Here is a 115,243-nt window from a genome sequence, read left to right on the forward strand (position 1 = left end):
CCAATCCTTTTGTGACAAGCATCAGGAGCTGTGATTTGATGTTACGTCGCCTTAAGTTTTGATGACGTATTATTGTTTAAAACTGTGTGTGTTTCAGGCAGTCTCCACGACCTGACCGGAAGTTACGTGACGTCATGCCATCTACAGGGGGCTGGGCTGTACATCGCTGCCATCTTGTTGCTGATAAAGCCACTCACAAGGAATACACAGTCGTCAAAATAGCGAGAATCATCCTCGATCATCTAGTGTGTTATTTCTCCATTCTATGATAATATTCCCCTGAAACGAATGATGGTTTCCTGTTGATGTAATATTATCTGATTCATATGTCCATCATTCAGTTGTGTAAAACGAATGTGAGTGTCTGCACCAATGTGAGGCACCAAAGTTAAAATTGACTTTTCACTGCGTGTGAATGTTTTCCATGGTAATATGTTATGTGAGAGAGCACGAGAAGGAGAGAGAGAGAGAGAGACACGTGTTTTCAAGTACCGGAAGTATTAATATTTTGAAACTCCGACTGAAGCTGATGAATTTCCAAATGATATTTCTTGACATCGTATATTGAATAAAACACGCAAATCGGAACACAAGCTGCAATTACTGCAAATGCATAACATACACCCCCTTGCTACAGAGATGGCAATATTCAGCTTACTGCAATATTCAGCTTACTGCAATATTCACCTTGCTCCAATATTCACCTTGCTGCAATATTCACCTTACTCCAATATTCACCTTACTCCAATATTCACCTTACTGCAATATTCACCCTACTGCAATATTCACCTTACTGCAATATTCACCCTACTGCAATATTCACCTTACTGCAATATTCCCCTTACTGCAATATTCGACCTACTGCAATATTCACCTTACTGCAATATTCACCCTACTGCAATATTCACCTTACTGCAATATTCACCTTACTGCAATATTCACCCTACTGCAATATTCACCTTACTGCAATATTCAACCCACTGCAATATTCACCCTACTGCAATATTCACCTTACTGCAACAGTGGTCAAGTATCCATAATTGGGCCTCGGCTGAGTATCCAGGGTAAGACTGATGTCAAGAATGTGACACGGGAATCAAACGCGTTGCACACCCGTGTGACACGGGAATCAAACGCGTTGCACACCCGTGTGACACGGGAATCAAATGCGTTGCACACCCGTGTCACATGCGTGTTACATGCGTTCTCAACGCGTTAAAGGGGAATTAACGTTTAGGCAGTAGTGTAGAGGCAAGGTATCATTTCAGTCGGACACGTGGCACCTTTGTATAACATAGAGGCAAGGTATCATTTCAGTCGGAGACGTGGCACACTGTATATAATATAGAGGCAAGGTATCATTTCAGCCCATACGTCACACCCATGTACGTGACCTACAAATATAAAGAAACCTGAGTGGAATAGTTGGGTTTAATGTACATATCACATAAATCCTTTTTGTAATTACTTGACGTTTTGTTGACACTTGACAAAGCATTATGTTGTTGTGGTAACGTATCCCTGATTTAATGTATCCATGTGAAAAGATACTGTGTGCTAAAAAATTTCTTATCGATAGTTATTGCTTCGTGCAGATATGCGTTTGTCATACTAGAGAGTTGCCGTAAAAAGTGTGTAGTTGTTCCCACTGAAAAGGCATAAAAAAACATTACCATTATATAGAAGCATCGCCAAATTAACCATATATCCAAGAACGTGGTATACATGACATGTTAAATGAGATCCCACTGGTATGATACTATGTTACCTCAGAATGAAATCAACCAATACCACACAGCAGTATTGTCAAAGTACATTTCCCATTGTACTGGATCCCAAGGCTCCACAGAAATCTACAAAAGGATATAGGGTCGGGTAAATGTGTCACCAAAGCTTTGATTTGACTTTCCATGGGCATTTGTTACTAAACGTAGGGAAATACACATGAATGTGGTAAAAACTGAATGCGAAATTTATTAGAAGCTATCTGGGAAAACCGTGAGGTGATTGGCTTTTTCCTTGATAATATCAATTCGAAGTTTGGTCATACAACATGCAAGCAAGAAGTAGATGTTCCCACGGGAACTAGTTGTGTTCCCTGCCTCGAGGATCGGGGTCCTTATGCATATGAATCGGAATTCCTTCCCGGACACTGGCGTTTGGCCACGAAGACTCACTCTAGGTATATTGTTGATCCGATAACGGTCGCTTCCACTGATGTACCTAACTTAACCAGAAACCATTTAAAGTAAATCCACCTCATCTGGTTCATATTTTGAAGAACCCGGGTCTGAGTTGGTCTTCAGCAAACTGTCGTAAATATAAAATGCCAGTGCAAGCGAATATTCTTCTTGATTACTCGCCGAAACTGAGTTATATCGGGCAAATTTGCTGGAAAATGGTATGAGAAGGCAACTGGACATCACGGAACACACCAGCTGTTGGCAACGGGGGTAAGCATGTGCTGGTCTACTGGTAGTACCCATCACGCACATATTGCATAAAAAGGTACAGCGAACTACGGTTGTTAACGAACTCAAGGTCACCACTACTTTCATTTCGGCATAACTGTATTTCGTAATACTCAGTTTGACTGAAATACAACACGTGTCCTTGACCCCAAAGTTTGTTATATTAGTAGTCTATTGTATTCATTGCCTTGTGCTGGTAAACAAACCAGACAATCAAGTGATCGGTGAACCAGAAGTCCTGTAACACGACGGTGCATAAATTGCTTTTGTGGAAAAAAATATATATAACGTTTAAGAAATATATAAAATAGAGTCAAAGTATCATTTCAGGTGGAAGATCCTGTTTGTAAGTAAAGGTAAACGTTTAAGAAATATATGTAATAGAGGCAAATTATCATTTCAGTAGGAAGATCCTGTTTATAAGTAAAGGTAAACGTTTAAGAAATGTATAAAATAAAGGCAAATTATCATTTCAGTAGGAAGATCCTGTTTATAAGTAAAGGTAAACGTTCCAGAGATGTATTAAATAGAGGCAAATTATCATTTCAGTAGGAAGATCGTGTTTGTAAGTGAGGTGAGGTGAAATTGGGTTTAACGTCGTTTGTAAGTAAGGGTAACCGTTTAATAAATATATTCCTTTTGCATCAAATTAACGGGAGGTTTAAAGGTTCTGCCCAAACATATCCTGTGTAGGTGGCTCAGGTAATGTTACTGGGCTACGAGGAACCTTCAGTCAACCAGCAGAAACTTGTACCCGTTTCGAGTAAATATGATAAGTCATTGCAAGAGAATAGCAAATCGGAATTGTCCGCCGAAACAAATTCCTCATGCATGAAGGGCTAAGTATCTGTGGAGAGTATATGCATGGAAGAAGCCAGTCAGCCTGACCAGTACAGTGGCTTAGGGTGAAAATAGACAAAAGCACGAAACTTTGCCAAGTGCTGGGGTAGATCATAAAAAAACATATTATGGGGGGTGCCCGATTTGTGGGGCCCACTTTCCGAAAATCCCAAGATGTCGTCCAGGATCGCCACCAAAATCAAGGATTTCCAAGTTTAACACTACATGAATTTCCCCGCTGGATTATAGCAGAAACCATTGCACAGTGCTGGGGAACATCAAGATAAAACATGCTTTTAGTGTGTTTTGGGCCTATTTTCCCCAAAATCCAGTACGGCCGCCAAAAATCAAAATCCACCCAGAATGGTCGCCGACTATAAGAGTTCTTCATTTGTTGCAATATGTGAGATATATTCGCCGTTCAAAGGTCTGTTTCTAATACTTTCAAGAAACATAACAAACAAGATTTATGTTTAGTAGTAAAAAATATGATTCATAATCCAATAAATGAAAAAGTTACTGTTTGATCAGTCATGTGACATCATTTTGTCAAATATCGATCTCTGTGATTCTGCATGTGTCATCGGGAGGATAAGTGGCAATCGGTGAAAATGAGGAGTGTTCTGAAGGACCAGGGGGTGGGGATTGCTAACGACCTCACAACTTACCAACGCAAGGAACTTCAACGACGACGCAGTGAAAACCCTACTATTTCAAGGGTAACAAACTGATGGAAGCACCCTGGGACGACCCGGATAGGACGACAGACACACCTGCACCCACCCAGTCTCCCTCACACCATGCTGGGAACACCTCGCGAGAGCGTAGCAACAGCCAAGGTCGTCCCCGTCGTGGTCTCAGGTCGGATTCGCGTCGCCTTCCAAGGGAACACTCCCACTAGGGGTGGGGCCAAGGCCACGATTATCGTAAACATTTTACGGTGCATCGGAAACGACCGGAGCAAAAAGATGTGACCTCTGCAACTGTTAACAATACATCGGACTTTGTGAACTTTGTGTTTTGGAATATTGGAGGGATAACACACAAATTATATGATAATGATTTTAATGATTATATCAAATCATTTGATGTCATTGGAATTAGTGAAACTTGGAGTGAGAATATAGATATCCATAATATTTTCCTTGATTTTGAGGTGATTGTAAAAGCAGCAGATAAAATATCTACCTGTGGAAGACATTCCGGTGGGATATTAGTCTTGATACGTGACCAGTTTTGTAAATATCTGAAATGGACTAAAACAACAGAAAACGCTGTTTTTATACTATTTGATCGTGCATTATTTGGTCTGGACAGAGATATCATCTACGCATGTGTATACATTCAACCAGAAGGCTCATCATGGTACGATAAACTATATCCACATTGTAAATATGGAATAATTTTATTTCAAGATTCATTATTAGATGTTGTATCTCATCTACCAGATGTTTATATTCTCTGTGGTGGTGATTTTAATGCTCGAACTGGCACAAACCTGGACTTTGTAGAGGATGATTTATTAGAATACACAGAAAATCAAAAAGAATCCTATTGGGACTTTTTAATTGATTTTTTTAATCTAAAACGTTTTTCCGCCGACAGAACTCTAAACAATTTTGGTAAAACCTTACTAGATCTATGTTCTACCATGAATATCCATATTATGAACGGGCGATGTGGCAGCGACCTAGAAACTGGGGATTTTACGTATATAGGCAATAATGGTACAAGCCTAATAGATTACATTATCTCATCATCGATATTATTTGACTTTGTTGGTGCTTTTAGCATACAATCTCGTATCGAGTCAGATCATTTACCAATAACACTATCAGTAAAGACAGATCATGTTAGATATTCTGACGGGTGTGACACACATCCAAATAATGCTTATAAGTTCTTCTGGGAAAACGATAAAGCTGAACAATTTAGAGAGAATCTGTTTTCGGATCATGTTCAATCATTACTTGATAAATCAGTTGATAATGCATTCACAAATATTGATGACAGCATTAAATATGTCACTAATGCTCTCTGTTTAGCTGCGGAAAATATGAAAAGAAAAATTGGTACATCAAAGAAAATATCAAACAAATGGTATGATAGTGCATGTGAGAAACTAAACGTTGTAAGCTATTAAATAAGTTTAGAAAATCGAAAGATAAGAGGTCATTTGAAGAATATTGTCAGATAAGAAATGAATATAATGTAGTATGTAAACAAAAGCGACTTGATTACTTTAAAGAAAAGCGGTTAGACATAGAAAATAGCATATGGGACTCAAAAATGTTTTGGCTTAAACTGAAAACTTTGAACACTTCTATCGTAGCAAAAAACAATACTAGTATGAATGAGTGGCATCAACATTTTAGAAATCTTCTCAACTTAGAAACGGATAATAATACTGATAACTTTGTTGACGACGCAAATCCATCAACGTCTCCTGACCCTAATTTTGCGCTAACAGAGGATATGCTGGACTCTCCTATTAGTAGGGACGAGATTCTGGACAGCATTAAATGCTTAAAACCCAATAAATCACCGGGTATTGATGACGTAATACCCGAGTTAATTAAGAATTCGGCAGATATTTTAGCACCATATTTAGAATTATTATTCAATATAATATTAGAAAATGTTAGTTTTCCAACTTGTTGGACAATCGGCATTATTGTCCCGCTCCATAAACAAGGAAGTATCGATAATCAAAATAACTATAGAGGCATTACTCTTTTGAGTATTTTTAGTAAGGTTTTCACTTCTATCATTAACAAAAGATTAGTAACTTGGGGAGAGACATTGAATAAAATAAATGAATCTCAGGCAGGTTTTAGACATGGATATACGACTACTGACAATACGTTCATATTACAAAGTATTATACAGAGATACCTCAACATCAAAGGTGGTAAACTCTATACACTTTTCGTTGATTTCGAAAAAAGCATTTGATTCAGTTGATAGACAAAAGCTATGGTCTATTTTTAATACCCATGGTCTAAGTCCTAAAATGAAAAAAATGATTCATAATATGTATGAAAATGTTAAAGCTTGTGTTAAGAATAACAATGAATTCTCAGATTCGTTTGAACTACAAATCGGGGTAAGACAAGGCTGTATACTTAGCCCATTTTTATTCTCATTTTTCATAAATGAATTAGCAACCCAAATTGAAAACAATTGTGAGTATGGAATACAGTTACACCCTGACCTAGTACATATTTTTCTTCTGCTTTTTGCAGATATCGTGCTATTCTCAAGCACTGTTGCAGGTTTACAAAGACTTATACAAGAACTTGAGAATTATTGTGACCAGTACAACTTAGCTGTAAATAGAAATAAAACTAAAGTAGTAGTTTTTAAAAAAGGGGGACGTTTATCAAAAAACGAGAAATGGTTGTATAAAGGTGAAGAATTAGAATGCACCAGTTCGTACAAATATTTGGGAATGTTCTTTAGTAATTGTTTATCTTGGACAACACATGTTAATTACGCTTGTGTGCAAGCACAAAAGGTCATGATAGGTATCTTTAAACAATTAAATGTACTTGGTGACATAAATATAAGTTCATACTTTAAAATATTTGGTGCCAAAATTAAGCCAATTGTATTGTATGGAGCCGAAGTATGGGGTTTGAATTATTACAGTGATATTGAAAGAGTTCAATTGAAAGCATGTAAAAGATTTCTTGGTGTTTAATCCAATACGATGAATACAATGGTGTATGGAGAATGTGGTAAATACCCGATGCACTTATTTACAAATATCAGAGTTATAAAATACTGGTTAAAATTACTGAAGATGCCTTCTTATAGGCTACCAAAGAAATGTTACAATATGATGATGCTATTCGATAAAAATGGACACACAAATTGGGTTTCTGCTGTTAGACATTTTCTATTCTCGAAAGGGTTTGGTTTTGTATGGAACGATCAGTATGTTGATTCTGAGGGTAAGTTTATTTTAGAACTAACACAAAGATTAAAAGATATCTATTTGCAAGAATGGTTTGAAAAGATATCACTTTCCAGTAAATGTGTGTATTATAAGATGTTTAAATGTACTTTTGACTCCGAATCTTTCATGTCTAAAGGTAAAAAAAATATAGGATAGCGTTAAGCAGATTGAGATGTTCTTCACATGATTTATCTATCGAAAGTGGAAGATTTAAAAATGTCAAAAAAGAAAATAGAACTTGCAAACTATGTGATCTTAACCAAATAGAAGATGAATATCATTTTCTTTTAATTTGCCCTGCTTATAATTCCATCAGAAAGTTGTATATTAAGAAATATTATTGTGCCCATCCAAACCTTTATAAATTCTCAGCATTGTTGAATAACAAAACCCATACTATACTTCAAAACTTGTCCATGTTTGTTTACTATGGCATGTTGTTTAGGACAGAATATATCTCAGAACACAATGTAACCTAAAGTTGATTATTTTCCCTTCTTCATGTATATTATCCGTGCGTGTAAATATTTATAAATTTATAAATGCATTGTACTACAGGCCTGTGGCCTTTCAGTACCGGAAATATATATATATAACAGAGATTCTGAAGTCTCCTTTAACAGTTCCCATTGCAGTTAGTTAAGTTTAGTTTTTAGTTTAAATATATTATATTCACAATGTGAAAAAGATCGGGGACACGTTCTTTCAACTTATCAAACCCCTCTCCAAAGATTTTTACAATAACTAATTACATCACAAGCAATTACTAGAAACAGAGACAGAGAAAGATTGACAGTTCAGGGGAAATGTTATAATTCAAAAGGTGTTTAGAGAGAAGACTACTGGAATAGTTTAGATTCGCATATATATTGATGTACATTTTTTAATATAATTTCAGATCTGACAGATAATGTAATCAGGGAATAACTACCACATACATCTTGAATAGCTTTAAGCATGATCTTTCTATGTTGATTGTATAAAGAACATTAAGAAATAGTGATGAGCATTTTCGCACGGGTTTCCACATGCGCAGGATGGATCCGATTGCAGTTACAGAGCGATGTGCATAGAAGTTGAGAAGATTTACAAATGCACTGTCTTGGATTTTTGGGGAAATAGGCGATGTTCCCTAGCACTGTGCAAGGTTTTCTACTTTAATCCAGCGGGGAAAAGTCACGTAGTGTTAGAATTGGAAATCCTTCAATTTTAGGTTGCCATCTTGGATGCCATCTTTGAATTTTCGGGAAAAGGGTCAAAAAGATCGGGCACACCCAAAAACTATTTTTTATCATGATGTTCCCTGGGACGGTGCAAGGTTTTCTGCTTTAATCCAGCAGGGAAACGTCACGTAGTGTTCAAATTGGAAATCCTTGATTTAAGGCAGCGATCTTGGATGCCATCTTGGAATTTTCGGAAAAAGGGCCCAAAAACTGGGGCACATCCAAAAAATATGTTGTATCATGATGTTCCCTAGCAGAGTGCAAGGTTTTCTGCTTTAATCCAGCGAGGGAAAACCATATATTGTTAAAATTGGAAATCCTTGATAATTTTTGGTGGCCATCTTGGACGCCATCATGGATTTTTCGGAAAGTGGGACCCAAAAATCGGGCACCCCCCAAAATATGTTTTATCATGATATTCCCCAGCACTATGCAAAGTGTCATGCTTTAGTCCGGTATGTAACGATCAACCTCAAAATCGGACTTAAGCCACTGCACTAGACTGACATGGATGATGCATGTCATCGTAGTTGCACAGATGCTCATGATGTTGGTCACTGGAATTGTTGGTCAGGATCAAAGCATTTACACTCCGACGTCTTAAAGTTGGAATATTCGTGCGTGCGGCAATAGTCAGCAAAAACGTAAAACAAAATATTTGTTATGGTTATGAAAAGGGCAGGTCGCTTTTATTTACTTACAGAACGCTTTCGTATAGCTGGAATATTGCTGAGTTGATTTGTGGTTGACTTGCTACAAACTGTGTTGTGTTTCTACAGGTGTGTGGTTAGTGCCACGTAGTGTTATGGTCAGGCTTATTGTAACTGTGTCACACGTCCAAATTATGTACCTGAAAGGCGCGTGGGACTACCTGAGCATACACGCATGGATCATTGTTGACAATATACAGCCATACCGCGTCCTCGAGCTGGGAGATAGTATACAGGCGGACAAGTGTTGACACTGCACAGCTGTATCTTGCAGGGACGGGACGGGTGCCTCTGAAACTCCGTTGATCTGTCACATCCATCCCGGTGCCAACATGATTGGGATACTGTTTGTGGTACTTGCTAGTATTTCTGTCACTGTTGGAGATCACGACCTATTCGGTGAGTGTTTCACAACGTATTTTCTAGAATGCTGACATCTGTCTTGCTTCAAAACACGAACTATTGGGTGATTATTTACCAATTTATTTTCTGGAATGGTGGCATTTGTCATGCTCTAGAACACGAACTGATGGGTGGGTGTTTAGCAACAGCTTTTCTGGAATGGTGGCATTTGTCATGCTTCACAACACGATCTATTGGGTGAGTGTTTAGCAACAGCTTTTCTGGAATGGTGGCATTTGATGCAATTACAGAAACATAGGTACTATTCGGCGAGTTTTTAACAGCACGTTTGTTTTACCTGGGATGCTGGCATTTGTCACGTTATATACTATGATGTACTCGTGAAAGCATTTCCCGTATTTCAGCAATACCATTGCTGATTACTTTAACATAATTATGTTCTCGTCAATGCCCTGTTACAAGTTCGTCGAACAATATATCGGAAAATCGTGTGTGGTGTGTTACTAAATAGCTTCGTAATTTGAAAACGAAATGTGTTTTGTTCAGTTTGGTAAACATGGCATTGTGTACAACATTCTTACTCGAGAGGCTCAACCGATGTCCTTAATGAATACACACGCGTTGTGTAATACAGAACTCGACATGTATCTAGCGCCCTAGCTGCTGCATATGTCAATAAAGACTTAGAAATATGCCGTTCATGAATATATGCATTCCTTCAGATACCCCTTTTTTAACATTCTGCACTGGGCTGAGTTGCTGTTGACGATCGACACCATCCAAGGTGCCCGAGGTCAACAATACAGATCAACTGATCTGAAACTGGGCTCTTATTCTCGAAACGTTCGTAGCCCTAAGAATTCTTAACTGTGATCGTAGCCAATGTGCTAAGAATGGACATCAGGAGTTCGTAGGGCGACGAACGTTTCGAGAATTGCTAGCCAGGTCTCTATAGAATCCAGCTCAAACGGTTCAAACTGGTGCAAACTTTCATCAGACTAGTGTCATTCAGTTGCAGCTAGGAAGATTACAAATATTTTTCACGTAGTACATCTCCATCCTCGGCGGCGCTCCTAACAAATCGCCATATTGCCTGCTAGCGTCAATGGTGTAGAGAACGTCGAAACTTGTTTATTCGTCCCTTGTCTCGTGTCATGTTTTCAGATGAGTACCGATTCCTTTTTTTTTTGATAGTCGTGAGCGTGTCTGGCGACATCGGAATCAACGAACGATTAGCCCTCATGGCGAATTTGGCGATGGGAATGCTTTAGTGAAGGATGGTACGAAACTTACCTCCAATAGCACCACACGATTAATAGAATGTCACGGCCTGCTAAACGTCTTGTCCTTTCCCACATCGATCACGTCTGGGACACGATAGGGAGACTTGTGCGTCAACCTCATATGCCAAGTGCACTTGCCTGAACTTGGTCAGGTGCTGCAGGAGGAGTGGCACAGGCTCCATCAAATCGCCATTGTGAGACTCATACACAGTATGCCGCGTCGAATTAATGATTATGTGAAGAAACACGGACGTATTAAGTCCTATTCATCCCAAAACGTCATCTTTCCCCGCAGTATTTTCCCATTTTAGCCCTTGAATCCTTGCAGATCGTTGGCGGTCTCACTTTACTGCCGGTTGTGGTGTGTACTCTATTCATTACATCCTACAACCGCTACTGGAAACACATTTCTGTTAACCCGTGAAGATCCGGGTTAGAATTGATCTTCGGTAACCCATGCTGGTAGTAAGAGACGACTAACGGGATCGTGTGGCCACGCTCGCTGACTTGATTGACATATGTCATCGTATCCTAATTGCGTAGATCGATGCTCATGCTGCTGATCACTGGATTGCCTGGTCCAGACTCAATTATTTACAAACCGTGACCATATAGCTGGAATATTGCTGAGTGCGGCGTAAAATTAATCTCGCTCACCCACTCAAACTGCTCCTGCCCCCCACCCCCACCCCACCCTTAACAGTTATCATTGTCAATTAATTTCCGTCATCAAACTGTCAGATATCATAACACAAACAAAACCATATATCTTACAAGGTTGGAAAAGTTAAGATATTTCCGAGTATCCCCTACTTTTGAAGAAGAGCATGTTTACCCTGGACTCGGTGAGGTATCGTGATATTCAGACAACATTTAGAAACATGCCTTAAGCAATGACATACACTAAACACCAAAAGAAACGTTACCCTTCTACCTTTATGAATTACTGAAAAACTATCAAAGACAGGTTAGAAGGTATTAGTTTACAAGAAAGCTTAACAACACAGTCTTATGCAAATCACGAAACAAAATTCTCAAATGCATTCATATTTAGGTTAAATGCATATTTTTCAGAAGAGTTAAATTGTCCTATTTTCGTAAATATCGAAATAAACCAATAACAGTGATTTAGATGTCCAAAGGAAAGGTTGAAATAAAGTTCTCCTTTGAGACAAAGATAAACCATTTAAAGTCACCATTTCTCAACTATTAAAACAAGAAACAACTGTTGTAGAGTGTGTAAAATTGTAAAATAATCATTCCTATGATTTTAGTCCTTTAAAACATTTTTTGCTGATTTGCATTAGTGAAAACAAGTAAAACTTGTCTTTGATATTGTGAAAAAATGTTTACGAACATGTACAAATTATCTTTGTTTACATGTTTGCATGCAAACTAACATTTTTCCATTTTCTGTCACAAGGGATATCTATTTCAAATCACGAACTATGAAGGATCTTTTTAATAATATAAGTTCTCATTTAATTATTGCATTTTTAAAAGAATTAGATTTGTTAACTGATTTGTAAATAGATAAATATTTTATGATTGGAAGTTTAAATTAATAACTCAGAGTGTTAGTGCTGTACCCTCAAGGGGGGGTTGAAGTATTGTAAAATCATTGTCCTCCTGAGAGGGTACGTAAGTCTCTAAATTTTCAAAGTCAATTTATACTTACCAGGACTTTTAAACATAGTATTCTTGTTATTTTAATTTTGGCTAACATTTCTTACAATCGCCAGCAGCTGAAGGGATGATGTAAATCCAACTAGGGTCCATGCAGGTAGCAAAGGTACTGTAAGTCCCCATGGTCCCTAGTATGGTGATCTACCTTCAGTTGTTGGCAATCTATAGCCGGTTTTTATATTGTATTGTCCAAATAGTGCTATTAGTTTTAACTTACCACGCTAGTTTTAATTCTAATTGTGATATTTTAGTTGTTTTACTGTCCTTTGATGACAGGTTTATATGCACATGTTCCATTTCAATGTCAAATATGTTCTCGTCACTATATATGGCTGAAATACTGCCGATTTGACGTTACTTCTTAACTCACTCACTCACCCATTTCCTGTTTACACATAGCAATATCAATCGCCAAAACCCAGCAATATTCAAGCAGTATTTGCATCCATTTCACATGTAGAATGATTCTATAGGGTATGAAGAGATCCTAGAATACATTATATGATAAACAAATAGTACGAGAAATATGCCACGATTAACAGCTGAAGAGAGAGAAAAAGCCATTGGGTGGTGCAGATGGGGTCGGCATACAATGCTGTTGCCAACGCCCTCGGAAGCCACAGTAACACGGTTATAAGATTTATTCAGGGCTTCAGACAGACTGGGATCACCGTAGACAGACCAAGAAGCGGACGTCCACGCATCACAACGTCAGCTGAAGATAGGTACATCCGTCATAAAGAAAGGAGGGTAACGTTTCTTTGGGCGTTTAGTGTACATATGTATCCTACATTATGTGTGTATGTGTCGAGTTGTATGAATGGAGAAGATCAGTTGCATGACGTGTTGTCGTGAGTCGTGGGAGCGATGTTTCAGGAGAGTCACATTGCTGGTGTCAGTTATAGCCATAAGGTACGAAAAAGATCAGTTGGGTTGACCTCGAACCTTTAGCCAAAGAAAACATTCTAACAGACCACCACTCTCCTACCCAGAGTTCCATGCGGCAAGCCAGCATAGTATCTCTGCCACAGACCAGAAAAATGTTACGATTCGTCACATCTTGCACCGTCCATTCAATATAATTTACATATTTCCCAACTCTTTTAATTTTGACGAGTCTACACAACTAATTAAAAAATTTTGATAGAATGGTTTAGTTTCATTGAGAAAATATCCTAAAACATGTAACACTATTTCGATTTGCGTAGCGATCCTTTGTTTACATGGGTTGTACGGCTCCACGTGCTGTCATCGAAGCCGACGGAGAGCAAACGATGCAGCCAGTTTGATATCTATATATGTACTGTCATAAACGTTACTGTCGCAGTTGTGGAAGAATATATATGTAACAATGTAAAACATTATGAAGAGAGCGCCGAAAAGCTTTCGTGAGTCCAGTCTCTTCTTATTATGAATATGCGCGTGTGATTACAAACAAGAGAAAAGTCCGGTCACGTGATATGCAAATTAGCCTGTGGCAGTGATGTTATGTTAAGTCATCGCTGTGCCGGAGTGTGACAGACCACGTGTTGCAAACTAACGTCTAATGAATATTCAATCAACAGTCGTGGTCTTACTCGTCAAAGGTACCGTATATTTTAAACGCATTTCAGGCCTCGTTTTTATTCAGTATATGGCTTGAATGTAGGTCAGTGGGGAACGTTGTATTGTCAGAGCATTTATTGGTCGCGCCAAAGATCAAGGTTCGATTCCAATACACTCGTTAAAGCTCGTTTCTCGTCCCCCTCTCTCAATAACATGGCTGGACTATTGCACATATGCTCACAAACCCAAATAGAACGTATGTGATATATGAAATAGAATTATAGCAATGCAACTTAAATACTTTGTGTACCATTGTGTAAACTGACAAGAGACCATTTTTTTATTTGGAGCGTTGGGATAGCCTGGTGGTTAAAGAATGCTCTCGTCACGCCGAAGGTCCCGGTTCGATTCCCCACATGGGTACAATGTGTGAAGCCCATTTCTGGTGTCAACCGCCGTGATATTGCTGGAATAAGGCTGAAAAACTAAACGGTGAGGATGGTGTTTCAATCCCATAAGAGGGATGTATTCCCCTTTTGATTTATTGTGAGGTATGGATTTTAATATGAATTCAGAACGAGGATAAGCGCCATTGACAAGATATGGCATGATGCTCTGAGAGTTTGTTTGTTGGCGGTTTACCGCTGCTCGCTGCAACATGCAATATGACGACGGTCGATTCTGGACAAGACAATCTAGTGATCTGAATCAGCGATCCTACCGACGCGACTGAACCAGCCATCATGTTAGTCGACAAGCATGGGTTGCTGAAGGACAGTTGTAACTCGGATCATAACGAGTCTCTGCCACTGTCGTCATGTTAACAAAGCTACTTCGTTAACTACCGTGTTCTGTCTTGTAAACCGGTAGTAAATCGTTACCTTTCCTTTCTTGACTATGTGAATGTGTCACAGTGCAACAACCCATTATATAAACATACCAACATTGTGTGATGTTCGTCACAAACACATGCTAAGGCAGGGCAAGCTCTCACAAAGCATCAAATTCATTATGTCGCTTCAAAATTACTAGGATAATTGGCGCGGTAGCATGCCCCACTGAAAGGAATTCCCTAAGTGAGCACAGTATTTTATTTGTGTCATTTTTAAAAAGAATTGTGTTGTGTCCGTTTCATTTAAAAATGTTTAAAGTAATTTTGACATCAGCTCGCTTTCAAACACTGTTTGGAAATGAAGTGCATCTTCTTCACATTAAACCTATTAACAGAAGGGGCCTGATGGTTTACACTCTTCTTAATGCGAAACTGAATAAAATTATATTATAAAATATCAAGTTGTTGGCCACCACAAAAGAAAACTAATTAACTGGTTTGCCCAGGTGACTTTATACGTTTATCTAAGGACGCTACAAAGGTAGAGTGTGGGGAGTTATCACACTCTCACCTGCTGTAAACCGTTCTTTATTAAAACTGGCATTTCTGGGTCACGTTTTGACCCTTGGCTAAAATGTACGTCTGTCATGGGAAGGGTTCTATTGAACACTTGCTATATTTCATGTGAAAGTGTGGCTCCTCATTGAAGCATCACTTAAGAAGCTGGAAGAGGGATTGGGTATTTTGCTTCAAGGAGGTTTAAACAGTAGGATGTCCGCTCAGTGTGACAGGAAAGCCTGCTGCAATGTCCGTCTTCAGTATGTACCACTGACGTTAAACTGGCAATAAGGTGTATTGTGTGGAAAGTTTATAATCATTTCTGTAAGGTCACATGCAACCAAAAAATCAAACATAATTAAAACACAATTATCACTTATTCATGACATATAATATACATTGCTGGTTATGAAAAAACATATAAACAAAATTATAAGCGTACAATCGCAAATCAAAAGTGCAATATTGTGTACTTGGGTTTACTTCCCAAGAAACGAAGCAGCCGGGATACCGAACCCAGTCAGAGCGGGTGGGTGTGCACTCAAGTGTAACGGCTGTAACCCGCTTTCAAGCTGCGCGAACCTATTTCACTGCGCACGTGCTATGAGCGCAGCCCAGCTGTTGAAACCAGTTTTCCCCCGAAAAGTCGGGGGAAAATTAGTGAAACGTTTGAACTCCGATTTCGCGCGGTTTTTTTCATCGCGTTATTTTTCAACTTTATAAGTTGAATTTGCATTTTTGACGCTTTGTTTCGGTAAGTCCATACCGAAAGGTATCAGAATCTGCAAAGTTGTGTTTTACGTTGCATGTGATCTTTAAGTAATTCTGGTCCTGTTTGAAGACACAACTAACGCAATCCTCGATTGTGTTAGACAATACAGCTCCGTTCTGTTATAAATAGCCCACGTCAAGTTTATAACTATACATTCAATCTCGTAATCTCCCCTGATTTCTGACATGTCCTACTTGGGTTAGGAGGCTGATATCGCAACGCAGTTTTGTCGCAAGTTGGAAGGGATCGGGGAACCAGCTTTGCTGATTTGAAGAACCAGTTGCACCCACAGTTACTTCCCTCCTAACGACCAGCCGCCAGCGTCCCCGTGCCACCTACAGTCCCTGCAAGGATGGATCCAGAGAGGGGGTGCAGGGGTGAATGTTGATAACATGCGAGCGTTATGTCTGACACAGTTCTTGAATTTCCGAGAAAATGTTTCCTTATGAAGAAAAAATAAGTAAGCATATATTTTAATCATCAAACAAAAGTAAGTCTTCTTTTTTACAGATATCGCGATTTGGCAATATTAAAAGTTACACATCGATGTATCGTGGTCCATTTGAAGTATCGTATCGGGATATACGACAAAGGAAAACTCTGTATTGATTCACTATATCGGCGGCCCATGGATCGATGCATTGATGTGTATCGATGAATCGTCACACCACTATGATTTATAGGATGACTATGATGATTAAAATGCTGGACTTGACGGAAACATTAGAAAACAGCTCTATCCATCTAAGGAACAATTGGGTAGCCTAGTGGTTGAAGCGTTCGCTAGACATACTCACGACCCGGGTTCGATACTCCACATACAATGTGAGAAACCCATTACTGGTGTCCCCCGCCATGATACTACTGGTATATTGCTAAACCGGAATCAAACCATACTCACTCACTCACTCACTTACTCAAAATATTTGATAATTTCCAAACAGTTGCAAAAACATTGGTAAAACGTAAGAGTATGCACGCATTTGCAGAAAATATATCGAGAAACACGTTAACACAATTTTTTACGGTAATTTGTCTTTGCTTACCGCTTTTCCAATAATGCTGTTACAACAAAACATTATATCTAAGTGTCTTGAATACTATGGGCGGTGGGGTAGCCTAGTGGTTAAAGCGTCCGCTCGTCACGCTGAAGGCCCGGGTTCGATTCCCCACATGGGTACAATGTGTGAAGCCCATTTCTGATGTCCCTGCCGTGATATTGCTGGAATATTGCTAAGAGCGGCGTAAAACCATACTCACTCACTCTTGAATACTATCTCCATAGCACTTTTGTAATAACCATAGATTGTACTATATGACTGCACACATATCATGTGGTGACGGCGACAAGGCTGTACCTTCCTAGCACGTTTGTTGACCCTTCATATTAGGACCGGGTTATGTTGTATGTGTAACATACCCTTGTTGTCTTTGTAATATAAACTCAAGGACATCTCGATTTGACTCACGTTTGCTGAATAATAATGGACCAGTGTTTATATACGTGTCCCGTTCCCACGTATACCCATGACCTCACACTGGATACCAATACTCAGCAACCCAAATAACGCAACACTTCATAGTATACCTAAAGTCTACCTCATTTTTAAGTAGGAATAAATTATTATAACCGTTTCGTAGGGTGGTATAGATTTGACGAGGCAACATAGATATCAATTGTCAATACGATTTGGGGCAAATAAGAATATATAGCAGACAAACATGATTAAGTCGACAGCATTCTTTTGCAGATGAATTTTATTCAGACAGTTTGTAGTTGGACCGTGCTGAGGGTTGGTATTCTGGCTGGAAGGCATTGGATTGAATGAATGAATGATAACTGATTTGTATAGCGCATGGTTTCCAGATTAAATATGATTCCTCAACGGCGCTTGTTGAAGTGAGCGGACAGATCTCCAGATGGGTCACGAAAGAGTCTTTTGATGGACAATTTCTGATTTCCAGTGGTAGAGCTTTTCAAAGGTTTTGGAGCTGCAAATCATACAGCCCCTTGACCCATCTTGGTTTTAGTTTAAGTTTATCATCGGCTGATCTTAAATCTCTTGTTGGTTTGTAGCGATGTCACATGTCCCTAATATAAACTGGGCAGTTTTCATCATTTAGTGCTGAATACGTGATAGAAAGAGTCTTGAAAGTGATGCGGTGCTCTACGGGTCACCAGTGGAGAGATTTCAGGACAGGGTTATATGGTCAGTTCTCTTGGTACAGTACTCTTCAAAAAAAGAAACTTGACATAGAAAAAATTGAATTTTAGGAAAATATTTGACACAAATCAATCCATGCTAAATCCCAACATGTGGGGGAATGGTTGCCGACGACAAAACGTTTGTAATAAGAAACGTTGAACAAAAACGTGACCTTACACTCCCGTCTATAGTTTATCGCTGAAACGCACCCTACATGAAATGCACGTGCATCATGAAGTTGTGTATCACCCTGAGCTGAAGCCTATGACTGTAGGCTTTAAAAAGCCACAATGGTACTCCACATGCATTGTTTTAAGCCACTATAGACGACAAGAGTATGAAAAGACTGACAGAAGGTCAACGACACAACGACAGACCATCTCAAACCTATGGACAGACCCAGGTCAGGTCGACCTAGAGCTACCACCGCCACCCTGGATCGCTATATCCGACCAGACAGTGCGCAATTGGCTATGGGAAGCAAGACTTTTTGTCAGAAGACCAGTTCAACGTCACGTCGTTCCCTTCATCAACGTCAACGGTTGATCTTTGGAGCATGACAATGTTCGACCTCACGTTGCACGTGTTTGACAGGACCAGCAAAACAATGTTCAGGTGTTACCTTGGCCTTCTCGATCACCGGATTTGTCCACCATTGAACATCTATTAGCCCAGCGGATAAGTGATCAAATTGTGCACTTTGTGTTACAAGCATGAAACTTGGCATGATTGTAGCTTATACTATTCTAACTGAATAAAGATCGAGAGGCCTCGCAGATTTTTTATATTTTCCATAATTTGGGGGGAAAAAGTGAAAAAATATAATTTTTTATACTATTTTCGTCATAACCTTTTACAAAATTCTCCAATTCTCATAAGTCATATATCAAATTGTAGGAAATCCATAGCTGGTCATTTTCCATCTATACATGTCTTTTTATCTTTAACGGTTAGGTCTACGGAAGTCAATTTATATCATGACTACCCGAAAATGCAAAATGGTGTGCGAAAATTGGCGGCCATTTTTCAAAATGGCCGCCAATTTTCGCACACCATTTTGCAAAATGGCCGCCATATAGAGTACATCAGTAAAATAAGTATGACATCATCCCATGATCTAAAATATTTTTATCATTTCTTTGCAAATTCAATACGAGAAGCCTCATAGATTGTTGTAATTTTTTATATTTGGGGGGAAAAGTGGGGAAAAAATTGAATTTTCCAAAAAATGTTCCTTTAACTCAATTTTAAATCCTCATAAATTATCTATCTAGAATATTGTGAGAACAGACGAAAGTTTATTTTAAGGAATATATCATTAGATTTACTTACATGTATAATGTATGAGCTTGGTTGGCTATAGAACACCTATAAAAACATATCAAAATCAACACAACATCAATGTCAAAGTAGCTATCTCATCACTCTATGGAATGTTACTCAATCATGTGTAATTGTATCTAGCTTGACTGAATGAGAAAAGTGCATAGCACTTGAGAGATGCTTTAACGCACTTGGACCGGTTTGAACATTTTATACACATGCATTTCAGCAATTCCCGGCAGCTCTTTCATGCCTTCGTGAGAGTTGTCCATAGTTACTAGTATGTTGGATCAAAGTTGATTCTGTTGGGGGAATGACTCTGTTGGGGAATGATTCTGTTGGGGGAATATTGTCCAGTGTTCTCCCCTATGTGGCAAACAAATGTTTTCTTGCTCATTCACTTTCATGAGGTTGCTTGCACTGTCATACAGCAGTACAACAACTCTCTCATGCTGATTAATTTTGTGCATTAGGATTTCAAGTGGTGGACAAGCGAGGGAAATAAAGGTGCCTGTAAGTTCAGGAAAAGTATTCCATGTATTCCGCGAGGCCTTCTTTTCAATTCCACCAAAGGATGACATACTGTCATGGCCTGTGAAGCTGTGAAACACTGAGAACGCTTGATGCAGCAATGGCCAACACAACCACATCTGTGTCAACAATACGGATGTAGAACTTCTTCCATGAAGACAAGATACACACAGACGAGTCAAGGGATGGAAACCTGGATGAGTTTGTCAGACACGAAAATCAGTCTTGCTATCCAACTATATCTCATCAAGGTTCTCTACGTCCATGCGCAAAATCAGTTCTTCACAATTGCTTTGAAGAAAATTTCACCACCAACTGACTCAACACCAAATGTTGACGTATCAATCCTTGATGGATCTGCAGTAATAAACATGCTAAAACCAGCAGCTCCAATAGCATTTGATGAATATGCTGATAATGTGTTCTTGAAGTACTTGCAGTCTCTTCTGGACACTAATCAGAGAGTGGATATTGTCTGGGACGAATACAAAACGGACAGCGTAAAAATCCAGTGTAAGAACAAAAAGAGGAAGTGGAAAAAGGCGACGAGTGGAAGCCAGTTCTGAGGAACTGGCAAGAATTCCCGAGGTGTGATACCAGCAAGAAATATCTTTTTGCTTTCCTTGTACAGAAAATAGCCTTGATAGAATCAAGCAAGTCATCAGCCCTATTGGCGAATATGTGGTGTCCAATCAACCAAAAGACCTTTTGGAATTGGCACCCTGTAACTATGAAGAGATAAAAAGATAAAAGAAAGTTGCTTCACTGATGCTTCACATAAAGGATGGAAGAAATTTTACAGCCGTACTGTTGACACTGATGCGATTGTGTTGGCCATAGCTGCAACAGGCATTCTCGATCTTGGAGAAGTATGGGTGGGGTTTGGTACCGGAAAACTCTTCCGCTATATTGTAATTCATGAACTTGCATCAGGTCTGGGTCCTGAGAAAAGTAGATCCCTTCCAATGTTTCACAGCTTCACATTCTGTGACATTGTGTTATCCTTTGATATGAAAAGACCTCGTGGAATGCATGGATTGCTTTTCCTGAACTTACAGGCACCTCTATTTCCCTCACCTGTCCACCACTTGAAATCACTAATCACTAATGCTGATTCATCAGCTTGAGAGATTTGTTGTACTTCTGTATGACAGAGCAAGCAACCTCATGAAAGTGAATGAAGCAAGAAAGCATTTGTTCACCACGATGGGGAGAACTTTGGAAAATATTCCCCCCCAACAGAATCAGCTTTGATCCAACATATAAAGAGAGCTGTGAATCAGGGGAGTTATGTTTCAGAGCAATCCCTGATGAAATCACAGGAGTTACCAAGCCCTCTGTATAGGGTTGGCAATAACTCTAGGGGAGAGCTTTGACCTGTATGGACAACTCTTCTGTTGGCATGAAAGGGCTGCCAGGAATTGCTGAAATTCATGTGTATAAAATGTTCAAACTGGTCCAAGTGTTTAAAAGCAGCTCTTAAGTGCACTGCACTTTTCTGATCCAGTCAAGCTAGATACAATTACACATGATTGAGTAACCTTCCATAGATTAATGAGATAGCTACTTTGACATTGATGTTGAAATGAAATATGTTTGCGTTGATTTTGATAAGTTTTCATAGGTGATCTATAGCCAATCAAGCTCATACATTATAAATGTAAGTAAATCTAATGATATATTCCTTAAAATAAACTTTCGTCTGTTCTCACAATATTCTAGTTAGATAATTTATGAGGATTTAAAATTGAGTTGAGTGGAATTGATAGGAACATTTTTTGGAAAATTCAATTTTTTCCCCACTTTTTCCCCCCAAATATAAAAAATTACAACAATCTGTGAGGCTTCTCGTATTGAATTTGCAAAGAAATGATAAAAATATTTTAGATCATGGGATGATCTCATACTTATTTTACTGATGTACTCTATATGGCGGCCATTTTGCAAAATGGTGTGCGAAAATTGGCGGCCATTTTGAAAAAAATGGCCGCCAATTTTCGCATTTTCGGGTAGTCATGATATAAATTGACTTCCGTAGACCTAACCGTTAAAGATAAAAAGACATGTATAGATGGAAAATGACCAGCTATGGATTTCCTACAATTTGATATATGACTTATGAGAATTGGAGAATTTTGTAAAAAGTTATGACGAAAATAGTATAAAAAATTATATTTTTTCACTTTTTTCCCCCAAATTATGGAAAATATAAAAAATCTGCGAGGCCTCTCGATCTTTATTCAGTTAGAATGGTATAAGCTACAATCATACCAAGTTTCATGCTTGTAACACAAAGTGCACAATTCAGTGAAAAAAGTGCACTTATCCGCTGGGCTATATGGGGTACTCTTGATCAACGCTTGCGCTAGTGTAATCCGCAACCTGAGACACTTCAAGAACTGCACACAGCACTTCAGCAAAAGTATCAAAACATTCCTCAGGACAGCATTCGCATCTTTCTTTGTTCACCGCTGCCAAACTGGTGGTCACACCAGATACTGACATTTTACTCTGACCAAGTGGCTTTAATAGCCCTCTGTGGTTTTACCAAACACTCTCTGGATAATCGTGTTTTGGAAATTTGTAAAGTGATGATTTTACTGTAACTGAGCAATGATGTCATGTTTGAATCAGTTATATCCACTCAGTAAGTAAACTCCAAAACAGCATGTCAAGTTTCTTTTTTTCAGGAGTATATAAATATACGGTGTTTTGACTGTTTGTCCGTTGATAGTAAACGGATAGTATTCAGACAGTGTGTCGGTGGACTGGGCCTACGGATGGTGTTCAGACGAAATGTCTCTGAGTTGTGTAAATGGATGGTGTTAGGAGAGTTTGTAAACAGATTGCATAAATGGGATGTATTTAAGTCGGACTGTTAATTGATAGCAGTCGTTCTGATTATAAATAGATTATATTTAGACAGTGTAAATATGAAGTGAATATTTGGATAATATGTAAACAGGGTATGTATGGGGTGCTTACTTGGATAATATTTAGACAGAGTAAATATGGGGTGTTTATTTGGACAATTTATAGACAGGGTAGATATGGTTGGTTGGTTTGTTGTTTAACGCCGCACTCAGCAATATTCCAGCTTTATGGCAGCGATCTGTAAATAATCGAGTCTGGACCAGAGAATCCAGCATCGATCTACACAGTTTGTATACGATGACATGTGTCAACCAAGTCAGCGAGCCTAACCACCCGATCCCGTTAGTCACCTCTTACGACAAGCATGGGTTGTTGAAGACCAATTTTAACCGCGGTCTTCACGAATTTGTATTCAAGGACAATGTCGGTTAGCTTGTAGATGTGTTGTGCACACGGATAGTGTGTTCACAGTACGTAGAGGGAGCATATTAAGCCTCATGTCGCAATGGTCGAACGCCAAGGGAATGTTGTGCTGTCTAAATAGTTGAAGATTGATGAACTGGTGACCCAGTCATGGGCATCATATACTATCCCAAAAAAGAATTTGTATCTTTAAAAATTTATTAATTACCAACTGTGTTCAAACACTCGTCAAAATATGTAACAAAAGTGTTGATAACATGATTTTACACTATTGCACAAGTGAAAAATCGACTTTACCTGAAAATAATGATCTTGATGATATTTCCTTAAAATTAAAAAAGCATCGCAACAACAGAAATCACCTTCCGGTTCAAATTGTGCAGTAAAGAGCACGCACTGTCTGGCTATAAAAATCCAGATTACTTTCGGAAATCGACATTGGTTTTGAAGGAGTTTCAAGGTCAAATCACTACGCCACGTCTTGACGCTGCGACACGGAACATCGCCATTGAAAGAATGCACGCTGGAGATTACCAATTTTCTGTTGCCAGGCGTCTGAATGTTATTCTGAGCACGATAACAAAGTTTGTAGCTCGCTACAACCAAACAGGTATAACAAATGACCATCCCCGTACAGGCAGACCTCGAGTCACCACTGCATCCCAAGATCGGTACATCCGGGCACTACATTTGCGTGATCGTACTGCCACGGGTGAGAGCACAGCAGCCAGGGTGCCTGGACTTCGGAGGATACCTGCTCAATCTGTACGGAACAGGTTGAGAGAGATTGGACTGAGAGCCAGGAGACCCGACGTCGGACCATGCTACGTGGTCACCATTGTGCTCAACGTCTCCGTTGTCAAAAATTATCCACTTGGTTGTATAGACGTTACCTTCTTCTAAACTGATGTAAAAATTCATGTACTAAAGTTTATTTGTGGACGAGTTATACGTGTTTGAAACAGATTTCTGGGTTATGCGTTTCTTTTTTTGAATAGTATAGTTTCGAGATCCACCATTAAAGTAATTAATGACGTAAATACAACCTAGTAAACATTTTCCGTCACCTTTCCTATATATAGTGATGATACAAGATTTTCCAGTAGGTGTGACCTCATCATACCATATCGATGACACAAACGGAAGCAAAGACATGTCAAGTGTTCGCCTAAACAAAACACATATGGTAAAATTAAAAATAGAGTATTGCAAAGAACATAATTTTGGTGACCGATCCGACAAACTTAAAAATATCATTCGCTTTGAATTTGTCATTCGGAGCAGAAACAGCTCAGCAAGAAGACAAAGCACAATTCGTGTCCATATGGATGCCTCCTTCTTGCCTCAAACATGCACACACTTAATAATAATAATTGTGTATATTTCAGATTATGCCAACCACCCTTGTATACGTGAGTGTGAGGAGGGAGCGGCCCCGATGACCTGTGTCTATAACTTCACAGTGGAATACTACTTCGTCTTGACCAAAGCCTGCTATGATTGCCCGTACAACGTCACTGACTGCTACCGGCCGCACTGTGTTGCTGCTGACGGCGTCGGTAGGGCGATCATCACCACAAACAGGATGCTACCAGGACCTGCCGTACAGGTAAGGGATGAGGATCTGGCAACTAAATCATATTTTGTTTTGTTTGTTGTTATAACGACGCATTCAGCAATATTCCACCTATATGGCGGCGGTCTCTAAATAAATCAAGTCTGGATCAGTGATCAACAGCAAGAGCATCGATCAGCGCTATTGGGTTACGATGACTTGATCTCGTTGGTCGCCTTTTACGACATACATGGGTTGATGAAGACCAATTACCTCCGTTGACACATGTCATCGTATCCTACCTGTGTAGATCGATGCTCATACTGTTGACCACTGGATTGTCTGGTCCAGACTCGATTATTTACAGACCGCCGTCATAAAGCTGGAATATTGCTGAGTGCGGCACAAAGCAACAAACCAGTCAAACAGACAAATGAGCACCTCTCCACAATCTATCACTGTTGCATGCTCATGGGATATTGTGGATATTGTGTAAATAGTTTGGACAGAAATATAGTTTTAATCCTTGACTCTATGAATATCAAATGAAGTATAATGCTTATTTTTTCAAGGTGAATATGTTTCGTTTAAAAGACAGAATCAAAAACATGCTTTGTGGTTCAAACATGTAGGACAATATGTTTATACAATGAAATGCCTGGTTATGTCGAAGTAAAAGCTGGGTTCCTGCGAATTCGGATAACTCGGATAACTCAAAGTGGTTACGTAGGTCCCTCCAAACTTCGACACTCTCCAAAACCACGACGGCATGGTCCGACGACGCGAAAAAGTCCGCAAATCTGACGATATAGGCCGTGGGCCAAACCCCAACATTGTGTCAAAGTGCTTCAACATATCTGGTGAATACAAAGTTAGGGTTTTATAATTAAGTTTCTTATTTATAAAGCCTACTATTTCTTGTTAAATCACTTGCATATTAAGTATTTAGAAGCCTTAGATTGGAAAAGTCTAAAGCAGTGAATCACCATGGATGCAAGGTAATTTTGACCAATCAGAATACAGGAAGCAGATGGTTGTGCGGTACTTCAACATGGCCGCGGCCATGGCTGTGGAATGTTTATGTCACATAACTGACAATAAATCTGTGATTTACGTCCATTTGCGGATATAACATGGGCACATGTGAGTGTTTCATGTATAGTGAAAAATATGATAAATATGAAATTTATTTGTGTCATTCATATCAATTATATTGAAGTAATCAATTAAATCAGTTGCATAGTTGAATGTAATGTATGATATTGTTTGTGTCAGAGATATATATGACATTTGTTATGTTTGTGATTGCACTTTCTTGGTAAAGTACAGATTCCAGTATTTTTCCTCAGACTCTGAGGGTGTAGGTTCGAATCCCGAATGGGACTCAACCCAAGGGACCACGTTCTAAATGGCAGTGTGTAATCGCAGAGATTTAATTTGTTTCTTGGACAGTACTCTTTTTGAATTTTTCATTTTCATGACCGGTCGTGTAATGATCAACACCCTGAAAAAAAAGTTTAATTGGTGAAATTTTTAATTCAAGAAATTGGAATTTTAACAAATATTGTCTAGTTATGAAATTATGAAAATATTTCTGATGTTTCTACAACATTACTATTGCACAAGTACCATAAAAAGATGTTACGAACATGCCAAGGTCAAGGACGTATAATCAGAATCCTGTCAGGAGGTAGGCGACCCTTCTTTCAAGAGCTGTGAAACATTAATGTGCTACTATTTTTGCAAGAAAAGCTTTGATTCATCTTAACAAGCACATCCTGGGGGTCACTTTGATATAAAGTTCTTGTATTCACCAAGTATTTTGAAGCACTCTCCTATTTCTGGAGGCCCTACAGATTTCGGTCCACGGCCTAATGCATGTTGCTTCCGCTGCCATCGATCTTGAAGTCGCCATGGACTTGGCGTAGATCGAGGCTAATGATCGATCTTCTTTATCTACTGGGCTGTGAGGTAGCCCTGTGGTTAATGTGTTCTCTGTTCACACTGAAAGCACGAGCTCGTCAAACTTCTATAATATCTATAATCGTTGTCAAATGCTGCACTCAGCAATATTCCAGCTATTTGATGGCGGTCTGTAATCAATCGAGTCTGGACCAGACAATCCATTGATCAACAGCACGAGCGTCGATCTACACAGTTGGGATACGATGACGTGTGTCAACCAAGCCAGCGAGCCTGACCACCCGATACTGTTAGTCGCCCCTTAAGACAAGCATGGGTTACTGAAGGCCAATTCTGAAACGGATCTTCACGGGTACTTGTCAAACTACTCCACATGGATTATATGACTGACAGGTACATTAAGTTGGTGTTGTCTATGTCACGCACAAGACATTCTATATTCACTTATTTCAGTTTTTAGTGATTCAACATGTAAAGTCTACATTAGCTCGTGTTGAGAATAGCATTAAACCTGAGAAAACACAAATGCGATCCTTTCAATGGTTACAAAGAGCCGACAGACCTCCGATATGAATATTGCAACAGCTGCTGCGGTTTCGAGAGACACGCGTTCGTTGCACCGGTTGATAACGGACCATAAACCCTTCACGGGCGGTCTGTGGCGCAGTGCAGAACGTGTTCCCGCATCACGCTGCAGTCCCGGGTTGAATCCCCGCTATGTGTGAAGTCGATTTTTGGTGCCCTGAGAGATGTTACTAGATTATTGCTCAAGTTGTCTAAAACCTGAGTCATTCATTGAACACACTCACAGATATATGCACGCACACACTCACGCACGCACGCACACTCCCTCCCTCACTCACTCACAAATACATACATACATACATACATACATACATACATACATACATACATACATACATACATACACACAGGGGCTTGTAACGCTAAAAACTGCCATCAAGGTATATACTGTCACTGACGGGGTCTTGGTACTATATAAAAGGATCCTTGTCTTGTGTCCCCCGCCTTATTGTTGTTAGAATATTGCTAAAAGCGGCGTAAAATTATCTCACTCACTAATTCAGTGCAGAATGAATCTCCCACACGCCACAATCCGATCACCAAATACAGCTAAAAGCGGGGTCAAATATAACCAGCTCAGGTCCCATGTCTCTCTCCATGAGGTTGAATTTCCTTCTCCAGGTCTCCATCATTAGAGGTGATCATTTAGTGATGGACTTATCATTCATCTATGTATTAGACGCATCCATATGCAACACCTTTACCTGCAAACTAATTGGCGCTTTCTGATTCACACAAATATTACATTCCTGCACATTGTCTAAAGTTACTGCATTGACCTATATCATGTCATGAACATCTGTTATTTACAGCATACCATAGAAGAAAAGAGGATTCCATACATAATATATAAAATAATGGAGACATAAAATATTTATAGCAAAATATCATATGAAATATGATAACAGACCTCACACAGACAATGACATCGAGTTCTATATTCAAATATGTAGCGCACACTCTGTTGGCTGTGTTCACGTCAACCATTTCTCTTTCCTCAAGGTTTGTCAGGACGACATGATCGTTGTCAACGTGCACAACAAGATGGAGGGTGCCGAGGGGGTGACCATCCACTGGCATGGCGTCTTCCAGAAGGGTTATCAACATCATGACGGAGTCAGCATGGTCACCCAGTGTCCGATAACAGCCCACTCCACGTTCCAGTACAGGTGCGTGGTATTGTACACAAGATGAGTATTCGTCAAGTTCCCTTTGGATTGACCCCTGTCTTATTGTACAGTGAGAACTGGCTACGAGCTCCGTAGCCGATTCGTTGTTACGTAGTGTAATATACATGGTGTAGCTTTTGTTTCATTGTTGTTAATTACCCAGCAATATTCAAATAATATGCAGGTGGTCTGTGAATAATGGAGTCTGGGCTAGACAATCCAGTGATTGACATCATGAACATCAAGCTTAGTAACTGGTGTAAGGCATGCATGAACTGAGTCAACGACCCCAACCAACCGACCGTTAGTCGCCTCTTACGATAAGAATGTGTTACTGAAGGATCTTCACGGGTCAGATTCTGCAGTCACGTGCAACCTTCAGCTATGTGTCAGTGTATAGTGTTACCTCACTCCAAGTTCAAGTATAGGTCTGTTGTAGCGTTGTAGATAATATATAGAGAACACTTCACGTTAGATACCACAGGAGGTTTTCTCGTTTGCGTAAAATTGTTAATTAAAATGATCTTTTCAATAAAATATCATCGAACTTAATAACAGCTAAAACGTTATTTGATCAAATCAGTGCGCCGGAACATCGTTCATTCACGACGGACGTGTGTGTAGTGACGGGTGACGATGTAGTGCTGACAAACTTTGGCCAAAACCTGTCAATCTTTGGGAAAGTCAACGGTTAAAAGTTGGGAAATCTAGAAGACAACCATCCCACGAATACATCTAGAAAAAGTTTTCTGTCTAGAAACTCAAGAAGTTTGAAGATTAAACAATATTTGTTCTGTGGAAGGCGTGTTACACACAGGCGCGTCATTGGTCGCAGTAAGGTACAGCAGTTCCAAGAAGGATAACTCTAGTCGGAATCCGAGTCAATATGACAAGAATACGTTTCTTTGGAGCAGATGGTCGACTGACAAAGGAGTCATTCGAGATGTTGAAGTGGAATACACCACCATAAAATGGACCTGAGAATAGTGTATGTACAGAATGAAGATTTACTGCATGCGACAAGACTGTGACGTCATGGTGGCCGTCTGAGGCTGAGGATGAGTGGGCAGAGTGGTGGAGTTACAAGGGTTTGACAACAATTTATTGATGGACTGATGTTGTTTCTCCTAAAATTGAAGAGTAACTGTTTATTGATTGAACATTTTGTGCCCGGAATATTGTGCCTGGTTCTATGGCTTGGACGCCGTGGCAGACTCACTTGTCACACTTTCAGGTAACACCTTTAGTCGGTATCTTGCTGCTTCTGTTTCCCCGAATTCAGTTTTAACAGCAAACAGGTTGTAGGAATTCAAGGGCTGTAAAATTCTTATCACTCTTCCTATTAGGTCACCGTCAACTTTAACTATATTGACCTCGATCGGGGTTAGCCTAATGGCGGCCATGTTTGTTTAGAAATGCAAACGATTGTTTTGGGTTGTTTTAATGGTTATTTATTTTAAAAAGACTACTATTTATAGCGCGATTGTATTGCAAAATATTAATGTCTAATAAAAAGACTATTCATATTCTTTCACCTTTATGTTTTCTTTTTTAAATCTCGGAATGTGTGAGTACAGAACGTTCTAATTATCAATGAAACGGTAAAAGTTATCAATGACCTTGGATCATGAAAAGTAGTTCCATCAACCAATCATATTTCTTCTCTGCTTAGCTGACAAATCAACGTTGAGAATCACTTAAAAGCACATGAGCGATTATCACAAAAATAGCCACCTGTGTATCCTAGCCCGTATGGATAATAATAAATTATTGCCAGCGTTTTAAATAAATTACAGCTGTTATTTCTAAATAAATTTTGACATTTTGCATTGACGAAACGAAACCGGTTTAAGAAAGAGGTACAATGTGTGCAGACCATTTGTGGTGTCCCCTGCCGTGATATTGCTTGAATAGTGCTAAAAGCGTCGTAAAACGGTATTTACCCAATCTCCCTCTTAAGAAAAAGGATGCAGAGTAATTGACTTAACAGTTCTTCGTTTGCTTAGAAAAATGATAGGTGAGATACATACAGACTGGGGAATCAGCGAGGAAATGTTTATGACAGTGTAAATACTGTTAGATTTGACCGAAGCTTTCAAGGAGAGCCTGGAATTTAAACCAGATATGATTATCCAATGGAAGCACTTAGTCCGTGGTCAAGCCCGACAGACATTAACCTTGAACGTCACACCTTTTTAGTACAAGTCTATTTTCTGACTAGATCTTCGTTCACCACGTGAGTCAGAACGGTTCATACGTATCATACCATAATATGTATAAATGAACAATAATTCTGAACTACTAATTGTTATTGTTGAATGCATAGTGGCTGACAGAAATTTAAACAAGGGAAACGTATTTGAACAAACTTATTGCTTTTTGTTGCTGTTGTCTTAGCTACTTGAATGTCATCAAGAGATTACAACAGTTAAAACTATGCCAACTGCAACCATTCATCTTTTTGCTGCTAAAGGTTCAAGGCAGGTAACCGTGGAACTCATTTCTGGCACGGTCATGCCGGCGTTCACCGATCAGACGGTCTGTTCGGGGCGCTGATCATCCGGGAACCTCCGTCACGTGACCCGTCCTCCCACCTGTACGACCATGACCTTCCTGAGCACTCCATGATTGTACACGACTGGCTTGTGGAACTGACCATCAACAGGTTCGCCGGCCACCACCACGCCGGTTACGACAACCTACCAGCGTCTATGCTCATCAACGGTGACGTCTTATCTTTGATTAGTCATTACTCTTTAAGCCTGAATCATAGACTGGTGTTTTACGATTTGTGCCACAATCAACATTATTATTATACGCCAGCTTGTTTTGTTTGTTTGGTGTATAACGCCGCATTTAGCAATATTCCAGCTATATGAAGCGGTCTGTAAAACATTGAAACTGGATCTGAAAATCCAGTGATTGACATCATGAACATGAATCTACCCAATTGGAATACGATGACACGTCAACCAAGGCAGCAAATCTGGGTGAGTGAGTGACGTTTTACGCCGCTTTTGCAGTCTAAGTAAACTTAGGCTTTATACTGAGTCTAACAAAAGCTAGTAGAAGGTCGTGTCAGCTAACCTTTGAGCGACCTATGACCGCCCAATCAAACGCGAGACGGCCGAACGGATTTAACCAATCAGACAACGACTACTTGTTAGGGTTCGGCGGGACACACAAAACGGTTTTTGAATTTTCTCTTCCCTGGTCGTTGACACTGACCTATCAACAAACGAAAATCCGCATAAAACACAGATATTTGACCTGCAGTATATACGCTTATGGGTTTCTAATGACATGGTTATATTTTCTCAAGATGACATCCTTGAATATTGACAAAAACATTATTTTCAGCGACTGTTTACTCATTGCGTGTTTCACTCGGCAGCGATCGTGTGGAAAAAAGCATTCGGAATCGTTCGTTTTTTTAGGTAAAGGTTCAAACGGTATGTGCGAATGTTAACTTTCGCGATTTGGTAAGCTGTGTTCTGACTGGTCTGTCCAAAAGGTTATCTGACGCGACCTTCTACAAGGTTTTGTTAGACTCAGTATAGCAGTGTAACGAACAATACTGAGACTATGTTTACTTAGACTGGCCACTTTTGGCAATACTCAGTAATTTCACGGTAGGGTCACCAGAAATGGGATTCACGTATCGTACCCATTAGGGGAATCGAGCCCTAGTTTTCGGCGTGACGAGCGAATGCTTTAACTACCCAACTGCCCCAAGCAAGTCTGACAACAAGATCCCGTTAGTTTGTCTCTTACGACACGTCAGCTTGGTGTGGGAAGAAGATGATGCAGATTGTTGACGCCTTCCACTGCTGAAACACGCCATCATGATGCTGAAAGTCTTCTAATGGCCTGTCTCACACACCTTGAACCACAATGTTGTCCCTTCTGCGCAACACTTTCTGACACGCAAACTTCCCCTAAAACGCAAATTTAGATTCCCATCTCCGAGCTCACTGTGCCTCCTTTCAAATACATGTAGAATTATGTATATATTTCTATCATAGAATGAGTGTGTTTAGTTTTACGCCGCACTCAGCAATATTCCAGCTATATAGCGGCGGTCTGTAAATAATCGAGCCTGGACCAGACAATCCAATGATCAACAACATGAGCATCGATCTGCGCAATTGGGAACCGATGGCATGTGTCAACCAAGTCAGCGAGCCTGACCACCCGATCCCGTTAGTCGCCTCTTACGACACTATCATCTGTTACTGAAGGCCAATAATCTAACCCGGACGTTCACGGGTATATGTTTCTATCAAAGCAACATATTATCAGTAGTAGTAGTAGTAGAGACCACTGACCAAACCCTTCATAAACGGATCGTGGTACTAAATAGGGAAGAATCCCTTAATGATTGCTGTGGGTGGATCCACCTGTGTTTTAATGGATGGGAAAAGGGTGTTGTCAGTTAAAAAAAAAAGCACATGCCTTGTAAAAATCCGGGTTAGAATTGGTCTTCAGCAACCCACGATTTGTTGTAAGAGGCGGCCATTGGGATCGGATGGCCAGGCTCACTGACTTGGTTGACACGTGTCATCGTATCCCGATTTCGTGGATTGATGTTCATGATATAGATCACTGGTTGAGACTCGATTATATACAGACCGCCGCCATATAGCTGAAATGTCGCTGAGTGCGGCGTTAAACAACAAACCAACCATAAATAAGACCAAATCTTGCGGGAATTCCCGATTACACATTGCTCCGAATCAGAATGTATTTGGTGCGAACATGGTGAACTGTGGTTCCTGAGACGATTACGCCACCCGTGTCCTCCAAGGCCATACTGTGTACATCTAACAATTTATGGAGCATAGTATAAACGCACATTAATTCAAGTTATTTGTCATTTGTGTTTTTTATCATATTTTGTCCGTTTTGAAAACTTATTTTGTTTCTTTTTACGACACATTGCTGTAAAATAAGAAAAGGTGAATGGTGAAGGAGCAAGCATACACTCCGAAACGTCGTGTAATTCACAATAAAGAAGTTGACATCCATTAATCTTGCTTTTCTTATGCATTCCATTTCTAAATGCCCTTCAAAGATTTGTTGTAAAGTGTTTATAGATTTAACTTGTTTCACACTTACAAGGATACGTCTTGCCCCATTTACACATTTGTTGAGGCAAAACCCACAAAATGTTCCAGAAGAATTGTCATTTGATCCACGTGTATATGCTTGTTTCCAGGTCGGGGAGCGTTCCGTGAGTTCCAGAGCTCGGACACCAACGAGACCATCTACACCCCATATTCTGTGTTCCATGTCAAGAAGGACCAGAAGTACCGCTTCCGGGTCATCAGTAACGGCATCATGAACTGCCCCATCCAGGTCTCCGTGGACAACCACGACATCATCATGATCGCCACCGATGGTGTGCCACACGAACCTGTCGTTGTCAGCTCCTTCAACATCTTCGCTGGAGAGAGGTACCAAGTTGTGTTATTGAAAGCAGAAGTGTCAAGTGTCGCATAAATAATCACTGACAGTGTGAGTTTGCTTTTACGCCGCTTTTAGCAATATTCCAGCAATATCACGGCGGGTGACATCAGAAATGATCTTCATACATTGTACCCATGTGGGGAATCGAACTCGGGTCTTCGGCATGACGAGCGAACGCTATATAAACAAGGCTACCCCACGCCCCCAATAAATAATTATAACAAACAACAACAACAATAATATTTATAAGGGCAAGAAAATATAACAACAACATATTTATAAGTCCCTGTGGTGGGAATTGATAGGGAATATTCTTTCCTTGCCTGTGTTACCCATGAATGAAGAGCAGAATATTCGCGAATAGCTCCAGCGACTAAGCTGTAAATGCGGCATGAGGCAGGTGAGCTAACTATTAACTATCCTCATTCACCCCCAGTTCCTACAGCAGCAAACCCGAAGTTGCAAATGAACGTTCGCATTGTTCTTCTGAAATAACCCTGATGCACTTGTCGTTAACAACTTCGGTAAAACATTTCTTGATATGTGCTCTGTTTTTAACATTCATATACTTAATGGTCGATGTGGAAGTGACAGAGAAGTTGGAGACTTTACTTGTTTAGGTTCAACTGGCACCAGTGTTATTGACTACATAATTCCTTCATCAACAATATTCGGCTATATTCTAGATTTTAGCACACAAACGAGAATTGAATCTGATCATCTTCCCATTACATTAAAACTAAAAACAGTACAACTTGGGCAATCCAACACTTCTACCAAATGTAGGAATAAGTCGTTTAAGTTGATTTGGGATAACGATAAATTAGAACAGTTTAGAGAAAATATTTTGTCAGATAACGTACAAGAATTATTAGATAAATCGATTGATTGTGCTTTCGTTAATATTGATGATAGTATGAGCTATATGACCGAGGCACTTTGTTTGGTCGCCTCTTGCATGAAGAAAACAGTTAGCCCTCCCACAACGACTAATAAATGGTTTGACTCTGAATGTGAAAGATTAAAATCAGACCGATGTAGATAGAGCTCTGAATAAGTTAAGGAAATCGAAAGATAAAGAATCATACGATCAAAATTGCACTAAAAGAAATAAATATAACTCAATTTGTAAGAAAAAACGCCTTAATTATTATAAAGAGAAGCAGAGAAAACCGTATATATATCTAGAAGACCGTATATCTGATTCAAACAAATTTGGTATGAACTCAAACACCTGAATACTAGACATGAAGCTCAAAACAACATCGAAATGAACGACTGGCTAGAACACTTTTACACAATGAAAATGACGATGTAACATGTGATAATTTCGAGATTGAAAACCCATTAGATCCGAATTCAGAGCTTACCGAGGTAATACTTGATTCCCCAATTACTAGAGGTGAAATCTTAGATAGCATTAACCAATTGAAATGTAATAAATCACCAGGAATTGATAAAACAATATATGCATTTTTTAAATACTCAGCAGATCTTATCGTCCCATACTTAGAATTGCTCTTTAATTTGATATTAGAAAATTGTACGTTTCCCAAATGTTAGGCAATTGGCATAATAGTTCCTATCCATAAACAAGATAATATAATAATTCAAATAATTACAGAGGCATAACATGTACACTACTGAGCATATTTAGTAAAACTTTCACTTCTATAATAAATGAAAGACTTGTAAACTGGGGAGACTCAATGGATAAGATCAGCAAAGCGCAAGCTGGCTTCAGACAGGGATATACGACAGTAGATAATATGTTTATACTACAAAGTATTATTCAAAGGTATTTAAACTCTAAAGGGGGGAAATTCTATGCATTATTCAAAAGTACAACGAAAACAACTTTAGCTTCTATTTAATGCCCACGGTCTCAGTGGTAAAATGAGTAAACTTTTATGCAATATGTATGAAAATGTTAAGGCCTGTATTAAAAGTAATCATACGTTTTCAGAAACATTTGACTTGCAACTTGGTGTAAGACAAGGCTGTATACTAAGCCCATTTCTATTTTCCTTTTTCATAAATGAGTTAACACGACAATTCGAAACTAATTGTGTACACGGGATTCAACTCCACCCTGATATGGTTCATATTTTCCTGTTGCTATTTGCAGATGACATTGTTTTGTTCTCAAGCACGAATAATGGCTTACAGAATCAAATTAATGAACTTGAAAGTTACTGCGATAAATGGAAATTAACTGTAAATAGAGAAAAAACGAAAAATGTTCTATTAAAAAATGGCGGCATATTGTCTAAAAAGGAAAACTGGTTAAATAAAGGTATGAAGCTGGAGTGTATTGGCTTTTATAAATATTTGGGACTATATTTCACCAGTGGCCTGTCATGGACGATGCATGTAAAATATGCAGCGTTACAGGGACAAAAAGCATTAATCGGAATTATTAAACAGTTGAGTGTACTTGGTAATATTAACTACTCTTCATTCTTTAAAAACATTTCATGCCAAAGTCAGTCCAATTTTATCATATGGGGCCGAAATTTGGGGAATAACAAAATTTGACGAAATTGAAAAAATCCATTTATGCAAAATATTCCTCGGAGTTAAAATTAACACTATCAACGCAGTGATGTATGGTGAATGCGGTAGGTATCCAATGCACATTCTTATAAGCATTAAAGTTATTAAGTACTGGCTAAAGTTGTTGATTATGCCTTCACATCGCTTACCCAAGACGTGTTATAATATGATGTTGTTATATAATAAAAGTGGACAAAAAACTGGGCAACTAATGTAAAACATTTTTGTCTATATTCTATTGGTTTTGGAATTACATGGAATACACAATATGTCGAATCACCTACATTTTTCATACAATCCTTAACGACAAGACTAAAATATATGTATATTCAAACATGGTGTGAAAGGATATCCTTATCAAATAAATGCATGTATTATTCACTGTTTAAAAATGCCATAGTCCTTGAGTCATATCTATCCTGTGTTAATGTTAAATTTTTTAGAATAGCACTGGCACGATTCAGATGTTCTTCTAATGATTGATATATGAATGTAACAAGAGAAAATAGATTATGTACACTTTGTAATTTAAACGAAACATTTGTACACGGCACATGCAACATTCTTCATCTTGAACGTGGCGTGAAAAGGGAGCATTGGACATTGGGGAGAAGTTATTGACCATCTCGTGTGTTTGTGGTTTTGACTCAGAGGTCCATCCACCGTACAACCCAGAAATATGTTGAGGGTGTCATGAAAACTGACAATCATATGATTCCTTGTAATAGGCCCATGTACAATCTCAGACGTATCCAAGCCAACAAACCTGACCTTGTGATTAAGTTTTCTGTATCCTGGCGAATACACAGTACCATTTAGAAAGTGGTCGAATGTAACATAAATGATAATTTGGAGTAAAGTACAGGTTCTAGTACTCTTTGGGTTTGAGTTCCATCCGGGAAAAGATGGAGCTCTGTTCTGAGAGTGAGACATCTAATCGCTAGCACCCAGTTATCCGCCTAACCCCTCATCCACATGGTTTCTATAAGAAACTGTAAGTCTGGTTACTTGTAGTCTAGATCGCATCCTTTGTATACCCCCTTGTCAAGTGTAGATTGGCATGGCTCCCCGAGAAAGCTTATGTCCATATTATCTGCCGACCAAAAGGACGTTTAATATGTGTTTCACCAAATTAAAATCAACCACCGTCTTCAAAACGTCTGGGGCGGTTGGGTGGCCTAGTGGTTGAAGCGTTCGTTCGTCACGCCTAAGACCCAGGGTCGACTCCCCACATGGGTACAATGTGTGAAGCCCATTTCTGGTGTCCCCCGCCGTGATATTGCTGGAATATTGCTAAAAGCGGTGTAAAACTCACTCACTCACTCAAAACGTCCAATGCTGAAACCAGTCGCAGAAACAGTCCCAGCTTGAGGTCAAAAACAAAATCATGATACAATATGACAAACTCTATGGGTAACAAGTTCTTATATTTCGTGAGTCCAACATTTTGACAAATTCTTGTAGCATTCTCTCGAAACGTCGCATTCACGAAATACAAGAAGTTGTCCATAAGGTTTGTCAGTATTGTAACCCCACTCACTCACTCAGTATTGTACTATATTGCTAAAAGCGGCGTAAAACCCCACTCACTCACTCACTTAGTAGTGTACTATATTGCTAAAAGCGGCGTAAAACCCCACTCACTCACTCAGTATTGTACTATATTGCTAAAAGCGGCGTAAAACCCCACTCACTCACTCACTGAGTATTGTACTTCCCAACTCAAAGAGTTAAATCATGATACCGTGTCAAATACATCACCATTGAATACCTTTCTCTTGTCTGTTTAATTTCTGCCACCATCAAACGTGTGTAAATGTGTTTTGCCCCTGAGTAAAGGTTCGCTATATCCAAACCTTGTGGGTGCTTGCATGTCATTCAGTGATGTGACCGGACATGTTTTCTAAGTGACACTAAAAGAAAACCCAGAATACTACAGCTATTTGCTAGAAACACTGATCTTCCATCCAGTATATTGTCTGTGTTGCTAGGTTCGACTTCATACTGGACGCTGACAAGGATGTTGCCAACTACTGGATTCGAACTCGAGGTTTGGCAGGCTGCAATAATAAGTTTGCAAAACAGGTCGCCATCTTGCGGTATGAGAACGCCACGGAGACGGAGCCAAGTGAACCTACAGACTACGAAAGTGGGCGGAGGAAAGGCAAGGTAAGAATTGAGGTGATATGCTTGATAGGAGTGGTCGGAGAGGAGGCGATGTAAGCATTAAGGTGAAATGCTTGATAGGAGTGGGCGGAGAGGAGGCGAGTTAAGCACTAAAGTGATATGCTTGATAGGAGTGGGCGGAGAGAAGGCGAGGTAAGCATTAAGGTGAAATGCTTGATAGGAGCGGGCGGAGAGAAGGCGAGGTAAGCATTAAAGTAATATGGTTGATAGGGACGGGCGGAGAGAAGGCGAGGTAAGCATTAAGGTGATATGCTTGATAGGAGCGGGCGGAGAGAAGGCGAGGTAAGCACTAAAGTGATATGCTTGATAGGGGCGGGCGGAGAGAAGGGAGGTAAGCATTAAGGTGATATGCTTGATAGGAGTAGGCGGAGAGAAGGGGAGGTAAGCATTAAGGTGATATGCTTGATAGGAGCGGACGAAGAGAAGGCGAGGAAAGCACTAAAGTGATATGCTTGATAGGGGCGGTCGGAGAGAAGGGAGGTAAGCATTAAGGTGATATGCTTGATAGGGGCGGGCGGAGAGAAGGGAGGTAAGCATTAAGGTGATATGCTTGATAGGAGTGGGCGGAGAGAAGGGAAAGTAAGCATTAAGGTGATATGCTTGATAGGGGCGGGCGGAGAGAAGGGAGGTAAGCATTAAGGTGATATGCTTGATAGGAGTGGGCGGAGAGAAGGAAAGTAAGCATTAAGGTGATATGCTTGATAGGGGCGGGCGGGCGGAGAAGGGAGGTAAGCATTAAAGTGATATGCTTGATAGGAGTGGGCGGAGAGAAGGGAAAGTAAGCATTAAGGTGATATGCTTGATAGGAGTGGGCGGAGAGAAGGGAGGTAAGCACTAAAGTGATTACTTGATAGGGGCGGGCGGAGAGAAGGGAGGTAAGCATTAAGGTGATATGCTTGATAGGGGCGGGCGCAGAGAAGGGAGGTAAGCATTAAGGTGATATGCTTGATTGGAGCGGGCAGAGAGAAGGGAGGTAAGCACTAAAGTGGCATGCATCACAGGAAACAAAATGGTAAAAAGAGTGAGTGAGTGAGTTTGGTTTTACGCCGCACTCAGCAATATCACAGCTATATGGCGGCGGTCTGTAAATAATCGAGTCAGGACCTGACAGTCCAATAATCAACAGCATGAGCATCGATATGCGCAATTGGGAACCGATGACGTGTGTCAACCAAGCCAGCGAGCCTGACCATCCGGTCCCGTTAGTCTCCTCTTACGACAAGCATGGGTTACTGAAGATCAATTCTAACCCGAATCCTCACGGGTAAATTGTAAGAAGAGATTTAATGGATTTGGTGGTCAGATTTTGTGATTTGTTTTGTCGTAGTCGATGACGTTCATAATATCAATCTCTGACTACGGTGCAGAAACGTATCCGACTTTACTGAAAAGCTTCTACAGCAATGACATCCAGAGATATCGACATATTCTCTGATGACTTGTATGACTCAAGTGTATCTCTTCCAATGTTTTTACACGCCCGGAATGTTTTCTTATGTCTGTGAACAAAGAGGCACATTCTTCTACCCGACATGAAGGGAATGTGGTAGGGTGCCCAGCACATCAACATTTGTCAGCTGAAGAGGCGACAAAATTAGATCGGTAGGTCTGTTATGGGGCTATCAGGTGCCCTGCTGGTCAAAGGGTTTGCTTGTCCCGCCTAAGGCCCGGATTGTAATTCCCACATGAGTACAACTTCCCCCGCCATGCTGGCATATTGCTGGCATATTGCTGGCATATTGCTGAATGTGATGTAAAAACATATTCACTCCTTGCCCGATGTAAAAGCCTTATTTACGTATATTGTTCAGTTCTACTTATACGTATACGTTTTCAAGCTGTAATTTTATTGACTACTAAATGCTTCAGCTGTTGAACCCCTGGAACAAGAACGGCACCCCTGACCTGACCCCCGTGACCTGGTTGAACACCACCCTGGCAGATCCGCCGCACTTCAAGCTGGTGCCCGATAAGAAGTTTTACATTGCCATGGACTTCTACAAGATCGACAACTATGTTTTCCACCACGAAGAGTTCTATCCCTTGGCTGCCGTTGACCTGGATAAAAGACTGTATTTACCACAGCTGAATCATATCAGTAATGTTCAACCTCCGTCACCACTCCTGTCTCAGTTTGCTGACATACCCAAGGTGAGTAAAAACTCCTGAAGAAAAACCCGTGAAGGTCCGGGTTAGAATTGATCTTCAGTAACCCATGCTTGTCGTAAGAGGCGACTAACGGGATCAGGTGGTCAGGCTCGCTGACTTGGTTGACACATACCATCGGTTCCCAATTGCGCAGATCGATGCTCATGCTGTTGATCACTGGATTGTCTGATCCGGACTCGATTATTTACAGACCGCCGCCATATAGCTGGAATATTGCTGAGTACGGCGTAAACCTAAACTCACTCACTCACTCCTGAAGTAAACTGACGGGCACAAGAAAATATACACTTGAAAATTGATCTTGGCCAACATTTACATACGTTACAGGGCTCAAACAATCGCCGAAACACGCCCCAAAAGCTCAGAACATCACTACGATGCCCGTATCAAATATATCACCATCAAATATGCATTTCTCATTTCAGTCTTTTTTGTCACTATCAAAACTTGGTGAATATTTAGTGTTTTTTCCGGCAGTTATATTCCTGTCCTGTTTGATAAAGCAGGATGGCAGGATTTCATCTGGCTTTAAAAAAACAACCATTTTAATGGATCATGTGAATTTTTAAGACAAAATGCTCTATAAGACGTCTTTCTCCTCACGTCTTTTTTTCAGAAAAACCAGCATATGTCATAAACGTATTATTTTATTCTTGGACCCCCAGCATGTATTTCTACCATTAGGAACAGACTTTTGTATCTGACAGACGTTTTTTGCTTGAACAAAGAACAAAGTCTGCATTTGACTACTTCCAACAATAAATCCCATTAGGCTGGCCAAATGAATTAATGTTTTCTTCTTGGAAAAGGTTTATTCGACTTTTGGTTGAAATTGATAAGTTGTCTCTTTAATCAAGTATTCTTCATGAATGGGGGATGTAAAATAGTACATCATCGACATCATCTTCAAGGTGCATTGCATCTGTTCAAATTCCGAAACAATAAACAGCGTAAAAAGCTTATATCCCTGAAGAAAACAAACATCTTACTGTCTCTATACCACAAATATACAAGATTATGATGCATACAGAAGGTCTTTAACATGTTCTGCTCTTAATACCATCCTACAGACTCCATGCTGCAAATAAACAAGATTATTATCAATACACAAGGTCCTAGCCCAGATTCTTCCTCTCCGTAGGACATGTTCTGCGGCCCACACAACTCCAGGAACTGCAGCCATGACTACTGTGAGTGCATCCACCTCATCAAGGTGGACCTGGACGACACGGTGGAAATGGTGCTCATTGATGAGGGCGTCACCTACGACGCCAACCATCCAATACATCTACACGGACACCACTTCCGGGTTGTGGCCATGGACAGGGTGAGTCATAATTCTAAATCGATACTGACTATAGTCATTAGATTGACGTTTCTTACGTATATTTGGACACTGGATTGTAGTCTGTTATACAGACACTGAAACAGATTGATCCAAGAAAGCCCATGGAAGTCTAGAATATGTGGCAAGTATAGATCCCCAGCTCATCAACTCACTAGCATAGCATAAAGGTAAACGAAAGTCGAGGCATCAAGTATTGGTCATGCAGACTAATGGTTGATAGCACGAGCAAAGTTCAATGAAGATGACAAAATCATCCTAGTCACACATCGTTTCTACTTTATGACACCTTTGTAAATGGACTGGGTTCCTTTTCACTATATTTTATGATTTAGGAACCGTTTTTTTGTGAAATATGTTCATTTCAGAGAGACTAGATGTTAATCTAACTGGATTGCAATAGATAAAATATTACGAACAGTTCGCCGTTTTCCCACTGTCGTGCATAAACGCTTCCTCACACTTTACGCATCTCAATGTTTATTCTGTTCATCATTTGTTTGATAACGGTGTTAGCACCAACACGTCTCTCTCACTATCATGAAGACGATGCTCATCCATCCTTACGGCTCCAACTTCTAAATGCCTCTCGGATACGTTGACTGCAACGACATCATCCTCACCCCTTGGGGGACGTTGTTGTGGAATGGTGTTGCTTAGTTTAAGAATGAAATTTCTTATACACCCGTTTGAGAGAAATAGGTAACATTTGGAGATCGAATTTTAGGTTTGATTGGCTACTCCATGGTGAAGACCCATTGTCAGAGTATGGAGGACAACATTCAACATTGTATTATTCATTGATTCAGTGGAATGGCCTACGTAAGAGTAGAAACGTTATAGTTTAAAGTGTATATGTATATTTCTTTAAAATGTATCTAGTTTGCATCATCGTCATGCTTTGATAATCCAAGGATGTAATTGTAGGTTAATTTGTGGAGGAGCGCATTTTACATGATTGTACGTAGTTAGCAGGCAGTCACTCATGATGGTATTGTTAAGCCTTCACTCGGTAGATATGTATTGAAGCAACTGATTGTAAGATAAATGGTACTTAACAGATATCGCATATTAATCTCTAGAAATATACTACACGCTTATTTAGAGCTAATCACATTTTCAGGGGTGGTGGGGTAGCCTAGTGATTAATGCGTCCGTTCGTCACGCCGAAGACCCAGGTTCGATTCCCCACATGGGTACAACGTGTGAAGTCCATTTCTGGTGTCCCCCCGCCAGGGTTTTGCTGGAATATTGCTAAACTCAATCATCCACTAATGACACTTTCAAAATACCTATTGGGATTCAAGGATTTGGATGTGTCCCTAGCAACCTCTGGAGGACGTTAAGTGACATGTTGGAAAGAGTCGTGTGGCACGGTGACTTGAAGCTGTTGGCTGACTGCATTCCATATCTCTGATGCTGTGTGTCGTTGCTCGTTGTATCGATCAGTTGATTGTCTGGTCCAGAAATAATCTGTACAGACATCCGTCATATAGCTCGACGATTGCTAAGGGTGGCGAGCATCAAGCAAACATCCCAAATGTATAAATTGTGTTTTCGCACGGGAAAGGGTGAAATTCGAACTTCAGGCAGCTGGCTAAGATTGTCCTGTTTTCAGTAAAGATTAACCTGGATTGTAAACTAAAAGTCAGTGTGCTCTTTAATCTGATTGGTTGAAAAACATGATCAAATGGTATTCCATTCCCGGAAATTCGCTGCGTATTAATACATACAAACATCGCTCCCACCATTGTACTGTTACGTCGTCAGCTGTGATGACGTCATTAAAATCATATTGTGACATAAAGTCCGAATGACGTCACAAATGAGCAGTTCCAGATGCTACCATGGGAGACAGCCGAAACGGCCGGCTGATGACATTTCGCTGCCGTACCCGTACTCGATGTCAATGAGTGCAGACACAAAAACGTGTGTGGACCTTTTTGGTTTACTTTTGTGTTTACAATGTCGATAAACATTATGTGTTGGCCAATTTCCGGGTGTTATTGAGTATTTGAAGCACGGGAATATTTCTTTTGAAACCTCCGACTGACGCCGTCAGTTCCAAATGAATTCCCATGCTTCAAATACTCAATTACACCCAGAAATTGGCCAACACATGATGTTTATCTCCTAATTGTAAACCAAAAGTCACTGTGTTCTTTAACCTGATTGGTTGAAAAATATGATCGAATGGTATTCGATTCCCGGAAATTCGCTGCGTATTAATACGTACAAACATTGCTAATGATGTCAATCAAATCATATTTTGACGTAAAGTCGGAATGACGTCACAAATGAGCAGTTCCAGATGCTACCATGGGAGACAGCCGAAACGGCCGGCTGATGACATTTCACTGCTGTAACCGTACTCAATGTCAATGAGTGCTGACACAAAAACGTGTGTGGACCTTTTGGTTTACTTTTGTGTTTACAATGTCGATAAACAATATGTGTTTGCCAGTTTCCGGGTGTTATTGAGTATTTGAAGCACGGGAATTCCCGTGCTTCAAATACTCAATAACACCCGGAAACTGGCCAACACATGATGTTTACCTCCTAATTGACAAAATGGGTAGATTTACAGGTCCCATACTATTATTCTACACGATGTCATTTTGGTGTTTATTCTAAACAGGTCAACGAATCTACCTCTCTAGAGGAGATCAAACAGATGGATGATGATGGTCTGATTGAAAGGAATCTAGACACACCTATAGCTAAAGACACCGTCACGGTTCCTGATGGAGGCTACACTGTCATCAGGTTTCATGCAGATAATCCAGGTAGGTGCTTCAGGAATATCAACATATTTACAGATAATCCGAGTAGGTGGTCCACGATCATATGAATGAAAGAATGATTGGCGATAATCCAGGTAGGTGATCCACGGTCATAAGAACGATTGGAGATAATCCGAGTAGCTGGTCCTTGAGCATAGAACGATTGCAGATAATCCTGGTAGGTGGTAGCATTATTGGAGATAATACGGACAGATTATCCATGATCATAAGAACTATTGGAGATAATACGGAGATATTATCCATGATCATAAGAACGATTGGAGATAACGCGGATAGATTATCCATGATCAAAAGAACTATTGGAGATAACCCGGGTTGGTGATCCACGATCATAAGAACCTTTTTGGATAATCAGGGTAGCTAGTACTTGAGCAAAGAATGATTGGAGATCATCCGGGTAGGTGGTAGACTGATTGGAGATAATCCGGGTACATTATCCACGATCATAAGAATGATTGGAAATAACCATAGCTGGTGGTCCATGACCATATGAATGGTTGGAGATATTCGAGGTAGGTGGTGCACTTGCAAAACAATAACAGGTGATAAATACATTTTTTTCTGCAAAATCAATGTTTATCGTCAAGTTCTCGGGTACATACTCAATATTTTACAAGTAACCTGGAGGCACCATGGGTCAGTGATTATGACCATGCAATGCATGAGAAAGTAAATAGGTCGTTTGTCTGTTACATCTCACCAGATTGCCTGAAAAGTGTCATCAAAAAGTCCAAGTCTAATACAGCTCCAGGGCCTGATGGCATTCGAAACCGGTATTGGAAACTGTTCCCCTGTGTCCAAACACCATTACTTCACTGTTTCAATTCTCTTGTGGACACAGGTGATGTTCCTCCATGGTTCTGCAAAGGTCGCACAATACTTCTCCCCAAGAAAGGAGACTTGACTGATCCCAAAAACTTCCGCCCTATCACATGTTTGAATACATAATACAAAATATTCACAGGGTGTTTGACAAACCTCGTGTCATCTTACTGCTCTTCCAATGATATAATTTACAGAGAGCAGAAGGGGGCAAGAAAGGGATGTTGGGGGTGCAAGGATCAACTTCTTGTACAGAAAATGATTTTGGAAGAGGCTAAAACATATCACCGCAACCTCTCCATGTGCTGGATTGACTACAAAAAAGCATACGACTCTGTCCCTCACGAATGGATTCTGAAGTCTCTTCATTGTATTGACCTCCCTGAGCGACTACTTGATTTACTCAAGTCTTTAATGAGTTGCTGGTCGACTCAACTTGAGATGTACTCGCAAGGGCAGGTGCAGACTTCGGAATCTATTCCAATGAGAAGGGGAATATTTCAGGGGGATTCCTTTAGTCCTTTGCTTTTTTGTTTGTCTTTAAATCCTTTGAGCTTTCTGCTCAATAAAGAGGAGGGTTACCATCCCGGACCTCCTCAGCACAGATCCCCAACACCGCTCACACATCTCCTTTACATGGATGACATCGAGCTCCTTGCCAAAGGAGATTCCAATTTGAAAGAACAGGTTCTCCTTATCGAGTCCTTTTCTAATGATATTGGCATGACATTTGGACTCGACAAATGTAATACTCTTCATTTGAAACGTGGCAAGGTAGTTAATGATGGATCGGTCAAGTTACAAGGGGGGAGGAGTTATTGAGCATCTTGTGGAAGATCAGGCCTACACCTATCTTGGAATGCAAGTTCGTGACAAGCTCCAGAATACCCAAATTCAAGAAAAACTTCGGGCCGAGTACAAATCTCGTTTAAAGAAAATCTGGAGCTCAGAGCTAAATGCTCGAAACAAAGTCAAAGCCACCAATACTTTTGCTGTCCCAGTCCTCTCCTATTCCTTTGGAGTAGTTGATTGGGAGTAGTCTTGACCGTCTGACCAGAAGGATCATGTCTGATAACAGAGCCCACCACCCTAGTTCCTCTCTTAACCGTTTATATATGCCAATCAATTCTGGTGGTCGGGGTTTGATTAATGTGGAGGGTCTTCATGATCGAATTTTATTGTGTACTTTTGCACATATTTATTTATCGGATGATCCTTTAGTGATGCATGTGAAGACTCATGATGAAAGCAAGGAATTCCACAGCTATTTTAAGCGTGCCAAGGTTGTTGGACAGAATCTGAAATTTGAGGTTGACTTTGCTGATGGCGATGTACTGCTGGACGGTACAGCGATGGGAGTAAACCAGGTGAAGTCCTTCACCAAGTCTGCCCAGAGTCGGTCTTTTGTGGAGAAGCTCTCTGAGAAGCCAATGCATCGTGTGTACATGCAGTGTGTGGAACAGAATAGCAATCCCACCGACTCCTTCGCCTAGATGAAGTCGGCTGGTCATAAATGTGAAACTGAGGGCTTCCTTTTTGCTGCTCAGGACCAGTCACTTCCCACTCGTAATCGCCTAAATGTGATTCTTAAAGAGAATATTAACATGAAATGTCGACTTTGCAATGAATTCACAGAGACTGTCCAACACCTTGTCAGTGGATGCCCTTCCTTGGCACAAACAGCATATCTTAAACGACATGATGGCATGGCTTGTTGCTTTTACTACCGTCTTCGCCATGCCTGTGGCTTTGACTCCGAGGTCCATCCATGGTACGACCCTGAACATGTCCAGGGCATCATGGAAAATGATGCTTTCAAACTTCTCTGGAATAGGCCCATATACAGCCTCAGAAGAATTCCTGCCAACAAACCTGATCTTGTGCTTTTTGATAAAGCCAATGAATTTATTTATATCATTGAATTTTCTGTCCCTTTTGACACCAATGTGATTGGCAAGATTAAGGAAAAGCATGATAAATATGCGAACCTCGCCTTTGAAATGTCTCGCTTGCATCCCAAGTACACTGTCGCCAGGCTCCCCATTGTTCTCGGTGCCATTTGGTTTGGTACCTCCTGATCTCTTGGCGCAGATCAGGAGAGTGCCCGGGTTCTCCACCGGGAGTACAGCCCTTCTGACACTCTGGGTAATGCAGAAGGCTGCAGTGTTGGGGAGCCTTCATATTCTCCGGAAAGTTCTTGGTGGGTTCGACTAGGCAGCGTTTCCTGGGAGAAGTCCCATTCGCTGTCTGGGCTGCGTGTAGAGGGGGCAAAGCCCTGAGCTGATGATGAGCCTTACCAGCCTGACTGTGCCAGGATCACCCGAACCCTCTCTGCTGCATACTATCTTTAATCTGTAAAACATAATAATAATAATGTAACCATTTATTTAGCGCCAAACTCCACACACTAGGTCTGCTCATAGCGCTAACAATCAAGGCACAGCACACATTATTACCCCGGATAACGCAAGCATGACCCATCGTGCTGATGCCGAGGCATGGTTATGTCTGGGCATGTGTCATTCTCTATTTCTGTTATTCAGGTTTCTGGCTGCTGCACAGTCACATCGACTTCCACGTGTCATTCTCTATTTCTGTTATTCAGGTTTCTGGCTGATGCACAGTCACATCGACTTCCACGTGTCATTCTCTATTTCTGTTATTCAGGTTTCTGGCTGCTGCGCTGCCACACCGACTTTCACGTGTCAATCTCTATTTCTGTTATTCAGGTTTCTGGCTGCTGCACTGCCACTTCGACTTTCACGTGTCATTCTCTATTTCTGTTATTCAGGTTTTTGGTTGCTGCACTGCCACACCGACTTCCACGTGTCAATCTCTATTTCTGTTATTCAGGTTTCTGGCTGTTGCACTGCCACTTCGACTTTCACGTGTCAATCGCTACTCCTGTTATTCAGGTTTCTGGCTGCTGCACAGTCACATCGACTTCCACGTGTCAATCTCTATTTCTCTTATTCAGGTTTCTGGCTGCTGCACAGTCACATCGACTTCCACGTGTCAATCTCCATTTCTGTTATTCAGGTTTCTGGCTGCTGCACAGTCACATCGACTTCCACGTGTCATTCTCTATTTCTGTTATTCAGGTTTCTGGCTGCTGCACTGTCATATCGACTTCCACGTGTCATTCTCTATTTCTCTTATTCAGGTTTCTGGCTGCTGCGCTGTCACATCGACTTCCACGTGTCATTCTCTATTTCTGTTATTCAGATTTCTGGCTGCTGCACAGTCACATCGACTTCCACGTGTCATTCTCTATTTCTGTTATTCAGGTTTCTGGCTGATGCACTGCCACATCGACTTTCACGTGTCATTCTCTATTTCTGTTATTCAGGTTTCTGGCTGCTGCACTGCCACACCGACTTTCACGTGTCAATCTCTATTCCTGTTATTCAGGTTTCTGGCTGTTGCACTGCCACTTCGACTTTCACGTGTCATTCTCTATTTCTGTTATTCAGGTTTTGGTTGCTGCACTGCCACACCGACATCCACGTGTCAATCTCTATTTCTGTTATTCAGGTTTCTGGCTGTTGCACTGCCACTTCGACTTTCACGTGTCAATCTCTACTCCTCTTATTCAGGTTTCTGGCTGCTGCACAGTCACATCGACTTCCACGTGTCAATCTCTATTTCTGTTATTCAGGTTTCTGGCTGCTGCACAGTCACACCGACTTCCACGTGTCAATCTCTATTTCTGTTATTCAGGTTTCTGGCTGCTGCACTATCACATCGACTTCCACGTGTCATTCTCAATTTCTGTTATTCAGGTTTCTTGCTGCTGCGCTGTCACATCGACTTCCACGTGTCAATCTCTATTTCTGTTATTCGGGTTTCTGGCTGATGCACTGCCACACCGACTTCCACGTGTCATTCTCTATTTCTGTTATTCAGGTTTCTGGCTGCTGCACTATCACATCGACTTCCACGTGTCATTCTCTATTTCTGTTATTCAGGTTTCTGGCTGCTGTGACTGCCACGTCGAATTCCACGTGTCATTCTCTATTTCTGTTATTCAGGTTTCTGACTGCTGCACTATCACACCGACTTCCACGTGTCATTCTCTATTTCTGTTATTCAGGTTTCTGGCTGCTGCACTGCCGCATCGACTTCCACGTGTCATTCTCTATTTCTGTTATTCGGGTTTCTGGCTGCTGCACGGTCACATCGACTTCCACGTGTCATTCTCTATTTCTGTTATTCAGGTTTCTGGCTGTTGCACTGCCACTTCGACTTTCACGTGTCAATCTCTACTCCTCTTATTCAGGTTTCTGGCTGCTGCACAGTCACATCGACTTCAACGTGTCAATCTCTATTTCTGTTATTCAGGTTTCTGGCTGCTGCACAGTCACACCGACTTCCACGTGTCATTCTCTATTTCTGTTATTCAGGTTTCTGGCTGCTGCACTATCACATCGACTTCCACGTGTCATTCTCAATTTCTGTTATTCAGGTTTCTTGCTGCTGCGCTGTCACATCGACTTCCACGTGTCAATCTCTATTTCTGTTATTCGGGTTTCTGGCTGATGCACTGCCACATCGACTTCCACGTGTCATTCTCTATTTCTGTTATTCAGGTTTCTGGCTGCTGCACTATCACATCGACTTCCACGTGTCATTCTCTATTTCTGTTATTCAGGTTTCTGGCTGCTGCACTGCCACGTCGAATTCCACGTGTCATTCTCTATTTCTGTTATTCAGGTTTCTGACTGCTGCACTATCACACCGACTTCCACGTGTCATTCTCTATTTCTGTTATTCAGGTTTCTGGCTGCTGCACTGCCGCATCGACTTCCACGTGTCATTCTCTATTTCTGTTATTCGGGTTTCTGGCTGCTGCACAGTCACATCGACTTCCACGTGTCATTCTCTATTTCTGTTATTCAGGTTTCTGGCTGCTGCGCTGTCACATCGACTTCCACGTGTCATTCTCTATTTCTGTTATTCAGATTTCTGGCTGCTGCACAGTCACATCGACTTCCACGTGTCATTCTCTATTTCTGTTATTCAGGTTTCTGGCTGATGCACTGCCACACCGACTTTCACGTGTCATTCTCTATTTCTGTTATTCAGGTTTCTTGTCGCTGCGCTGCCACACCGACTTTCACGTGTCAATCTCTATTCCTGTTATTCAGGTTTCTGGCTGTTGCACTGCCACTTCGACTTTCACGTGTCATTCTCTATTTCTGTTATTCAGGTTTTTGGTTCCTGCAATGCCACACCGACATCCACGTGTCAATCTCTATTTCTGTTATTCAGGTTTCTGGCTGTTGCACTGCCACTTCGACTTTCACGTGTCAATCTCTACTCCTGTTATTCAGGTTTCTGGCTGCTGCACAGTCACATCGACTTCCACGTGTCAATCTCTATTTCTGTTATTCAGGTTTCTGGCTGATGCACAGTCACACCGACTTCCACGTGTCAATCTCTATTTCTGTTATTCAGGTTTCTGGCTGCTGCACAGTCACACCGACTTCCACGTGTCATTCTCTATTTCTGTTATTCAGGTTTCTTGCTGCTGCACTATCACATCGACTTCCACGTGTCATTCTCTATTTCTGTTATTCAGGTTTCTGGCTGCTGCGCTGTCACATCGACTTCCACGTGTCAATCTCTATTTCTGTTATTCGGGTTTCTGGCTGCTGCACTGCCACATCGACTTCCACGTGTCATTCTCTATTTCTGTTATTCAGGTTTCTGGCTGCTGCACTATCACATCGACTTCCACGTGTCATTCTCTATTTCTGTTATTCAGGTTTCTGGCTGCTGCACTGCCACGTCGAATTCCACGTGTCATTCTCTATTTCTGTTATTCAGGTTTCTGACTGCTGCACTATCACACCGACTTCCACGTGTCATTCTCTATTTCTGTTATTCAGGTTTCTGGCTGCTGCACTGCCACATCGACTTCCACGTGTCATTCTCTATTTCTGTTATTCGGGTTTCTGGCAGCTGCACAGTCACATCGACTTCCACGTGTCATTCTCTATTTCTGTTATTCAGGTTTCTGGCTGCTGCGCTGCCACATCGACTTCCACGTGTCATTCTCTATTTCTGTTATTCAGGTTTCTGGCTGCTGCACAGTCACATCGACTTCCACGTGTCATTCTCTATTTCTGTCAGTCAGGTTTCTGGCTGATGCACTGCCACATCGACTTTCACGTGTCATTCTCTATTTCTGTTATTCAGGTTTCTGGCTGCTGCGCTGCCACACCGACTTTCACGTGTCAATCTCTATTCCTGTTATTCAGGTTTCTGGCTGTTGCACTGCCACTTCGACTTTCACGTGTCAATCTCTATTTCTGTTATTCAGGTTTCTGGCTGTTGCACTGCCACTTCGACTTTCACGTGTCAATCTCTACTCCTGTTATTCAGGTTTCTGGCTGCTGCACAGTCACATCGACTTCCACGTGTCAATCTCTATTTCTGTTATTCAGGTTTCTGGCTGCTGCACAGTCACACCGACTTCCACGTGTCAATCTCTATTTCTGTTATTCAGGTTTCTGGCTGCTGCACAGTCACACCGACTTCCACGTGTCATTCTCTATTTCTGTTATTCAGGTTTCTGGCTGCTGCACTATCACATCGACTTCCACGTGTCATTCTCTATTTCTGTTATTCAGGTTTCTGGCTGCTGCACTGCCACGTCGAATTCCACGTGTCATTCTCTATTTCTGTTATTCAGGTTTCTGACTGCTGCACTATCACACCGACTTCCACGTGTCATTCTCTATTTCTGTTATTCAGGTTTCTGGCTGCTGCACTGCCGCATCGACTTCCACGTGTCATTCTCTATTTCTGTTATTCGGGTTTCTGGCTGCTGCACAGTCACATCGACTTCCACGTGTCATTCTCTATTTCTGTTATTCAGGTTTCTGGCTGTTGCACTGCCACTTCGACTTTCACGTGTCAATCTCTACTCCTCTTATTCAGGTTTCTGGCTGCTGCACAGTCACATCGACTTCAACGTGTCAATCTCTATTTCTGTTATTCAGGTTTCTGGCTGCTGCACAGTCACACCGACTTCCACGTGTCATTCTCTATTTCTGTTATTCAGGTTTCTGGCTGCTGCACTATCACATCGACTTCCACGTGTCATTCTCAATTTCTGTTATTCAGGTTTCTTGCTGCTGCGCTGTCACATCGACTTCCACGTGTCAATCTCTATTTCTGTTATTCGGGTTTCTGGCTGATGCACTGCCCATCGACTTCCACGTGTCATTCCTCTATTTCTGTTATTCAGGTTTCTGGCTGCTGCACTATCACATCGACTTCCACGTGTCATTCTCTATTTCTGTTATTCAGGTTTCTGGCTGCTGCACTGCCACGTCGAATTCCACGTGTCATTCTCTATTTCTGTTATTCAGGTTTCTGACTGCTGCACTATCACACCGACTTCCACGTGTCATTCTCTATTTCTGTTATTCAGGTTTCTGGCTGCTGCACTGCCGCGATCGACTTCCACGTGTCATTCTCTATTTCTGTTATTCGGTTTCTGGCTGCTGCACAGTCACATCGACTTCCACGTGTCATTCTCTATTTCTGTTATTCAGGTTTCTGGTTAAGCGCTTGTCACATCGACTTCCACGCGGTCATTCTCTATTTCTGTTATTCAGATTTCTGGCTGCTGCACAGTCACATCGACTTCCACGTGTCATTCTCTATTTCTGTTATTCAGGTTTCTGGCTGATGCACTGCCACACCGACTTTCACGTGTCATTCTCTATTTCTGTTATTCAGGTTTCTTGCTGCTGCGCTGCCACACCGACTTTCACGTGTCAATCTCTATTCCTGTTATTCAGGTTTCTGGCTGTTGCACTGCCACTTCGACTTTCACGTGTCATTCTCTATTTCTGTTATTCAGGTTTTTGGTTCCTGCAATGCCACACCGACATCCACGTGTCAATCTCTATTTCTGTTATTCAGGTTTCTGGCTGTTGCACTGCCACTTCGACTTTCACGTGTCAATCTCTACTCCTGTTATTCAGGTTTCTGGCTGCTGCACAGTCACATCGACTTCCACGTGTCAATCTCTATTTCTGTTATTCAGGTTTCTGGCTGATGCACAGTCACACCGACTTCCACGTGTCAATCTCTATTTCTGTTATTCAGGTTTCTGGCTGCTGCACAGTCACACCGACTTCCACGTGTCATTCTCTATTTCTGTTATTCAGGTTTCTGGCTGCTGCACTATCACATCGACTTCCACGTGTCATTCTCTATTTCTGTTATTCAGGTTTCTTTTGTTGCTGCGCTGTCACATCGACTTCCACGTGTCAATCTCTATTTCTGTTATTCGGGTTTCTGGCTGCTGCACTGCCACATCGACTTCCACGGTCATTCTCTATTTCTGTTATTCAGGTTTCTGGCTGCTGCACTATCACATCGACTTCCACGTGTCATTCTCTATTTCTGTTATTCAGGTTTCTGGCTGCCTGTGACTGCCACGTCGAATTCCACGTGTCATTCTCTATTTCTGTTATTCAGGTTTCTGACTGCTGCACTATCACACCGACTTCCATCGTCATTCTCTATTTCTGTTATTCCAGGTTTCTGGCTGCTGCACCGCCACATCGACTCCACGTGTCATTTCTCTATTTCTGTTATTCGGGTTTCTGGCAGCCGTACAGTCACATCGACTTCCACGTGTCATTCTCTATTTCTGTTATTCAGGTTTCTGGTCGCTGCGCGCCACATCGACTTCCACGTGTCATTCTCTATTTCTGTTATTCAGGTTTCTGGCTGCTGCACAGTCACATCGACTTCCACGTGTCATTCTCTATTTCTGTCAGTCAGGTTTCTGGCTGATGCACCGCCACATCGACTTCACGTGTCATTCTCTATTTCTGTTATTCAGGTTTCTGGTCGCTGCGCTGCCACACCGACTTTCACGTGTCAATCTCTATTCCTGTTATTCAGGTTTCTGGCTGTTGCACTGCCACTTCGACTTTCACGTGTCAATCTCTATTTCTGTTATTCAGGTTTCTGGCTGTTGTAACTCGCCACTTCGACTTTCACGTGTCAATCTCTACCCTGTTATTCAGGTTTCTGGCTGCTGCACAGTCACATCGACTTCCACGTGTCAATCTCTATTTCTGTTATTCAGGTTTCTGGCTGCTGCACAGTCACACCGACTTCCACGTGTCAATCTCTATTTCTGTTATTCAGGTTTCTGGCTGCTGCACAGTCACACCGACTTCCACGTGTCATTCTCTATTTCTGTTATTCAGGTTTCTGGCTGCTGCACTATCACATCGACTTCCACGTCATTCTATTTCTGTTATTCAGGTTTTCTTGCTGCTGCGCTGTCACATCGACTTCCACGTGTCAATCTCTATTTCTGTTATTCGGGTTTCTGGCTGATGCACTGCCACATCGACTTCCACGTGTCATTCTCTATTTCTGTTATTCAGGTTTCTGGCTGCTGCACTATCACATCGACTTCCACGTGTCATTCTCTATTTCTGTTATTCAGGTTTCTGGCTGCTGCACTGCCACGTCGAATTCCACGTGTCATTCTCTATTTCTGTTATTCGGGTTTCTGGCTGCTGCACAGTCACATCGACTTCCACGTGTCATTCTCTATTTCTGTTATTCAGGTTTCTGGCTGCTGCGCTGTCACATCGACTTCCACGTGTCATTCTCTATTTCTGTTATTCAGGTTTCTGACTGCTGCACTATCACACCGACTTCCACGTGTCATTCTCTATTTCTGTTATTCAGGTTTCTGGCTGCTGCACTGCCACATCGACTTCCACGTGTCATTCTCTATTTCTGTTATTCGGGTTTCTGGCTGCTGCACAGTCACATCGACTTCCACGTGTCATTCTCTATTTCTGTTATTCAGGGTTCTGGCTGCTGCGCTGTCACATCGACTTCCACGTGTCATTCTCTATTTCTGTTATTCAGGTTTCTGGCTGCTGCGCTGTCACATCGACTTCCACGTGTCATTCTCTATTTCTGTTATTCAGGTTTCTGGCTGATGTACTGCCACACCGACTTTCACGTGTCATTCTCTATTTCTGTTATTCAGGTTTCTGGCTGCTGCGCTGCCACACCGACTTTCACGTGTCAATCTCTATTCCTGTTATTCAGGTTTCTGGCTGATGCACTGCCACACCGACTTTCACGTGTCATTCTCTATTTCTGTTATTCAGGTTTCTGGCTGCTGCGCTGCCACACCGACTTTCACGTGTCAATCTCTATTCCTGTTATTCAGGTTTCTGGCTGTTGCACTGCCACTTCGACTTTCACGTGTCATTCTCTATTTCTGTTATTCAGCTTTTTGGTTGCTGCACTGCCACACCGACATCCACGTGTCAATCTCTATTTCTGTTATTCAGGTTTCTGGCTGTTGCACCGCCAGTTCGACTTTCACGTGTCAATCTCTACTACCCTGTTATTCAGGTTTCTGGCTGCTGCACAGTCACATCGACTTCCACGTGTCAATCTCTATTTCTGTTATTCAGGGTTTCTGGCTGCTGCACAGTCACACCGACTTCCACGTGTCAATCTCTTATTTCTGTTATTCAGGTTTCTGGCTGCTGCACAGTCACACCGACTTCCACGTGTCATTCTCTATTTCTGTTATTCAGGTTTCTGGCTGCTGCACTATCACATCGACTTCCACGTGTCATTCTCTATTTCTGTTATTCAGGTTTTTGTTGCTGCGCTGTCACATCGACTTCCACGTGCCAATCTCTATTTCTGTTATTCGGGTTTCTGGCTGATGCACCGCCACATCGACTTCCACGTGTCATTCTCTATTTCTGTTATTCAGATTTCTGGCTCCTGCACTATCACATCGACTCCACGTGTCATTCTCTATTTCTGTTATTCAGGTTTCTGGCTGCTGCACTGCCACGTCGAATTCCACGTGTCATTCTCTATTTCTGTTATTCAGGTTTCTGACTGCTGCACTATCACACCGACTTCCACGTGTCATTCTCTATTTCTGTTATTCAGGTTTCTGGCTGCTGCACTGCCACATCGACTTCCACGTGTCATTCTCTATTTCTGTTATTCGGGTTTCTGGCTGCTGCACAGTCTCATCGACTTCCACGTGTCATTCTCTATTTCTGTTATTCAGGTTTCTGGCTGCTGCGCTGTCACATCGACTTCCACGTGTCATTCTCTATTTCTGTTATTCAGATTTCTGGCTGCTGCACAGTCACATCGACTTCCACGTGTCATTCTCTATTTCTGTTATTCAGGTTTCTGGCTGATGCACTGCCACATCGACTTTCACGTGTCATTCTCTATTTCTGTTATTCAGGTTTCTGGCTGCTGCGCTGCCACACCGACTTTCACGTGTCAATCTCTATTCCTGTTATTCAGGTTTCTGGCTGTTGCACTGCCACTTCGACTTTCACGTGTCATTCTCTATTTCTGTTATTCAGGTTTTTGGTTGCTGCACTGCCACACCGACATCCACGTGTCAATCTCTATTTCTGTTATTCAGGTTTCTGGCTGTTGCACTGCCACTTCGACTTTCACGTGTCAATCTCTACTCCTGTTATTCAGGTTTCTGGCTGCTGCACAGTCACATCGACTTCCACGTGTCAATCTCTATTTCTGTTATTCAGGTTTCTGGCTGCTGCACAGTCACACCGACTTCCACGTGTCAATCTCTATTTCTGTTATTCAGGTTTCTGGCTGCTGCACAGTCACACCGACTTCCACGTGTCATTCTCTATTTCTGTTATTCAGGTTTCTGGCTGCTGCACTAACACATCGACTTCCACGTGTCATTCTCTATTTCTGTTATTCAGGTTTCTTGCTGCTGCGCTGTCACATCGACTTCCACGTGTCAATCTCTATTTCTGTTATTCGGGTTTCTGGCTGATGCACTGCCACATCGACTTCCACGTGTCATTCTCTATTTCTGTTATTCAGATTTCTGGCTGATGCACTGCCACACCGACTTTCACGTGTCATTCTCTATTTCTTTTATTCAGGTTTCTGGCTGCTGCGCTGCCACACCGACTTTCACGTGTCAATCTCTATTCCTGTTATTCAGGTTTCTGGCTGTTGCACTGCCACTTCGACTTTCACGTGTCATTCTCTATTTCTGTTATTCAGGTTTTTGGTTGCTGCACTGCCACACCGACATCCACGTGTCAATCTCTATTTCTGTTATTCAGGTTTCTGGCTGTTGCACTGCCACTTCGACTTTCACGTGTCATTCTCTATTTCTGTTATTCAGGTTTCTGGCTGCTGCGCTGCCACACCGACTTTCACGTGTCAATCTCTATTCCTGTTATTCAGGTTTCTGGCTGTTGCACTGCCACTTCGACTTTCACGTGTCATTCTCTATTTCTGTTATCAGGTTTTGGTTGCTGCACTGCCACACCGACATCCACGTGTCAATCTCTATTTCTGTTATTCAGGTTTTCTGGCTGTTAACCGCCACTTCGACTTTTCACGTGTCAATCTCTACCCTGTTATTCAGGGTTTCTGGTTGCTGCACAGTCACATCGACTTCCACGTGTCAATCTCTATTTCTGTTATTCAGGTTTCTGGCTGCTGCACAGTCACACCGACTTCCACGTGTCAATCTCTATTTCTGTTATTCAGGTTTCTGGCTGCTGCACAGTCACACCGACTTCCACGTGTCATTCTCTATTTCTGTTATTCAGGTTTCTGGCTGCTGCACTAACACATCGACTTCCACGTGTCATTCTCTATTTCTGTTATTCAGGTTTCTTGCTGCTGCGCTGTCACATCGACTTCCACGTGTCAATCTCTATTTCTGTTATTCGGGTTTCTGGCTGATGCACTGCCACATCGACTTCCACGTGTCATTCTCTATTTCTGTTATTCAGATTTCTGGCTGATGCACTGCCACACCGACTTTCACGTGTCATTCTCTATTTCTTTTATTCAGGTTTCTGGCTGCTGCGCTGCCACACCGACTTTCACGTGTCAATCTCTATTCCTGTTATTCAGGTTTCTGGCTGTTGCACTGCCACTTCGACTTTCACGTGTCATTCTCTATTTCTGTTATTCAGGTTTTTGGTTGCTGCACTGCCACACCGACATCCACGTGTCAATCTCTATTTCTGTTATTCAGGTTTCTGGCTGTTGCACTGCCACTTCGACTTTCACGTGTCAATCTCTACTCCTGTTATTCAGGTTTCTGGCTGATGCACAGTCACATCGACTTCCACGTGTCAATCTCTATTTCTGTTATTCAGGTTTCTGGCTGCTGCACAGTCACACCGACTTCCACGTGTCAATCTCTATTTCTGTTATTCAGGTTTCTGGCTGCTGCACTATCACATCGACTTCCACGTGTCATTCTCTATTTCTGTTATTCAGGTTTCTTTGTTGCTGCGCTTCGTCACATCGACTTCCACGCGCCAATCTCTATTTCTGTTATTCGGTTTCTGGCTGCTGCACAGTCACATCGACTTCCACGTGTCATTCTCTATTTCTGTTATTCAGGTTTCTGGCTCCTGCACTATCACATCGACTTCCACGTGTCATTCTCTATTTCTGTTATTCAGGTTTCTGGCTGCTGCACTGCCACGTCGAATTCCACGTGTCATTCTCTATTTCTGTTATTCAGGTTTCTGACTGCTGCACTATCACACCGACTTCCACGTGTCATTCTCTATTTCTGTTATTCAGGTTTCTGGCTGCTGCACTGCCACATCGACTTCCACGTGTCATTCTCTATTTCTGTTATTCGGGTTTCTGGCTGCTGCACAGTCACATCGACTTCCACGTGTCATTCTCTATTTCTGTTATTCAGGTTTCTGGCTGCTGCGCTGTCACATCGACTTCCACGTGTCATTCTCTATTTCTGTTATTCAGATTTCTGGCTGCTGCACAGTCACATCGACTTCCACGTGTCATTCTCTATTTCTGTTATTCAGGTTTCTGGCTGATGCACTGCCACACCGACTTTCACGTGTCATTCTCTATTTCTGTTATTCAGGTTTCTGGCTGCTGCGCTGCCACACCGACTTTCACGTGTCAATCTCTATTCCTGTTATTCAGGTTTCTGGCTGTTGCACTGCCACTTCGACTTTCACGTGTCATTCTCTATTTCTGTTATTCAGGTTTTTGGTTGCTGCACTGCCACACCGACTTCCACGTGTCAATCTCTATTTCTGTTATTCAGGTTTCTGGCTGTTGCACTGCCACTTCGACTTTCACGTGTCAATCTCTACTCCTGTTATTCAGGTTTCTGGCTGATGCACAGTCACATCGACTTCCACGTGTCAATCTCTATTTCTGTTATTCAGGTTTCTGGCTGCTGCACAGTCACACCGACTTCCACGTGTCAATCTCTATTTCTGTTATTCAGGTTTCTGGCTGCTGCACAGTCACACCGACTTCCACGTGTCATTCTCTATTTCTGTTATTCAGGTTTCTGGCTGCTGCACTATCACATCGACTTCCACGTGTCATTCTCTATTTCTGTTATTCAGGTTTCTTGCTGCTGCGCTGTCACATCGACTTCCACGTGTCAATCTCTATTTCTGTTATTCGGGTTTCTGGCTGATGCACTGCCACATCGACTTCCACGTGTCATTCTCTATTTCTGTTATTCAGGTTTCTGGCTCCTGCACTATCACATCGACTTCCACGTGTCATTCTCTATTTCTGTTATTCAGGTTTCTGACTGCTGCACTGCCACGTCGAATTCCACGTGTCATTCTCTATTTCTGTTATTCAGGTTTCTGACTGCTGCACTATCACACCGACTTCCACGTGTCATTCTCTATTTCTGTTATTCAGGTTTCTGGCTGCTGCACTGCCACATCGACTTCCACGTGTCATTCTCTATTTCTGTTATTCGGGTTTCTGGCTCCTGCACAGTCACATCGACTTCCACGTGTCATTCTCTATTTCTGTTATTCAGGTTTCTGGCTGCTGCGCTGTCACATCGACTTCCACGTGTCATTCTCTATTTCTGTTATTCAGGTTTCTGGCTGCTGCACTATGACATCTACTTCCACGTGTCATTCTCTATTTCTGTTATTCAGGTTTCTGGCTGATGCACTATCACATCGACTTCCACGTGTCATTCTCTATTTCTCTTATTCAGGTTTCTGGCTGCTGCACTGTCACATCGACTTCCACGTGTCAATCTCTATTTCTGTTATTCAGGTTTCTGGCTGTTGCACTGCCACATCGACTTCCACGTGTCATTCTCTATTTCTGTAATTCAGCTTTCTGGCTGCTGCGCTGTCACATCGACTGCCACGTGTCATTCTCTATTTCTGTTATTCAGGTTTCTGGCTGCTGCGCTGCCACACCGACTTTCACGTGTCAATCTCTATTCCTGTTATTCAGGTTTCTGGCTGTTGCACTGCCACTTCGACTTTCACGTGTCATTCTCTATTTCTGTTATTCAGGTTTTTGGTTGCTGCACTGCCACACCGACATCCACGTGTCAATCTCTATTTCTGTTATTCAGGTTTCTGGCTGTTGCACTGCCACTTCGACTTTCACGTGTCAATCTCTACTCCTGTTATTCAGGTTTCTGGCTGATGCACAGTCACATCGACTTCCACGTGTCAATCTCTATTTCTGTTATTCAGGTTTCTGGCTGCTGCACAGTCACACCGACTTCCACGTGTCAATCTCTATTTCTGTTATTCAGGTTTCTGGCTGATGCACAGTCACACCGACTTCCACGTGTCATTCTCTATTTCTGTTATTCAGGTTTCTGGCTGCTGCACTATCACATCGACTTCCACGTGTCATTCTCTATTTCTGTTATTCAGGTTTCTTGCTGCTGCGCTGTCACATCGACTTCCACGTGCCAATCTCTATTTCTGTTATTCGGGTTTCTGGCTGATGCACTGCCACATCGACTTCCACGTGTCATTCTCTATTTCTGTTATTCAGGTTTCTGGCTCCTGCACTATCACATCGACTTCCACGTGTCATTCTCTATTTCTGTTATTCAGGTTTCTGGCTGCTGCACTGCCACGTCGAATTCCACGTGTCATTCTCTATTTCTGTTATTCAGGTTTCTGACTGCTGCACTATCACACCGACTTCCACGTGTCATTCTCTATTTCTGTTATTCAGGTTTCTGGCTGCTGCACTGCCACATCGACTTCCACGTGTCATTCTCTATTTCTGTTATTCGGGTTTCTGGCTGCTGCACAGTCACATCGACTTCCACGTGTCATTCTCTATTTCTGTTATTCAGGTTTCTGGCTGCTGCACTATGACATCGACTTCCACGTGTCATTCTCTATTTCTGTTATTCAGGTTTCTGGCTGATGCACTATCACATCGACTTCCACGTGTCATTCTCTATTTCTGTTATTCAGGTTTCTGGCTGCTGCACTGTCACATCGACTTCCACGTGTCAATCTCTATTTCTGTTATTCAGGTTTCTGGCTGTTGCACTGCCACATCGACTTCCACGTGTCATTCTCTATTTCTGTTATTCAGGTTTGTGGCTGATGCACTGCCACATCGACTTCCACGTGTCATTCTCTATTTCTGTTATTCAGGTTTCTGGCTGCTGCACAGTCACATCGACTTCCACGTGTCATTCTCTATTTCTGTTATTCAGGTTTCTGGCTGCTGCGCTGTCACATCGACTTCCACGTGTCATTCTCTATTTCTGTTATTCAGGTTTCTGGCTGCTGCACTATCACATCGACTTCCACGTGTCATTCTCTATTTCTGTTATCAGGTTCCTGGCTGATGCACTGCCACATCGACTTCCACGTGTCATTCTCTATTTCTGTTATTCAGGTTTCTGGCTGCTGCACTATCACATCGACTTCCACGTGTCATTCTCTATTTCTGTTATTCAGGGTTCTGGCTGCTGCGCTGTCACATCGACTTCCACGTGTCATTCTCTATTTCTGTTATTCAGGTTTCTGGTTGCTGCCCTATCACATCGACTTCCACGTGTCATTCTCTATTTCTGTTATTCAGTTTTCTGGCTGCTGCACTGCCACATCGACTTCCACGTGTCATTCTCTATTTCTGTTATTCAGGTTTCTGGCTGATGCACTCTCACATCGACTTCCACGTGTCATTCTCTATTTCTGTTATTCAGGTTTCTGGCTGCTGCACTATCACATCGACTTCCACGTGTCATTCTCTATTTCTGTTATTCAGGTTTCTGGCTGCTGCGCTGTCACATCGACTTCCACGTGTCATTCTCTATTTCTGTTATTCGGGTTTCTGGCTGATGCACTATCACATCGACTTCCACGTGTCATTCTCTATTTCTGTTATTCAGGTTTCTGGCTGCTGCGCTGTCACATCGACTTCCACGTGTCATTCTCTATTTCTGTTATTCAGCTTTCTGGCTGCTGCACTGTCACATCGACTGCCACGTGTCATTCTCTATTTCTGTTATTCAGGTTTCTGGCTGCTGCGCTGTCACATCGACTTCCACGTGTCATTCTCTATTTCTGTTATTCAGGTTTCTGGCTGATGCCCTGTCACATCGACTTCCACGTGTCATTCTCTATTTCTGTTATTCAGGTTTCTGGCTGCTGCGCTGTCACATCGACTTCCACGTGTCATTCTCTATTTCTGTTATTCAGGTGTCTGGCTGATGCACTATCACATCGACTTCCACGTGTCATTCTCTATTTCTGTCATTCAGGTTTCTGGCTGCTGCACAGTCACATCGACTTCCACGTGTCATTCTCTATTTCTGTTATTCAGGTTTCTGGCTGCTGCGCTGTCACATCGACTTCCACGTGTCATTCTCTATTTCTCTTATTCAGGTTTCTGGCTGCTGCGCTGTCACATCGACTTCCACGTGTCATTCTCTATTTCTGTTATTCAGGTTTCTGGCTGATGCACTATCACATCGACTTCCACGTGTCATTCTCTATTTCTGTTATTCAGGTTTCTGGCTGCTGCACTGTCACATCGACTTCCACGTGTCAATCTCTATTTCTGTTATTCAGGTTTCTGGCTGATGCACTGCCACATCGACTTCCACGTGTCATTCTCTATTTCTGTTATTCAGGTTTCTGGCTGATGCACTGCCACATCGACTTCCACGTGTCATTCTCTATTTCTGTTATTCAGGTTTCTGGCTGCTGCACAGTCACATCGACTTCCACGTGTCATTCTCTATTTCTGTTATTCAGGTTTCTGGCTGGTGCGCTGTCACATCGACTTCCACGTTTCATTCTCTATTTCTGTTATTCAGGTTTCTGGCTGCTGCACTATCACATCGACTTCCACGTGTCATTCTCTATTTCTGTTATCAGGTTCCTGGCTGCTGCACTGCCACATCGACTTCCACGTGTCATTCTCTATTTCTGTTATTCAGGTTTCTGGCTGCTGCACTATCACATCGACTTCCACGTGTCATTCTCTATTTCTGTTATTCAGGTTTCTGGCTGCTGCGCTGTCACATCGACTTCCACGTGTCATTCTCTATTTCTGTTATTCAGGTTTCTGGCTGCTGCAATGTCACATCGACTTCCACGTGTCATTCTCTATTTCTGTTATTCAGGTTTCTGGCTGCTGCGCTGTCACATCGACTTCCACGTGTCATTCTCTATTTCTCTTATTCAGGTTTCTGGCTGCTGCAATGTCACATCGACTTCCACGTGTCATTCTCTATTTCTTTTATTCAGGTTTCTGGCTGATGCACTATCACATCGACTTCCACGTGTCATTCTCTATTTCTGTTATTCAGGTTTCTGGCTGTTGCACTGCCACTTCGACTTTCACGTGTCAATCTCTATTTCTGTTATTCAGGTTTTTGGTTGCTGCACTGCCACACCGACTTCCACGTGTCAATCTCTATTTCTGTTATTCAGGTTTCTGGCTGTTGCACTGCCACTTCGGCTTTCACGTGTCATTCTCTATTTCTTTTATTCAGGTTTTTGGTTGCTGCACTGCCACTTCGACTTCCACGTGTCAATCTCTATTTCTGTTATTCAGGTTTCTGGCTCTTGCACTGCCACTTCGACTTTCACGTGTCATTCTCTATTTCTGTTATTCAGGTTTCTGGCTGCTGCAATGTCACATCGACTTCCACGTGTCATTCTCTATTTCTGTTATTCAGGTTTCTGGCTGCTGCGCTGTCACATCGACTTCCACGTGTCATTCTGTATTTCTGTTATTCAGGTTTCTGGCTGCTGCACTGTCACATCGACTTCCACGTGTCATTCTCTATTTCTGTTATTCAGGTTTCTGGCTGATGCACTATCACATCGACTTCCACGTGTCATTCTCTATTTCTGTTATTCAGGTTTCTGGCTGTTGCACTGCCACTTCGACTTTCACGTGTCAATCTCTATTTCTGTTATTCAGGTTTTTGGTTGCTGCACTGCCACACCGACTTCCACGTGTCAATCTCTATTTCTGTTATTCAGGTTTCTGGCTGTTGCACTGCCACTTCGGCTTTCACGTGTCATTCTCTATTTCTTTTATTCAGGTTTTTGGTTGCTGCACTGCCACTTCGACTTCCACGTGTCAATCTCTATTTCTGTTATTCAGGTTTCTGGCTCTTGCACTGCCACTTCGACTTTCACGTGTCATTCTCTATTTCTGTTATTCAGGTTTTTGGTTGCTGCACTGCCACACCGACTTCCACGTGTCAATCTCTATTTCTGTTATTCAGGTTTCTGGCTGTTGCACTGCCACTTCGACTTTCACGTGTCAATCTCTCTTTCTGTTATTCAGGTTTCTGGCTGCTGCACTGCCACATCGAATTTCACGTGTCAATCGGGATGGCTCTCATCATACAGGTGGGGGAGCTGAACCAGATGCCCCGACCCCCTAAACACTTCCCCCGGTGTGGGAACTGGGAGTACACGGGGGAGGAGGAGGAAGAGGAGAAGCCCAGCTGTCCGGCCAGTGGAGCAGGAGGGATAAAAGAAGGATCACCATGGATACTAGCAGTAGTGTGTATTTTCGGAGTGGGATATAGCCGTTACTACCCCTAAATATTACTGGACTCAGGTTACAGGTAGTCACTGACTGACTGACTGAGTTTGGTTTTACGCCGCTTTTAGCAATATTCCAGCAATATCACGGCGGGGGACACCAGAAATTGGCTCAACTCATTGTACCAATGTGGGGATTCGAACCCGGGTCTTCGGCGTGACGAGCCAACGCTTTAACCACTAGACTACCCCACCACCCCCACAGGTAGTCACTGCTGATGCTTATGTCTCTTTTTGATCTAGCTTGTTTTCCATCAGGCCTCCTCAGTAAATTGAACATGTAGTTAAATCAGTGAAAATCACCTATAACATACATCATCACAAAATACCGCCCAAGCTACAATGCATATAAGCTGAAGCAGCACCTGTTGTTGAAGAAGATCCGAATATATTTACATATTATCTATTTTTATACAAAACTATCTTTAACTGAAGTTAGATTATTTTATAACCAAGTCTTTATTTGTTAGGGAAGATTATTGCATCGTTTACAATGTTCAGCGTTTATGAAGCAAGAAGAAGGGTGATCTCAAAGACTAGGTCCTTACCACGACAGGACGTTCACCTTTTGCTTCGTGGACAAGCGAACGTTGTGGTGTGAATTCAAGCACTAGAACATTATATGCTCAAAGAGTTATGAAATCCAGTCCTCAGTGTGCAGGAGATCATTTGTAAAGAACTACGCGTACGCGTATAGACTTGGACTCGTTACAGTTTCGTTGTCTGTCAAATAATGATCGTGCACCGAGCTCACACCCCTGCCATTTACACGCTATATATGACTAATAAAATATTTTTCCCTTTGTAAAAAAAAATGTGACCTAAAGTGTTTCTCTCCAATGTCAGTGATCATAACTTTACGCTGCATTTACCAATAAACCAGCAATATCAACGCTGGGAACACCAGAAATCGGTTCAAGCATGGACCCATGTGTGAATCGAACTAGGGTCTTCGACGTCATGAGCAAACACTTTAACCACCAGATTAACACTTTAACCACCAGCATATCCAGCATGTATCGGTGACCTTAAAGGTCAAGCTTGTTTTGGAGGAAGCTATCGAGCGATAATGACAGGCTGGAAGACTTAAGGTAACACATGTCATTAGTAGGTCATGATGAATTTGCTTTCTGCACACTGCACCATTATTACTATAACTGCAAAATCTTTTAGGACATACATGTATATGTATACATAGCAGTGATACCTACTGCAAACCATTTTCAAAAAAATAGGCTGCGCTCAAATTATGCCCTCGATGACAACGTTTAACCCTCATATTGCAAAGGGCGCAGTGGGCGAGCTGGCTAAGGCGCCAGGCTAGTGATTCAGCGAGCATGAGGTGCCGGGATCGAGCCCACCTGTGACCGGGTGTAAAAACCTTGGAGTCAACTTTGTGTGCAGACTATTTCAGTGTTGTCACAACCCCTAGTGTACAGTACACAACCCTGTGCACTTAAAAGAACCCACGAAACCTAGTTGCGGGTACAGCAACGTGCAGTAAACTTGGACAAAGTTCTGTGACTATGAGTCCCAGTCCACCCAGCTGTGAATTGGTACCTCGTAAGGATGGGAAAGCCGCAGTAACTCGGTGCGCCTTGTGGCAGCAAGAGTTGTATGATTCCCAGGAAGGTTTAGATTGATAAGAAGATGTGCCGTTGAGATTGATATCCAATGATCGAGGGGGAAAATACCAGCGCCTTGAGCATGCACTAGTGCGTGGATATGTGCGTTGTATAAATATCCAATAATAATAATAATATATTGTCCCTCACATTTTACATTCCTTTAGTGCCATAGTATCTTATATGGCCCCGTGAATATGTCCCTGTTTCAAATGGAAATTAACAAGTCAAACACCGAGTACGCAAATTTAAAATAATAACCATCACCACCCCAATCATCTCAGCTTTAACATCGTGTAACTCATACGTCCTGTAGTGCTACGGATTTCAAAACATCGTGACATTAATAAGATTGATAAAATTATCGCCCTCCTCGTCATTTTCTCGTTTTCCATGTCTTACCGTTTTTAGATACTTTGGAAACGCTTGACCAAACATACTTATGGGTTTGTTATTCTCTAATGCAGACATGGATCCCTCCTTTCTTTAGTAAAGCCTGAAAATGCACAGCGACAAATTTGTTTCCTTTGTCTTTCTGAATGTCTGGCTTATTTAAAAAAACGTTCAAATGTCTCAAAGTGGAGCTTGTCTTGGGCACAATGGAAACATTTAAATAGGGTAAACATTACTGGCACATTGAAAACATCGATAGTTGTCTTGGTTGTCTTGTTGGCCAGCTATGTGGTCACTCAGTTCAGTTTGGTACAGGTCATCTACCACACACACACAGAAATGGCCTCTGTGACATGATTCGTTGTGTTTGTCTTGGAGGACCCCTGAACCTATGGCTTAGCGTCCTGTTCCTTGCCTCAGAGAAAATCACTGTGTCCAACAGGTTGTTGGGATCATAGGCTGGTTGGTTTGTTGTTTAACGCCGCACTCAGCAATATTCCAGCTATATGGCGGAGGTTTGTAAATGATTGATGACAAGTCTTCTACTGGGCTGTGAGGTAGCCTAGTGGTTAATGTGTTTGCTCTTCACGCTGAAAGCACGGGTTCGATTCCCCCCAAAGGTACAATACGTGACGCCTATTTCTGGTGTCCCAGTGACATTATTGGGTGTTTCCGAAAGCGGTGGTGGTGGTGGTGGAATTGGGTTTAACGACGTGCTTGAGAATATTTCGCTCATATGACGACGTGCATGCGTGTGTATGTGTATGTGTGGCTGCTTGTACTAGCCCATACTGAAGCTAGTGCTAGTTCACTGAGATACCATGCTGCAGTGAAGCATGAAAACCCCCACTCAGACACAGTATACTGACTCCTAGCCGACCAGTCCTTGTTGTACCCATTAATGCCGAGCGCCAGGCAGGGACCAACAAGTACCATATTTTAACGTCTTTTGGTATGACGGGGATCGAACCCGCGACCTTCCGCACTCCGGGCGGACGCTCTAACCACTACACCACGGAGGCGGTCGTTTCTGAAAGCGACGTAAGACCGTACTCAAGCCGCTGTTATAAGAGGACACTCGTCAACCTTCTATAATATCTATGATCGTTGTTCAATGCCGCACTCAGCAATATTCCAGCTATATGGTGGCAGTCTGTAAATAATCGAGTCCGGACCAGACAATCCAGTGATCAACAGCATGAGCATCGATCTACGTAATTGGGATACGATGACATGCGTCAACCAAGTCAGCGAGTTTGACCACCCGATCCCGGTTGTCCCCTTTTACGATAAGCACGGGTTACTGGGGTGCTGAAGATCAATTCTCACCCGGGGCTTCACAGGTAGTTATTGTGTCCATCATGTAACCAGGGGAGACAGTTTCCTGGGACAGGGTGGTGGTTGTGCTTATGATCTTCCTCTTTGGCGTCTGGGGCGGTAGGGTAGCCTAATGGTTAAAGCGTCCGCTCGTCACGCTGAAGACCCGGGTTCGATTCCCCACATGGGTACAATATGTGAACCCCATTTCTGGTGTCCCCCGCCGTGATATTGCTGGAATATTGCTAACAGCGGCGTAAATATAAACTCACTCACTCTTTGGACGTCTCATCATGACACTGTCCCTAACTTATTTCTTTTATTGTCCAAACTGAATCCATTGATGGTGCCGGTTGAGAAGAGAAATGGTGGCTACGCTTGCATTGCATTCAGCAGGTTGGGTTGACATTGAATGGTGGAGTCAAAAGACAAGTGCTCATCCTGCTGCAGAAGTTGGACCTGGTACCACGGATGTATTGTCCTTTGGGTTTCATCATCCAATGCTACGAAGTCATTCGTGGGAACTTTGTTGGAATCTATTACCACCCAGACGAGTCCAAGCAGGTGGGTTCTTTGTTTGGCATGTTGTCAAACCAAATGATTCATGATATGCGTGTCAAAGGCATTAGTCCTATTTCCACTATGAACAGCTTCTCTTAATTCTCTCTCCAGTCAATTTATTTGTGTATACATTTTGATAGCACGATATTGGTAGGAGCTTGTGATGCTTTTCTCTTGAGAAACCAGGATCCGCTGCAGTACAGCATGAAAGCGACCATCGTGTTTTCAGATTAAAACATCAATCTACCTTCAAGTAAAATACTTCAATTTAATTCGACAAGTTTCCGTATCACCCCTCCCAGTAGGGTGACAACTGTAGAAAAACCTATTACCCGCTGCTAGGGCAACCGCCAAAAAACTGTATCGCTATTAACAATCATAATATGACGCATGCAGTGCCCGGAGTTCGAAAACCGATCGATTAGCTGATTTTGAGTGAACTATGTACATATTTTTTTTACCGACTTTCACCGCTTTGCTGAAACATTTATACTTTGCATCGTTTGCACACTCAACTTAAACATAGCAGTTTTAAGCTTGTCAGAATATGTTTCACTCATTTTAAAATCCAGTCGAGAGGCAGACGCCATTTTGTTTACATGTCATATAGTCGGTAGCGAGGTGACCGATCTTTAAAATAAAATAAAATAATATTTTGTACATTTAACATGGCCGTAAGATACATATGTAGCTCGGGTTGCTCGGGTGACACTGCTACAAAGAGGCGTACATCAGACCGTATTACCCTCGAGAGAAGCGTACAACTTATAATGTAGCGTATATTCTGTTACAAGTTGAACTGGAGCAAATCCCATTGCTGTTTCTAATCTTGCAGACTTGAATGGTGCTCCATTGTGGCTGGAGGTGAAGACTTGATACAAAATCCACTACCTCTCTAAAATAGTTGTTGGTTTGCCAGAGAGACCATCTTTAGCATCATCGTGTGCATTAGTTGATGAGACGTTGCACTGCTGTCATGGGTATGTTGCCTTCATGTAGATTGACCACACATCCACAGATGGCTTGAATCAGATCGACTTTTGATATGTACATGCCTCACGGATGCTGCCACTGTTTATTGTGGTAATGTGTGCGTGTGTGCGTGTGCATGGGGTGGGGTGTGTTGACTCGGATGTGAGGACAGACCGTGCATATGATTTAGTTTACGTCTTTCTTTGTTTCTTTCTTCGCTTGTCACCCGAAGACCAGAGTTCGATACCCTAATGGGTACGTTGTGTGAAGCCTTTCAGGTTGTTAGGTATAATATTCAATTGGGTTTTCCCGGCATAGTGACCCGGGTTTTGTTTTGGTCCCCGACGACAAAATGATTCAGATTTGATTTGGTCTGATTTGGTAAAGTAATGCGGGCGACTCAAGTCGCCTTGCGCACATGGCACATGTTCACTGCAGTGACTGAAACTTGTTGGGGCCAAGAAAAGTTCTTGAACCGTGGCAAGTAGTGTTGCATACACAATCCTACGCTGCGGCGTTTTTTGACAAGTTAGAAGTTACACGTTGTGTCTATGGACATTGTTCAAGTAATAACACATGTTAATGTCCTTCAAGTCTCTACGCTGGTTTCCCCCGCCGTGATGGAGCTGAAATATTGCTACTCTAGCTACAACAAGAAACTATGGATGCACATACGTGTGTACATACTTGAAAACTACTTGGGTCCACAAATACAGATGTAATCAAAGGAATTATGCATGTGCTACGTTTCATGACGTCAGCGGTTTCGGTACAGGCACGCGCAACACGTTTCCCGATAAACTGCTTGGAGCCCATGAATGTCCAAAACTGTTGTCGATTTGGAAAGCTAAATTGTTTGATGTTTGATTTTTCAAAAAATGTAAACGGCTCCCTGGCCCGACATCAGGAACAACGTCATGACGCTGCTGGGATGCTCCGTTGGAGTGAGTGAGTGAGTGAGTTTAGTTTTACGCTGCACTCAGCAATATTCCAGCTATATGGCGGCGGTCTGTAAATAATCGAATCTGGACCAGACAATCCAGTGATCAACAGCATGAGCATCGATCTACGCAATTGGGAACCGATGACATGTGTCAACTAAGTCAGGGAGCTTGACCACCCGATCCCGTTGGTCCGTTGGAGAAAGTCTCAACGTGCAGGTGGCTCCGCATTTCCAGTGCCGCCGAAACACCATTACAGCACTGTTGAGACGTCACCAGAACAATGCAAAGACAGGATGGATACGGGTGGTCCATCTCAGGTACAGGTCACAGACCGCAGTGACAACTGTTGAGACCATTCCTGGACTTCGGCCGATCCACCGAAAACATTCAGGAAGCGCTTACGTCATTACGGGTAAGCCTGTGTCATCGCGACTAATCGCTTTGGGATAATACAAGAACTCTCATCTTACCTCACATATAAATGTCGTTATCTGACTGAATGAGCCAATCAATGTACCCCGCTTACAAGCGAGTAACATTTTCTATGTTACCCGCTGGAAATGCCGAACTGTGGGGATTCGTTTGGTACTTCGTGTTGGTAGTGTTTGGGCTGTTGCCGAACTCCGGTACTCCTTATTATGATCCGATAGCCGCTCTTCAAGCGGTTTAAAATTAACATTGAGGTGTTCGGTAAGATAGATACGTTGTTCATTGGGCATTGGGCCCATGGGTTGATGTAACCCATGTCCCCCTCGTGACCAGTGAACAACTTATTATGTCATTTATTTAGGAAACGTTCTTGTTATAATCTCCATTTATGCATTTGAACAATTTGCATTATTGAGGCGGCGTGAGAACGCCATGATTAGCCAAGGATTCTTTGAAATTATTTGTTCTGTTGTTTATCGAAGTAACATGACAACAACCATATGACACAGAACATTATATTTCTATATCCGATATCAAACTGATTTGCAAATTCAGCGGATAAAAGACAAATTGCACATAAGTAGGTATATTTGAATGAGATTTATTGTTAATTATGTTGAAACTAATCCACACTTTACTTAAGCAGGTAGACAAGTGCAGATGTAGCCACTATATGACTGAAACAACTCTCCTTCTATTAGTAGTTCGGGAAAGGTTTATAATTGGGGTTTCAAATCACAAAATTCAATATATTACGAAATACATCAGTGATGTGTGAATTCATTGAAACAGAACCATCCAGTCAGGCCTGGGTTCTATCACTCGTTGGTACATAAACGCCACTGTAAAAAACATATCGGAATTATCTGATTTGAATCCAACAAACAAGTATAGATTGAAATACAAATTCACTAACGGAATATTTTATGCTAACACAAAATGTGTACTCTAGGAATTTTCTGGTTGGTGACTTATTCTCCATGACTACATCTTTTTAAGGTTTTGGTCATTCAAAACTACGGAACACATTTGACCAGAGTAGGCTGGCGTTACAAAATCAAAAATCCAAATAAACTGTCCCGTTCACCTTAGTATTAACGGAGATTTACACTGCTCAGTTACAAAAACATCACTATCATGATTAATGAAAGATCCCTGCTAGATTTCTACATTCATTTTTACAAGAGACCAAACATAAATATAGTAGATAAAATTACGAAAATGATATATTCCGTACAGATCATGAGACACATCAACAGGTGGTCAGAGACACATTTCACAGGATATCTTATGAGTTCTAAATCTTGTAATTCCCTTTGATATCCTTTTCTCTGTCACCTTCGAAGATCTTCTGCGGTTGGCGGACGAGGTAGAAGTTGCCGATATACACTCTCTCGTCTCGGACATTCATCCAATCGCAGTTGCTGGACCGATTGAGCGAGTACCGTGAAGCTGCTACGTAGGCAAGAAGCCCTCTCAGTAAGTCCTTAATCTCGCTCGATAGAACCATGATCTTCTCGGGAGGGAATTCCAGTGATTTTATACTTCGCGCCATTTCTTCGTTGCGCAGACGGCCAAAAGGTAACTTGCCGACCGTCATTGTATATAACACAGCGCCTAGGGACCACATGTCCGCAAACCTCGGATTGAATGGAACTTTGCAGACGACTTCCGGTGCTTGAAATCCCATAGTTCCACAAGAATCTTCGCAGAGTGGATCTCCTGTTACGAATTTCACCGTGTGTCCGAAATCAGCGATTTTGATGTTGTTGTCGTTGGTTATGAGAATGTTTTGTGTGCACATATCCCTGTGGGCGTAGCCCGAATGGTGGATGTATTCCAAAGCGTCCAGGATTTGTCTGAAATACCGTCTGGCTACTGGTTCTGTGATGAACTTGGCGTCCTGGGCCCGTAGAAGCTGTTCAAGGTTCCCGCTTTCACAAAACTCAAGGATCAGCCCGGCTCGTCCTTGTATGGTAAGAGTATCAAGGAAGCTGACGACATTCGGGTGACTCAGTCGCTGATGGATCAGCATCTCCTCTGTGATGTCGACCTTTGCACCCCTTTGTTTCCGCTTCCGGCCGGAGTTCAGTTTGATGGCGACAGGCTTGTATTCGCTCTCCTTGCCCAGTTTGGACGGGTGGAGATCTTGGGCAAGGATTACAGACCCGGATCTTCCCTTGGCGATCACTTGAAGCGGGTTGAAGCCGAGGCTCGACAGTTCTGGGATGATATCGTCGTAGTATTTGTTACCTGAAAAGGGTTAATTTGATTTCAGTGTAAATGCGGACAATACAAGTAATTACGTTGTCAGCTGTTAAACGATCCTCGGAAGGACCTTGTCACAAAAAAGGCGAATAACAGAATCAGGTGGCCAGGTTTAATGACTAGGTTGATGCATGTCACTGTGAAGATCCGGGTAGAATTGATCTTCAGTGACCCATGTTTGTCGTAAAAGGCGACAAACGGGATCGGGTGATCAGGCTCACTGACTTGGTTGACACAATTGCGTAGATCGATGCTCATTCTGTTGATCACTGGATTGTCTGGAGTGTGGCGTAAAACTAAACTCACTTACTCATTGTATCCCAATTGCATTGATTGATGCCCATGATGTCAAGCAATGGATTATCTGGGCCAAACTCGATTATCTACACACTGCGTCACATAGACTGAACATTGCTGCGAGCACTGTTAACAACACATAAACAAGACTGACTGACTGACTGACTGAGTTTGGTTTTACGCCACTTTTAGCAATATTCCAGCAACATCACGGCGGGGGACACCAGAAATGGGCTTTCACACATTGTACCCATGTAGGGATTCGAACACGGGTCTTCGGCGTGACGAGCCAACGCTTTAACCACTAGGCTACCCCACCGCCCACATAAACAAGAGAACAGGTTGTCATGAACGTATGTACACTTGAACATCAACATGAACTTCTTCTGAATATTGCTTCCTGCAAAGAGATTAAGCCGATTATAGCACTGATCGAATAAAAATGTATAATAAGAACTACCTTACATCAAAACAGGACGTCAAAGTGATAAGCGTGACGGGAGATAATTCCGGACAAGGTCTTAAAAATGTGGCAATTAAACTGGTAGTCATTTCCGATCGTTAAAAGATGATTATTTAGATGTTTCCAGACGCTAAGTAAAATGTAATACTAATAGCTCTAGTCTGTCATGAATAAGTCCGCTGATCATATATTGAAGCTGTAATTCGTTTTGTAAGAATAACGTAGCATGATAGGTCAGTGCCCTCTTTCATATTGCTAAAAGCGGCGTAAAACCATACTCACTCACTCACTTTCATGAAGTCATGTTAGAGTAGGAGCGTAAAGACAATCTTAACACTGGTGATTACATGTACTGGCAGTTTACTGACCTATCTTCTACAATGAAAATTCAAGCTCGTGGATTTATTCTCGTGCGTGGAATCATGACAAGGCTCGCTAAATACAACGTTTATTCCTAATTCAGGATACAGAGTTTCAAAACAATCGCGTGATAACCTGTATGTATTACGGTTGTGTTGCAAGAAATATCTCTTCAGCATATTTGTGTGACATATAGTCTCATGTTTGTATAATATTCATTTTAACTGTATTTAAAATTTGATATCCCAGTATTTGATACCTTTTTAGAGATTTTTTCTTTGAAATAGGTAGTAACCCATAACTGGACAGCTCTTATATTTCATGATCGAAGCCAGTTTCGTATTTGTAAAGGAAGTCAAGTTACGCGGGAATTCCCTTTAACGAAATGAGAACAAAAGACTTTGATATGGAGGTCTGGTTTACTAGCAATCTGTGCCTCTTGTTACACAAAGCGATCTTAACGCTACGATTGTCGTAACTCCCATACTCTCACCTTGTAGCGCTAAGACTGCTTTGTGCAAGCGGTACCTGTCTCACAGAGAATAATTTTATAAAGGAATCCAACTCAAGGCTCGAATGGATGTAGATTGCCTCAATTGAGAATTGATCGGGACTGCTTGTGGATAATACTCATTCATTCATTCATTTATTTATTTGTTGACATGATACTGATAGTTAAAAGTGGATTCAGTGCTCTGTTTAGTTTAGATCACAACGTTGCTGTTAGCAACGCCAATGTCAGTAGTAGTATTAACTTTCTATGTCATTGCTTCAGAGTAACTAAATATGAATGTGGCTGGGCTTTGAAAACGAGTTGTAAATTTGATTCTCAATCTTTGGGGAGGTGTGTGTGGGTTGGTTTTTTTGTTTGTTTTTGGGTTTTTTTTTTTTGGGGGCATAAATTTTGTTCACATGAACTAGGGGGGTCATCAATTGTGTATATAGTAATTTTAAAAAACTATGCTTAAATATTATTGGGAAAGGGGTGAGGGTCATTGATTTTGTACATGACATGCGGTGTGTGTGTGTGTGTGTGTTACTTCATGCATAAATTTGTGGGGGGGGGGGGGGCATTCACATTGTACATGCCTCTCCATAAAAATCATCATCAGATTATGGTTTATGGTTGAAACACATCAGTTGATGGTCGGAGCAATAGGGTATAATAAATCAGGTGTATATAGTCAGCAGTTAGTTGAGGATGGTGTTGTTTTTTAACAGTTTAAGGCGCGTGCGCTCAGCAATATCATTAATAATGTCTTCATGTGCAGTATATGATGGCATGGTAGGTCAGCAGAAAAACGTGTTGTTTTACGCCGTCCTCAGCAGTAATCCGACTCAGTGACGGTAGCTTGTGAAACATCAAGTGTGGACAAGACACTCCAGTGATTGACATCATGAGCTTAGATCTATTGGGATATACGATGACATACGACAACCAATGGAGCGAGCCTGAACACATGATCCAAATTATTCGCTTCTTACAACTTGTGCGGGTTGCTGAAGACCAATTCTAACCCGGATCTTCATGTGTTGATAGTGAACTGGTCACCCGGTTTTATAACTGATTCCCCTTTCCTTACACCCAATACCTCCTTCAATAATGAGGGAGTTGATTTTAACGCCGCTTTTGAACATTATTTCGTAAATATCGTAGTGTGCCAACACGACGTGGGACACGATCTGGGGCGTTCACCACAGTAGTTGGTCTTTTAACATATAGGTCAGTGGTAGTGCGTTAGCATAAGTTGACCGAGAGGTTCTACGCGTCAGATAGGCACTCGGTGTGTACTCTGTATTGGATTCATAAGATTTCCCGGAGTGTGATATAGAAGTTCCTCAATGAGATTTGTTCTACGTCTAATTTGGGTATAACATTTAAGCTAAGGACAGTTACCTCAAAAACAATGTTTCGAAGTAAGGGATAGGCTTTGGTATTTAAGGTTTGAAATGTTTATAATACTAAAGACGGAATATTTTACAAAACTATTCCCCCCAAAGTACAGTTAAATACAGGTCTATGATAATAATGGGTTTTTCGGAGGACTCTGGGGTTGGTACCAAGAGAAACACATGTCTCCCGGACACATGCATGCTTTCCTCCAAAATGGATACCGACGAGGCTACCTACATCATCATCATAATCATCATCAGCTGGCATAAACACGACATAAAAAGGACTCTTGGGTACACGCATGGTCTTGGATGCCTACTGATCTTCATCAGCAGCAGCATCATCATCATTATTATTTCGCAACACAACAGACCAATCTAGGATGTTCTGATAAAACTGTTACCTGTACGAATCGGGCGAGCGGGGTATTTACTGAGTGGCAGGGGGTACTTGTGTGTCCAGATGTCCCCCAAGTCACAGGTCTGTGTGTGAACCTCCGTCGTCCCCCTCATCGATGTCTGTAACCACTGTAACAAACTGATGGCTGACATCGGGACTGCAGACAGAATCTCCAGATGCAGCGTCGGATAGCAGGCAGACGCTCTGTGTTTTAGCGGGGATTGGTTCGGTCTTACTACCGTGAGCCTTACAGTTATCTCCCCCCTATGTGAGCTTCCATTTTCCTCTTGCGGCCGCGTGTGATCATTTCATTAATCTGGAAATATGGCAGCGGCCATTTGAACGTCCATTTTCCTTATGCTTCTCTGTGACGCAACACACATTATGACGTCATGTTGCTGTGACGCTATGCTTCCATTCGCACGGAGATCACAAATGACGTCATATCTGCAGTCGATTCACACAGGCAGCGAGTTTGGTGCTCCACCAAGATTATTTCGGAATCCGCAGTGTGGTCGCAAATATAATTGTGGTTCATTCGCAGATTAAATATTTGAAAATAAGCGAATGTTTCCATTAGATTATTAGAATATATTCTTTTTTGATATTTTTAAAGTAATTTTGGTGATCTGAGTTAGTATCCTAGCCACAAAAATAAAAATGTGCACATAGGAAATCAAATTGAATTTATATTGGAACTGCATGTGTACACAAATACAGATGTAAACACGGCAATTAGCGAAGTGAACACATATGCATGTGCTACGTACGTAAAGTTAGTGGTTTCGGGAGACGGTGTTTTCGTTGGCTGAACCAGTTCGTAGACGCGGTGGATTCGTAGCCAAGACTGGGTCGTAGACGGTGATTTCGCAGACGTGTATAAATATTTAAATAATAGTAGTTCGTAAACATATTAATTTTCATAATCACTTGGATTGTGTATAACGAAGTTGTTATGCTTTGTTTTCAGTGTTACGAAACTAAGGACAGCTAAGGACAAGAGAAGTGCGATAAACTGCGTGGAGCATAAATGTCAAAAACTGCTTTCAATTTTGGAAGGTAAATTGTTTGACGTTTGAACGTCATGAGGCTAAATGGTGATTGGTCGTTGGGGAATGTCTCGACTTCAGGTGGATGCTCATTTCCATTGCCATGGAAATAAACCCATTTCAGCATTGTTACCAGAACCAAAGACGTACAGTGCACTCTGTCTAATTCGGACAGGCTTGGGACCGACTAAAAAGTCCGAATTAGACAGCAGTCCGAGGTACACATATTTTAATAGAGTTATCTCCCTTTGACGAACATACGCTTGTGCATGAAACACATATTACGTGAATGCGTATAAAGACGAAATACTGTAGTTGTGATGGTTGACGATTTTGTGTCGTTTTCATTAAAAGATAATTGTTACAGACTGAATATAAGTTTTCTTGCTGAAATAAAGTTTAATTGTTATCATAAGTGGATGTCATTATTGAAATATATTAAAAGTAGTAATTTACGTTACAGACGAATAATATCATTAATTTGGGTCTTTTCATAGTTGTAGACCCAGATGGTCCAAGTTAACTGAGAATGAGTGCACAAGGCAGGATAGATGGATTCGGGTGACCCATCTCCGGCACAGTTTCACGACTACAGTGACCACTGCTCAGACCATTTCATGATGTCGGCTTTAACTACCCCATACAGACATTACTACGTTGTCGCACCATACTAGCTATCTTGAAGCAACATCATCGATAAAACTGTCAAAGGTGGTGCTGAAATCATGTCCCTCAAGTTGGTTCTGTTTCATTCAAATGAGTCCAGGGCGGTGGGGTTAGTCCAGTGGTTAAAGCGTTCGCTCGTCACGCCGAAGATGCCGGTTCGAATCCCACAGGGGTACAATGTGTGAAGCCCATTTCTGGTGTCCCCCGCCGTGATGTTGCTGGAAATATTGCTAAAAGCGGCGTAAAACCAAACTCAGTCATTCAAATGAGTCCAGATTTACATTCCCCGTAGTGACGGACGTCAGCGTCTTGAGAAGCGTTATTCTCAAGTGTGAAGAGATCGAGGAATCTCCACCATCATTTGGGGTGTGATGATTGCATGTCAGAACACAATTAGTTGAACTACAAGGATCAGTTATCGGACCAGTGGCATTTCGGTTATTTGATCATCATTGCCCAGGAGTAACATTCAACAGGATAATTCCCGTTCTCGTGGCTTTTCTTCCACAGCACAATGTTCAAGGAGTGCATTGGCCTACAGTGTGTATCCAGTCCCCCAGATTTGGCAGCAGAGTAGGCCTATATGGCAAGCCATTTCAAAAGCCTCCCACACCCATTTGGTACACACTATGCGATGCACGGATGTTCTGGCTGCTCATAGTTCACATGCCCGTTATTGAGTTTGTGATAATGTAGCTTGACCACTTCACCGCATTTGGATTCGTAACGTTAATGGAATTGACATTTAACATGCTGTTACATACTTCATGTACCCGTGACGATCCGGGTTAGAATTGGTCTTCAGCAACCAATGATTGTCGTGAGAAGCGACTAACGAGATTGGGTAGTCAGACTTGCTGACTTGGTTGACGCATGTCATCGTATCCAACTTATGTACAGTCAGTGGCCAAAAGTCTGTTCGCAAAACATGTTACGTTGCCCATGTTTTGAGTGGTAGGTTGACTTTGAAAGCGTTTCGCCGTGCTGATAAGCCACCAATCGTAATGTGATTTGGGCTACAAATTGCACAGGTCACAAAATATGCGTAGCACCTATAATATGCGATTATCTCCCTTTCTTTGTTTATGTTTTTGTCGTCTGCTATCATGCCGCCTGTCAACCGAGAATTTACACCTGACCAAAGAAATTTAATTGTTGAGTTGAATCAGTTGAATAAACCCTAGAACAATTCTGAAAATTTTAAAACATTTTCGGGAGCGAGGTTCAGTTAAATCGTTGCCGAGAAGTGGGCGGCCCCGAAAATCGTCACCAAGAAGTGAACGACGGCTTTTTCGTCTTGTGAAAAGAAATCGCCGGCAAACACTTGGGGATTTGACAGCAAAATATAACAATCAGGGACAGACTACACTGTTTTCTCGCACTGTCAGAAGAAGATTGTTCACTGAGTTGTACCGTAGACATGTGGTAAGCAAGAAAATCATAATTTCTCGTGTTAACATAGTTCATATCATTCTCTTCCCACAGAGGTTACTTGTCATATCTTCCTACGAACCGCTTTTCTGATACCGCCATATTTCCCGGTTCTCGCGGCAAAAAGTCGCAACACGAATTATCTCCCTTCTTTTTATCCAATCAGAACACGTGTTACGTCGACTTAGATCCAGCTTGACTAATACAAACAAATGTGGGGCCACAAATGTCCCCCATCAGCAGGGAATTGTGTTGCTGTGACACACAAGACATTTAATGGCTAGTTTGCCTGTTGTCAACGGGGGCGATGGAGATGCCATTGATCCGCCATTACATGACTGAGTTCTGTCTAGAAGAAACGTTTGCGCATCGCGCAGGGGAAGAGGTTCTAGTTTTCCCGAAGCATACGGAAATTACCGAGGCTTGCGAATGATAACTTTTGAAACAAGGTCGCTGATTGCACAACTAAATCTGATTGCAACCAATGACGAATCCTGAACACTCGCACCATGAAAGGGCCGTATTAGAACAGAGGTTCGTAGGAAGATATGACAAGTAACCTCTGTGGGAAGAGAATGAGTTCATATGAATAAACTCGTATTCCAGCCAAGGTCGAGCACACCTTGGTATAGTGCAAAGTCGTCTAGTTGCTGGATTAGTGTTAACAGAGAGACGAGACGCCGATTTTGTCGGACAAAACTGCATTGGGGAAGAAAAGAGTGGGATAATGTCGTTTTTATAGATGAGACACAAGACCAGACCGGAAAAGACAGAAAAGTTTATGTGTGGAGAAAGTCGGATGAGCGGTTGCAACACGATTGTTTGGGAATTCGTACCGATCATGAACGAAATTCGAAGTTTTCAGTGATGTTTTGGGGGTGTGCGTCGGCGTATGGAGTGGAAACTTTAACTGTCGTTGATGGCAACATGAACACTGATAAGTACATTGCCATTCTTGATAACCATTTGTGGCCTGTAGTTGCCAGGCATTTTGTCAACCGCAATTGGGTTTTCCAAGAAGGCAATGCCCCTTGACATATGTGTCCGTTCGGGCTAACCGTTGGAAACAGGAAAATCATATTCCGACTTTGCCGTATTCCTATTTTGCTATATGAAGCAGAGATATGGGGTATGACCATGTACACTGTGTGCATGTAAAAGATCAACACACCAAATGGTTTATAGTGAATGTGGTTTTCTTAATTAACATGTGCACAGGTTAAAAGTTTTAAGAATTGTGTAAAATTATTCCACATCTCCTCCTAACGCTGAGGTTGGTTGGTTTGTTGTCTAACACATCACTCGGCTATATCAAATCAAATCAAATTAGACATTTGTATAGCGCTACATATCCAGAGTCCTGCTCATGTGCGCTTAGTCGAATGCTCGTTTGAAGAGGATGGTTTTGAGACAAGATCGGAAACTGTTGATATTTTCAGATTTTCTGACATTTTCAGTTAATCAAATCCACAGTACAGCACCCGCTCTGCTAAATGTTCTGTCCCCGTATGTTGTGGTTCCGACAGATGGAACATCTAAGCTTTGCTGACTAGCTGATCTGAGTGACCTTCCAGTCTTGGGAATGTTTACTAGTTCCTGGAGATCGAATGGAGCAAGCCCATTAATGGACTTGTAAACAAACACAAGAAGTTTGAATACAACTCTGTCTTTTACAGGGAGCCAGTGTAAGTCCTTCAGGACTAGCGTTATGTGCCCATACATATGTGTGTGTGTTATGAGCTATATGGTAGCGGTCTGTAAATAATCGACTCTGGACCACACAATCCAATGGTCAACAGCATGAGTATCGATCTACACAACTGGGATATGATGACATGTGTCAACCAGGTGAGTAAGCCTGACCACCCGATCCCATTAGTTGTCTTTACGACAAGCATGGGTTACTGAACACCCTCAGGGGTGGAAATAACCCATTGCCCGACGCCCGAGTCCAGTGTTTTTTTCTGTCGGGCAAGCAAATTTGTATATCACACTGTACCGGTGTCCAGTTGATATTCCAATTTTAATTATGTTGTTTATTTAAAAAATCAACAAGAAAACGGCCGGTATAGTGGAAAAATTATCAGGGCAAGTGATATTTCATGTGCCACTGTACTGGAGTACACTAGCAATTAGCAAGAAGTTTCTTCCACCCCTGCACCCTGATCTTCATGGGTATCTGACTGCTAAGCATAAAGCAAGGTGACAACTAAGTTTTTGACATGTATCAATAAACTTTGGTATGAGGTGGCCAGAGCATAGGCTCTATCAGCTGGACCACTAAGTCAGCTTTTGACAAAACAGTACACCGACATTGTTTGCATAAGTTTATTTTCAGAACCACATTCATCACCGACAGAGTTGCCCATCTCATCTCAGTGATAAAGGACAAAGTGTCTCCACCACATTAACCACATCATGAGTGCACTGGAACCAAATCATGTCTGATATGCCCTGCCTCAGTTTCAAGGTCTTCAAATATTTTGGAAAATACAAATGAAAGGAAAAGGAAAAACCACCTGCGAAAAATGTGATTCTCACTGTGAGAAGAAATTAATGACTACTGTGAACTGAAGACTTGTCTAAAACATTCTCACCATTTAAAAAAAAATTTAATTAAATATATTTATGTGATAAGTTTTTTGTTTCCTTTTCCTTTTACAAATATTTCTTCAAATATCAAATGAAGAGCATCTCATGTGAACATAAATATCAGAGGTACAAGTGATGCATGGTGCATCCTTTAGGACTCGCACAATGCTCAGTAAGACCCAATAAATAAAATCCCGCCCCTTCTTCAACCTTGACCTTTTTCGCTGTCACTCTTCTCTGTACTTTGACCCTTATCACCTTGACCTTCCTTCCCGTCTTTGGTAGCTTCCTGTTTCTGTCTCTCCAACGCTCTTCTCGGGACATAGATTTGTCGCTCAGGACGATCCTGAATCAGCAGAAAATGCTTGTAGGTCACTCACATAAAACAGTCCTACTGCGTAGTAAGTATAATACTATTTAACTCACACAAAAGCACAACCATAGTTAGTTTCATGCAGACTGTAAGTATTCACACTGTTAAAATTGTACGCTCCATCTAGCAGACACAAAGCACCAAATACACACAGAAGACAGAAAATCCTGATTTAATGGATTTGAAATTATTCCCCAAAGTGGCTAAACTAAAAACAATAAAACAACTGTCATAAATATTTGTACACAAAAAGTGTGCAAGTAAATAAATTCTAAATATGACACCGACAAACGAGAATGATGTAAAATAAATATTACAATTATGTGTGATGGGAGTGAAGGTCAACAGACGAGGTCAAGGACAAGTGTTATTGTGTTAGTATCTGACCAACCCATGTAAAACCACTGGACAGCAATTACAATGGGGGAGTTACAATATCTGGACAGGGAGGGATCAACATGAGGGCCACTGGTGGACAAACACTTCTTTTAAGCCTATATCAGTGTTTAAAACTCCAAGCCAGACAGCCGGACTGGTAACTTTAAAAAATTACCAGTCTGGATACAAACATGCCTGTCCGGTTTTCAACAATAAAAAAAACAAAATAAAATCAAGTTTCTGAATACTTTACTGCATGTATTGTAACGTAAAGGCTAAGGTACATGGCCTGGTCTACGAACTAGAAATCTGTTGCATTTTCTGCCTCACAATTAAGATCAGAGAAATATCTACCAGATTACAGGACCGGCTACTTTTGAAATTTGACCGTCCGAGATGAAAATAGACCGTTCGGGCAGGCGGGAATGGCCTGGTTTATAAACTAGAAATCTGTTGCATTTTCTGACCTCACAATTAAGATCAGAGAAATATCTACCAGATTACAGGACCGGCTACTTTTGAAATTTGACCGTCCGAGATGAAAATAGACCGTTCGGGCAGGCGGGAATGGCCTGGTTTATAAACTAGAAATCTGTTGCATTTTCTGCCTCACAATTAAGATCAGAGAAATATCTACCAGATTACAGGACCGGCTACTTTTGAAATTTGACCGTCCGAGATGAAAATAGACCGTTCGGGCAGGCGGGAATGGCCTGGTTTATAAACTAGAAATCTGTTGCATTTTCTGCCTCACAATTAAGATCAGAGAAATATCTACCAGATTACAGGACCGGCTACTTTTGAAATTTGACCGTCCGAGATGAAAATAGACCGTTCGGCAGGCAGGGAATTTAAACGCAGAGAAATATCTACCAGATTACAGGACCGGCTACTTTGCCGTCCCAGATGAAAATAGATTTTGCCTTCCGTTATATGTGAATATTTTAGGGTTAGTGCAAATATTAAGTGATGTGACATTAGTTGAGTCCAATGTTGAGTGGGGTGATGATCTGAATTAAGGAAACACAGGTAACAGCTAAACCCAAAGCATGGCAATGAATATATTCAAGCATGGTTTGTTCACATAGTCACACTCTGATAGCATGTTTGATGGGCACTCTACTTTGTAAGTAGAGATGTAATGATAGGTCGGGGAGGCCATAGGTTACTCATCCCGATACACTGATGCTAAATGATTCATGTCACGATATGCAACTTATATTTAAAAAGTTAACATGTTTTCCTTTTGCCCTTAAATCACAAACTCAGTGAGTGAGTGAGGGAGTGAGGGAGTGAGTTTAGTTTTACGCCACACTCAGCAATACTCCAGCTATATGGCATCTGCAAATAATCGAATTTGGATCAGACAATCCAGTAATCAACAGCATGAGCATTGATCTACGCAATTGGGAACCGATGACGTGTCAACCAAGTCAGCGAGCCTGACCACCCGATCCCGTTAGTCGCCTCTTACGACAAGCATGGGTTAGTAAAGATCATTTCTTATTGCTTTTTGTCTGTAATTTTCAGACACTGAAGATGTGATATTGTATAACAGAATATACTTTGAATACCGTAGTAACCACAAATCTTCATTTTGTACACCATAATTGTATGTTTGATTGTTTGAAAGAAAGTGCCTACGGACGATAAATATCGGTTTGTGGCTGTTGTCCCTGCCAAATCCACTGTTTCAGTGAATGGTGTTTAATCAGTGTCCAGACAAACAGTGCTACTGAAATTTCATGGTATGAGGATAAACAGAATAACAATGTTTCCGGTATCAAGACTAAAAGTGTCCAGACTAATGAGGTTTGAGGGTATCAAGACTAATAGTGTAAATATTGACATGATTTTAGGGTATTCACATTAACAAGGTCCAAACTAATGAGGCATGAGGGTATCCAGACTAAAAGTGTCCAGACTAACAAGGTTTCAGGGTATTCAGATTAACAGTGTCTAGAATAACATGTTATGAGGGTAACCAGACTAACAAGGTTTGAGGGTATCCAGACTAACAAGGTTTGAGGGTATCCAGACTAACAAGGTTTGAGGGTATCCAGACTAACAAGGTTTGAGGGAGGGTATCCAGACTAACAAGGTTTGAGGGTAACAAGACTAACAAAGTTTGAGGGTATCCAGACTAACAAGGTTTGAGGGTATCCAGACTAACAAGGTTTGAGGGTAACAAGACTAACAAGGTTTGAGGGTATCCAGACTAACCAGGTTTGAGGGTATCCAGACTAACAAGGTTTGAGGGTAACCAGACTAACAAGGTTTGAGGGGTATCCAGACTAACAAGGTTTGAGGGTATCCAGACTAACAAGGTTTGAGGGCATCCAGACTAACAAGGTTTGAGGGTATCCAGACTAACAAGGTTTGAGGGTAACCAGACTAACAAGGTTTGAGGGTAATCCAGACTAACAAGGTTTGAGGGTATCCAGACTAACAAAGTTTGAGGGTATCCAGACTAACAAGGTTTGAGGGTATCCAGACTAACAAGGTTTGAGGGTATCCAGACTAACAAGGTTTGAGGGTATCCAGACTAACAGTGTCCAGACTAACAAAGTTTTCAGGGTATTCAGATTAACAGTGTCCAGATTATAAATAACAAGGTATGAGGGTATCCAGACAAACAATGTCCAGACTATCAGGGTTTAACAATCAACAGTGGTAAACATGCGGGAGATGGCAGGGAGGACCTAGTGCTACAGCCTGCTAGCTATACACCAACACCTACAGCCCCTACAACAGCAGCTTCAGCCCCTACAACAGCAACAACACCTACATGTACCACAGTGGACATGTACAACAAGCCCTCATTCATCAACATCTTTATCAAACATACCATCATCATCTATGACTATAAACTAAAAGCACATCTAGACAATTCCTCCAATATCCTTCAGTCCAGCTTTTTCCTAATTTGTAATAACATGAGAAAGATGTTGTGAAAAACCTCCCTAGATCTGAAGGTAGACATAGCTGGTTGTAAGAGGTTGAAAGGTCATTACAGAATTTGATAACGAAAACTCCAAACTTTTTCATCCTAAGATTATAATATGCTGAAACTGTACCTTTCAATAATACCATCGTTTGAATTTTGTTCACATCATCAGTATTTCATGGTCTTGTATAAACTACATCTCCATCACCAGTTAATAAATTCACAATGACCTGATTGAGTTCTGCATGAATTGCTGAAGATCAATTTAATCCTAATCTTGTTGAATCATTCTGCATGAGTTGCTGAAAAACAATTCGCTATGCAGCCTGATCTTTCACTGGAATCCCACTTATGCAAAACTGGCTACATTTGATTGGCAGCAATTCTATCGAACATGCAGCCTGAGCTTTCACTGATGTCACCCACTTATGGCAAAAGCTGGCCAAACATTTGTTGGTAAAAATAGTGATCATACTGTCAGTTGTTTGTTGTTGAACGCTGCGATGACCAACATTCGACCTATGTCATGGATAATGGTGTTAGAACCTACACCGAAACGTCGCTCTCACTGTAATAAGGAAGTTGTTTTTCCGTATATTGTTGTCCTGCCCTATATCATGGCAGCCTGAAAACGGATAAATTTGGACCAAATAATCCAGTGATTGATATTGTGAGCATCAAGAGTGAGTTAGTTTAGTTTTACGCCACACTCAGCAATATTCCAGCTATATGGCGCTGGTCTGTAAATAATCGAGCCTGGACCAGACAATCCAGTAATCAACAGCATGAACATCTATCTGCGCAATTGGGAACCGATGCGCATGGTATCAACCAAGACAGCTTAGCCTGACCACCCGATCCCGCTAGTCAAGCCTTAAACAGCACGACAAGCATGGGTTACTGAAGATCAATATTCTAATCCGGACCTTCACGGGTTGTAACAGGTGTGACCACCTGATCCGTTCAGCAGTCTCATTACAAGTTTAACCCATGGACGACAATGGCACTGATGATGGTGGATGCAGAATATTGAGTATACAAGACCATCAAGTACTGATGCTAGTTAACAGAGGGCTACTGCGTGTCGACTGTGTGCATGTCTGTTGATAATGACACATAAACACATCACAGGAAAACTAATAAAAAGTGAAGAGACACATATTTTCATTATCATGACTTTTCTCATAAACTAACCAAAATTATAGGCGAAAGGTAAATAAACAATCTTCCAGAATTATCATCCAGGCTCCAAATTGTTCTTTCCAAAGGTGATCATATATAATACTGATACCACGGAGCCTTGTGAGTTAAGATACTGTATACAGTGAATTCATTTACCCTGCGTCGTCTCTTTTTCTCATCACCGTCCCCAAAACCTTCCTGTCCACTTTTCTCACTCTCCTCTCCTCTACTGATCGAAGAGCTCGATCGGTTATCGTCTTTCCGTTTGTCGTCTATTTTTACATCCTTAGGATCCGCGTTACATTTTTCCCCACTCTTACTATCAACCTGTTCCCAGTGAAATGATGGACAGAAGAAACAAAACAAGAAATGAACAAAATGCACATTTGAAAAGCCATGCAGTCTCCAAAACCTACACATAATCAAAGAAAACTGTATGATGATAATGATAATAAAAATGAATATGTTAATTAAATATTTACACAACACACGTCTACATTTGAATCTAGGTGCAGTTCCACAAAGTCTTTGTAGCACTAAGATGATCGTAACTCCCATATTTTTAACACCTAATTACGACTGTCGTAGCCCTACAATTGTTTTGTGGAACTGGGTCCAGATCATTAAATAGGGGATGAGATAGATCAAACAAAATGTTTGACTCCAAAGACCTGCCCAGAGATACCAATGTATGTATTACATATGGATTACAACTTCTTCATCAGTTGCAAACATTTATCAAGGCATCTTAGATTGAAAGATATTTCAAAGTGTGGTTGAACTTTAACAAAGGAGTCAAAAGAGAATGTATTTCTCAACAGCTGTAGATTTTCTCGTTAGTTACACATTATATTAACATAAATTGGGATTCTTAAAATTTTTGATTACAGAATTTTTAATGGCATCTGCTGGAGATTTTGGGCCAAATATTGGCGTCATGTGTCTTGATAAATCATTGGACTAGTGACTTTTTCAGTGAGATTCATGTCATCAGATGATATCATCACCACAGATGACAGAATCTCCAGGGAATGAAATTACATGAGTTTATCCAAATTCATTTTAAATAATTTCATTTTTGGAAAGCCTCGTAATGACTTTATCGAGAACTGTGGAAGGAAATGAAAGGTACTACAACTGGAATCAAACGCTTTGCTTCATCTAAGGAAATATGATGATACTAAAACCGTTCCTCTCCAAAAGAACATTAAAAACTAACACTTCTTGCAAACTATGTATTGTAAAAGTATATCAGTAAGGAGTTTTGCCACACAAACATAGCTCTTTACCACCAAACAAGGCAGGTAACTCTTCATGTGCCTTACCTTGTGTCTCTCACGCTCAGGACGAGTTGCCTCCCCTTCCCTCTTGCTACTGAAGGTAAAAGGTCGAGGTGAGTGAGTGAATGCATTTTAATCCGTATTTCTGATACTTAGAGAATAAGCATTGTCACTAAGGTGACATAATCCCCTCACCATAAATTGCATCGAATCAAACTTATAAAGTAATGAAAGTTTAAGATGAAGTTAAATGTCAACAAAACAATTACCTTGCCCTTTAGTTGTTCAAACACACACATATTTTCAAGACTGACTTTGACTTTGACTTTGACATGAATGTCATAGTGTATGAAATATGCAAAACCAGTACTAAAGAAATTGCTTATTGAAAACATTCAAGGGAGGTCTTGAAAGTCTATGAAGAAAATCCAGTGAACCGTTCTTAAAATATCTTGCTGACAATTCAGGTTAACATTCTGAAATCTTCATAGTGTCGCAGTGACCCTAAAAATTGTGTGAAGGTCACCATAACTGACTGGGCCCTGGGCCTTCCCTAGATGAAGCTTGGTGTCAAATATGAACAAAATACACTGAATATTTTGGTGATATCTTGCTGACTATCTTAACAAGCAATTTAACATGCTGAAATCTTCAAAGTGTCTCTGTGACCTTGAAAATTAAGTGAAGGTCACCAAAATCGACTGAGCCCTGCGCCTTCCCTGGATGAAGCTTGGTTTCAAATATGAAGAAACTCCAGTGAATGGTTCTTGAGGTATCTTGCTGACAAGCATTACATGTAGATTAATATGCTGGAAATCTTCATAGTGTCTCTGTGACCTTGAAAATTATGTCAAGGTCACCAAAATCGACTAAGGCCCTGAACCTTCCCTAGATAAAGCTTGTTGTTAAATATGAAGAAAATCCAGAGAACGGTTATTGAGATAGCTTAACATGCAGGTTTACATGCTGAAATCTTCAAAGTGTCGCCATGACCTTGAAAAATTATGTGAAGGTCACCTAAATCGACTGGGCCCTGCGCCTTCCCTCGATAAAGCTTGGTATTGAATATGAAAACAATCCAGAGAACTGTTCTTGACATAGCTTAACATGCAGGTAAAACGTGAAAGTCCCCTTGTGACCTTGAAATGAAGGTCAAGGTCACCAAACCTGACTTGGACCTTTCTTATAGTGTGATGAACCTAGGTACCAAATATGAAAAGAATCTAATGAACGGTTCTTAAGATATTCCAATTCATGACGGACGGATTGACGGAGAGCCTAATACTATATCCCCCTTGGCAAAGCTAAAAGCGCATGGTGATAAAACCAACATGCTACGAAGACTCATGAATCATCTGTTCCAGGGAATGGTTTTCATCCTGAGATTTGGTGACAAACGCCAAGCATTCATACATCTGTAAAAGATTTGGTTTGTATGTTGACTTAAGCCTCACTCAGTAATATTTCAGCTGTATCCGTCTATCTGTAAATAATCCAAGTGTGGACCTGACAATCCAGTGATTGATATCATGAGCAATGATCTCTGCTACTGGTCTGAGATGACAAGGATCAAAAGTGAGTCTGACCATCCAATCTGATTCTTATGACTAACATCAGTTGTGGGGACCAATTCTAACCCAGAACATCTCTATCAAAGTTACGATATAAATCCACAACTGACCTTGACTCCTGCGACGTTTCCAATTTCTTCTTCTCCTCCGAGCCGCTCTTACTGCCAGACTTCGGCCTCTCGTCCCGTCCTTCCTCTTTCTTATCCTCCCTGTAAAGAACATTCAGTTCTGTCATATGGAGAAAGACAAAGCTCATTCAGATATTGAATTCATGTGAATAGTGCCAAAAGTGGAAAACCATGTAAATTAACTCTTCTTGGTAAGACCCATGAAGATCCGGGTAAGAATTGGTTTTTAGTAACCCATGCTTGCCGTAAGAGGCGGGATCGGGTGGTCAGGCTCGCTGACTTGGTTGACACATGTCATCGTATCCCAATTGTGTAGATTGATGCTCATGCTGTTTATCACTGGATTGTCCAGTCCAGACTCAATTATTTACAGATTGCCGTCATATGGCTCACTCACTCACTCACTCATAAACCTATTCGGATATGTAATTCATGTGAATAGTTCTAAATTTGGAAAACCATCTAAATTAACTCTTTTTGGTGAATAGTTGTAATACATGTCGGGGGAAATTATAGCCATTAATCACAAGATAAAATTGAATCAAGGAGCATGGCTGGCAATTTCCCAGGGGAGAGTTGGATCACTCCGACTCCTGGTTTGCCCCAAATGGTTCTAGTTTGTCAGCACCACACCCATTCCTGCTGGTATCACGTGGTCAACATCTACGGTTCAATCAAGCCTGGCTTTCTATGTCTAGCTGATGCACTAAGATATAGCTGGAATACTATAAACTGGCCCTAAAACAAACTAACTCACTGAAATTGACAAGAGTAAGAAAGTGAGTTGGTATGGTTTTACAACTCTTTTTAGCAATATTCCAGCAATATCATGCCAGGGAATACCAGAAATGGGCTTCACACATTGTACCCATGTGGGGAATCAAACCCTGGTCTTCAGTGTGACAAGGGGACGCCTTAACCATAGGCTACCCACCCACCTGAAACTGACAGGAAATGGTACATGTCCGCTCAGGTGATTTCCAGGTAGAAGGAAAGATCTGAGATTTATTTGTTTGTTTGTTAAATGCTACATCGTGTAACATTCCAGCTGTATGACACCTGTAAATAATCGAGTCTGGACCACACAATCAACCCTGATCTCGTTAGTCACCTCTTACGACAAACATGACTTGTTGAAGATCAATTTAAAGTAAAGATTAGAGAAACGTTGAATGTATTGTACAACATATTTCAAGTATCCATACAGATATAACATCTGCTGTCAGAGGGATTACTTACACTGACATCGAGTGTTTGTGAGTGTGGTATCAATGCTCATTACATCAACCACTGGTTTGACTGCACAAGGGATGGACTGCGGACTAAATTATTCCCTCTCTAACTCACACCCTTACTTTTGTGCACTGTCTTGTTTTCGTTTATTGTCAGTGTTGGAACCACTGGATCTAGGCCGGTCATCATAGCGGTCGCTTTTTTTCCTGTCGTCATGGTTACCACGTGATGGTCTGTCATCACGGTCATAGTATCCATCCTGTTTTCTGCCATAGCCACCAGACTTGGGACGATCGTCTCTGCAATAAATAATAATGTTGGTAGGGATTTGTGGACATCTGCCAATATTTGGAGGTTGAATCTCGGTTTGCATCATTTATACCTCTACGTTTGTCAGCACTGTACCCATGGGGCCCTGATATGTAATGGTGTGATATAACTGGAATACGGCATTAAAACCCAGTTCATTCACTTGTGCGTGAGTTTCGTTTTATGCCGCTTTTAGCAATATTCCAGCAATATCATGACGGGGGACACCAGAAATGGGCTTCACACATTATACCCATGTTGGGAATCGAACCCAGTATTCAGTGCGACAAGCAAATGCTATAACCACTATGCTACCCCACCTCTACTCCATCACTAGTATCTGACATACAACCATATTAACAATTTGGAGTAGATTCTAGCCGAGCAACATATTGTTCCAGTGAATTTATCATGAAACATCTGTGAGGTGAGGTGAAATTGGGTTTATCGTCGTGCTTTAGAATATTTCGCTCATATGACGACGTGCATGCGTGTGTATGTGTATGTGCGGCTGCTTGTACTAGTCCAGACTTAAGCTGGTTTTATAGTGCTAGCCCACTGAGATACCATGCCGCAGTGAAGCATGAATACCCCACTCAGACACAGTATACTGACTCCGAGCCGACCAGTCCTTGTTGTACCCATTAATGCCGAGCGCCAGGCAGGGACAAGTACCATATTTTAACGTCTTTAGGTATGACGCGGTCGGGGATCGAACTCGCGACCTTCCGCTCTCCGGGCGGATGCTCTAACCACTACACCACGGAGGCGGTTCCTGATACATCTGTGCCTTCACCCTGTAGGTAATACGTTGACAGATTCATTCATTGATTTGTGTAATGGCGTTACTGACAAGAACGTTCTAAAACAAGACATTGACATATACCTCATCCTGTCACGATCATTCCTTGCAGACCGGTGTCGATCAGGCGGACGGTCATCTCGGTAAGATCTTGACTTGTCTCCCCGATCCTCTCTGCTAGGTCGGGACTTCTCGTACTTGTCGTATTTATCCCCAGACTTTTCGCTGTACTTATCCTCCCTTCCCTGCCTCCCCTTCTCCCCACCTCGACCAGTGTCCCTCCCAGACTTCGGTCTTTCATCTCTTTTCTCATTCTTGGCTTTCTCTCTTTCTCGGTTTTCCTTTGAGAACCTCAGGTTTTCCCTGCCTGTTGGTTTCTCGTCCTTTGGTTTGGCTGGCTCCTTGTCTTTCTCCCTCTCAGGGTTTTTCAGCAACTGCAACATGACACGGGCATCACAGTACTTCTTGTTGTCGTCTCGGGACACAACGACGGTGGAACACATGGGCAAGAATGGAAACTGATAAGCTCGAGGCCAAACTTGACATTCGGCATAATTCAGTGGAGTATGCATGGATAGAACTAACACTTACAGTTCACAATAGTGGATAATGTTTGAGACTTGAGATTCAATTCTTGATACGGCAAACACTATCAAAATATGAATAAGCAAAAATGTTTGGCCCTGCCTGTATCAGTAAGATACTAAGAATCTTCAGTGCTTGTACCACCATGCTGTGCTTATGTGATGCCTGCCCAACCAGGGCCATCTAACTACACTGGGTACTTGTCCGTGATGGGACACATAAACTTGGGGTCCCAGGCTAATCCATGTTAGTTGTGACTAGCTGCTATTGCTGCCCCGATGCATTACTTTGCCTGGCGCTTATAATGCTGCGAAATTGGCCCAGCATACAGCACCACCTGGCCCCACACACCATCTCCTGGCCAACTGACCCCACACACCATCTCCTGGCCAACTGACCCCACACACCATCTCCTGGCCAACTGACCCCACACACCATCTCCTGGCCAACTGACCCCACACACCATCTCCTGGCCAACTGACCCCACACACCATCTCCTGGCCAACTGACCCCACACACCATCTCCTGGCCAACTGACCCCACACACACTGGCCTCTGGCCAACTGACCCCACACACCATCTCCTGGACAACTGACCCCACACATCATCTCCTGGCCAACTGACTCCCACACACCATCTGGCCTGGCCAACTGACTGGGCCAACTGACTTCCACACCATCTCCTGGTCAACTGACCCCACCACACACTGACTCCACACACCATCCTCCTGGCCAACTGACCCCCACACACCATCATCTCTGGCCAACTGACTCCACACACCATCTACTGGCCAACTGGGACCCCACACACCATCTGCTGGCCAACTGACTCACACCACACACCATCTCCTGGCCAACTGACCCCACACACCATCACTGGTCAACTGACCAAACACACCATCTCCTGGCCAACTGACCCCACACACCATCTCCTGGCCAACTGACCAAACACACACCATCTCCTGGTCAACTGACCCCAAACAGCATCTCCTGGTCAACTGACCAAACACACCATCTCTCCTGGCCAACTGACCCCACACACCTTCTCCTGGCCAACTGACCCCACACAGCATCTCCTGCATCTCCTGGCCAACTGACTCCCACACACCATCTCCTACAACTGGCCAACTGACTCCCACCAACCATCTCCTGGCCAACTGACCCCACACACACCATCTCCTGGTCAACTGACCAAACACACCATCTCCTGGCCAACTGACCCCACACACCATCTCCTGGCCAACTGACCAACACACACCATCTCCTGGTCAACTGACCCCACACAGCATCTCCTCCTGGCCAACTGACCAAACACACCATCTCCTGGGCCAACTGCTCCCCACACACCTTCTCCTGGCCAACTGACCCCACACACCATCTCCTGGCCAACTGACTCCACACACCCATCTCCTGGCCAACTGACTCCACCAACCATCTCCTGGCCAATTGATCCCACACACCATCACCTGGCCAACTGACTCCACACACCATCTCCTGGCCAACTGACCCCACACACCATCACCTGGCCAACTGACCCAACACACCATCTCCTGGCCAACTGACCCCCACACACCATCACCTGGCCAACTGACCCCCTCACACCATCTCCTGGCCAACTGACCCCACACACCATCTCCTGGCCAACTGACCCCACACACACCATCTCTTGACCAACTGACACACGCCATCCCCTTGCCAACTGTCTCCCCACACACCGCTCTGGCCAACTGACCCCACACACCATCTCCCTGGCCAACTGACTCCACACACACCATCTCCTGGCCAACTGACCCCACACACCATCTCCTGGCCAACTGACCCCACACAGCATCTCTTGACCAACTGACCCCACACGCCATCTCCTGGCCAACTGTCTCCCACACACCATCTCCTGGCCAACTGAGTCCACACACCATCACCTGGCCAACTGACCCCTCACACCATCTCCTGGCCAACTGACTCCCCACACACCATCTCCTGGTCAACTGACCCCACACACAGCATCTCTTGACCAACTGACCCCCACACACCATCTCCTGGCCAACTGACCCCACACACCATCTCCTGGCCAACTGACCCCACACACCATCTCCTGGCCAACTGACCCCACACACCATCTCCTGGCCAACTGACCCCACACACCATCTCCTGGCCAACTGACTCCACACAGCATCTCCTGGCCAACTGACCCCACACACCATCTCCTGGCCAACCAACCAAACACACACCATCTCCCTGGCCAACTGACCCCACACACCATCTCCTGGATAACTGACCTCACACAGCACTGCCTAGACTAAGGCTTAGTCTCTGAATATATATAATTTTGATAGTAACAAACAAGCTCATTTAAATTGAAAAGGAGCCCTAGGAGACCAGAGATCGGGAAATCTAGACTCTGCTTGTTTAGGGCTTTAGCACTACAGGGAAGGCTAGGGCTGTAGGGAAAATAATGTGGTTCAGGGGACTGAGACAGACTAAGCACTGCCTGGCCAACTGACCCCACACAGCACCATCTGGCCAACTGACCCCACACAGCATCTCCTGGCCAACTGACCCCACACAGCACCATCTGGCCAACTGACCCCACACAGCATCTCCTGGCCAACTGACCCCACACAGCATCTCCTGGCCAACTGACCCCACACAGCACCACCTGGCCAACTGACCCCACACAGCATCTCCTGGCCAACTGACTCCACACAGCACCGCCTGGCCAACTGACCCCACACAGCACCCACCTTCACGGGCTGGTCTTCCTTCTTTGAGTCCTTCTCCTTGTCCCTATCCTTGTCCTTGTCTTTGACATCCTTCTCTCTCATCTTCTCCTTCTCTCGCATCAGTTTCTCCTTCTCCCTCCTCTTTCTCTTTTCATCCTTTTCCTCTCCTCACGCATTTTTGCCCGCCTCACATTATCTCCAGGTTCAAGGCTCTCTTCCATTAAGGCCTCTCCTCGCTGAATCAACCATTTTCTACAGCAGAATATCACCATGTATTTACTATTTTTAAGGAAATGTTCACATTATCTAAGTAAAGGTATGTACTAGCGCAAGTAGTGAACATGGGACTGTTGTTATTGCTGTGACAAATCGAAACTGTCAACATCTCAGCATATTGAGTCATATTAAGCCACATAGTGTATTCATTGCAGCCCGAGTATCCATGATAAACTGCATCTCAGGTGCTAGCACAATAGAACCAGGACAAGCCTGAACTAGTATAAGTAACCACACACAACACACATGCTTGCATGTTTCTACACAAGTGTGACAATCATGAACACCTTGTTCAACTTGTAAAACATGATCACATATCTACCTGGATGGCCACTTTCTTCTCCTCTCTTCTCCTCTTGAGGAACTCAATCAGTGGCGTTGTTGTTTTAGGACATCCATGGTTTGCTGTGAACAAAAGTGAGTGAGTTTAGTTTCATGCCGCTTTTAGCAACATACCCGCAATATCACGGCGGGGACACCAGAAATGGGCTTCACACATTGTACCCATGTGGGGAATCGAACCCGGGTCTTCGACGTGACAAGCGAACGCTTTAATCTCAAGGTTACCCTATCACCTAGGTAGATCGAGGCAATTGACTGAGTAAACTCACCTTTCATCTCCTTCTCTCTCTGCTCAATCTCCTCCAGGTAGGAGTCAATGGTGGCGGCTGGTTCAGATTCTGGATTCTGCAGATTTTCCAAAAACTTCTGGTAGTCCGAGTCTAAAGTAATCAAGAGTGAGATCATTTGGGAGAACCATTACTCAAAGTCATCACACAAAGCTCTCATGTAACTTCAGGTTGGGCACATAATTATATGGCCACTTATATAGCGCTGAACTCCACACCGCAGGAACATGCTCTAAGAACATGCAACATGATGGTCATTATTACCCCTGATAACCCAAGCTGCCTGTGAGACGCTAGAAGGTTAGTAGTCATAATGACATTTCCCACCGGGTACCCATTTTCTGCTGAGCGAACAGACATAAATGTCTCAAGATATATTTCTTCAATTGATCAACACCAACCTTGTTCTATAGTCCCTTTCTTGGTGTCTGGCTTTTTCACCTTCTTCTTGGGAACCTTCTGGAAGGGAGAGAACTCCACAATGGCTGGGTACTCATTCCCTGAAATTAGACATTCATATTGTAACTCTGCTACATTATTCTAGGATCTGAAATCTGTTTTTAAAGCTTGGAAATGTAAATACTCTTAAACTCATTAAAAATGCATCACAATATAAAAGTATTTTGATTAATAACACTGTTTTGATTTGGCTTGGGGGGAGGAAGGGGATGGTGGTGATTTTAAGGGGTTATCCATTTTGTTCTTGAGAGGTAGGGGGTCATCAATTTTGTACACATGATCTATGAGGGGTCATCAATTTTGTACATAAAATATTTTAAATTATGCTTTAAAAATATGGGAAGGGGAGGGGTCATTGATTATGTACATGAAATGCAGGGGATCACTTACTTTGTTTTAAATTAGGGGGTCATTCACATTGTACATGCTTCTCCATAAAAATCATCATCACCCTCCCCCGTAGCCATAAATTATGAACGGTCCCTAAACATGAACTAATTTTATCCTATTAATGTTTAGAATTGACATTTCTGTCTTCTGTAAAATTTTAACAATGCTAGATTTAATATATGTACCTGTTGCTGAGGCGGCATGCTACTAATGTCATAACAATACTGATAGACGATCTATCCATAGAATAGAGACATTAAGAATTTCTCAATACATCGATATCATAATACATGATTTCATCTGGTATCAATGTAATGTAAGGGAGATAACTCCCACTCCAGAAAAACTTTATTAATATGAGGTGAGGTGAGGTGAGGTGAAATTGGGTTTTACGTCGTGCTTGAGAATATTTCAGCCATATAACAACGTGATTAATATGATAGCATGTCAATTGTAGTAAGTTTATAGATGTACTTAAAAAATGTTCACTAAAAAAAAAGTATTGTGTTTTGTCATAGTGGTTTAGGAATATTTGTGTGTATGGAGGTTATGATCAGTTGTGTTTTGGATGTCCTCCGGCATACAATATTGAAAATTTTAATATAAATTGTATATTTATATACTCATCCTATCTCACTATTTGCTCTGTATCTCAAGATTTGCACTTCTCTCTCTTGCTTCTACGCTGAGTGGAATGAATAAAAACTTTTCCTGTAGGCCTCTATTGTCCATACGCCCGTGTTCCCCAGGCTGCTCTCCTTATAAGACAGGCCCCTAGTCCCTGGCTAAGTGTGCAGCACGTTCCCCTTTCTACCCACGTGACTACCTCAGAGTGATCATTCTCTTCTTGGAGCCAATGACAGTTATACGTAACCGACGTAATCTGAGTAGAGGGGAGGCTGGGTGGGCATCCATCTCATGAGATAGGATAAGTATATAAATATACTATTTATATTAAAATTTTCAATTTTTAAACTTATCCTATCTCACGATTTACACTTATCCCACAGTTGGACGGCGGGTCACAGATTACCCTAAGTCAAAAGGCACTGACAGTATATACTGTATAGGCTAATGACAACCGTAGATAGCAATGAACAAGGGAGGCCGGATCTGACTAGCATAGTACCTCTACTAGTGATGGGTTCTCCTGAACCCCTTGGCTTACTAGGCATCATCGCTCCCAAGGAGTGGGTGCTCCTGAGCAATGTGGCGTTCGGCCCCAGGATCCGACTAGCATAGTACCTATAGTAGTGATGGGTTCTCCTGAACCTCTTGGCTTACTAGGCATCATCGCTCCCAAGGAGTGGGTGCTCCTGAGCAATGTGGTGTTCGGCCGCATGATCCGACTAGCATAGTACCTATACTAAAGTACTGTCGGAAATAGAAAAAAACTGTTTTTAGGCTGTTACTCTGTATCCCTAAAATTTACACAATTGCAAATAGCATATGTCGAAATAACCCACATCGGCCCAACTGGGCGTTCAGTGGGATGCGTAATAGGATATCCAGAAAAGCATGCTTACTCGTAAAATTGGACAAAACAGAAAAAAAACCCGAACAGCTGCTGAAAACAATAGATCAAACTATAGATGGCAATAAGGTCGCTCAGCCGACGGACCGTCAACTCACTTGCCATGAAATGCACGTGCTGCCCACAGACACAAGGGGTCATCTCAAATATTTTTTTATGCTTTTTCATGTGTATTGAATATGTCTCTACTGATTATCTAATCTTAACTAATATCTCTATCCCCAAGCCCGACCCCAACTACTGTCAGCAACACTCGTCTTGGTGTTGCTTTGAGATGACCCCTCCTACCTGTTTCTTTTTATAGTGATAGTGAGACTGAATGGTATCTATGTCCGTAATAGTTTCAGTATTAAAGTTGTTATATTTTACTTCTGCTATCGTTTATTATGAAGCTAAGTCTAATTTCAAAATGGACATTCAAAAAGTGTCATTTGTTATACAATATCATCGCACACTAATTTGCATACAGCTATGGTCTGCTCCAAATAAGTCTCTTCGGACTTAGAAAAAAACCGCATTGCTCATTTCTGCACTAATATCTCCTCAGTAAAATCCTTTTTCAACGTTCCCCATCTCCCTACCACTGAGACTGTAGTTAGGCCGAACTTAGTTCAACAGATATTTCACACTTTCACATATTAACTACCTAAATTGTTGATATAAATGTGAAAAAAACAGTTTTTTTTTTTCTATTTCCGACAGTAGGGCATCATCGCCCCAAGATTTAGTGATGGGTTCTCCTGCAATCCCCTTAGTTAGTACCTCTACTAGTGATGGGTTCTCCTGAACCCCTTGGCTTATCAGGCACCATCGCCCAAGGAGTGGGTGGAGTGTGGTGTTCGCAGCAACCCTCACTGAGAAAATGTGGTACCCCGCAGAATTACTTTTACCACAGGATCCAGACCCCATCACTAGCATTGTACCTATACTAGTGATGTAGTGATGGGTCTCTCCTGAACCACAAGGTAGGCCCATAACTTACAACGCCACCACGCAAGCAATGGTCAGTTTGAACCCATTGACTTACTAAGCACAAATGCTCCCAGGACCGACTCCGAAAGTAATAAACCGAAAACTCCACAATTGTAATGTTCAGTACCACAAACATCATCTTATGACTTCCACTACTTACCACAGTAAGATCACATAGATGTGTATAGGTAGTTAGAGCATGAACGCCAACGAAGTGTAACACTTCGGGAATGACTGACTTCACTCATGTAATTACTCCATAGAGCAGAGGACAGTAAGTGAGGTGGCGACTCTCCAGAGTCTCAAATTAAATTGAGAGGAGAAATCGAAGTCCCAGAAGAATCGAAGACACAAATCAGAAACAAAATTCAGAATTTTATTCAGATTGTACACAAAGCAGAAACGATTGCAACTGGTGATTATCTGCACTGAAGCTGATGGTTGTCCCGAAAGTGGCTTAACAGGTCTACATCTGGTCGCGGATAACAGGTAGATCTTCGATTGGAATATCAGAGGCAGTTGTTTCCACCACAAAGTGACGGGCGCTTTGAGACGCGGACAGGGCATCGGGCAATAACATTCTCATCCTGGGAATGTCGGGCTCTGGCCACTGTGTTGAGTGAATCGACTACATGATAAATTCTAAACATCAACTGAAGCAGAGCTGCTGATCCTGTCCATGATGGTTTATGTACAAAATTACCATTGAAATGTCTGATTGAATCAGTATATGAAGAGAATTCAACTAGTTGTAGTGAAGGGCTCCTTTCTCCTGATGACCACTGATAGGCCACTAAACCAATCAAACATTCTCAAAACTATTATTGTATAATAATATAAAGGAAATACAAATGTTATTAGCATTTGTGACTACATTACGACAATTACCCATCATGGTCACGGAAATTGCTGATCGTATCGGGTGAACCGGTACGCGAAAAGTGTATAGCAATATATCGTATTGTGAAGTTCGAATTGCAATATAACAGTTAACCGGTATTATCGGCCACCCCTACGGGGCCGTACATATGCCAAACAGCAGGACCCTCCATTGGTATCAATGATGCCCCTTGAAAGTAAATCGAAGATACTACCGATTCTCTGGATTTATCGAGATGTGAAGGTAGGCATCTCGCAGGTCGAGGGAAATGAGAGATCTAACAACTCTTGCCTCTGACAAAGAGATATCTCCTGAGATAAGAACTGTCAATAATTGAGCTACTATGTCAGTTCTAACAGAGTGCTGAATGTAGTATGTTTGGCTCATGGAGATTGTCAGTCAATCTACAGGAACGTTCACATTGTAAACGAATTGAAGAAATTTGTACGATCGGCGATCTCAGGAACGTTTCGGTAGGCCGAACAAACTGATGGTTCGCCAGGTGGAGTGATAAAGGTAGTAGATCGCTGCCTGGTGACAGTCCACACATAACTGCAGTGCCCAATGAACTCAGTGCTTGAGCTAGTGTAGAAAACCGAGTAACCCCAGCAAAAGTCAAACCGTTCATGGGTGTTTCTGTCTGTCACCCTCGATAAGCAGTCTCTCTCGACTGGCTGTCGAAATCCCGACACAATCACTCTAACAGGGACTCGCACCATTCATTGTTACTAGCATTTAAAGGCTGGACTTGATATCCGATTCATTTGACCAAGACAAGTCTGCAAGGGCACTTCATAGTCACTCTAATCATCAAAATTCCGGTAAACAAACAGTAGTCCGCCATTTGCAAACGTTACACACGAAAGTGACAAAAAAAACGGACAACACGGTCTTCGGTTAACCGGGCGTGTCGCAACCCATAAATTCCGGGCTGAGCTATGCTGGCTATTTGACAAAACATCACTGCTGGTACCATGCGCAAAAACTTGACCCATCTGTTATCTGTCCAGAAACTTGCTTATCATGAAAAACAAAGGTAGCTGAAGATGACGAACCATCTGCAATAATTGCACCCAGCGATACACAAACAGGCTGTTACCAGTAGTCTGTAGTAACAAGATTCACTGAAGCGTCGTAAAGTCTTCCTGGCTAGCAAGTTTATCTAGTAATGCCCTATCGGGTGGTTGTAGAACTGATATCTACACCGAAGGGTAGATTCGTTGAACCGAATCATTCATCAAAGGTGAAGATCGGATGGTAGATTAAATCTGGAATGAGATGAGCCCCGGACTCTTGAGAACTGGGATCGTCAGACCGTCAATTGCAGAGCGTGATATGTCTAGATGACTGCGCTACTGACATCACATGTAAATTGATTCGGCATGGTAAAGCACATAGCTACTACCTCTGTTCAACCAGTTGAAAACGGGGTACAAGGTGGGATAAGTTATGTGACTTAAAACATTAAGTGCCTCACAAGCAGTAAGGTAAATCAGATAAACGAATCAAATTGTCGTGCGTAGAGCTTGCCACTTCGTAATGAGGAATTCAGCGCCTCACAGATGCCCTGAAAACTAGGATCGTGTTGAAAACTAGCAGAGTTCGACAAATTTTTGCCCTATCTAGATGCAAGTTCATGATCCTCATTGAGGATGTGGAAAACCAGTGTTGACAAGTCCCGATCCTTCATGTTGAATGTAATCAATAGAACATCTGGTATCTTGCTCTAGGTTGCTGTAGGTGGTTGGCGAACCATGCGATCATGTGTGTCGAATCAAGCAAAACAATTCCTGCATCTTATAGGCGACTGGCATAGCCCGAACCATGAAAACAAAGACGAGGTTCGATGTTGGTTAAGTGTTTTGGGAGGCATCCCAGACACATTTGGCATAGGCTCTGATAGGCTGGTAAGATGCGCCGTGTTGGAAATAACACGAGTGGTGAATCGCCTAATTCGTGAATAAGCTCAATTGCGGGCAAGGTCCGAGGAACGGATTAATTGACGAATGCTGACAGTTCAATGAATGCTGACAATTCAGTGATCTTGAACGGCCAGGTGAACTGGTTCGGCTATAGAAAGCGGTTCGGCCTGGTGAAATGGTACGAGTCGGGCTGGTAAATCGGTTCAGGGTGGTGAGCCGGAACGTTGATGTGATCTGAACCAGTCCGTGATCTGGATCGGCGTTGTGAGCTGGATCGTGACTGTGGTGTGGACAGTTCAGTAATCTGAAACGTTTAAATGATCTCAGCTGATGAGAACGATTAGATGAACCGGCAAGGCGAGGTGAAATGTTCCGGCCAAGGTGAATTGGTTCAACGAGGTGAATCGTTTCGGTGAATCGAATCGATGATGTGAACAGTTTCGGCGATAAGAAACAGTCTTAATATTAAGGCGAATTGAGTCGATGTCGTAATCCACATACGCCATGGCGAAACGGTTCGGTCTGGTGAATCCATTCAGTATGGCGAACCCATTCGGTGTGGTGAATTGGTTCAGCGATTTGACGACGTAGATCGGCTGTGTGAGTCAGCTGGAAACACAGAGCGGTTTGATGAGGCGGAACGACGAGTAGACATCTGATGATGCGCCAATAAAATTATCGACGTCCGACATGGGAATCTCCGGACGATGTGCAGTTAATACTGGTTGTTGAAAGCAGGGGTTTGTTGGGTGATCAACTGTTGAAGTGTAACGAGTTCTGTCTGCCAGCCAAAGGGAGCAAGCATGTCTATATGCTCTAAAAACGTCCTTGACAAAGGAGCACATTCCTGACAACGTTTGCTCCAGGAACACAGGTTAATACAACCCACACATGACGAGTGGGATCCGAGGAAGTAAATATTGTTACAGTGTGCGCAAAATTACGCTACATAGGGTCAACTACCCATGATATATGTCTCATGTTAACTTGTAAGGAAAGCTGAGAACTCTCACAATACGTCCACACAGTGGTGCGACAAGAAGAAGAATGATCACTCTGATGTAGTCACTTGGGTAGAAAGGGGAACGTGCTGCACGCTTAGCCAGGGACTAGGGACCTGTCCTATAAGGAGAGCAGCCTGGGGAACACGGGCGTATGGACAAGAGAGGCCTACAGGAAAAGTTCTCATTCGTTCCACTGAGCGTCGAAGCAAGAGAGAGAAGTGCAAATCTTGAGATACAGAGCAAATAGTGAGATAGGATAAGTTTAAAAATTTAACTGTACTGATGACATCTATCTTCTTTTACAAGTATGACAAAGGCTTCGTGTCATGACCTGATTTCAGGGGAGGCAAATCACTTTTCACAATATTTACCAAATGACTCTGTATACAATCAGTTTATTAAACCAAATTATTTTCTAATGAAGAGAAGGGACAATACAGTTATCTAATAAAGTTGCATTTATTTAAGCAACAAATATAATGTGAAAAGACGACAATGATCTAATTTTCAACTAAAGGCAAAATTTGGTAACAATGAGAGAGTGATCCAACCCCAACTACCTGTAAATGTAAATAAACATCTTGATAATTACTTCTTATCATACAATACAGCTTCACAAAATATTTATCAACTTGTAACATTGAATCTATCACTAAAGTAAGGAGTGTTGGAAAATGGACAGCCTACCCTTGCTATCGATGAAGATATAGCCATCAAATTTATCTCGGGAAGGTATACATGTCCTCAGCATTTTGGAAATTGATGTAGGCTCTAGTGAAGGCAAACTGACCCAAGCTGAAACCAACAAGCATGATATGACTTTGATTATTTTTAACACGTTACATTTATAGAGATTATTACAAGAACAATTATGTCATACGACTTATATGAAACGAGTGTGTAATTTTGTATTGCCCGAGCAAGAGCGAGGGTAATATACAATTATGGACGAGTTTCGTATAAGTTTCGAGTGTACTACTTTCTTTATTATTCATTTTATTCAAGTACATTTGTGCAGTAAAACACGGTAAGCAAGTGTGACTGCCCTGTTCATTGACGTCACATTCAATTGTTTCATGAGGTCACAGACGGCGAGACCCGTGAAGATCCGGGGTAGAATAGGTCTTCAGCAACCCATGTGCTTGCCGTAAAAAGGCGACTAACGGGATCGGGTGGTCAGTTTCGCTGACTTGGTTGACACATGTCATCGGTTCCCAATTGCGCAGATCGATACTCATGCTGTTGATCACTGGATTGTCTGGTCCAGACTCGATTATTTACAGACCGCCGCCATATAGCTGGAATATTGCTGAGTGCGGCGTAAAACTAAACTCACTCACTCACTCACTCACAGACGGCGAAATACAGAAACAATTGTTGCTAGGCAAAAGTGATATGCGCACATGTGCACATGATATATATGACACTGGTTGTGTTTCACCATATGGATAATAAGACCACTTTCTAAATGGCATTTTGTATTCATTGATTATTTTTACATTCTGAAATGTTCCAGGAAAAATTCACTACTCTGTAAAGGGAGTAAAGGGAGCCGTCTGTAAAGAATCAACTCTAGACCAGAAAATCCAGTGATTAGCATCATGAACATCAAAACTATGTAATTGGGATACAGTGACATGTGTCAACCAAGTCAGCGGGACTGACCCCCCGATCCTGTTAGTCGCCTCTTACGACAAGCATGGGTTGCTGAAGTCGTGAAGACCATTTCTAACCCAAGATGCATTGTGAGTAGCATCTGACATTAGATATCCCATTGCTAACCTACCTCATGTCAGCCTTGACAAAGTAGAAGAAGTCATACTTTGGGAGAGGGGACACCTGCTCTAGGAACACCTCTGGTGTCAGTGAAGGAGGAAGGCGCCGAATCACCACCTATGATACATTTTATATTATTCAGAATAAAAACATGTATTTCACGGTCACCCATCTGAAAACATAACACCGCACAGCTACATTCAAAAAACAACAACAGATGAACTCTGTTGAAAATACACTATAAAATCAACCCTCTCTGAACACCTGTATACCTCCGATACCCTTTACAGAACCATTACAATTGTTGTGCATTTATTGGACATCCTGGCTGCTTATCAAGGAGCATGACCAGCAAAGTACATGGTTTGTTTGATTATTGAATCAACTAAAAGTGTGAACAAAAGACACATCTATTAATTATATAGGGAGGTACTGCACTTTACAGGGTGTACATTTTCGGACTAATCATAGTCTGTTTGCAGTGAAAACATACCGATGAATTTCACTTTAAACAAAAAAGTAAATGAAATAAAGTGAAGCCATAGATACTTGAATTAAACTAGTGACAAGCATATTCTATAGCGCCTTTTCATGACTTCCAAATCGGAGCACCTTTAGAATACAGCACCACAACTTCTCGTGAGGACGATCTCTGCCGTAGGTCACGTGTCATTAAGACAAGCAACCAGTTTGTGAGAACCTGTCGAACGCGAACCCGTGACCTTCGGATTGTTAGCTCGACAGCTAACCGACTGAGCTACGTCCACACTGTTGCACAATGTGCAAATTTATCGAGTCATTCCTGTGATGTCACGGAAATAAACGGAAAGAGTCGAATAGGTCACGGACAATTACAAATGCTACGGGTAGACTTGGTGTCTCGTGATTTTATTCTACGGACAATTGCCGAATGGATCCGATGCCATTTGGCACACTTTCGTCCCATTCCGTAATCTACAAATTAACGTGTGGCCTGGAATGAGCCGATATGCCTCAAACTGAAAAGGGTTGTTGACGCCAGCGCCAGACGTAGATTTCCACGGTGCATGCATGAATGACACGCTTTTATATAAATCGGTGATTTTGTGACAGAAAAGTGATGTAGGGAACACTGTCAGGATAATGTGGATCGCACTAAGGAACGAGGGAGACATGAGCATGTGTAGTGACGGCATGAGGGTGAGTTAGCCTTCGAATCATTACTTTACAAAATTTATGTTGCGGTGAAAGAGGCTTCAGTGCAAATTCCAGGCCAATTTCCATTAGTCCAAAATTTCTACATTAACCCATTTCAGAATGTACTTTTCGACGTTTTTGGTTTCCCGCTTTTGTGTGAAAAAAGTATTAAAATGCCAAAAGGAAAAACAACAAATGGTACTCAACATTATTACATCGGACATGTACCTGCTATATTGGATTCTAACCCTAAACCCTAAACCCTCAGCCCTAACCCTAACCCCTTGAAATAATCCTAATAAATAGAATGCATTGACCAACCACCGGACATGTACCTACTATATTGCATTAGGTCCCCAACCCCAACCCCAACCCCAACCCCAATCCTAAACCCTACAGCCCCAACCCCAATCCTAAACCCTACAGCCCTAACCCTAGTCCTAGCCCTAGCCCTAACCCCAATCCCCTTGAATTAATCCTAATAAATAGAAAGCATTGACCGAACCGGCACAAACACGACTGACGTGTCTAGTGTAATGCATTATTACCGCCGAAAAATAAAATACTAATAAAACACTTTTCTATGTAATGGTGCAAATTACTGAATGACAAAAATATATATGTAAATTAAAAAAATTACAAAATACAAAATACACAAAACATAACACCTCAGCAGCCCGTAATACAAATAAATATGAGCATATTAGTGAAAAAAGAAAAATATCAAACTGGTGCTTGCAAAATATTGCGCATCCGCCGGTATACAACTACTGGAAACTCTCAACGTCGTTGGGCTTATGCAATGACATAGCTCGTAGAGATGAAACACCAGTGAGCGGAGCTTATACGCACTCGCTGAGCCAGACAACCGTGTTGCCATGCAGGCGTCATAGGGCATTGTTTCGAGAACGTGTTTTCAAACAAAATCACATTACATTACGTATAAGGGTATTATGACGTATTTTTAAAGTTTGTGGTGCTGTATTCTAAAGGTAGGCCCCCAAATCCACACATACCATGCTCACTGACTTGGGCACAAACCCCTGCTAGTGCTATTCCGTTTTTTAAACTACTCACCGGGGCTAATGTAACGTAGTGAACGCTATTTACAAAATACAACTTTTTCAAATCAAGTATTAACCATGTGCTAATATGATGGGGCACATATGATGGTGTGCCAAAGTGTAAAGATGATGAATAGTTCTAAATTAAGCGGTCCTTTAATTTCCTTTTTTATTACTGATATCTTTACAGAAAACAGTCATTCTACTTTATATCACTGTCATTCCATTGACTGAGGGTGATATTACGGATAACATTACAGAAAACACTGTCATTCTACTTCATATCACGGTCATTCCATTGACTGAGGGTGATATTACAGTAAACAGATACCTATACAGAAAACACTGTCATTCTACCTGATATCACTGTCATTCCATTTACTGAGGGTGATATTACTGATAACATTACAGAAAACACTGTCATTCTACCTGATATCACTGTCATTCCATTTACTGAGGGTGATACTACGGATAATTTAACTGAAGAATAACGAATGACAAGGGAGACTTCATTGTGCAAAAATACATTTGCCATTCGTCATTCGCTGTCATTCGTCATTCAGATTAGCGAGACCCCCAAAATTTCATTTCATGTATTGTCAGTTCTCATGTACCTTTGTGGGAGGCGACTCTCTGTCCTTGCCTCTTCTCTCATCACTACTTCTCTTTTCTGAGAGTTTTGATGATTTCGTCTCAGACCTGTCGTGTGTCATCGTATTGCCAGTTGGTTATTTACTTTGGTAAAAGTAAAAGTAGAAGTGGTAAAAGTATATTGCCACCATTTTAACCGGATGTTGTCAGTTAGAGCGAATTTAGTACAGCAGTGAAGGGTCGTGAATTTCATTTACATAAAGTACGATATAACACCAACATAATACATCTATAACGCAAATATGAATATTTAATATCAGTAACGAATTTATTTTAAGCCTGTGCGAAGCGGTTCACAATATCAACCAATTGAATTTGAGAGTACTGATTTACTGCTTATCTAGTATTATAGATGTCCGAAAGGACATGGTGCCCAAGTTACACTGAAATAGAGAATTAAAAGCAGCGTAGAGCGTAACATGTGTCTTCCAGTTATTGTGATATTACTCATTCGGAATTACTCTAAAAGTGAAGTCTAATCTATATCAATATCTACGAAGTTCCTGTTTTTTTATGAAGTAAACATACCAACTCATCCTTGTTTACTAACGTATTTCAGATTTGTCTCCTTTCGAGTGTGCCCTTCACTACTGGGAAAATCGAAATGTGGTACGAAATACTCCCGAGTGCGGCTATCGTTTTGGGCTGCATAAGTGCACCAGCCTACATTAACTGGGCTATAAGTAAACTGAGTTACAACGGAAAGGTATGCGTGTTCATCGTTAATAGCAATTCCCTATGATGTTAACATTTCTCCTCGATGTCAATGTCAAAGTCACTTCAGTGTTCAATTAACTGCAAACATCATCTGGTGGAGTAAATGTAATACCACACCCATAATTTTCTGCCATTACCGTGCTGCAAAAATATTGTTTCTTAATTAGGCGTTATTTGGAGACACAAGACTAATGACAAATGACAAGTCAATGATCAACAATGCAACTTTGGCTGGGTTAAAGCTAAAACGGTTATAGCAGAACGGCACCAAATTTGTTTGGCGAAAACGGCCCTTTCCAATCACTGTCTGCACAGTAGATGTATTTACTATCTAAACATTCTGCAATCCGATTATCAGCTATGGAATGCCCACTTCCAATCACTATCTGCACAGTAGATGTATTTGGTTTAAATATATTTTTATTTCGTCAAAGAAACCTGGATAGGCGAACAAGCCTAGTGGCTTATATAAACGCCGCGCCAATACATTGTTCCAATAACTGGATACATAATAAATAATATATGTTCAATATGGTGTTGGTTATGCCTAGCAACGAAATGAGGAGCCGCAGAAAATCAAGTTATATAAAACTTGCCGTACATTGAATATATACATAGATTTGATAATTACTGGAAGCGGTTACTTTTAGTAATGAACTGATGTAGTTGTTTTCACATCGTATACATGAATATAAAAATACATCCTTGTTCTTAAATTTTGATAGTTCCGACATAATAGTAGATGTATTTACTATCTAAACTTTCTGCAATCAGATTATCTTATAACAAACTAGGTTTCCCCATAAGATTTTAGTTGGTGCCGTTTTCGCCTTAAGATTTGTAGCCGTTTGGCTGAAGGGGTCGTTGTTGGCACAGGTACTACAGATATGTACCCCAGGTACGCTTCTGTATACAGACATGTACCCTAAACAAAGACAAATTACAGAAACGTACCCGGTACCCTACACGACGGACGAGTCCATATTCCGCAACCCAAAACCGAAACCGTATGTAGTTGTTCCGTTCAGCTGATTGCGAGTGGTGTACGTTGTGCACCGTGAAATATTCGTTACTGTGTATTCTCTTATATAACGCAATCAAATGCATGTAATACAACAGTATGACAGTTCCGATCAAGAAAATCCACAATGCAGAATGGAATCGTCCAAGGGTACGTTTCTGTATTCTGATTTTGGCGAGGGTACATTTCTATATACCAGTGCCGACAACGACCCCTTCAGCGTAACTTTGCCATAATTTTATGATCCACATAAAATGTGCAACGATACGACACTCGTGTGACGTACGAGATTAGTATGCAACTGTCCATACGTTGACCCCGTGGGTAATAAAGCTGGAATATTGCTTAGTGGCATTAAGCAACAAGCTTAACTTTGTTACAAACAATTCAGTTTGGAATATTTTAGAGCTTTGTCGCTCTTTGTTTTCAGGCTTCTCAAAGGAACTGGGATGCTGGACTCTACATGGACTACAACACATATCTCAGAGACAAGAGGATAACAGGCAGCGAATATGTGCCGCGGGTATGTTCAACAAACATTGTCAGGTCATTCTCTGAGGTCACAAGTCTCAGGTCATGTGAATATATGCCACGGGTATGTTGAACAAACATTGTCAGGTCATTCTCTGAGGCCACAAATCTCAGGTCATGCGAATATGTGCCGCGGGTATGTTCAACAAACATTGTCAGGTCATTCTCTGAGGCCACAAGTCTCAGGTCATGCGAATATGTGCCGCGGGTATGTTCAACAAACATTGTCAGGTCATTTGTCAAGGTCATTCATCAGGAATGAGGCCACAAGCCTCAGGTCATGCGAATATATGCCGCGGGTATGTTCAACAAACATTGTCAGGTCACTCTCTGAGGCCAAAAGTCTCAGGTAATGGGTTTTATAAGTCATTCATTTTAAAGACAATTTCCCAGTTCAGTTCGTGATAGCTGAAAGTGCTGTTTCAGCTTTGCACCTTTCACTTGTATTTCACTAAAATGAGGATAAGTTGAGATCTGAAGCTTGTACATAATCTTGCATGTTGCATTATTTCATGGAATGCAAGATCAGAATATCTCATATTATGAACCAGATCAATCCCTAATTTTCTTTTCCAAGTCTTTGGCACTTGAGGCCCCGGTAGAACATCCTTGATAACTCCTTGATGTCTTTACCCTTCAGGCAGCAAGATTCTACTTGTAATATTCGTCATGATATTTCTTTTTACAAGTATCTTGATCTCCCACTTTGATATTGAGTCAGACAAGCACAGACCATATGTTCCGGAGTTTGAACACGGAACTTGAATTTTTTGTAGTAGAATTAATTCATGGTTTATAACTTCAAATATCCACTGTGTTCGTGTTAAAAAACCAACTGATGACTCGCTGTAATGACTCTCAGGATGGTGGGGTAGCCTAGCGGTGAAAGCATTCACTCATTACACCGAGGATCCGTGAACATCCGGGGTAGAATAGGTCTTCAGCAACCCATGTTTGCCACAAAAGGCGACTATGCTTGTCGTAGGAGGCGACTAACAGGATCGGGTGGTCAGGCTCGCTGACTTGGTTGACACATGTCATCGGTTCCCAATTGCGCAGATCGATGCTCATGCTGTTCATCACTAGATTCTCTGGTCCAGACTCGATTATTTACAGACCGCCGCCATATAGCTGGAATATTGCTAAGTCCGGCATAAAACTAAACTCACTCACTCACTAGCTCATTACTACGAAGATCCTGGTTTGAATTCCCACATGGGTACAATGTGGGAAGCCCATTTTTGGTGTGCCCCACCGTGATATTGCTGGAATATTGCTAAAACTAAAAGCGACGTAAAACTAAACTCACTCACTACAAATTCTGAAAGGTCAAGCTAATGATCAGAGAGAACTGTTAACTAAATACCGATGGATTATGATATATGTTGGAGAAGCCTTTAGTAAAAACACATAAGGGACCGTTCATAATTTATGGCTAGGGGGGATGATGATTTTTATGGAGAAGCATGTACAATGTAAATCACACCACCCCCCCCCCCCAAATGTTATGTACAAAATAAGTGACACCCCCGCATGTCATGTACAAAATCAATGACCCCATCCCATAATTTTTAAGCATAATTTTAAACATATTTCTATGTACAAAATTGCTGAAAACAACCCCACCCCACCCCACTACGTGTGTACAAAATTGATGACACCCCCAAGCTCCCCAGAACAAAATGGGTGACCACCCTTAAAATCATCATTAAACACAACAGGCTGCCATCATATAGCTGGAATAGTGCAGCATTGAACAAAAATCAAATACAACTAAACATGATGATGATGATGATGATGATGATCTAATTCTGGCTATTTTTTCAATAATTTCATTGTTTTTTATCTCTTAAAGTCTAACGGCAATGAAACGTGTGAACATGCTGGTTAAATGTATTTATTGTTTCAGGGGTTGGAGTCTATACCTGATGAGAAGAGCAACTGATGGAATGACTCATAGCTACATTTGGAATTCATCAAGTAGTTAACATGGAACTGTCCAACCAGCTACTTTTGTTCAAGTGGACTTTGTAACATATTTCTTTATGATATAGACAAGTAAACAGTTGTGTTGTAAATAATGTTTGTCTTGTTTGTAAAAGCAGCTCAAACTGTGGTTGCTTTAAGAAAATTTGACCACAAAATAAAAGTTTCGTGTACTCTTTGAAGCTGGGTCCCCCAAACATCCATTTTGAAATGTGTTGTGCTGTTACTAGTATATACGACTCAAAAAAGTTAAAACCACCTGATTCTTTCATCTTACTGTAATTAATCTTTCATACCATGAGATTAACTGTAGTGTACACAATCGTTTTGTCAATGTGTGCACCTTGAAGAAAGATGACTATTTCAGTCCTTACCTAACATGGAGTTCTATACAAGAAATGTATCAAATCATGCTTCACCTTCCTTCAGTAGTATAGTTTTAAAGCCAGAGAGGGCCTTTTTGCACCTAACATGTAAAAATAATAATAATAATAATAGGCCATTTATATAGTGCCTTTCCACGTCGCAGGGATATGCTCAACATTAACATTATTCCATAAGAATCACAAAGTATTATTTTGCAAAAATCAGCACGAAATTATATTTGGCTAGTTTGACAACTACCAGTGTTGTCTGCCCAGGGAAATCTGGTAGAAGCTGTTCTCCCACTACTCACAAGTGACTGTTTGATCCAGGTCTAAAGGAACTAGATGTCATTTCCTGGAGATAAACATTGTATGCTTTATTGAAATATGTGAAATAACATTGCCAATGTGGAATGAATATATACTGACAGTGTTATCAGTAGCATTAAGTTTTGAAAGTCAATCTGTGTCTCCATTGAGGAGGACCCAACTTATTTGCACAGGATGCTTTTCGCACCAGTGCAGAACCAGGGTCTGCTGCGTAGAACCTCTGTTGTATCCGCACGGTCAATATAAATAATACCAACCCACTAAAACAATGTCCATTGAGATACAGTG

General features: G+C 41.8%; 4 protein-coding genes and 2 long non-coding RNA genes across 6 annotated transcripts in view; 3 read left to right on the plus strand and 3 right to left on the minus strand.

Moving 5' to 3' along the window:
• The window catches only part of LOC124277016 (monocarboxylate transporter 12-like), a 3,019-nt gene extending 2,401 nt beyond the window's left edge, over positions 1–618 (plus strand). Inside the window, exon 3 of the mRNA XM_046712666.1 lies at positions 98–618. Coding sequence (XP_046568622.1) covers positions 98–222 — 125 coding nt within the window. The 3' untranslated portion in view covers positions 223–618. The remainder of the gene's footprint in view (positions 1–97) is intronic.
• Positions 619–9,401: 8,783 nt separating this feature from the next.
• Positions 9,402–66,461, plus strand: LOC124277028 (laccase-like). Its single transcript, XM_046712680.1, has 11 exons — positions 9,402–9,604; positions 24,991–25,211; positions 28,668–28,834; positions 31,308–31,558; positions 34,053–34,290; positions 38,851–39,028; positions 40,916–41,197; positions 42,357–42,542; positions 45,199–45,346; positions 65,843–66,128; positions 66,311–66,461. The coding sequence occupies exons 1-10, from the start codon at positions 9,538–9,540 to the stop codon at positions 66,103–66,105; spliced, it is 2,001 nt and encodes a 666-aa protein (XP_046568636.1). The 5' UTR covers positions 9,402–9,537; the 3' UTR covers positions 66,106–66,128; positions 66,311–66,461.
• On the minus strand, positions 27,549–35,185 carry LOC124277029. The gene is made up of 3 exons (XR_006898721.1): positions 35,081–35,185; positions 34,950–34,959; positions 27,549–27,558 (listed from the first exon to the last, which is right to left on the minus strand). It is a non-coding gene; the product is annotated as an uncharacterized LOC124277029 (long non-coding RNA).
• A 6,479-nt stretch (positions 66,462–72,940) lies between the features above and the next one.
• LOC124277025 (probable serine/threonine-protein kinase KIN1 homolog) lies at positions 72,941–78,393 on the minus strand. The gene is made up of 2 exons (XM_046712677.1): positions 78,032–78,393; positions 72,941–74,599 (listed from the first exon to the last, which is right to left on the minus strand). Exons 1-2 carry the CDS (start codon positions 78,177–78,179, stop codon positions 73,644–73,646), a joined length of 1,104 nt encoding a protein of 367 aa, XP_046568633.1. The 5' UTR covers positions 78,180–78,393; the 3' UTR covers positions 72,941–73,643.
• Positions 78,394–80,402: 2,009 nt separating this feature from the next.
• Positions 80,403–92,557, plus strand: LOC124277031. Its single transcript, XR_006898722.1, has 3 exons — positions 80,403–80,414; positions 82,039–82,042; positions 92,405–92,557. It is a non-coding gene; the product is annotated as an uncharacterized LOC124277031 (long non-coding RNA).
• LOC124277030 (regulator of nonsense transcripts 3A-like) lies at positions 83,488–110,167 on the minus strand. The gene is given in 14 exon segments (XM_046712681.1): positions 83,488–84,111; positions 88,802–88,972; positions 89,971–90,019; positions 91,607–91,705; positions 92,980–93,156; positions 94,053–94,402; positions 97,294–97,434; positions 97,871–97,953; positions 98,160–98,270; positions 98,579–98,677; positions 106,026–106,065; positions 106,067–106,133; positions 107,125–107,231; positions 109,969–110,167. Coding segments are annotated over 14 exon segments (1,734 nt in total). The 5' UTR covers positions 110,068–110,167; the 3' UTR covers positions 83,488–83,970.
• Positions 110,168–115,243: the final 5,076 nt, after the last annotated feature.

Source organism: Haliotis rubra, unplaced genomic scaffold (genome assembly GCF_003918875.1).
Source record: "Haliotis rubra isolate DU_JTF1 unplaced genomic scaffold, ASM391887v1 Scf217, whole genome shotgun sequence".
NCBI classification, from domain to species: Eukaryota; Metazoa; Mollusca; class Gastropoda; order Lepetellida; family Haliotidae; genus Haliotis; species Haliotis rubra.

Coding starts and splice junctions, on each gene's coding strand:
- LOC124277028 (XM_046712680.1), top strand. CDS start 9,538: ATGATTGGGATACTGTTTGTGGTACTTGCTAGTATTTCTGTCACTGTT. Junction 28,835..31,307: donor CACTCCACGTTCCAGTACAG/GTGCGTGGTATT, acceptor TTGCTGCTAAAG/GTTCAAGGCAGGTAACCGTG. Junction 34,291..38,850: donor AACATCTTCGCTGGAGAGAG/GTACCAAGTTGT, acceptor CTGTGTTGCTAG/GTTCGACTTCATACTGGACG.
- LOC124277025 (XM_046712677.1), bottom strand. CDS start 78,179: ATGTCAGCCATCAGTTTGTTACAGTGGTTACAGACATCGATGAGGGGG. Junction 74,600..78,031: donor CGCTCGCCCGATTCGTACAG/GTAACAGTTTTA, acceptor AACCCTTTTCAG/GTAACAAATACTACGACGAT.